The sequence below is a fragment of the Oncorhynchus nerka genome, linkage group LG1, assembly GCF_034236695.1.
Source record: "Oncorhynchus nerka isolate Pitt River linkage group LG1, Oner_Uvic_2.0, whole genome shotgun sequence".
NCBI classification, from domain to species: domain Eukaryota; kingdom Metazoa; phylum Chordata; class Actinopteri; order Salmoniformes; family Salmonidae; genus Oncorhynchus; species Oncorhynchus nerka.
The window spans coordinates 50,952,910-51,097,088 of NC_088396.1; the positions used below are offsets into that span (position 1 = coordinate 50,952,910).

General features: G+C 51.6%; 1 protein-coding gene across 1 annotated transcript; it reads left to right on the forward strand.

The window, feature by feature from the left end:
- The first annotated feature begins 54,370 nt into the window (after positions 1–54,370).
- On the forward strand, positions 54,371–100,625 carry LOC135571473 (uncharacterized). Its single transcript, XM_065017954.1, has 5 exons — positions 54,371–54,457; positions 64,697–64,844; positions 69,452–69,771; positions 74,048–74,103; positions 100,589–100,625. The coding sequence occupies exons 1-5, from the start codon at positions 54,371–54,373 to the stop codon at positions 100,623–100,625; spliced, it is 648 nt and encodes a 215-aa protein (XP_064874026.1).
- The last annotated feature ends 43,554 nt before the right edge of the window (positions 100,626–144,179 follow it).

Consider the following 144,179-nt stretch of genomic DNA (forward strand, 5'->3'; position numbering starts at 1 on the left):
TCTCTATGTCCAGGTTACGGTCACTGAGTCTGACCTTCCATGTTGTTCTATGACGTCTCTATGGCCAGGTTACGGTCACTGACCTTCCATGTTGTTCTATGACGTCTCTACGGCCAGGTTATGGTCACTGAGTCTGACCTTCCATGTTGTTCTATGACGTCTCTATAGCCAGGTTATGGTCACTGAGCCTGACCTTCCATGTTGTTCTATGACGTCTCTATGGCCAGGTTACGGTCACTGAGTCTGACCTTCCATGTTGTTCTATGACGTCTCTATGGCCAGGTTACGGTCACTGACCTTCCATGTTGTTCTATGACGTCTCTATGGCCAGGTTACGGTCACTGAGTCTGACCTTCCATGTTGTTCTATGACGTCTCTATGGCCAGGTTACGGTCACTGAGTCTGACCTTCCATGTTGTTCTATGACGTCTCTATTACCAGGTTACGGTCACTGAGTCTGACCTTCCATGTTGTTCTATGACGTCTCTATGGCCAGGTTACGGTCACTGACCTTCCATGTTGTTCTATGACGTCTCTATGGCCAGGTTACGGTCACTGAGTCTGACCTTCCATGTTGTTCTATGACAACTCTATTACCAGGTTACGGTCACTGAGTCTGACCTTCCATGTTGTTCTATGACGTCTCTATGGCCAGGTTACGGTCACTGAGTCTGACCTTCCATGTTGTTCTATGATGTCTCTATGGCCAGGTTACGGTCACTGACCTTCCATGTTGTTCTATGACGTCTCTATGGCCAGGTTACGGTCACTGACCTTCCATGTTGTTCTATGACGTCTCTGTGGCCAGGTTATGGTCACTGAGTCTGACTTTCCATGTTGTTCTATGACGTCTCTGTGGCCAGGTTATGGTCACTGAGTCTGACCTTCCATGTTGTTCTATGACGTCTCTATGGCCAGGTTACGGTCACTGAGTCTGACCTTCCATGTTGTTCTATGACGTCTCTGTTGCCAGGTTACGGTCACTAACCTTCCATGTTGTTCTATGACGTCTCTATGGCCAGGTTACGGTCACTGAGTCTGACCTTCCATGTTGTTCTATGACGTCTCTATGGCCAGGTTACGGTCACTGACCTTCCATGTTGTTCTATGACGTCTCTATGGCCAGGTTATGGTCACTGAGTCTGACCTTCCATGTTGTTCTATGACGTCTCTATGGCCAGGTTACGGTCACTGACCTTCCATGTTGTTCTATGACGTCTCTGTGGACAGGTTACGTCACTGAGTCTGACCTTCCATGTTGTACTATGACGTCTCTATGACCAGGTTATGGTCACTGAGTCTGACCTTCCATGTTGTTCTATGACGTCTCTGGCCAGGTTACGTCACTGAGTCTGACCTTCCATGTTGTACTATGACGTCTCTATGGCCAGGTTATGGTCACTGAGTCTGACCTTCCATGTTGTTCTATGACGTCTCTATTACCAGGTTACGGTCACTGAGTCTGACCTTCCATGTTGTTCTATGACGTCTCTATACCAGGTTACGGTCACTGAGTCTGACCTTCCATGTTGTTCTATGACGTCTCTATGGCCAGGTTACGGTCACTGAGTCTGACCTTCCATGTTGTTCTATGACGTCTCTCACTGAGTCTGACCTTCCATGTTGTTATTACCAGGTTACGGTCACTGACCTTCCATGTTGTTCTATGACGTCTCTATGGCCAGGTTACGGTCACTGAGTCTGACCTTCCATGTTGTTCTATGACGTCTCTATGGCCAGGTTACGGTCACTGAGTCTGACCTTCCATGTTGTTCTATGACGTCTCTATGGCCAGGTTCCGGTCACTGACCTTCCATGTTGTTCTATGACGTCTCTATGGCCAGGTTACGGTCACTGAGTCTGACCTTCCATGTTGTTCTATGACGTCTTTATGGCCAGGTTACTCACTGAGCCTGACCTTCCATGTTGTTCTAGGTTACAGGTCACGGTCACTGACCTTCCATGTTGTTCTATGACGTCTCTATGGCCAGGTTATGGTCACTGAGTCTGACCTTCCATGTTGTTCTATGACGTCTCTATGGCCAGGTTACGGTCACTGAGCCTGACCTTCCATGTTGTTCTATGACGTCTCTATGGCCAGGTTACGGTCACTGAGTCTGACCTTCCATGTTGTTCTATGACGTCTCTATGGCCAGGTTAGGTTACGGTCACTGAGTCTGACCTTCCATGTTGTTCTATGACGTTCTATGGCCAGGTTCGGTCACTGAGTCTGACCTTCCCTATGGTTCTATGGCCAGGTTATGGTCACTGAGTCTGACCTTCCATGTTGTTCTATGACGTCTCTATGGCCAGGTTACGGTCACTGACCTTCCATGTTGTTCTATGACGTCTCTATGGCCAGGTTACGGTCACTGAGTCTGACCTTCCATGTTGTTCTATGACGTCTCTATGGCCAGGTTACGGTCACTGAGTCTGACCTTCCATGTTGTTCTATGACGTCTCTATGGCCAGGTTACGGTCACTGAGTCTGACCTTCCATGTTGTTCTATGACGTCTCGTGGCCAGGTTACGGTCACTGAGTCTGACCTTCCATGTTGTTCTATGACGTCTATGGCCAGGTTACGGTCACTGACCTTCCATGTTGTTCTATGACGTCTCTATGGCCAGGTTACGGTCACTGAGTCTGACCTTCCATGTTGTTCTATGACGTCTCTTCTATGGCCAGGTTACGGTCACTGAGTCTGACCTTCCATGTTGTTCTATGACGTCTCTATGGCCAGGTTACGGTCACTGAGTCTGACCTTCCATGTTGTTCTATGACGTCTCTATGGCCAGGTTACGGTCACTGAGTCTGACCTTCCATGTTGTTCTATGACAACTCTATTACCAGGTCACGGTCACTGACCTTCCATGTTGTTCTATGACGTCTCTATTACCAGGTTACGGTCACTGAGTCTGACCTTCCATGTTGTTCTATGACGTCTCTATGGCCAGGTTACGGTCACTGAGTCTGACCTTCCATGTTGTTCTATGACGTCTCTATGGCCAGGTTACGGTCACTGAGTCTGACCTTCCATGTTGTTCTATGACGTCTCTATGGCCAGGTTACGGTCACTGAGTCTGACCTTCCATGTTGTTCTATGACGTCTCTATGGCCAGGTTACGGTCACTGATCTTCCAGTCTGACCTTCCATGTTGTTCTCCATGTTGTTCTACGTCTCTATGGCCAGGTTATGGTCACTGAGTCTGACCTTCCATGTTGTTCTATGACGTCTCTATGGCCAGGTTACGGTCACTGACCTTCCATGTTGTTCTATGACGTCTCTATGGCCACGGTCACTGACCTTCCATGTTGTTCTATGACGTCTCTGTGGCCAGGTTATGGTCACTGAGTCTGACCTTCCATGTTGTTCTATGACGTCTCTGTGGCCAGGTTATGGTCACTGAGTCTGACTTTCCATGTTGTTCTATGACGTCTCATTGGCCAGGTTATGGTCACTGAGTCTGACCTTCCATGTTGTTCTATGACGTCTCTATGGCCAGGTTACGGTCACTGACCTTCCATGTTGTTCTATGACGTCTCTATGGCCAGGTTACGGTCACTGAGTCTGACCTTCCATGTTGTTCTATGACGTCTCTATGGCCAGGTTACGGTCACTGAGTCTGACCTTCCATGTTGTTCTATGACGTCTCTATGGCCAGGTTACGGTCACTGAGCCTGACCTTCCATGTTGTTCTATGACGTCTCTATGGCCAGGTTACGGTCACTGAGTCTGACCTTCCATGTTGTTCTATGACGTCTCTATGGCCAGGTTACGGTCACTGACCTTCCATGTTGTTCTATGACGTCTCTGTGGCCAGGTTATGGTCACTGAGTCTGACTTTCCATGTTGTTCTATGACGTCTCTGTGGCCAGGTTATGGTCACTGAGTCTGACCTTCCATGTTGTTCTGTTGCCAGGTTACGGTCACTAACCTTCCATGTTGTTCTATGACGTCTCTATGGCCAGGTTACGGTCACTGAGTCTGACCTTCCATGTTGTTCTATGACGTCTCTATGGCCAGGTTACGGTCACTGAGTCTGACCTTCCATGTTTGTTCTATGACGTCACTGATCTTCCATGTTCTATGGCCAGGTTACGGTCACTGAGTCTGACCTTCCATGTTGTTCTATGACGTCTCTATGGCCAGGTTACGGTCACTGAGTCTGACCTTCCATGTTGTTCTATGACGTCTCTATGGCCAGGTTACGGTCACTGACCTTCCATGTTGTTCTATGACGTCTCTATGGCCAGGTTACGGTCACTGACCTTCCATGTTGTTCTATGACGTCTCTGTGGCCAGGTTATGGTCACTGAGTCTGACCTTCCATGTTGTTCTATGACGTCTCTATGGCCAGGTTACGGTCACTGAGTCTGACCTTCCATGTTGTTCTATGACGTCTCTATGGCCAGGCCAGGTTATGGTCACTGACGGTCACTGACCTTCCATGTTGTTCTATGACGTCTCTGTGGCCAGGTTACGGTCACTGACCTTCCATGTTGTTCACTGAGTCTGACCTTCCATGTTGTTCTATGTCTCTTGGCCAGGTTACGGTCATGAGTCTGACCTTCCATGTTGTTCTATGGTCTCCAGGTTACGGTCACTGACCTTCCATGTTGTTCTATGACGTCTCTGTGGCCAGGTTACGGTCACTGAGTCTGACCTTCCATGTTGTTCTATGACGTCTCTATGGTCACAGGTCTGACCTTCCATGGTCACTGCCAGGAGTCACTGACCTTCCATGTTGTTCTCTATGGCCAGGTTACGGTCACTGAGTCTGACCTTCCATGTTGTTCTATGACGTCTCTATGGCCAGGTTACGGTCACTGACCTTCCATGTTGTTCTATGACGTCTCTATGGCCAGGTTACGGTCACTGAGTCTGACCTTCCATGTTGTTCTATGACGTCTCTATGGCCAGGTTATGGTCACTGACCTTCCAGTCTGACCTTCCATGTTGTTCTATGACGTCTCTGTGGCCAGGTTATGGTCACTGAGTCTGACCTTCCATGTTGTTCTATGACGTCTCTATGGCCAGGTTACGGTCACTGAGTCTGACCTTCCATGTTGTTCTATGACGTCTCTATGGCCAGGTTACGGTCACTGAGTCTGACCTTCCATGTTGTTCTATGACTCTCTATGGCCAGGTTACGGTCACTGACCTTCCATGTTGTTCTATGACGTCTCTGTGGCCAGGTTACGGTCACTGAGTCTGACCTTCCATGTTGTTCTATGACGTCTCTATGGCCAGGTTACGGTCACTGAGTCTGACCTTCCATGTTGTTCTATGACGTCTCTATGGCCAGGTTATGTTGGTATGGCCAGGTTACGGTCACTGAGTCTGACCTTCCATGTTGTTCTATGACGTCTCTATGGCCAGGTTACGGTCACTGAGTCTGACCTTCCATGTTGTTCTATGACGTCTCTATGGCCAGGTTACGGTCACTGACCTTCCATGTTGTTCTATGACGTCTCTGTGGCCAGGTTATGGTCACTGAGTCTGACTTTCCATGTTGTTCTATGACGTCTCTGTGGCCAGGTTATGGTCACTGAGTCTGACCTTCCATGTTGTTCTATGACGTCTCTATGGCCAGGTTACGGTCACTGACCTTCCATGTTGTTCTATGACGTCTCTATGGCCAGGTTACGGTCACTGAGTCTGACCTTCCATGTTGTTCTATGACGTCTCTATGGCCAGGTTACGGTCACTGAGTCTGACCTTCCATGTTGTTCTATGACGTCTCTATGGCCAGGTTACGGTCACTGAGTCTGACCTTCCATGTTGTTTCTCATGACCTTCCATGTTGTTCTATGTCTCTATGGCCAGGTTACGGTCACTGAGTCTGACCTTCCATGTTGTTCTATGACGTCTCTGGCCAGGTTGGACCTTCCAGGTTGTGGCCAGGTTACGGTCACTGAGTCTGACCTTCCATGTTGTTCTATGACGTCTCTATGGCCAGGTTACGGTCACTGAGTCTGACCTTCCATGTTGTTCTATGACGTCTCTATGGCCAGGTTACGGTCACTGAGTCTGACCTTCCATGTTGTTCTATGACGCGTCTCTATGGCCAGGTTACGGTCACTGAGTCTGACCTTCCATGTTGTTCTATGACGTCTCTATGGCCAGGTTACGGTCACTGAGTCTGACCTTCCAGGTTACGGTCACTGAGTCTGACCTTCCATGTTGTTCTATGACGTCTCTATGGCCAGGTTACGGTCACTGACCTTCCATGTTGTTCTATGACGTCTCTGTGGCCAGGTTATGGTCACTGAGTCTGACCTTCCATGTTGTTCTATGACGTCTCTATGGCCAGGTTATGGTCACTGAGTCTGACCTTCCATGTTGTTCTATGACGTCTCTGTTGCCAGGTTACGGTCACTAACCTTCCATGTTGTTCTATGACGTCTCTATGGCCAGGTTACGGTCACTGAGTCTGACCTTCCATGTTGTTCTATGACGTCTCTATGGCCAGGTTACGGTCACTGACCTTCCATGTTGTTCTATGACGTCTCTATGGCCAGGTTACGGTCACTGAGTCTGACCTTCCATGTTGTTCTATGACGTCTCTATGGCCAGGTTACGGTCACTGAGTCTGACCTTCCATGTTGTTCTATGACGTCTCTATGGCCAGGTTACGGTCACTGAGTCTGACCTTCCATGTTGTGACGTCTCTATGACTGACCTTCCATGTTGTACTATGACGTCTCTATGGCCAGGTTACGGTCACTGAGTCTGACCTTCCATGTTGTTCTATGACGTCTCTATGGCCAGGTTACGGTCACTGACCTTCCATGTTGTTCTATGACAACTCTGACCTTCCATGTTGTTCTATGACGTCTCTATGGCCAGGTTACGGTCACTGAGTCTGACCTTCCATGTTGTTCTATGACGTCTCTATGGCCAGGTTACGGTCACTGAGCCTGACCTTCCATGTTGTTCTATGACGTCTCTATGGCCAGGTTACGGTCACTGACCTTCCATGTTGTTCTATGACGTCTCTACGGCCAGGTTATGGTCACTGAGTCTGACCTTCCATGTTGTTCTATGACGTCTCTATAGCCAGGTTATGGTCACTGAGCCTGACCTTCCATGTTGTTCTATGACGTCTCTATGGCCAGGTTACGGTCACTGAGTCTGACCTTCCATGTTGTTCTATGACGTCTCTATGGCCAGGTTACGGTCACTGACCTTCCATGTTGTTCTATGACGTCAGGTTACGGTCACTGAGTCTGACCTTCCATGTTGTTCTATGACGCCTCTATGGCCAGGTTACGGTCACTGACCTTCCATGTTGTTCTATGACGTCTCTATGGCCAGGTTACGGTCACTGAGTCTGACCTTCCATGTTGTTCTATGACGTCTCTATGGCCAGGTTACGGTCACTGAGTCTGACCTTCCATGTTGTTCTATGACGTCTCTATGGCCAGGTTACGGTCACTGACCTTCCATGTTGTTCTATGACGTCTCTGTGGCCAGGTTATGGTCACTGAGTCTGACTTTCCATGTTGTTCTATGACGTCTCTGTGGCCAGGTTACGGTCACTGAGTCTGACCTTCCATGTTGTTCTATGACGTCTCTATGGCCAGGTTACGGTCACTGAGTCTGACCTTCCATGTTGTTCTATGACGTCTCTATGGCCAGGTTACGGTCACTGACCTTCCATGTTGTTCAGGTTATGGCCAGGTTACGGTCACTGAGTCTGACCTTCCATGTTGTTCTATGACGTCTCTATGGCCATGTTACGGTCACTGATCTTCCATGTTGTTCTATGACGTCTCTATGGCCAGGTTACGGTCACTGAGTCTGACCTTCCATGTTGTTCTATGACGTCTCTATGGCCAGGTTATGGTCACTGAGTCTGACCTTCCATGTTGTTCTATGACGTCTCTATGACCTTCCAGGTTGGCCACGGTCACTGACCTTCCATGTTGTTCTATGACGTCTCTATGGCCAGGTTACGGTCACTGAGTCTGACCTTCCATGTTGTTCTATGACGTCTCTATGGCCAGGTTACGGTCACTGACGTCTCTATGGCCAGGTTATGGTCACTGAGTCTGACCTTCCATGTTGTTCTATGACGTCTCTATGGCCAGGTTACGGTCACTGAGTCTGACCTTCCATGTTGTTCTATGACGTCTCTGTGGCCAGGTTACGGTCACTGAGTCTGACCTTCCATGTTGTTCTATGACGTCTCTATGGCCAGGTTACGGTCACTGAGTCTGACCTTCCATGTTGTTCTATGACGTCTCTATGGCCAGGTTACGGTCACTGAGTCTGACCTTCCATGTTGTTCTATGACGTCTCTATGGCCAGGTTACGGTCACTGAGTCTGACCTTCCATGTTGTTCTATGACGTCTCTATGGCCAGGTTACGGTCACTGAGCCTGACCTTCCATGTTGTTCTATGAGTCGTCTCTATGGCCAGGTTACGGTCACTGAGTCTGACCTTCCATGTTGTTCTATGACGTCTCTATGGCCAGGTTACGGTCACTGACCTTCCATGTTGTTCTATGACGTCTCTGTGGCCAGGTTATGGTCACTGAGTCTGACCTTCCATGTTGTTCTATGACGTCTCTATGGCCAGGTTACGGTCACTGACCTTCCATGTTGTTCTATGACGTCTCTATGGCCAGGTTACGGTCACTGACCTTCCATGTTGTTCTATGACGTCTCTATGGCCAGGTTATGGTCACTGAGTCTGACCTTCCATGTTGTTCTATGACGTCTCTATGGCCAGGTTACGGTCACTGACCTTCCATGTTGTTCTATGACGTCTCTGTGGCCAGGTTAGGGTCACTGACCTTCCATGTTGTTCTATGACGTCTCTGTGGCCAGGTTACGATCATTGAGTCTGACCTTCCATGTTGTTCTATGACGTCTCTATGGCCAGGTTACGGTCACTGACCTTCCATGTTGTTCTATGACGTCTCTCTATGGCCAGGTTACGGTCACTGAGTCTGACCTTCCATGTTGTTCTATGACGTCTCTATGGCCAGGTTACGGTCACTGAGTCTGACCTTCCATGTTGTTCTATGACGTCTCTATGGCCAGGTTACGGTCACTGACCTTCCATGTTGTTCTATGACGTCTCTATGGCCAGGTTACGGTCACTGAGTCTGACCTTCCATGTTGTTCTATGACGTCTCTATGGCCAGGTTACGGTCACTGACCTTCCATGTTGTTCTATGACGTCTCTATGGCCAGGTTACGGTCACTGAGTCTGACCTTCCATGTTGTTCTATGACGTCTCTATGGCCAGGTTATGGTCACTGAGTCTGACCTTCCATGTTGTTCTATGACGTCTCATGGCCAGGTTAGTCACTGACCTTCCATGTTGTTCTATGACGACCTTCTCTATGACGTCTCTGTGGCCAGGTTATGGTCACTGAGTCTGACCTTCCATGTTGTTCTATGACGTCTCTATGGCCAGGTTACGGTCACTGACCTTCCATGTTGTTCTATGACGTCTCTATGGCCAGGTTATGGTCACTGAGTCTGACCTTCCATGTTGTTCTATGACGTCTCTATGGCCAGGTTACGGTCACTGACCTTCCATGTTGTTCTATGACGTCTCTGTGGCCAGGTTACGGTCACTGAGTCTGACCTTCCATGTTGTTCTATGACGTCTCTATGGCCAGGTTACGGTCACTGAGTCTGACCTTCCATGTTGTTCTATGACGTCTCTATGGCCAGGTTACGGTCACTGAGTCTGACCTTCCATGTTGTTCTATGACGTCTCTATGGCCAGGTTACGGTCACTGAGTCTGACCTTCCATGTTGTTCTATGACGTCTCTATGGCCAGGTTACGGTCACTGAGTCTGACCTTCCATGTTGTTCTATGACGTCTCTATGGCCAGGTTACGGTCACTGAGTCTGACCTTCCATGTTGTTCTATGACGTCTCTGTGGCCAGGTTACGGTCACTGAGTCTGACCTTCCATGTTGTTCTATGACTGACCTTCCATGTTGTTCTATGACGTCTCTATGGCCAGGTTACGGTCACTGACCTTCCATGTTGTTCTATGACGTCTCTATGGCCAGGTTATGGTCACTGAGTCTGACCTTCCATGTTGTTCTATCTATGGCCAGGTTACGGTCACTGACCTTCCATGTTGTTCTATGACGTCTCTATGGCCAGGTTACGGTCACTGACTGACCTTCCATGTTGTTCTATGACGTCTCTGTGGCCAGGTTATGGTCACTGAGTCTGACCTTCCATGTTGTTCTATGACGTCTCTATGGCCAGGTTACGGTCACTGACCTTCCATGTTGTCTATGACGTCTCTGGCCAGGTTAGGGTCACTGACCTTCCATGTTGTTCTATGACGTCTCTGTGGCCAGGTTATGGTCACTGAGTCTGACCTTCCATGTTGTTCTATGACGTCTCTATGGCCAGGTTACGGTCACTGACCTTCCATGTTGTTCTATGACGTCTCTATGGCCAGGTTACGGTCACTGAGTCTGACCTTCCATGTTGTTCTATGCGTCTCTATGGCCAGGTTACGGTCACTGAGCCTGACCTTCCATGTTGTTCTATGACGTCTCTATGGCCAGGTTACGGTCACTGAGTCTGACCTTCCATGTTGTTCTATGACGTCTCTATGGCCAGGTTATGGTCACTGAGTCTGACCTTCCATGTTGTTCTATGACGTCTCTGGTCACTGGACCTTCCCAGGTTAGGTTACGGTCACTGAGTCTGACCTTCCATGTTGTTCTATGACGTCTCTATGGCCAGGTTACGGTCACTGACCTTCCATGTTGTTCTATGACGTCTCTATGGCCAGGTTACGGTCACTGAGTCTGACCTTCCATGTTGTTCTATGACGTCTCTATGGCCAGGTTACGGTCACTGACCTTCCATGTTGTTCTATGACGTCTCTGTCAGGTTATTGCTGACCTTCCATGTTGTTCTATGACGTCTCTATGGCCAGGTTACGGTCACTGAGTCTGACCTTCCATGTTGTTCTATGACGTCTCTATGGCCAGGTTACGGTCACTGAGTCTGACCTTCCATGTTGTTCTATGACGTCTCTATGGCCAGGTTACGGTCACTGAGTCTGACCTTCCATGTTGTTCTATGACGTCTCTGGCCAGGTTACGGTCACTGACCTTCCAGGTGGCCAGGTTATGGTCACTGAGTCTGACCTTCCATGTTGTTCACGTCTCTATGGCCAGGTTACGGTCACTGACCTTCCATGTTGTTCTATGACGTCTCTATGGCCAGGTTACGGTCACTGAGTCTGACCTTCCATGTTGTTCTATGACGTCTCTATGGCCAGGTTATGGTCACTGAGTCTGACCTTCCATGTTGTTCTATGACGTCTCTGTTGCCAGGTTACTCACTGACCTTCCATGTTGTTCTATGACGTCTCTATGGCCAGGTTACGGTCACTGAGTCTGACCTTCCATGTTGTTCTATGACGTCTCTATGGCCAGGTTACGGTCACTGACCTTCCATGTTGTTCTATGACGTCTCTGTGGCCAGGTTACGGTCACTGAGTCTGACCTTCCATGTTGTTCTATGACGTCTCTGTGGCCAGGTTATGGTCACTGAGTCTGACCTTCCATGTTGTTCTATGACGTCTCTATGGCCAGGTTACGGTCACTGACCTTCCATGTTGTTCTATGACGTCTCTATGGCCAGGTTACGGTCACTGAGTCTGACCTTCCATGTTGTTCTATGACGTCTCTATGGCCGTCTCTCCATGTTGGCCAGGTTATGGCCAGGTTATGGTCACTGAGTCTGACCTTCCATGTTGTTCTATGACGTCTCTATGGCCAGGTTACGGTCACTGACCTTCCATGTTGTTCTATGACGTCTCTGTGGCCAGGTTACGGTCACTGAGTCTGACCTTCCATGTTGTTCTATGACGTCTCTGTGGCCAGGTTACGGTCACTAACCTTCCATGTTGTTCTAGGTTACGGTCGGTCACTGAGTCTGACCTTCCATGTTGTTCTATGACGTCTCTATGGCCCGGTCACTGACCTTCCATGTTGTTCTTGACGTCTCTATGGCCAGGTTACGGTCACTGAGTCTGACCTTCCATGTTGTTCTATGACGTCTCTATGGCCAGGTTACGGTCACTGAGTCTGACCTTCCATGTTGTTCTATGACGTCTCTATGGCCAGGTTGAGCCTGACCTTCCATGTTGTTCACTGTTACGGTCACTGACCTTCCATGTTGTTCTATGACGTCTCTATGGCCAGGTTATGGTCACTGAGTCTGACCTTCCATGTTGTTCTATGACGTCTCTATAGCCAGGTTATGGTCACTGAGCCTGACCTTCCATGTTGTTCTATGACGTCTCTATGGCCAGGTTACGGTCACTGAGTCTGACCTTCCATGTTGTTCTATGACGTCTCTATGGCCAAGTTACGGTCACTGAGTCTGACCTTCCATGTTGTTCTATGACGTCTCTGTGGCCAGGTTACGGTCACTGAGTCTGACCTTCCATGTTGTTCTATGACGTCTCTATGGCCAGGTTACGGTCACTGAGCCTGACCTTCCATGTTGTTCTATGACGTCTCTATGGCCAGGTTACGGTCACTGAGTCTGACCTTCCATGTTGTTCTATGGCCAGGACGTCCTCTATGTGGCCAGGTTACGGTCACTGAGTCTGACCTTCCATGTTGTTCTATGACGTCTCTATGGCCAGGTTACGGTCACTGAGTCTGACCTTCCATGTTGTTCTATGACGTCTCTATGGCCAGGTTACGGTCACTGACCTTCCATGTTGTTCTGACCTTCGGTCATGTCTGACCTTCCATGTTGTTCTATGACGTCTCTATGGCCAGGTTACGGTCACTGAGTCCTTCCATGTTGTTCTATGACGTCTCTATGGCCAGGTTACGGTCACTGACCTTCCATGTTGTTCTGACCTTCCATGTTGTTCTATGACGTCTCTGTGGCCAGGTTATGGTCACTGAGTCTGACCTTCCATGTTGTTCTATGACGTCTCTATGGCCAGGACCTTCCATGTTGACCTTCCATGTTGTTCTATGACGTCTCTATGGCCAGGTTACGGTCACTGAGTCTGACCTTCCATGTTGTTCTATGACGTCTCTGTGGCCAGGTTACGGTCACTGAGTCACCTTCTGACTCTTCCATGTTGTTCTCCATGTTGTTCTATGACGTCTCTATGGCCAGGTTACGGTCACTGAGTCTGACCTTCCATGTTGTTCTATGACGTCTCTATGGCCAGGTTATGGTCAGTCTGACCTTCCATGTTGTTCTATGACAACTCTATTACCAGGTCACGGTCACTGACCTTCCATGTTGTTCTATGACGTCTCTATGGCCAGGTTACGGTCACTGAGTCTGACCTTCCATGTTGTTTTATGACGTCTCTATGGCCAGGTTACGGTCACTGAGTCTGACCTTCCATGTTGTTCTATGACGTCTCTGTGGCCAGGTTACGGTCACTGAGTCTGACCTTCCATGTTGTTCTATGACGTCTCTATGGCCAGGTTACGGTCACTGAGTCTGACCTTCCATGTTGTTCTATGACGTCTCTATGGCCAGGTTACGGTCACTGAGTCTGACCTTCCATGTTGTTCTATGACGTCTCTATGGCCAGGTTACGGTCACTGACCTTCCATGTTGTTCTATGACGTCTCTATGGCCAGGTTACGGTCACTGAGTCTGACCTTCCATGTTGTTCTATGACGTCTCTATGGCCAGGTTACGGTCACAGTCTGACCTTCCATGTTGTTCTATGACGTCTCTATGGCCAGGTTACGGTCACTGAGTCTGACCTTCCATGTTGTTCTATGACGTCTCTATGGCCAGGTTACGGTCACTGAGTCTGACCTTCCATGTTGTTCTAGGTTACGGTCACTGAGTCTGACCTTCCATGTTGTTCTATGACGCCAGGTTACGGTCACTGAGTCTGACCTTCCATGTTGTTCTATGACGTCTCTATGGCCAGGTTACGGTCACTGACCTTCCATGTTGTTCTATGACGTCTCTATGGCCAGGTTACGGTCACTGAGTCTGACCTTCCATGTTGTTCTATGACGTCTCTATGGCCAGGTTACGGTCACTGAGTCTGACCTTCCATGTTGTTCTATGACGTCTCTATGGCCAGGTTACGGTCACTGACCTTCCATGTTGTTCTATGACGTCTTCTATGGCCAGGTTACGGTCACTGACCTTCCATGTTGTTCTATGACGTCTCTGTGGCCAGGTTATGGTCACTGAGTCTGACCTTCCATGTTGTTCTATGACGTCTCTATGGCCAGGTTGACCTTCCATGGTCACTGAGTCTGACCTTCCATGTTGTTCTATGACGTCTCTGGCCAGGTTATGGTCACTGAGTCTGACCTTCCATGTTGTTCTATGACGTCTCTATGGCCAGGTTACGGTCACTGACCTTCCATGTTGTTCTGACCTTCCATGTTGTTCTATGACGTCTCTATGGCCAGGTTACGGTCACTGAGTCTGACCTTCCATGTTGTTCTCACTGAGTCTGACCTTCTATGGCCAGGTTACGGTCACTGAGTCTGACCTTCCATGTTGTTCTATGACGTCTCTATGGCCAGGTTACGGTCACTGAGTCTGACCTTCCATGTTGTTCTATGACGTCTCTGGCCAGGTTATGGTCCAGGTTCCATGTTGGTCACTCTGACGGTCTGACCTTCCATGTTGTTCTATGACGTCTCTATGGCCAGGTTACGGTCACTGAGTCTGACCTTCCATGTTGTTCTATGACGTCTCTATGGCCAGGTTACGGTCACTGACCTTCCATGTTGTTCTATGACGTCTCTATGGCCAGGTTACGGTCACTGAGTCTGACCTTCCATGTTGTTCTATGACGTCTCTATGGCCAGGTTACGGTCACTGACCTTCCATGTTGTTCTATGACGTCTCTATGGCCAGGTTACGGTCACTGAGTCTGACCTTCCATGTTGTTCTATGACGTCTCTATGGCCAGGTTACGGTCACTGAGTCTGACCTTCCATGTTGTTCTTCCATGTTGTTGACCTTATGACGTCTCTATGGCCAGGTTATGGTCACTGACCTTCCATGTTGTTCTATGACGTCTCTATGGCCAGGTTACGGTCACTGAGTCTGACCTTCCATGTTGTTCTATGACGTCTCTATGGCCAGGTTACGGTCACTGAGTCTGACCTTCCATGTTGTTCTATGACGTCTCTATGGCCAGGTTACGGTCACTGACCTTCCATGTTGTTCTATGACGTCTCTGTGGCCAGGTTACGGTCACTGAGTCTGACCTTCCATGTTGTTCTATGACGTCTCTATGGCCAGGTTACGGTCACTGAGTCTGACCTTCCATGTTGTTCTATGACGTCTCTATGGCCAGGTTACGGTCACTGAGTCTGACCTTCCATGTTGTTCTATGACGTCTCTATGGCCAGGTTACGGTCACTGAGTCTGACCTTCCATGACCTTCCATGTTGTTGAGTCTGACCTTCCATGTTGTTCTATGACGTCTCTATGGCCAGGTTACGGTCACTGAGTCTGACCTTCCATGTTGTTCTATGACGTCTCTGTGGCCAGGTTACGGTCACTGAGTCTGACCTTCCATGTTGTTCTATGACGTCTCTATGGCCAGGTTACGGTCACTGAGTCTGACCTTCCATGTTGTTCTATGACGTCTCTATGGCCAGGTTGGCTGACCTTCCATGTTGTTCTATGACGTCTCTGTGGCCAGGTTACGGTCACTGAGTCTGACCTTCCATGTTGTTCTATGACGTCTCTATGGCCAGGTTATGGTCACTGAGTCTGACCTTCCATGTTGTTCTATGACGTCTCTATGGCCAGGTTACGGTCACTGACCTTCCATGTTGTTCTATGACGTCTCTGTGGCCAGGTCACTGAGTCTGACCTTCCATGTTGTTCACTGAGTCTGACCTTCCATGTTGTTCTATGACGTCTCTATGGCCAGGTTACGGTCACTGAGTCTGACCTTCCATGTTGTTCTATGACGTCTCTATGGCCAGGTTACGGTCACTGAGTCTGACCTTCCATGTTGTTCTATGACGTCTCTATGGCCAGGTTACGGTCACTGACCTTCCATGTTGTTCTATGACGTCTCTGTGGCCAGGTTACGGTCACTGAGTCTGACCTTCCATGTTGTTCTATGACGTCTCTATGGCCAGGTTACGGTCACTGAGTCTGACCTTCCATGTTGTTCTATGACGTCTCTATGGCCAGGTTACGGTCACTGACCTTCCATGTTGTTCTATGACGTCTCTATGGCCAGGTTATGGTCACTGAGTCTGACCTTCCATGTTGTTCTATGACGTCTCTAGCCAGGTTATGGTCACTGAGCCTGACCTTCCATGTTGTTCTATGACGTCTCTATGGCCAGGTTACGGTCACTGAGTCTGACCTTCCATGTTGTTCTATGGAGGTTACGTCTCTGACGTCTCTATGGCCAGGTTGTCACTGCCAGGTTACGGTCACTGAGTCTGACCTTCCATGTTGTTCTATGACGTCTCTATGGCCAGGTTACGGTCACTGACCTTCCATGTTGTTCTGACCTTCCATGTTGTTCTATGACGTCTCTATGGCCAGGTTACGGTCACTGAGTCTGACCTTCCATGTTGTTGTTCTATGACGTCTCTCTATGACGTCTCTATTACCAGGTTACGGTCACTGAGTCTGACCTTCCATGTTGTTCTATGACGTCTCTATGGCCAGGTTACGGTCACTGAGTCTGACCTTCCATGTTGTTCTATGACGTCTCTATGGCCAGGTTACGGTCACTGACCTTCCATGTTGTTCTATGACGTCTCTATGGCCAGGTTATGTTGTTCGGTCACTGAGTCTGACCTTCCATGTTGTTCTATGACGTCTCTGTGGCCAGGTTACGGTCACTGAGTCTGACCTTCCATGTTGTTCTATGACGTCTCTATGGCCAGGTTACGGTCACTGAGTCTGACCTTCCATGTTGTTCTATGACGTCTCTGTTGCCAGGTTACGGTCACTAACCTTCCATGTTGTTCTATGACGTCTCTATGGCCAGGTTACGGTCACTGAGTCTGACCTTCCATGTTGTTCTATGACGTCTCTATGGACCTTCCAGGTTTATGACGTCTCTGTGGTCACTGAGTCTGACCTTCCATGTTGTTCTATGACGTCTCTTGGCCAGGTTACGGTCTGAGTCTGACCTTCCATGTTGTTCTATGCGTCTCTATGGCCAGGTTACGGTCACTGAGTCTGACCTTCCATGTTGTTCTATGACGTCTCTATGGCCAGGTTACGGTCACTGAGTCTGACCTTCCATGTTGTTCTATGACGTCTCTATGGCCCAGTCACTGACCTTCCATGTTGTCGTCTCTGAGTCTGACCTTCCATGTTGTTCTATGACGTCTCTATGGCCAGGTTATGGTCACTGAGTCTGACCTTCCATGTTGTTCTATGACGTCTCTATGGCCAGGTTACGGTCACTGACCTTCCATGTTGTTCTATGACGTCTCTGTGGCCAGGTTATGGTCACTGAGTCTGACCTTCCATGTTGTTCTATGACGTCTCTATGGCCAGGTTACGGTCACTGACCTTCCATGTTGTTCTATGACGTCTCTATGGCCAGGTTACGGTCACTGAGTCTGACCTTCCATGTTGTTCTATGACGTCTCTATGGCCAGGTTGTCACTGACCTTCCATGTTGTTCTATTCTCTATGGCCAGGTTACGGTCACTGAGTCTGACCTTCCATGTTGTTCTATGACGTCTCTATGGCCAGGTTACGGTCACTGAGTCTGACCTTCCATGTTGTTCTATGACGTCTCTATGGCCAGGTTACGGTCACTGAGCCTGACCTTCCATGTTGTTCTATGACGTCTCTATGGCCAGGTTACGGTCACTGACCTTCCATGTTGTTCTATGACGTCTCTGTGGCCAGGTTATGGTCACTGAGTCTGACCTTCCATGTTGTTCTATGACGTCTCTGTAGCCAGTTACGGTCACTGAGTCTGACCTTCCATGTTGTTCACGTCTCTGGCCAGGTTACGGTCACTGAGTCTGACCTTCCATGTTGTTCTATGACGTCTCTATGGCCAGGTTACGGTCACTGAGTCTGACCTTCCATGTTGTTCTAGGTTACGGTCACGTCTTCTATGGCCAGGTTACGGTCACTGAGTCTGACCTTCCATGTTGTTCTACGTCTCTATGGCCAGGTTACGGTCACTGAGTCTGACCTTCCATGTTGTTCTATGACGTCTCTATGGCCAGGTTACGGTCACTGAGTCTGACCTTCCATGTTGTTCTATGACGTCTCTATGGCCAGGTTACGGTCACTGAGTCTGACCTTCCATGTTGTTCTATGACGTCTCTATGGCCAGGTTACGGTCACTGACCTTCCATGTTGTTCTATGACGTCTCTATGGCCAGGTTACGGTCACTGAGTCTGACCTTCCATGTTGTTCTATGACGTCTCTATGGCCAGGTTATGGTCACTGAGTCTGACCTTCCATGTTGTTCTATGACGTCTCTATGGCCAGGTTACGGTCACTGAGTCTGACCTTCCATGTTGTTCTATGACGTCTCTATGGCCAGGTTACGGGACCTTCCAGACGTCTCTATGGCCAGGTTACGGTCTGACCTTCCATGTTGTTCTATGACGTCTCTGTGGCCAGGTTACGGTCACTGAGTCTGACCTTCCATGTTGTTCTATGACGTCTCTATGGCCAGGTTACGGTCACTGAGTCTGACCTTCCATGTTGTTCTATGACGTCTCTATGGCCAGGTTACGGTCACTGAGTCTGACCTTCCATGTTGTTCTATGACGTCTCTGTGGCCAGGTTACGGTCACTGAGTCTGACCTTCTATGACGTCTCTATTACCAGGTTACGGTCACTGAGTCTGACCTTCCATGTTGTTCTATGACGTCTCTATGGCCAGGTTACGGTCACTGAGTCTGACCTTCCATGTTGTTCTATGACGTCTCTATGGCCAGGTTACGGTCACTGACCTTCCATGTTGTTCTATGACGTCTCTGTGGCCAGGTTATGGTCACTGAGTCTGACCTTCCATGTTGTTCTATGACGTCTCTATGGCCAGGTTACGGTCACTGACCTTCCATGTTGTTCTATGACGTCTCTGTGGCCAGGTTATGGTCACTGAGTCTGACCTTCCATGTTGTTCTATGACGTCTCTGTGGCCAGGTGGTCACTGGTCTGACCTTCCATGTTGACGTCTCTGTTGCCTGACCTTCCATGTTGTTCTATGACGTCTCTATGGCCAGGTTACGGTCACTGAGTCTGACCTTCCATGTTGTTCTATGACGTCTCTATGGCCAGGTTACGGTCACTGACCTTCCATGTTGTTCTATGACGTCTCTGTGGCCAGGTTATGGTCACTGAGTCTGACCTTCCATGTTGTTCTATGACGTCTCTATGGCCAGGTTACGGTCACTGAGTCTGACCTTCCATGTTGTTCTATGACGTCTCTATGGCCAGGTTACGGTCACTGACCTTCCATGTTGTTCTATGACGTCTCTATGGCCAGGTTACGGTCACTGAGTCTGACCTTCCATGTTGTTCTATGACGTCTCTATGGCCAGGTTACGGTCACTGACCTTCCATGTTGTTCTGACCTTCCATGTTGTCCATGTTGTTCTATGACGTCTCTATGGCCAGGTTATGGTCACTGAGTCTGACCTTCCATGTTGTTCTATGACGTCTCTATGGCCAGGTTACGGTCACTGACCTTCCATGTTGTTCTATGACGTCTCTGTGGCCAGGTTATGGTCACTGAGTCTGACCTTCCATGTTGTTCTATGACGTCTCTGTTGCCAGGTTACGGTCACTAACCTTCCATGTTGTTCTATGACGTCTCTATGGCCAGGTTACGGTCACTGAGTCTGACCTTCCATGTTGTTCTATGACGTCTCTATGGCCAGGTTACGGTCACTGACCTTCCATGTTGTTCACGTCTCTGGCCAGGTTACGGTCACTGAGTCTGACCTTCCATGTTGTTCTATGACGTCTCTATGGCCAGGTTACGGTCACTGAGTCTGACCTTCCATGTTGTTCTATGACGTCTCTATGGCCAGGTTACGGTCACTGAGCCTGACCTTCCATGTTGTTCTATGACGTCTCTATGGCCAGGTTACGGTCACTGACCTTCCATGTTGTTCTATGACGTCTCTATGGCCAGGTTATGGTCACTGAGTCTGACCTTCCATGTTGGTAGCCAGGTTACGGTCACTGAGCCTGACCTTCCATGTTGTTCTATGACGTCTCTATGGCCAGGTTACGGTCACTGAGTCTGACCTTCCATGTTGTTCTATGCGTCTCTATGGCCAGGTTACGGTCACTGAGTCTGACCTTCCATGTTGTTCTATGACGTCTCTGTGGCCAGGTTACGGTCACTGACCTTGACCTTCTATGACGACCTTGACCTTCCATGTTGTTCTATGACGTCTCGTCACTGAGTCTGACCTTCCATGTTGTTCTATGACGTCTCTATGGCCAGGTTACGGTCACTGAGTCTGACCTTCCATGTTGTTCTATGACGTCTCTATGGCCAGGTTACGGTCACTGACCTTCCATGTTGTTCTATGACGTCTTCCAGGTTACGGTTGAGTCTGACCTTCCATGTTGTTCTATGACGTCTCTATGGCCAGGTTACGGTCACTGAGTCTGACCTTCCATGTTGTTCTATGACGTCTCTATGGCCAGGTTACGGTCACTGACCTTCCATGTTGTTCTATGGTCTCTATGGCCAGGTTACGGTCACTGACCTTCCATGTTGTTCTATGACGTCTCTATGGCCAGGTTACGGTCACTGAGTCTGACCTTCCATGTTGTTCTATGACGTCTCTATGGCCAGGTTATGCGTCACTGAGTCACTGACCTTCCATGTTGTTCTATGACGTCTCTGTGGCCAGGTTATGGTCACTGAGTCTGACCTTCCATGTTGTTCTATGCGTCTCTATGGCCAGGTTACGGTCACTGAGTCTGACCTTCCATGTTGTTCTATGACGTCTCTATGGCCAGGTTATGGTCACTGACCTTCCATGTTGTTCGACGTCTCATGGCCAGGTTACGGTCACTGAGTCTGACCTTCCATGTTGTTCTATGACGTCTCTGTGGCCGTTACGGTCTGAGTCTGACCTTCTATGGCCAGGTTACGGTCACTGAGTCTGACCTTCCATGTTGTTCTATGACGTCTCTATGGCCAGGTTACGGTCACTGAGTCTGACCTTCCATGTTGTACTATGACGTCTCTATGGCCAGGTTATGGTCACTGAGTCTGACCTTCCATGTTGTTCTATGACAACTCTATTACCAGGTTACGTCTGACCTTCCATGTTGTTCTAGGTCTCTATGGCCAGGTTACGGTCACTGAGTCTGACCTTCCATGTTGTTCTATGACGTCTCTTTGGCCAGGTTACGGTCACTGAGTCTGACCTTCCATGTTGTTCTATGACGTCTCTGTGGCCAGGTTACGGTCACTGAGTCTGACCTTCCATGTTGTTCTATGACGTCTCTGTGGCCAGGTTACGGTCACTGAGTCTGACCTTCCATGTTGTTCTATGACGTCTCTATGGCCAGGTTACGGTCACTGAGTCTGACCTTCCATGTTGTTCTATGACGTCTCTATGGCCAGGTTACGGTCACTGACCTTCCATGTTGTTCTATGACGTCTCTATGGCCAGGTTATGGTCACTGAGTCTGACCTTCCATGTTGTTCTATGACGTCTCTATGGCCAGGTTATGGTCACTGAGCCTGACCTTCCATGTTGTTCTATGACGTCTCTATGGCCAGGTTACGGTCACTGAGTCTGACCTTCCATGTTGTTCTATGACGTCTCTATGGCCAGGTTACGGTCACTGAGTCTGACCTTCCATGTTGTTCTATGACGTCTCTGTGGCCAGGTTACGGTCACTGAGTCTGACCTTCCATGTTGTTCTATGACGTCTCTATGGCCAGGTTACGGTCACTGACCTTCCATGTTGTTCTATGACGTCTCTATGGCCAGGTTACGGTCACTGAGTCTGACCTTCCATGTTGTTCTATGACGTCTCTATGGCCAGGTTACGGTCACTGAGTCTGACCTTCCATGTTGTTCTATGACGTCTCTATGGCCAGGTTACGGTCACTGACCTTCCATGTTGTTCTATGACGTCTCTATGGCCAGGTTACGGTCACTGACCTTCCATGTTGTTCTATGACGTCTCTGTGGCCAGGTTATGGTCACTGAGTCTGACCTTCCATGTTGTTCTATGACGTCTCTATGGCCAGGTTACGGTCACTGACCTTCCATGTTGTTCTATGACGTCTCTATGGCCAGGTTACGGTCACTGACCTTCCATGTTGTCAGGTTATGGTCTATGACCTTCCATGTTGTTCTATGACGTCTCTATGGCCAGGTTACGGTCACTGACCTTCCATGTTGTTCTATGACGTCTCTGTGGCCAGGTTAGGGTCACTGACCTTCCATGTTGTTCTATGACGTCTCTGTGGCCAGGTTACGATCATTGAGTCTGACCTTCTATGACGTCTCTATTACCAGGTTACGGTCACTGAGTCTGACCTTCCATGTTGTTCTATGACGTCTCTATGGCCAGGTTACGGTCACTGAGTCTGACCTTCCATGTTGTACTATGACGTCTCTATGGCCAGGTTATGGTCACTGAGTCTGACCTTCCATGTTGTTCTATGACAACTCTATTGGCCAGGTTACGGTCACTGACCTTCCATGTTGTTCTATGACGTCTCTATGGCCAGGTTACGGTCACTGAGTCTGACCTTCCATGTTGTTCTATGACGTCTCTATGGCCAGGTTACGGTCACTGAGTCTGACCTTCCATGTTGTTCTATGACGTCTCTATGGCCAGGTTACGGTCACTGAGTCTGACCTTCCATGTTGTTCTATGACGTCTCTGTGGCCAGGTTACGGTCACTGAGTCTGACCTTCCATGTTGTTCTATGACGTCTCTTTGGCCAGGTTACGGTCACTGAGTCTGACCTTCCTGACGTCTTGGCCATACGGTCACTGACCTTCCATGTTGTTCTATGACGTCTCTATGGCCAGGTTACGGTCACTGAGTCTGACCTTCCATGTTGTTCTATGACGTCTCTATGGCCAGGTTATGGTCACTGAGTCTGACCTTCCATGTTGTTCTATGACGTCTCTATGGCCAGGTTACGGTCACTGAGTCTGACCTTCCATGTTGTTCTATGACGTCTCTATGGCCAGGTTACGGTCACTGAGTCTGACCTTCCATGTTGTTCTATGACGTCTCTATGGCCAGGTTACGGTCACTGAGTCTGACCTTCCATGTTGTTCTATGACGTCTCTATGGCCAGGTTACGGTCACTGAGTCTGACCTTCCATGTTGTTCTATGACGTCTCTATGGCCAGGTTACGGTCACTGAGTCTGACCTTCCATGTTGTTGTTCTATGGCCAGGTTACGTCACTGACCTTCCATGTTGTTCTATGACGTCTCTATGGCCAGGTTACGGTCACTGAGTCTGACCTTCCATGTTGTTCTATGACGTCTCTATGGCCAGGTTACGGTCACTGAGTCTGACCTTCCATGTTGTTCTATGACGTCTCTATGGCCAGGTTACGGTCACTGACCTTCCATGTTGTTCTATGACGTCTCTTGGCCATGTTGTTGTTCTATGACAACTGAGTCTGACCTTCCATGTTGTTCTATGACGTCTCTATGGCCAGGTTACGGTCACTGAGTCTGACCTTCCATGTTGTTCTATGACGTCTCTATGGCCAGGTTACGGTCACTGAGTCTGACCTTCCATGTTGTTCTATGACGTCTCTATGGCCAGGTTACGGTCACTGAGTCTGACCTTCCATGTTGTTCTATGACGTCTCTATGGCCAGGTTACGGTCACTGAGTCTGACCTTCCATGTTGTTCTATGACGTCTCTATGGCCAGGTTACGGTCACTGAGTCTGACCTTCCATGTTGTTCTATGACGTCTCTATGGCCAGGTTACGGTCACTGACCTTCCATGTTGTTCTATGACGTCTCTATGGCCAGGTTACGGTCACTGAGTCTGACCTTCCATGTTGTTCTATGACGTCTCTATGGCCAGGTTACGGTCACTGAGTCTGACCTTCCATGTTGTTCTATGACGTCTCTATGGCCAGGTTACGGTCACTGAGTCTGACCTTCCATGTTGTTCTATGACGTCTCTATGGCCAGGTTACGGTCACTGAGTCTGACCTTCCATGTTGTTCTATGACGTCTCTATGGCCAGGTTACGGTCACTGACCTTCCATGTTGTTCTATGACGTCTCTATGGCCAGGTTACGGTCACTGAGTCTGACCTTCCATGTTGTTCTATGACGTCTCTATGGCCAGGTTACGGTCACTGAGTCTGACCTTCCATGTTGTTCTATGACGTCTCTATGGCCAGGTTACGGTCACTGACCTTCCATGTTGTTCTATGACGTCTCTATGGCCAGGTTACGGTCACTGACCTTCCATGTTGTTCTATGACGTCTCTGTGGCCAGGTTATGGTCACTGAGTCTGACCTTCCATGTTGTTCTATGACGTCTCTATGGCCAGGTTACGGTCACTGACCTTCCATGTTGTTCTTGACGTCTCTACGGTCACTGACCTTCCATGTTGTTCTATGACGTCTCTGTGGCCAGGTTATGGTCACTGAGTCTGACCTTCCATGTTGTTCTATGACGTCTCTATGGCCAGGCGGTCACTGACCTTCCATGTTGTTCTATGACGTCTCTGTGGCCAGGTTACGGTCACTGAGTCTGACCTTCCATGTTGTTCTATGACGTCTCTATGGCCAGGTTACGGTCACTGAGTCTGACCTTCCATGTTGTTCTATGACGTCTCTGGCCAGGTTACGGTCACTGAGTCTGACCTTCTATGGCCAGGTTACGGTCACTGAGTCTGACCTTCCATGTTGTTCTATGACGTCTCTATGGCCAGGTTACGGTCACTGAGTCTGACCTTCCATGTTGTTCTAGGTTACGGTCACTGACCTTCCATGTTGTTCTATGACGTCTCTATGGCCAGGTTACGGTCACTGAGTCTGACCTTCCATGTTGTTCTATGACGTCTCTATAGCCAGGTTATGGTCACTGAGCCTGACCTTCCATGTTGTTCTATGACGTCTCTATGGCCAGGTTACGGTCACTGAGTCTGACCTTCCATGTTGTTCTATGAGTCGACCTTCTCTGTGGCCAGGTTACGGTCACTGAGTCTGACCTTCCATGTTGTTCTATGACGTCTCTATGGCCAGGTTACGGTCACTGAGTCTGACCTTCCATGTTGTTCTATGACGTCTCTATGGCCAGGTTACGGTCACTGAGTCTGACCTTCCATGTTGTTCTATGACGTCTCTATGGCCAGGTTACGGTCACTGAGTCTGACCTTCCATGTTGTTCTATGACGTCTCTATGGCCAGGTTACGGTCACTGACCTTCCATGTTGTTCTATGACGTCTCTATGGCCAGGTTACGGTCACTGAGTCTGACCTTCCATGTTGTTCTATGACGTCTCTATGGCCAGGTTACGGTCACTCTGACCTTCCATGTTGTTCTAGACGTCTCTATGGCCAGGTTACGGTCACTGACCTTCCATGTTGTTCTATGACGTCTCTATGGCCAGGTTACGGTCACTGAGTCTGACCTTCCATGTTGTTCTATGACGTCTCTATGGCCAGGTTACGGTCACTGAGTCTGACCTTCCATGTTGTTCTATGACGTCTCTATGGCCAGGTTACGGTCACTGACCTTCCATGTTGTTCTATGACGTCTCTATGGCCAGGTTACGGTCACTGACCTTCCATGTTGTTCTATGACGTCTCTGTGGCCAGGTTATGGTCACTGAGTCTGACCTTCCATGTTGTTCTATGACGTCTCTGTTGCCAGGTTACGGTCACTGAGTCTGACCTTCCATGTTGTTCTATGACGTCTCTATGGCCAGGTTACGGTCACTGAGTCTGACCTTCCATGTTGTTCTATGACGTCTCTGTGGCCAGGTTACGGTCACTGAGTCTGACCTTCCGTCTCTCCAGGTTGTTGAGTCTGACCTTCCATGTTGTTCTATGACGTCTCTATGGCCAGGTTACGGTCACTGAGTCTGACCTTCCATGTTGTTCTATGACGTCTCTATGGCCAGGTTATGGTCACTGAGTCTGACCTTCCATGTTGTTCTATGACAACTCTATTACCAGGTTACGGTCACTGACCTTCCATGTTGTTCTATGACGTCTCTATGGCCAGGTTACGGTCACTGAGTCTGACCTTCCATGTTGTTCTATGACGTCTCTATGGCCAGGTTACGGTCACTGACCTTCCATGTTGTTCTATGACGTCTCTATGGCCAGGTTACGGTCACTGAGTCTGACCTTCCATGTTGTTCTATGACGTCTCTATGGCCAGGTTACGGTCACTGAGTCTGACCTTCCATGTTGTTCTATGACGTCTCTATGGCCAGGTTACGGTCACTGACCTTCCATGTTGTTCTATGACATCTCTATGGCCAGGTTACGGTCACTGACCTTCCATGTTGTTCTATGACGTCTCTGTGGCCAGGTTACGGTCACTGAGTCTGACCTTCCATGTTGTTCTATGACGTCTCTGTGGCCAGGTTATGGTCACTGAGTCTGACTTTCCATGTTGTTCTATGACGTCTCTGTGGCCAGGTTATGGTCACTGAGTCTGACCTTCCATGTTGTTCTATGACGTCTCTGTTGCCAGGTTACGGTCACTAACCTTCCATGTTGTTCTATGACGTCTCTATGGCCAGGTTACGGTCACTGAGTCTGACCTTCCATGTTGTTCTATGACGTCTCTATGGCCAGGTTACGGTCACTGACCTTCCATGTTGTTCTATGACGTCTCTATGGCCAGGTTACGGTCACTGAGTCTGACCTTCCATGTTGTTCTATGACGTCTCTATGGCCAGGTTACGGTCACTGAGTCTGACCTTCCATGTTGTGACGTCTCTATGACGTCTCTGACCTTCCATGTTGTTTATGGTCACTGAGTCTGACCTTCCATGTTGTTCTATGGTCACTGACCTTCCATGTTGTTCTATGACGTCTCTATGGCCAGGTTACGGTCACTGAGTCTGACCTTCCATGTTGTTCTATGACGTCTCTATGGCCAGGTTACGGTCACTGAGTCTGACCTTCCATGTTGTTCTATGACGTCTCTGTGGCCAGGTTACGGTCACTGAGTCTGACCTTCTATGACGTCTCTATTACCAGGTTACGGTCACTGAGTCTGACCTTCCATGTTGTTCTATGACGTCTCTATGGCCAGGTTACGGTCACTGAGTCTGACCTTCCATGTTGTTCTATGACGTCTCTATGGCCAGGTTATGGTCACTGAGTCTGACCTTCCATGTTGTTCTATGACAACTCTATTACCAGGTTACGGTCACTGACCTTCCATGTTGTTCTATGACGTCTCTATGGCCAGGTTACGGTCACTGAGTCTGACCTTCCATGTTGTTCTATGACGTCTCTATGGCCAGGTTACGGTCACTGAGTCTGACCTTCCATGTTGTTCTATGACGTCTCTATGGCCAGGTTACGGTCACTGAGTCTGACCTTCCATGTTGTTCTATGACGTCTCTATGGCCAGGTTACGGTCACTGAGTCTGACCTTCCATGTTGTTCTATGACGTCTCTGGCCAGGTTACGGTCACTGAGTCTGACCTTCCATGTTGTTCTATGACGTCTCTGGCCAGGTTACGGTCACCTTCCATGTTGTTCTATGACGTCTCTATGGCCAGGTTACGGTCACTGAGTCTGACCTTCCATGTTGTTCTATGACGTCTCTATGGCCAGGTTACGGTCACTGAGTCTGACCTTCCATGTTGTTCTATGACGTCTCTATACCAGGCCAGGTTGACCTTCCATGTTGTTCACTGTTACGGTCACTGAGTCTGACCTTCCATGTTGTTCTATGACGTCTCTGTGGCCAGGTTACGGTCACTGAGTCTGACCTTCCATGTTGTTCTATGACGTCTCTATGGCCAGGTTAGGTCACGGTCACTGACCTTCCATGTTGTTCTATGACGTCTCTATGGCCAGGTTACGGTCACTGAGTCTGACCTTCCATGTTGTTCTATGACGTCTCTATGGCCAGGTTACGGTCACTGAGCCTGACCTTCCATGTTGTTCTATGACGTCTCTATGGCCAGGTTACGGTCACTGACCTTCCATGTTGTTCTATGACGTCTCTGCCAGGTTACGGTCACTGAGTCTGACCTTCCATGTTGTTCTATGGTCACTAGCCAGGTTACGGTCACTGAGCCTGACCTTCCATGTTGTTCTATGACGTCTCTATGGCCAGGTTACGGTCACTGAGTCTGACCTTCCATGTTGTTCTATGACGTCTCTATGGCCAGGTTACGGTCACTGAGTCTGACCTTCCATGTTGTTCTATGACGTCTCTGTGGCCAGGTTACGGTCACTGAGTCTGACCTTCCATGTTGTTCTATGATGTCTCTATGGCCAGGTTACGGTCACTGAGTCTGACCTTCCATGTTGTTCTATGACGTCTCTATGGCCAGGTTATGGTCACTGAGTCTGACCTTCCATGTTGTTCTATGACGTCTCTATGGCCAGGTTACGGTCACTGAGTCTGACCTTCCATGTTGTTCTATGACGTCTCTATGGCCAGGTTACGGTCACTGAGTCTGACCTTCCCTATGACGTCTTTATGGCCAGGTTACGGTCACTGAGCCTGACCTTCCATGTTGTTCTATGACGTCTCTATGGCCAGGTTATGGTCACTGAGTCTGACCTTCCATGTTGTTCTATGACGTCTCTATGGCCAGGTTATGGTCACTGAGTCTGACCTTCCATGTTGTTCTATGACGTCTCTATGGCCAGGTTACGGTCACTGAGTCTGACCTTCCATGTTGTTCTATGACGTCTCTATGGCCAGGTTACGGTCACTGAGTCTGACCTTCCATGTTGTTCTATGACGTCTCTGTGGCCAGGTTACGGTCACTGAGTCTGACCTTCCATGTTGTTCTATGACGTCTCTATGGCCAGGTTACGGTCACTGAGTCTGACCTTCCATGTTGTTCTATGACGTCTCTATTGGCCAGGTTACGGTCACTGAGTCTGACCTTCCATGTTGTTCTATGACGTCTCTATGGCCAGGTTACGGTCACTGACCTTCCATGTTGTTCTATGACGTCTCTATGGCCAGGTTACGGTCACTGACTGACCTTCCATGTTGTTCTATGACGTCTCTGTGGCCAGGTTACGGTCACTGAGTCTGACCTTCCATGTTGTTCTATGACGTCTCTATGGCCAGGTTACGGTCACTGACCTTCCATGTTGTTCTATACGTCTCTATGGCCAGGTTACGGTCACTGACCTTCCATGTTGTTCTATGACGTCTCTGTGGCCAGGTTATGGTCACTGAGTCTGACCTTCCATGTTGTTCTATGACGTCTCTATGGCCAGGTTACGGTCACTGACCTTCCATGTTGTTCTGACCTTCCACCTTCCATGTTGTTCTATGACGTCTCTATGGCCAGGTTACGGTCACTGAGTCTGACCTTCCATGTTGTTCTATGACGTCTCTGTGGCCAGGTTACGGTCACTGAGTCTGACCTTCTATGACGTCCTTACCAGGTTACGGTCACTGAGTCTGACCTTCCATGTTGTTCTATGACGTCTCTATGGCCAGGTTACGGTCACTGAGTCTGACCTTCCATGTTGTACTATGACGTCTCTATGGCCAGGTTATGGTCACTGAGTCTGACCTTCCATGTTGTTCTATGACAACTCTATTACCAGGTCACGGTCACTGACCTTCCATGTTGTTCTATGACGTCTCTATGGCCAGGTTACGGTCACTGAGTCTGACCTTCCATGTTGTTTTATGACGTCTCTATGGCCAGGTTACGGTCACTGAGTCTGACCTTCCATGTTGTTCTATGACGTCTCTGTGGCCAGGTTACGGTCACTGAGTCTGACCTTCCATGTTGTTCTATGACGTCTCTTTGGCCAGGTTACGGTCACTGAGTCTGACCTTCCATGTTGTTCTATGACGTCTCTGTGGCCAGGTTATGGTCACTGAGTCTGACCTTCCATGTTGTTCTATGACGTCTCTATGGCCAGGTTGTGACCTTCCATGTTGTTCTATGACGTCTCTATGGCCAGGTTACGGTCACTGAGTCTGACCTTCCATGTTGTTCTATGACGTCTCTATGGCCAGGTTATGGTCACTGAGTCTGACCTTCCATGTTGTTCTATGACGTCTCTATGGCCAGGTTACGGTCACTGAGTCTGACCTTCCATGTTGTTCTATGACGTCTCTATGGCCAGGTTACGGTCACTGAGTCTGACCTTCCATGTTGTTCTATGACGTCTCTTGGCCAGGTTACGGTCACTGAGTCTGACCTTCCATGTTGTTCTATGACGTCTCTATGGCCAGGTTACGGTCACTGAGTCTGACCTTCCATGTTGTTCTATGACGTCTCTATGGCCAGGTTATGGCCAGGTTATGGTCACTGAGTCTGACCTTCCATGTTGTTCTATGACGTCTCTGTGGCCAGGTTATGGTCACTGACCTTCCATGTTGTTCTATGACGTCTCTATGGCCAGGTTACGGTCACTGAGTCTGACCTTCCATGTTGTTCCAGGTCTATTTACGGTCACTGAGTCTGACCTTCCATGTTGTTCTATGACGTCTCTATGGCCAGGTTACGGTCACTGACCTTCCATGTTGTTCTATGACGTCTCTATGGCCAGGTTACGGTCACTGAGTCTGACCATCCATGTTGTTCTATGACGTCTCTATGGCCAGGTTATGGTCACTGAGTCTGACCTTCCATGTTGTTCTATGACGTCTCTATGGCCAGGTTACGGTCACTGACCTTCCATGTTGTTCTGACGTCTCTGACCTTCCATGTTGTTCATGTTGTTATGACGTCTCTATGGCCAGGTTATGGTCACTGAGTCTGACCTTCCATGTTGTTCTATGACGTAACCTTCCATGTTGTTCTATGACGTCTCTATGGCCAGGTTACGGTCACTGAGTCTGACCTTCCATGTTGTTCTATGACGTCTCTATGGCCAGGTTACGGTCACTGACCTTCCATGTTGTTCTATGACGTCTCTATGGCCAGGTTACGGTCACTGAGTCTGACCTTCCATGTTGTTCTATGACGTCTCTATGGCCAGGTTACGGTCACTGAGTCTGACCTTCCATGTTGTTCTATGACGTCTCTTGGCCAGGTTACGGTCACTGACCTTCCATGTTGTTCTATGACGTCTCTATGGCCAGGTTACGGTCACTGAGTCTGACCTTCCATGTTGTTCTATGGCCAGGTTACGTCTCTATGGCCAGGTTACGGTCACTGAGTCTGACCTTCCATGTTGTTCTATGACGTCTCTATGGCCAGGTTACGGTCACTGAGTCTGACCTTCCATGTTGTTCTATGACGTCTCTATGGCCAGGTTATGGTCACTGAGTCTGACCTTCCATGTTGTTCTATGACGTCTCTATGGCCAGGTCACGGTCACTGACCTTCCATGTTGTTCTATGACGTCTCTATGGCCAGGTTACGGTCACTGAGTCTGACCTTCCATGTTGTTCTATGACGTCTCTATGGCCAGGTTACGGTCACTGAGTCTGACCTTCCATGTTGTTCTATGACGTCTCTGTGGCCAGGTTACGGTCACTGAGTCTGACCTTCCATGTTGTTCTATGACGTCTCTGTGGCCAGGTTACGGTCACTGAGTCTGACCTTCCATGTTGTTCTATGACGTCTCTATGGCCAGGTTCGGTCACTGAGTCTGACCTTCCATGTTGTTCTATGACGTCTCTATGGCCAGGTTACGGTCACTGAGTCTTCCATGTTGTTCTATGACGTCTCTATGGCCAGGTTACGGTCACTGAGTCTGACCTTCCATGTTGTTCTATGACGTCTCTATGGCCAGGTTACGGTCACTGAGTCTGACCTTCCATGTTGTTCTATGACGTCTCTGTGGCCTCACTGAGTATTGACCTTCTATGACGTCTCTATTACCAGGTTACGGTCACTGAGTCTGACCTTCCATGTTGTTCTATGACGTCTCTATGGCCAGGTTACGGTCACTGACCTTCCATGTTGTTCTGACTCTTGGCCAGGTTACGGTCACTGAGTCTGACCTTCCATGTTGTTCTATGACGTCTCTATGGCCAGGTTACGGTCACTGAGTCTGACCTTCCATGTTGTTCTATGACGTCTCTATGGCCAGGTTACGGTCACTGACCTTCCATGTTGTTCTATGACGTCTCTACGGCCAGGTTATGGTCACTGAGTCTGACCTTCCATGTTGTTCTATGACGTCTCTATGGCCAGGTTATGGTCACTGAGTCTGACCTTCCATGTTGTTCTATGACGTCTCTATGGCCAGGTTACGGTCACTGAGTCTGACCTTCCATGTTGTTCTATGACGTCTCTATGGCCAGGTTACGGTCACTGAGTCTGACCTTCCATGTTGTTCTATGACGTCTCTGAGTCTGACCTTTATGGCCAGGTTACGGTCACTGAGTCTGACCTTCCATGTTGTTCTATGACGTCTCTATGGCCAGGTTACGGTCACTGAGTCTGACCTTCCATGTTGTTCTATGACGTCTCTATGGCCAGGTTACGGTCACTGAGTCTGACCTTCCATGTTGTTCTATGACGTCTCTATGGCCAGGTTACGGTCACTGAGTCTGACCTTCCATGTTGTTCTTGACGTCTCTATGGCCAGGTTACGGTCACTGACCTTCCATGTTGTTCTATGACGTCTCTATGGCCAGGTTACGGTCACTGAGTCTGACCTTCCATGTTGTTCTATGACGTCTCTATGGCCAGGTTACGGTCACTGAGTCTGACCTTCCATGTTGTTCTATGACGTCTCTATGGCCAGGTTACGGTCACTGACCTTCCATGTTGTTCTATGACGTCTCTATGACGGTCTGACCTTCCATGTTGTTCTATGATGTCTCTGTGGCCAGGTTACGGTCACTGAGTCTGACCTTCCATGTTGTTCTATGACGTCTCTATGGCCAGGTTACGGTCACTGACCTTCCATGTTGTTCTATGACGTCTCTATGGCCAGGTTACGGTCACTGAGTCTGACCTTCCATGTTGTGACGTCTCTAGGTTACGGTCACGTCTCTTCTATGACGCCAGGTTACGGTCACTGAGTCTGACCTTCCATGTTGTTCTATGACGTCTCTATGGCCAGGTTACGGTCTGAGTCTGACCTTCCATGTTGTTCTATGACGTCTCTATGGCCAGGTTACGGTCACTGACCTTCCATGTTGTTCTATGACGCGTCTCTGTGGCCAGGTTATGTTGTCACTGAGTCTGACCTTCCATGTTGTTCTATGACGTCTCTGTGGCCAGGTTATGGTCACTGAGTCTGTTCCATGTTGTTCTATGACGTCTCTGGCCAGGTTATGGTCACTGAGTCTGACCTTCCATGTTGTTCTATGACGTCTCTATGGCCAGGTTACGGTCACTGACCTTCCATGTTGTTCTATGACGTCTCTATGGCCAGGTTACGGTCACTGAGTCTGACCTTCCATGTTGTTCTATGACGTCTCTATGGCCAGGTTCACGAGTCACTGACCTTCCATGTTGTTCTATGACGTCTCTGTGGCCAGGTTATGGTCACTGAGTCTGACCTTCCATGTTGTTCTATGACGTCTCTATGGCCAGGTTATGGTCCAGGTTACGGTCTCTCACTGAGTCTGACCTTCCATGTTGTTCTATGACGTCTCTATGGCCAGGTTACGGTCACTGAGTCTGACCTTCCATGTTGTTCTATGACGTCTCTATGGCCAGGTTACGGTCACTGACCTTCCATGTTGTTCTATGACGTCTCTATTACCAGGTTACGGTCACTGACCTTCCATGTTGTTCTATGACGTCTCTATGTTCAGCCAGCCTGTCCATGTTGTTCTATGACGTCTCTATGGCCAGGGTCACTGACCTTCCATGTTGTTCTATGACGTCTCTATGGCCAGGTTACGGTCACTGAGTCTGACCTTCCATGTTGTTCTATGACGTCTCTATGGCCAGGTTACTGTCACTGAGTCTGACCTTCCATGTTGTTCTATGACGTCTCTATTACCAGGTTACGGTCACTGAGTCTGACCTTCCATGTTGTTCTATGACGTCTCTGGCCAGGTTGGCCACCTTCCATGTTGTTCTATGACGTCTCTGAGTCTGACCTTCCATGTTGTTCTATGACGTCTCTATGGCCAGGTTACGGTCACTGAGTCTGACCTTCCATGTTGTTCTATGACGTCTCTATGGCCAGGTTACGGTCACTGACCTTCCATGTTGTTCTATGACGTCTCTATGGCCAGGTTACGGTCACTGACCTTCCATGTTGTTCTATGATGTCTCTGTGGCCAGGTTATGGTCACTGAGTCTGACCTTCCATGTTGTTCTATGACGTCTCTATGGCCAGGTTACGGTCACTGACCTTCCATGTTGTTCTATGACGTCTCTATGGCCAGGTTACGGTCACTGAGTCTGACCTTCCATGTTGTTCTATGACGTCTCTATGGCCAGGTTACGGTCACTGAGTCTGACCTTCCATGTTGTTCTATGACGTCTCTATGGCCAGGTTACGGTCACTGAGTCTGACCTTCCATGTTGTTCTATGACGTCTCTATGGCCAGGTTACGGTCACTGAGTCTGACCTTCCATGTTGTTCTATGACGTCTCTGTGGCCAGGTTATGGTCACTGAGTCTGACCTTCCATGTTGTTCTATGACGTCTCTATGGCCAGGTTACGGTCACTGACCTTCCATGTTGTTCTATGACGTCTCTGTGGCCAGGTTATGGTCACTGAGTCTGACTTTCCATGTTGTTCTATGACGTCTCTGTGGCCAGGTTATGGTCACTGAGTCTGACCTTCCATGTTGTTCTATGACGTCTCTGTTGCCAGGTTACGGTCACTAACCTTCCATGTTGTTCTATGACGTCTCTATGGCCAGGTTACGGTCACTGAGTCTGACCTTCCATGTTGTTCTATGACGTCTCTATGGCCAGGTTACGGTCACTGACCTTCCATGTTGTTCTATGACGTCTCTGTGGCCAGGTTATGGTCACTGAGTCTGACCTTCCATGTTGTTCTATGACGTCTCTGTGGCCAGGTTATGGTCACTGAGTCTGACCTTCCATGTTGTTCTACGTCTCTGTTGCCAGGTTACGTCACTAACCTTCCATGTTGTTCTATGACGTCTCTATGGCCAGGTTACGGTCACTGAGTCTGACCTTCCATGTTGTTCTATGACGTCTCTATGGCCAGGTTACGGTCACTGACCTTCCATGTTGTTCTATGATTACCGTTCTGACCTTCCATGTTGTTCTATGACGTCTCTATAGCCAGGTTATGGTCACTGAGTCTGACCTTCCATGTTGTTCTGTCTCTTGTTCGGTCACTGACCTTCCATGTTGTTCTATGACGTCTCAGGTTATGGTCACTGAGTCTGACCTTCCATGTTGTTCTATGACGTCTCTGTTGCCAGGTTACGGTCACTAACCTTCCATGTTGTTCTATGACGTCTCTATGGCCAGGTTTCACTGAGTCTGACCTTCCATGTTGTCACTGAGTCACTGACCTTCCATGTTGTTCTATGACGTCTCTATGGCCAGGTTACGGTCACTGAGTCTGACCTTCCATGTTGTTCTATGACGTCTCTGTGGCCAGGTTACGGTCACTGACCTTCCATGTTGTTCTATGACGTCTCTATGGCCAGGTTACGGTCACTGAGTCTGACCTTCCATGTTGTTCTATAGCGTCTCTATGGCCAGGTTCCGGTCACTGACCTTCCATGTTGTTCTATGACGTCTCTATGGCCAGGTTACGGTCACTGAGTCTGACCTTCCATGTTGTTCTATGACGTCTCTGGAGGTTCTGGTCACTGAGTCTGACCTTCCATGTTGTTCTATGACGTCACTCTGACCTCCATGTTGTTCAGGTTACGGTCACTGACCTTCCATGTTGTTCTATGACGTCTCTATGGCCAGGTTACGGTCACTGAGTCTGACCTTCCATGTTGTTCTATGACGTCTCTATGGCCAGGTTACGGTCACTGAGTCTGACCTTCCATGTTGTTCTATGACGTCTCTATGGCCAGGTTACGGTCACTGAGTCTGACCTTCCATGTTGTTCTATGACGTCTCTATGGCCAGGTTACGGTCACTGAGTCTGACCTTCCATGTTGTTCTATGACGTCTCTATTGCCAGGTTACGGTCACTGAGTCTGACCTTCCATGTTGTTCTATGACGTCTCTATAGCCAGGTTATGGTCACTGAGCCTGACCTTCCATGTTGTTCTATGACGTCTCTATGGCCAGGTTACGGTCACTGAGTCTGACCTTCCATGTTGTTCTATGACGTCTCTATGGCCAAGTTACGGTCACTGAGTCTGACCTTCCATGTTGTTCTATGACGTCTCTGTGGCCAGGTTACGGTCACTGAGTCTGACCTTCTATGACGTCTCTATTACCAGGTTACGGTCACTGAGTCTGACCTTCCATGTTGTTCTATGACGTCTCTATGGCCAGGTTACGGTCACTGAGTCTGACCTTCCATGTTGTTCTATGACGTCTCTATGGCCAGGTTACGGTCACTGAGTCTGACCTTCCATGTTGTTCTATGACGTCTCTATGGCCAGGTTACGGTCACTGACCTTCCATGTTGTTCTGACCTTCCATGTTGTCTGACCTTCCATGTTGTATTGACGTCTCTGTGGCCAGGTTACGGTCACTGAGTCTGACCTTCTATGACGTCTCTATTACCAGGTTACGGTCACTGAGTCTGACCTTCCATGTTGTTCTATGACGTCTCTATGGCCAGGTTACGGTCACTGAGTCTGACCTTCCATGTTGTACTATGACGTCTCTATGGCCAGGTTATGGTCACTGAGTCTGACCTTCCATGTTGTTCTATGACAACTCTATTACCAGGTTACGGTCACTGACCTTCCATGTTGTTCTATGACGTCTCTATGGCCAGGTTACGGTCACTGAGTCTGACCTTCCATGTTGTTCTATGACGTCTCTATGGCCAGGTTACGGTCACTGAGTCTGACCTTCCATGTTGTTCTATGACGTCTCTATGGCCAGGTTACGGTCACTGAGTCTGACCTTCCATGTTGTTCTATGACGTCTCTGTGGCCAGGTTACGGTCACTGAGTCTGACCTTCCATGTTGTTCTATGACGTCTCTTTGGTCAGGTTACGGTCACTGAGTCTGACCTTCCATGTTGTTCTATGACGTCTCTATGGCCAGGTTACGGTCACTGAGCCTGACCTTCCATGTTGTTCTATGACGTCTCTGGCCAGGTTACGGTCACTGAGTCTGACCTTCCATGTTGTTCTATGACGTCTCTATGGCCAGGTTATGGTCACTGAGTCTGACCTTCCTGTCTCTATGGCCAGGTTACGTTCACTGACCTTCCATGTTGTTCTATGACATCTCTATGGCCAGGTTACGGTCACTGACCTTCCATGTTGTTCTATGACGTCTCTGTGGCCAGGTTATGGTCACTGAGTCTGACCTTCCATGTTGTTCTATGACGTCTCTATGGCCAGGTTACGGTCACTGACCTTCCATGTTGTTCTATGACGTCTCTGTGGCCAGGTTATGGTCACTGAGTCTGATTTTCCATGTTGTTCTATGACGCCAGGTTATGGTCACTGAGTCTGACCTTCCATGTTGTTCTATGACGTCTCTGTTGCCAGGTTACGGTCACTAACCTTCCATGTTGTTCTATGACGTCTCTATGGCCAGGTTACGGTCACTGAGTCTGACCTTCCATGTTGTTCTATGACGTCTCTATGGCCAGGTTACGGTCACTGAGTCTGACCTTCCATGTTGTTCTATGACGTCTCTATGGCCAGGTTACGGTCACTGGTCTGACCTTCCATGTTGTTCTGACTCTTCCATGTTGTTCTATGACGTCTCTATGGCCAGGTTACGGTCACTGAGTCTGACCTTCCATGTTGTTCTATGACGTCTCTATGGCCAGGTTACGGTCACTGACCTTCCATGTTGTTCTATGACGTCTCTATGGCCAGGTTACGGTCACTGAGTCTGACCTTCCATGTTGTACTATGACGTCTTTATGGCCAGGTTACGGTCACTGAGCCTGACCTTCCATGTTGTTCTATGACGTCTCTATGGCCAGGTTACGGTCACTGACCTTCCATGTTGTTCTATGACGTCTCTACGGCCAGGTTATGGTCACTGAGTCTGACCTTCCATGTTGTTCTATGACGTCTCTATAGCCAGGTTATGGTCACTGAGTCTGACCTTCCATGTTGTTCTATGACGTCTCTGTGGCCAGGTTACGGTCACTGAGTCTGACCTTCTATGACGTCTCTATTACCAGGTTACGGTCACTGAGTCTGACCTTCCATGTTGTTCTATGACGTCTCTATGGCCAGGTTACGGTCACTGAGTCTGACCTTCCATGTTGTTCTATGACGTCTCTATTACCAGGTTACGGTCACTGAGTCTGACCTTCCATGTTGTTCTATGACGTCTCTATGGCCAGGTTACGGTCACTGACCTTCCATGTTGTTCTATGACGTCTCTATGGCCAGGTTACGGTCACTGAGTCTGACATTCCATGTTGTTCTATGACGTCTCTATGGCCAGGTTACGGTCACTGACCTTCCATGTTGTTCTATGACGTCTCTATGGCCAGGTTACGGTCACTGACCTTCCATGTTGTTCTATGACGTCTCTATGGCCAGGTTACGGTCACTGAGTCTGACCTTCCATGTTGTTCTATGACGTCACTGAGTCTGACCTTCTATGGCCAGGTTACGGTCACTGAGTCTGACCTTCCATGTTGTTCTATGACGTCTCTATGGCCAGGTTACGGTCACTGAGTCTGACCTTCCATGTTGTCTATGACGTCTCTATGGCCAGGTTACGGTCACTGACCTTCCATGTTGTCTGACGTCCTTCAGGTTATGGTCATGTTGTCTGACCTTCCATGTTGTTCTATGACGTCTCTATGGCCAGGTTACGGTCACTGACCTTCCATGTTGTTCTATGACGTCTCTGTGGCCAGGTTATGGTCACTGAGTCTGACTTTCCATGTTGTTCTATGACGTCTCTGTGGCCAGGTTATGGTCACTGAGTCTGACCTTCCATGTTGTTCTATGACGTCTCTATAGCCAGGTTATGGTCACTGAGCCTGACCTTCCATGTTGTTCTATGACGTCTCTATGGCCAGGTTACGGTCACTGAGTCTGACCTTCCATGTTGTTCTATGACGTCTCTATGGCCAGGTTACGGTCACTGAGTCTGACCTTCCATGTTGTTCTATGACGTCTCTATGGCCAGGTTACGGTCACTGAGTCTGACCTTCCATGTTGTTCTATGACGTCTCTATGGCCAGGTTACGGTCACTGAGTCTGACCTTCCATGTTGTTCTATGACGTCTCTATTACCAGGTTACGGTCACTGAGTCTGACCTTCCATGTTGTTCTATGACGTCTCTATGGCCAGGTTACGGTCACTGACCTTCCATGTTGTTCTATGACGTCTCTATGGCCAGGTTACGGTCACTGAGTCTGACCTTCCATGTTGTTCTATGACGTCTCTATGGCCAGGTTACCTTCCATGGTTCACTGAGTCTGACCTTCCATGTTGTTCTATGACGTCTCTATGGCCAGGTTACGGTCACTGAGTCTGACCTTCCATGTTGTTCTATGACGTCTCTGTGGCCAGGTTACGGTCACTGACCTTCCATGACCTTCTATGACGTCTCTATTACCAGGTTACGGTCACTGAGTCTGACCTTCCATGTTGTTCTATGACGTCTCTATGGCCAGGTTACGGTCACTGAGTCTGACCTTCCATGTTGTACTATGACGTCTCTATGGCCAGGTTACGGTCACTGACCTTCCATGTTGTTCTATGACGTCTCTGTGGCCAGGTTATGGTCACTGAGTCTGTCTATGACGTCTCTATGGCCAGGTTACGGTCACTGACCTTCCATGTTGTTCTATGACGTCTCTGTGGCCAGGTTATGGTCACTGAGTCTGACTTTCCATGTTGTTCTATGACGTCTCTGTGGCCAGGTTATGGTCACTGAGTCTGACCTTCCATGTTGTTCTATGACGTCTCTGTGGCCAGGTTACGGTCACTGAACCTTCCATGTTGTTCTATGACGTCTCTATGGCCAGGTTACGGTCACTGAATCTGACCTTCCATGTTGTTCTATGACGTCTCTGAGTCTGACCTTCCATGTTGTTCTATGACGTCTCTGTGGCCAGGTTATGGTCACTGAGTCTGACTTTCCATGTTGTTCTATGACGTCTCTATGGCCAGGTTATGGTCACTGAGTCTGACCTTCCATGTTGTTCTATGACGCGTCTCTGTTGCCACGTCACTAACCTTCCATGTTGTTCTATGACGGCCAGGTTACGGTCACTGAGTCTGACCTTCCATGTTGTTCTATGACGTCTCTATGGCCAGGTTACGGTCACTGACCTTCCATGTTGTTCTATGACAACTCTATTGGCCAGGTTACGGTCACTGACCTTCCATGTTGTTCTATGACGTCTCTATAGCCAGGTTATGGTCACTGAGCCTGACCTTCCATGTTGTTCTATGACGTCTCTATGGCCAGGTTACGGTCACTGACCTTCCATGTTGTTCTATGACGTCTCTGTGGCCAGGTTATGGTCACTGAGTCTGACCTTCCATGTTGTCTGACCTTCCATGTTGTCACTAACCTTCCATGTTGTTCTATGACGTCTCTATGGCCAGGTTACGGTCACTGAGTCTGACCTTCCATGTTGTTCTATGACGTCTCTATGGCCAGGTTACGGTCACTGACCTTCCATGTTGTTCTATGACGTCTCTATGGCCAGGTTACGGTCACTGAGTCTGACCTTCCATGTTGTTCTATGACGTCTCTGTGGCCAGGTTACGGTCACTGAGTCTGACCTTCCATGTTGTACTATGACGTCTTTATGGCCAGGTTACGGTCACTGAGCCTGACCTTCCATGTTGTTCTATGACGTCTCTATGGCCAGGTTACGGTCACTGACCTTCCATGTTGTTCTATGACGTCTCTGTGGCCAGGTTACGGTCACTGAGTCTGACCTTCCATGTTGTTCTATGACGTCTCTATGGCCAGGTTATGGTCACTGAGCCTGACCTTCCATGTTGTTCTATGACGTCTCTATGGCCAGGTTACGGTCACTGAGTCTGACCTTCCATGTTGTTCTATGACGTCTCTATGGCCAAGTTACGGTCACTGAGTCTGACCTTCCATGTTGTTGTTCTGGCCAGGTTACGGTCACGTCTGACCTTCTATGGCCTATTACCAGGTTACGGTCACTGAGTCTGACCTTCCATGTTGTTCTATGACGTCTCTATGGCCAGGTTACTGTCACTGAGTCTGACCTTCCATGTTGTTCTATGACGTCTCTATGGCCAGGTTACGGTCACTGACCTTCCATGTTGTTCTATGACGTCTCTGTGGCCAGGTTACGGTCACTGAGTCTGACCTTCCATGTTGTACTATGACGTCTTTATGGCCAGGTTACGGTCACTGAGTCTGACCTTCCATGTTGTTCTATGACGTCTCTATGGCCAGGTTACGGTCACTGACCTTCCATGTTGTTCTATGACGTCTCTATGGCCAGGTTATGGTCACTGAGTCTGACCTTCCATGTTGTTCTATGACGTCTCCAGGTTATGGTCACTGAGCCTGACCTTCCATGTTGTTCGGTTACCAGGTTACGGTCACTGAGTCTGACCTTCCATGTTGTTCTATGACGTCTCTATGGCCAGGTTACGGTCACTGAGTCTGACCTTCCATGTTGTTCTCATGAGTCTGACCTTCTATGACGCCAGGTTACGGTCACTGAGTCTGACCTTCCATGTTGTTCTATGACGTCTCTATGGCCAGGTTACGGTCACTGAGTCTGACCTTCCATGTTGTTCTATGACGTCTCTATGGCCAGGTTACTGTCACTGAGTCTGACCTTCCATGTTGTTCTATGACGTCTCTATTACCAGGTTACGGTCACTGAGTCTGACCTTCCATGTTGTTCTATGACGTCTCTATGGCCAGGTTACGGTCACTGACCTTCCATGTTGTTCTATGACGTCTCTATGGCCAGGTTACGGTCACTGAGTCTGACCTTCCATGTTGTTCTATGACGTCTCTATGGCCAGGTTACGGTCACTGAGTCTGACATTCCATGTTGTTCTATGACGTCTCTATGGCCAGGTTACGGTCACTGACCTTCCATGTTGTTTGGACGTCTCTATGGCCAGGTTACGGTCACTGACCTTCCATGTTGTTCTATGACGTCTCTATGGCCAGGTTATGGTCACTGAGTCTGACCTTCCATGTTGTTCTATGACGTCTCTATGGCCAGGTTGGCCAGGTTCACTGGTCACTGACCTTCCATGTTGTTCTATGACGTCTCTGTGGCCAGGTTATGGTCACTGAGTCTGACCTTCCATGTTGTTCTATGACATCTCTATGGCCAGGTTACGTCACTGACCTTCCATGTTGTTCTATGACGTCTCTCAGGTTATGGTCACTGACCTTCCATGTTGTTCATGACGTCTCTTGGCCAGGTTACGGTCACTGAGTCTGACCTTCCATGTTGTTCTATGACGTCTCTATGGCCAGGTTACGGTCACTGAGTCTGACCTTCCATGTTGTTCTATGACGTCTCTGAGTCTGACCTTCCATGTTGTTCAGGTCTCTTAGGTTACGGTCACTGAGTCTGACCTTCCATGTTGTACTATGACGTCTCTATGGCCAGGTTACGGTCACTGACCTTCCATGTTGTTCTATGACGTCTCTATGGCCAGGTTATGGTCACTGAGTCTGACCTTCCATGTTGTTCTATGACGTCTCTATGGCCAGGTTACGGTCACTGACCTTCCATGTTGTCTCTCATGACTGACTTTCCATGTTGTTCTATGCGGCCAGGTTACGGTCACTGAGTCTGACCTTCCATGTTGTTCTATGACGTCTCTGTGGCCAGGTTATGGTCACTGACCTTCCATGTTGTTCTATGACGTCTCTATGGCCAGGTTACGGTCACTGAGTCTGACCTTCCATGTTGTTCTATGACGTCTCTGTGGCCAGGTTACGGTCACTGAGTCTGACCTTCCATGTTGTTCTATGACGTCTCTATGGCCAGGTTATGGTCACTGAGTCTGACCTTCCATGTTGTTCTATGACGTCTCTGTTGCCAGGTTACGGTCACTGACCTTCCATGTTGTTCTATGACCTCTCCAGGTCACTGATTGTTGTTCTATGACGTCTCTATGGCCAGGTTACGGTCACTGACCTTCCATGTTGTTCTATGACAACTCTATTAGGTTGTCACTGACCTTCCAGGTTACGTCTCACAGGTCTGACCTTCCATGTTGTTCTGTCTCTATGGCCCGGTCCATGACCTTCCATGTTGTTCTATGACGTCTCTATGGCCAGGTTATGGTCACTGAGTCTGACCTTCCATGTTGTTCTATGACGTCTCTGGCCAGGTTACGGTCACTGAGTCTGACCTTCCATGTTGTTCTATGACGTCTCTATGGCCAGGTTACGGTCACTGAGTCTGACCTTCCATGTTGTTCTATGACGTCTCTATGGCCAGGACGGTCACTGACCTTCCATGTTGTTCAGACGTCTCTGTGGCCAGGTTATGGTCACTGAGTCTGACCTTCCATGTTGTTCTATGACGTCTCTATGGCCAGGTTACGGTCACTGAGTCTGACCTTCCCATGTTGTTCTACTGACGACCTTCCATGTTGTTCTATGACGTCTCTATGGCCAGGTTACGGTCACTGAGTCTGACCTTCCATGTTCTTGTTCTATGACGTCTGACCTTCTATGACGCCAGGTTACGGTCACTGAGTCTGACCTTCCATGTTGTTCTATGACGTCTCTATGGCCAGGTTACGGTCACTGAGTCTGACCTTCCATGTTGTTCTATGACGTCTCTATGGCCAGGTTACGGTCACTGAGTCTGACCTTCCATGTTGTTCTATGACGTCTCTATTACCAGGTTACGGTCACTGAGTCTGACCTTCCATGTTGTTCTATGACGTCTCTATGGCCAGGTTACGGTCACTGACCTTCCATGTTGTTCTATGACGTCTCTATGGCCAGGTTACGGTCACTGAGTCTGACCTTCCATGTTGTTCTATGACGTCTCTATGGCCAGGTTACGGTCACTGAGTCTGACATTCCATGTTGTTCTATGACGACCTTCCATGTTGTTCTCTATGGCCAGGTTACGGTCACTGACCTTCCATGTTGGACGTCTCTATGGCCAGGTTACGGTCACTGACCTTCCATGTTGTTCTATGACGTCTCTATGGCCAGGTTACGGTCACTGACCTTCCATGTTGTTCTATGACGTCTCTGTGGCCAGGTTATGGTCACTGAGTCTGACCTTCCATGTTGTTCTATGACGTCTCTATGGCCAGGTTACGGTCACTGACCTTCCATGTTGTTCTATGACGTCTCTGTGGCCAGGTTATGGTCAATGACCTTCCATGTTGTTCTATGACGTCTCTATGGCCAGGTTACGGTCACTGAGTCTGACCTTCCATGTTGTTCTATGACGTCTCTGTGGCCAGGTTACGGTCACTGAGTCTGACCTTCTATGACGTCTCTATTACCAGGTTACGGTCACTGAGTCTGACCTTCCATGTTGTTCTATGACGTCTCTATGGCCAGGTTACGGTCACTGAGTCTGACCTTCCATGTTGTACTATGACGTCTCTATGGCCAGGTTACGGTCACTGACCTTCCATGTTGTTCTATGACGTCTCTGTGGCCAGGTTATGGTCACTGAGTCTGACCTTCCATGTTGTTCTATGACGTCTCTATGGCCAGGTTACGGTCACTGACCTTCCATGTTGTTCTATGACGTCTCTGTGGCCAGGTTATGGTCACTGAGTCTGACTTTCCATGTTGTTCTATGACGTCTCTGTGGCCAGGTTATGGTCACTGAGTCTGACCTTCCATGTTGTTCTATGACGTCTCTGTTGCCAGGTTACGGTCACTAACCTTCCATGTTGTTCTATGACGTCTCTATGGCCAGGTTACGGTCACTGAGTCTGACCTTCCATGTTGTTCTATGACGTCTCTATGGCCAGGTTACGGTCACTGACCTTCCATGTTGTTCTATGACGTCTCTGTGGCCAGGTTATGGTCACTGAGTCTGACTTTCCATGTTGTTCTATGACGTCTCTGTGGCCAGGTTATGGTCACTGAGTCTGACCTTCCATGTTGTTCTATGACGTCTCTGTTGCCAGGTTACGGTCACTAACCTTCCATGTTGTTCTATGACGTCTCTATGGCCAGGTTACGGTCACTGAGTCTGACCTTCCATGTTGTTCTATGACGTCTCTATGGCCAGGTTACGGTCACTGACCTTCCATGTTGTTCTATGACAACTCTATTACCAGGTTACGGTCACTGACCTTCCATGTTGTTCTATGACGTCTCTATAGCCAGGTTATGGTCACTGAGCCTGACCTTCCATGTTGTTCTATGACGTCTCTATGGCCAGGTTACGGTCACTGACCTTCCATGTTGTTCTATGACGTCTCTGTGGCCAGGTTATGGTCACTGAGTCTGACCTTCCATGTTGTTCTATGACGTCTCTGTTGCCAGGTTACGGTCACTAACCTTCCATGTTGTTCTATGACGTCTCTATGGCCAGGTTACGGTCACTGAGTCTGACCTTCCATGTTGTTCTATGACGTCTCTATGGCCAGGTTCCGGTCACTGACCTTCCATGTTGTTCTATGACGTCTCTATGGCCAGGTTACGGTCACTGAGTCTGACCTTCCATGTTGTTCTATGACGTCTCTGTGGCCAGGTTACGGTCACTGAGTCTGACCTTCCATGTTGTACTATTACGTCTTTATGGCCAGGTTACGGTCACTGAGCCTGACCTTCCATGTTGTTCTATGACGTCTCTATGGCCAGGTTACGGTCACTGACCTTCCATGTTGTTCTATGACGTCTCTACGGCCAGGTTATGGTCACTGAGTCTGACCTTCCATGTTGTTCTATGACGTCTCTATAGCCAGGTTATGGTCACTGAGCCTGATCTTCCATGTTGTTCTATGACGTCTCTATGGCCAGGTTACGGTCACTGACCTTCCATGTTGTTCTATGACGTCTCTGTGGCCAGGTTACGGTCACTGAGTCTGACCTTCCATGTTGTTCTATGACGTCTCTATGGCCAGGTTACGGTCACTGAGTCTGACCTTCCATGTTGTTCTATGACGTCTCTATGGCCAGGTTACGGTCACTGAGTCTGACCATTCCATGTTGTTCTATGACGTCTCTCTGTGACCTTCCATGTTGTTCTTACGGTCACTGAGTCACTGACCTTCCATGTTGTTCTATGATGTCTCTGTGGCCAGGTTATGGTCACTGAGTCTGACCTTCCATGTTGTTCTATGACGTCTCTATGGCCAGGTTACGGTCACTGACCTTCCATGTTGTTCTATGACGTCTCTATGGCCAGGTTACGGTCACTGACCTTCCATGTTGTTCTATGACGTCTCTGTGGCCAGGTTATGGTCACTGAGTCTGACCTTCCATGTTGTTCTATGACGTCTCTATGGCCAGGTTACGGTCACTGACCTTCCATGTTGTTCTATGACGTCTCTGTGGCCAGGTTATGGTCAATGACCTTCCATGTTGGACGTCTCACAGGTTACGGTCACTGAGTCTGACCTTCCATGTTGTTCTATGACGTCTCTAGGTTACGGTCACTGAGTCTGACCTTCTATGACGTCTCTATTACCAGGTTACGGTCACTGAGTCTGACCTTCCATGTTGTTCTATGACGTCTCTATGGCCAGGTTACGGTCACTGAGTCTGACCTTCCATGTTGTACTATGACGTCTCTATGGCCAGGTTATGGTCACTGAGTCTGACCTTCCATGTTGTTATATGACAACTCTATTACCAGGTTACGGTCACTGACCTTCCATGTTGTTCTATGACGTCTCTATGGCCAGGTTACGGTCACTGAGTCTGACCTTCCATGTTGTTTTATGACGTCTCTATGGCCAGGTTACGGTCACTGAGTCTGACCTTCCATGTTGTTCTATGACGTCTCTGTGGCCAGGTTACGGTCACTGAGTCTGACCTTCCATGTTGTTCTATGACGTCTCTGTGGCCAGGTTACGGTCACTGAGTCTGACCTTCCATGTTGTTCTATGACGTCTCTTTGGCCAGGTTACGGTCACTGAGTCTGACCTTCCATGTTGTTCTATGACGTCTCTATGGCCAGGTTACGGTCACTGACCTTCCATGTTGTTCTATGACGTCTCTATGGCCAGGTTACGGTCACTGAGTCTGACCTTCCATGTTGTTCTATGACGTCTCTATGGCCAGGTTATGGTCACTGAGTCTGACCTTCCATGTTGTTCTATGACGTCTCTATGGCCAGGTTACGTTCACTGACCTTCCATGTTGTTCTATGACATCTCTGTGGCCAGGTTATGGTCACTGACCTTCCATGTTGTTCTATGACGTCTCTATGGCCAGGTTACGGTCACTGAGTCTGACCTTCCATGTTGTTCTATGACGTCTCTGTGGCCAGGTTATGGTCACTGAGTCTGAGTCTGACCTTCCATGTTGTTCTATGACGTCTCTATGGCCAGGTTACGGTCACTGAGTCTGACCTTCCATGTTGTTCTATGACGTCTCTATGGCCAGGTTATGGTCACTGAGTCTGACCTTCCATGTTGTGACAACTCTATTACCATACGGTCACTGACCTTCCATGTTGTTCTATGACGTCTCTATGGCCAGGTTACGGTCACTGAGTCTGACCTTCCATGTTGTTTTATGACGTCTCTATGGCCAGGTTACGGTCACTGAGTCTGACCTTCCATGTTGTTCTATGACGTCTCTGTGGCCAGGTTACGGTCACTGAGTCTGACCTTCCATGTTGTTCTATGACGTCTCTGTGGCCAGGTTACGGTCACTGAGTCTGACCTTCCATGTTGTTCTATGACGTCTCTTTGTCTGACCTTCCATGTTGTTCTATGGTCTCACAGGTTGGTCACTGACCTTCCATGTTGTTCTATGACGTCTCTATGGCCAGGTTACGGTCACTGAGTCTGACCTTCCATGTTGTTCTATGACGCGTCTCTATGGCCAGGTTACGGTCACTGAGTCTGACCTTCCATGTTGTTCTATGACGTCTCTATGGCCAGGTTACGTTCACTGACCTTCCATGTTGTTCTATGACGGTGACCTTCCTGTTGCCAGGTTAGGTCACTGAGTCTGACCTTCCATGTTGTTCTATGACGTCTCTATGGCCAGGTTATGGTCACTGAGTCTGACCTTCCATGTTGTTCTATGACGTCTCTGTGGCCAGGTTACGGTCACTGACCTTCCATGTTGTTCTATGACGTCTCTATGGCCAGGTTACGGTCACTGAGTCTGACCTTCCATGTTGTTCTATAGCGTCTCTATGGCCAGGTTACGGTCACTGACCTTCCATGTTGTTCTATGACGTCTCTGTGGCCAGGTTATGGTCACTGAGTCTGACCTTCCATGTTGTTCTATGACGTCTCTGTGGCCAGGTTATGGTCACTGAGTCTGACCTTCCATGTTGTTCTATGACGTCGCTGTGGCCAGGTTACGGTCACTGACCTTCCATGTTGTTCTATGACGTCTCTATGGCCAGGTTACGGTCACTGAGTCTGACCTTCCATGTTGTTCTATGACGTCTCTATGGCCAGGTTACGGTCACTAGTCTGACCTTCCATGTTGTTCTATGACGTCTCTATGGCCAGGTTACGGTCACTGAGTCTGACCTTCCATGTTGTTCTATGACGTCTTTATGGCCAGGTTACGGTCACTGAGTCTGACCTTCCATGTTGTTCTATGACGTCTCTATGGCCAGGTTACGGTCACTGACCTTCCATGTTGTTCTATGACGTCTCACGGCCAGGTTATGGTCACTGAGTCTGACCTTCCATGTTGTTCTATGGCGTCTCTATGGCCAGGTTATGGTCACTGAGCCTGACCTTCCATGTTGTTCTATGACGTCTCTATGGCCAGGTTACGGTCACTGAGTCTGACCTTCCATGTTGTTCTATGACGTCTCTATGGCCAGGTTACGGTCACTGAGTCTGACCTTCCATGTTGTTCTATGACGTCTCTGGCCAGGTTACGGTCACTGAGTCTGACCTTCTATGACGTCTCTATTACCAGGTTACGGTCACTGAGTCTGACCTTCCATGTTGTTCTATAGCGTCTCTATGGCCAGGTTACGGTCACTGAGTCTGACCTTCCATGTTGTTCTATGACGTCTCTATGGCCAGGTTACTGTCACTGAGTCTGACCTTCCATGTTGTTCTATGACGTCTCTATGGCCAGGTTACGGTCACTGAGTCTGACCTTCCATGTTGTTCTATGACTCTATGGCCAGGTTACGGTCACTGACCTTCCATGTTGTTCTATGACGTCTCTATGGCCAGGTTACGGTCACTGAGTCTGACCTTCCATGTTGTTCTATGACGTCTCTATGGCCAGGTTACGGTCACTGAGTCTGACCTTCATGTTGTTCATGTTGACCTTCCATGTTATTCTGACGTCTCTGTGGCCAGGTTATGGTCACTGAGTCTGACTTTCCATGTTGTTCTATGACGTCTCTGTGGCCAGGTTATGGTCACTGAGTCTGACCTTCCATGTTGTTCTATGACGTCTCTGTTGCCAGGTTACGGTCACTAACCTTCCATGTTGTTCTATGACGTCTCTATGGCCAGGTTACGGTCACTGAGTCTGACCTTCCATGTTGTTCTATGACGTCTCTATGGCCAGGTTACGGTCACTGACCTTCCATGTTGTTCTATAACGTCTCTATGGCCAGGTTACGGTCACTGAGTCTGACCTTCCATGTTGTTCTATGACGTCTCTATGGCCAGGTTACGGTCACTGAGTCTGACCTTCCATGTTGTTCTATGACGTCTCTATGGCCAGGTTACGGTCACTGACCTTCCATGTTGTTCTATGACGTCTCTATGGCCAGGTTATGGTCACTGAGTCTGACCTTCCATGTTGTTCTATGACGTCTCTATAGCCAGGTTATGGTCACTGAGCCTGACCTTCCATGTTGTTCTATGACGTCTCTATGGCCAGGTTATGGTCACTGAGTCTGACCTTCCATGTTGTTCTATGACGTCTCTATGGCCAGGTTACGGTCACTGACCTTCCATGTTGTTCTATGACGTCTCTGTGGCCAGGTTACGGTCACTGAGTCTGACCTTCCATGTTGTTCTATGACGTCTCTATGGCCAGGTTACGGTCACTGAGTCTGACCTTCCATGTTGTTCTATGACGTCTCTATGGCCAGGTTACGGTCACTGAGTCTGACCTTCCATGTTGTTCTATGACGTCTCTATGGCCAGGTTACGGTCACTGAGTCTGACCTTCCATGTTGTTCTATGACGTCTCTATGGCCAGGTTACGGTCACTGAGTCTGACCTTCCATGTTGTTCTATGACGTCTCTATGGCCAGGTTACGGTCACTGAGTCTGACCTTCCATGTTGTTCTATGACGTCTCTATGGCCAGGTTACGGTCACTGAGTCTGACCTTCCATGTTGTTCTATGACGTCTCTATGGCCAGGTTACGGTCACTGAGTCTGACCTTCCATGTTGTTCTATGACGTCTCTATGGCCAGGTTACGGTCACTGAGTCTGACCTTCCATGTTGTTCTATGACGTCTCTATGGCCAGGTTACGGTCACTGACCTTCCATGTTGTTCTATGACGTCTCTATGGCCAGGTTACGGTCACTGAGTCTGACCTTCCATGTTGTTCTATGACGTCTCTATGGCCAGGTTACGGTCAGTCTGACCTTCCATGTTGTTCTATGCGTCTCTATGGCCAGGTTACGGTCACTGAGTCTGACCTTCCATGTTGTTCTATACTGACCTTCTCTATGGCCAGGTTACGGTCACTGAGTCTGACCTTCCATGTTGTACTATGCGTCTCTATGGCCAGGTTACGGTCACTGAGTCTGACCTTCCATGTTGTTCTATGACGTCTCTATGGCCAGGTTACGGTCACTGACCTTCCATGTTGTTCTATGACGTCTCTATGGCCAGGTTACGGTCACTGAGTCTGACCTTCCATGTTGTTCTATGACGTCTCTATGGCCAGGTTACGGTCACTGAGTCTGACCTTCCATGTTGTTCTATGACGTCTCTATGGCCAGGTTACGGTCACAGAGTCTGTACATTAATGTCTTCTTTTGTTTAAATTCTTAGATTTTTACAAGGTGCTGTGCTACTTTAATATCTCTATTTAGAATTTGGCAACATTGAAGTTTGTGATCAAATTTAATTCCGTTTTTCCAATAATTAGTGTATGTATTTTGGTTACATACAGTTGAAGTCGGAAGTTTACATACTCCTTAGCTAAAAACATTTAAACTCAGTTTTCACAATTCCTGACATTTAATCCTAGTAATAATTCCCTGTTTTAGGTCAGTTAGGATCAGCACTTTATTTTAATAATGTGAAATGTCAGAATAATAGTAGAGAGAATTATTTATTTCAGCTTTTATTTCTTTCATCACATTCCCAGTGGGTCAGAAGTTTGCATACACTCAATTAGTATTTGGCAGCATTGCCTTTAAATTGTTTAACTTTGGTCAAACATTTCGGGTAGTCTTCCACAAGCTTCCCACAATAAGTTGGGTGAATTTTGGCCCAATCCTCCTGACAGAGCTGGTGTAACTCAGTCAGGTTTGTAGACAGAACTTGATGGCTCTTTTCTCACAGTACAGAACTTGTTGGCTCTTTTCTCACAGTACAGAACTTGTTGGCTCTTTTCTCACAGTACAGAACTTGTTGGCTCTTTTCTCACAGTACAGAACTTGTTGGCTCTTTTCTCACAGTACAGAACTTGTTGGCTCTTTTCTCACAGTACAGAACTTGTTGGCTCTTTTCTCACAGTACAGAACTTGTTGGCTCTTTTCTCACAGTACAGAACTTGTTGGCTCTTTTCTCACAGTACAGAACTTGATGGCTCTTTTCTCACAGTACAGAACTTGTTGGCTCTTTTCTCACAGTACAGAACTTGTTGGCCCTTTTCTCACAGTACAGAACTTGTTGGCCCTTTTCTCACAGTACAGAAATGGCTCTTTTCTCACAGTACAGAACTTGTTGGCTCTTTTCTCACAGTACAGAACTTGATGGCTCTTTTCTCACAGTACAGAACTTGTTGGCTCTTTTCTCACAGTACAGAACTTGATGGCTCTTTTCTCACAGTACAGAACTTGTTGGCTCTTTTCTCACAGTACAGAACTTGTTGGCTCTTTTCTCACAGTACAGAACTTGATGGCTCTTTTCTCACAGTACAGAACTTGTTGGCTCTTTTCTCACAGTACAGAACTTGATGGCTCTTTTCTCACAGTACAGAACTTGTTGGCTCTTTCTCACAGTACAGAACTACAGAACTTGGCTCTTTTCTCACAGTACAGAACTTGATGGCTCTTTTCTCACAGTACAGAACTTGTTGGCTCTTTTCTCACAGTACAGAACTTGTTGGCTCTTTTCTCACAGTACAGAACTTGATGGCTCTTTTCTCACAGTACAGAACTTGATGGCTCTTTTCTCACAGTACAGAACTTGATGGCTCTTTTCTCACAGTACAGAACTTGTTGGCTCTTTTCTCACAGTACAGAACTTGATGGCTCTTTTCTCACAGTACAGAACTTGATGGCTCTTTTCTCACAGTACAGAACTTGTTGGCTCTTTTCTCACAGTACAGAACTTGATGGCTCTTTTCTCACAGTACAGAACTTGTTGGCTCTTTTCTCACAGTACAGAACTTGTTGGCTCTTTTCTCACAGTACAGAACTTGTTGGCTCTTTTCTCACAGTACAGAACTTGTTGGCTCTTTTCTCACAGTACAGAACTTGATGGCTCTTTTCTCACAGTACAGAACTTGTTTGGCTCTTTTCTCACAGTACAGAACTTGTTGGCTCTTTTCTTGTTGGCTCTTTTCTCACAGTACAGAACTTGTTGGCTCTTTTCTCACAGTACAGAACTTGATGGCTCTTTTCTCACAGTACAGAACTTGATGGCTCTTTTCTCAATTTGGAGTATTAGAATCTCCAGGTTCTTAACCTACTGGTTTGGGGTATTAGAATCTCCAGGTTCTTAACCTACTGGTTTGGGGTATTAGAATCTCCAGGTTCTTAACCTACTGGTTTGGGGTATTAGAATCTCCAGGTTCTTAACCTACTGGTTTGGAGTATTAGAATCTCCAGGTTCTTAACCTACTGGTTTGGGGTATTAGAATCTCCAGGTTCTTAACCTACTGGTTTGGGGTATTAGAATCTCCAGGTTCTTAACCTACTGGTTTGGGGTATTAGAATCTCCAGGTTCTTAACCTACTGGTTTGGGGTATTAGAATCTCCAGGTTCTTAACCTACTGGTTTGGGGTATTAGAATCTCCAGGTTCTTAACCTACTGGTTTGGGGTATTTATATTTGGGGTAGTTATGTTTGGTGTATTTCTGTTTGGAGTATTTCTGTCCACACCTAGAATGTTTATACAAAATTCCAGGTGTACAATTTCATTGGGGCTTTCATGCCATGATGTGCATCTTAAATTGTTAAGGGGGGCCTGTAATCGAACCCACAAATGCTGATGCTCCAGATATTCAACTAGTCTAAAGAATGCCAGGTTATTGCTTCTTTAATCAGAACAACAGTTTTCAGCTGTGCTAACATAATTGCAAAAGGGTTTTCTAATGATCAATTAGCCTTTTAAAATGCTAAACTTGGATTAGCTAACACAACACAGGAGTGATGGTTGCTGATAATGGGACTCTGTATGCCTATGTAGATATTCCATAAAAAAATCTGCCGTTTCCAGCTACAATAGTCATTTACAACATTAATTAACAATGTCTCCACTGTATTTCTGATCAATTTGATGTTATTTTAGTTGACCATTTTTTTCTTATCTTTAAAAAATAAGGACATTTCTAAGTGACCCTAAACTTTTGAACGGTAGTGTACATCGGCTATGGATCACGAACTCTATAGCCGATGTGAGTAAGACCAATTTAATAGGTTAACATTCACAAGGCCACAGGGCCAGATGGATTACCAGAACGCGTACTCAGAGCATGCTCTGACCAGCGGACAAGTGTCTTCACTGACATTTTCAACCTCTCCCTGACCCAGTCTGTAATACCTACATGTTTCAAGCAGACCAGCATAGTCCCTGTGCTCAAGAACGCCAAGGTAACCTGCCTAAATGACTACGGCCCCGTAGCACTCACATCGGTAGCCATGAAGTGCTTTGAAAGGCTGGTCATGGCTCACATCACCATCATACCAGACACCCTGGACCCACACCAATATGCATACCACCCAAACAGATCTACAGATGACGCAATCTCTATTGGACTTCAGACTAGACGCCCTCCTGGACAATAAGAACACCTATGTGAGAATGCTGTTCATCGACTACAGCTCAGCGTTCAACACCATAGTGCCCTTCAAGCTAAGGACCCTGAGACTGAACACCTCCCTCTGCAACTGGATCCTGGATTTCCTAATGGGCCGACCCCAGGTGGTAAGGGTAGGCAGCAACACATCCTCCATGCGGACCCTCAACACGGGGGCTCCACAGGGGTGGGTGCTTAGTCCCCTCCAGTACTCCCTGTTCACCCACAACTGTGTGGCCATGCACTTGTCCAACACCATTATTCACCAACACAGTCGTGAAGAGGTCTCTTCCCCCTCAGGGGGCTGAAAAGATTCGGCATGGGCTCTCAGATCCTCAAAATATTCAACAGCTGCACCATTGAGAGCATATTGACAGGCTGCACAGCTTGCGCTCTGTACCTCGCCTCAGGCTGCACAGCTGTTCTTTCATCAAGTGATCATATTATCACCCATCAGACTATTCTCAATTTTCTCAATCTTGTCTTTACTAATATGTGAAATTTGTTTTGATTTAGAATGGCCCATTATCAAATGGGCAGGAACAGGGGCATAAAAAATAATAAAAAAACGTTATCTCCATAGCAACGATTTCCTACTGGATTGTTTTTTTTCTGACTATTCCGGTGATTTCACTCCAGGCATTTACCACTGCAGGAGCATGTAGCCTCCTGCTGTGTGACAGGTGATACTCCTCCCGAACCCTGTATGCCGTGGGCTCTCCAACCCTGTTTCTGCAGCTACTCAGTGCTTAATTTGGGAAACCTAGTGAAATCTGTTTTGGGAACATCGATAGTAACATGTTTTCACAAGAAAACATATCTAACAGCCCGTCTCTTTGTTTCTGGAGAAAGGAATGAAGGAGAGAGAGAGAGGAGGAGGAGATTGAAACGCCGGGGTGGAGAGATATTCTGTAGCAAAAGGTCGCAAAAGGTCATGTGTCAGCCTATTAATTATGAAAATATGTTCAAAATCAAGGTACAAAATCACTATAATTGTATTCTAACTTCGCCCTGCACAAGCAATGAACCAACAGCATGGACAAGGCCTATACGTTGTCTCCTAGACTCGTGCATAGGAAGTTTGGAGAGTAGCATAAGGTAACCGGTCCATCCAGTATGCATAATAACACTGTTGTTTATTTTTTTGGAGTATTGTGTGTAGATTGCCAAGCGGCAGTGTAGCCTAGGCAGCAGGGTAGCCTAGGCGGCAGGGTAGCCTAGGCGGCAGGGTAGCCTAGGCGGCAGGGTAGCCTAGGCGGCAGGGTAGCCTAGGCGGCAGGGTAGCCTAGGCGGCAGGGTAGCCTAGGCGGCAGGGTAGCCTAGGCGGCAGTGTAGCCTAGGCGGCAGGGTAGCCTAGGCGGCAGTGTAGCCTAGGCAGCAGGGTAGCCTAGGCAGCAGGGTAGCCTAGGCGGCAGGAATCCTAGTGGTTAGAGTGTTGGACTTGTAAGCGAAAGGTTGCAAGATCGAATCCCCCGAGCTGACAAGGTAAAAATCTGTCGTTCTGCACCTGAACAAGGCAGTTAATCCAATGTTCCTAGGCCGTCATTGAAAATAAGAATTTGTTCTTAACTAGATTGCCTAGTTAAATAAAATAAAAATAGGCCAGACCAATTATGTACCAAAGACACCTTAAATCAGATTTTTATATATATTTTATATATATATTCTTTCTGCCGTGTGTACTATGCGGTAGGCTATGTATTGTATAATGGCACAATAATTACTTGAATTAATTTTTTTAAGGCTTGGGCTCATAGCCCTACGAGTATGCATACACTCTAATATGCGTATGGGTGTTTTGAATTAGCCATCACCTTAGAAAGCCCTGTCCATTTCCTTGTGTTAGGCTTTGAAACAACATCTACAACCACCATGTTTTCCACTCAGTTTCAACCTGTTGTTGAACTTCTGTCTTCAAATTAATGAATCACCGTGAGGTGAGTTTAAAAAGCACGATACTGTTTCGATGACACATTTTTGATGTGATTTTAGATTGCATTTCCATTGATGTGAGAGGGACAATAGAGCCCTGAGTAGCAGGCCTTTAGCGACCTGATGGAGGAACAATAGAGCCCTGAGTACCAGGCCATTAGGGACAATAGAGCCCTGAGTACCAGGCCATTAGGGACAATAGAGCCCTGAGTACCAGGCCATTAGGACCTGATGGAGGGACAATAGAGCCCTGAGTACCAGGCCATTAGGGACAATAGAGCCCTGAGTACCAGGCCATTAGGACCTGACGGAGGGACAATAGAGACCTGAGTACCAGGCCATTAGCACCTGATGGAGGGACAATAGAGCCCTGAGTACCAGGCCATTAGGACCTGATGGAGGGACAGTAGAGCCCTGAGTACCAGGCCATTAGGACCTGATGGAGGGACAATAGAGCCCTGAGTACCAGTCCATTAGGGACAATAGAGCCCTGAGTACCAGGCCATTAGGACCTGTTGGAGGGACAATAGAGCCCTGAGTACCAGGCCATTAGGACCTGTTGGAGGGACAATAGAGCCCTGAGTACCAGGCCATTAGGACCTGTTGGAGGGACAATAGAACCTTGAGTACCAGGCCATTAGGACCTGATGGTCGTTAGTGAGTTGGGTACTACCAACATGTGTCAAATCAAATCAAATATTTGCCACACATGCCCAGAATACAACAAGTGTAGACTTTCCTGTGAAATTCTTACTTACAAGCCCTTAACCAGCAGTGCTGTTCAAGAAGAGGAAAATATTTACCAAGTAGACTAAGGTAAAAAAGTAATAATAAAATCCAGAGTGCATAAAAGGAGATTACCGTGACTACAGCGGTCACACGACTCATGACTGCAGGTGTGGCGGTAATATGGTCACTGCAACAGCCCTAGTAACAACAGCCCTAGTAACAACATCCCAAGCCAGGTCCAAGAGGGGTTGTTTTGTTCTCAACACGTTGTATGGGGGAGGTTCAGGTCACACTTTGTTTTAGATACCGAGCATAAGCGTCTGTTTGGGGTTGGGAGGTGGGGGGTAGATGGGAGAGAGGACTGATTCATGACTGCAGGTGTGGCGGTAATATGGCCCCTGCAACAGCCCTAGTAACAACATCCCTAGTAACAACAGCCTTAGTAACAACAGCCCTAGTAACAACAGCCCTAGTAACAACAGCCCTTTTCTTCCTGCTCTGTGTCCTCTCACGTCATATGACTTAGCTGCCTGCTGCAGCGCTCAGTCTCAACACACACATAGCCCTCCAGCCCTCTCCATCACTCCAGCCCTCCCCATCACTCCAGCCCTCCCCATCACTCCAGCCCTCCAGCCCTCCTCATCCCTCCTGCCCTCCAGCCCTCCCCATAACTCCAGCCCTCCAGCCCTCCCCATCACTCCAGCCCTCCAGCCCTCCAGCCCTCCCCATCACTCCAGCCCTCCCCATCCCTCCAGCCCTCCCCACCACTCCAGCCCTCCAGCCCTCCCCATCCCTCCAGCCCTCCCCATCACTCCAGCCCTCCAGCCCTCCCCATCTCCAGCCCTCCCCATCACTCCAGCCTCCCCATCCCCAGCCCTCCAGCCTTCCCCATCACTCCAGCCCTCCCCATCACCAGCCCTCCAGCCCTCCAGCCCTCCAGCAATCCCCATCACTCCAGCCCTCCCAATCACTCCAGCCCTCCAGATCTCTCCAGCCCTCCAGCCCTCCAGCCCTCCCCATCACTCCAGTCCTCCCCATCACTCCAGCCCTTCAGCCCTCCCCATCACTCCAGCCCTCCAGCCCTCCAGCCCTCCCCATCACTCCAGCCTTCACCATCACTCCAGCCCTCCAGCCCTCCCCATCACTCCAGCCCTCCCCATCACTCCAGCCCTCCCCATCACTCCAGCCCTCCAGCCCTCCCCATCACCCCAGCCCTCCCCATCACTCCAGCCCTCCAGCCCTCCCCATCCGTCCATCCCTCCAGCCCTCCAGCCCTCCCCATCCCTCCAGCCCTCCCCATCCCTCCATCCCTCCCCATCCCTCCAGCCCTCACCATCCCTCCATCCCTCCCTATCCCTCCAGCCCTCCCCATCACTCCAGCCCTCCCCATCACCCAGCCCTCCATCCCTACCCAACCCTCCAGCCCTCCCCATCCCTCCATCCCTCCCCATCCCTCCAGCCCTCCCCATCCTCCATCCTTCCCCATCCCTCCAGCCCTCCCCATCCCTCCAGCCCTCCCCATCCCTTCCCTCCCCCACTCCATCCCTCCCCATCACTCCAGCCCTCCCCATCCCCAGCCTCCCATCACTCCAGCCATCCAGCCCTCCCCATCCTCCAGCCCTCCCCATCACTCCAGCCCTCCCCCCCCCAGCTCCATCCATCCAGCCCTCCCCATCCCACTCCAGCCCTCCCCATCCCTCCATCCTCCCCATCCCTCCAGCCCTCCCATCACTCCAGCCCTCCAGCCCTCTCCATCACTCCCCAGCCCTCCATCACCCAGCCCTCCAGCCCCTCCCCATCACTCCAGCCCTCCCCCTCCCCATCACTCCATCCCTCCCCATCCCATCCCTCCAGCCCTCCCCATCCCTCCATCCTCCCCATCCCCCATCACTCCAGCCCTCCAGCCCTCCCCATCCTCCAGCCCTCCCCATCACTCCAGCCCTCCCATCCTCCAGCCTCCCATCACTCCCATCCCTCCAGCCCTCCCCATCACTTCCATCCCTCCCCATCACTCCAGCCCTCCCCATCCCACCAGCCCTCCCATCCCTCCCCATCCCCCAGCCCTCCCATCACTCCAGCCCTCCATCCCTCCCCATCCCCCAGCCCTCCCCATCCCTCCATCCCTCCCCATCCCTCCAGCCCTCCCATCCCTCCAGCCCTCCCTATCACTCCAGCCCTCCCCAGCTCCTGCCCTCCATCCCTCCTCCCCATCCCTCCAGCCCTCCCCATCCCTCCAGCCCTCCCCATCCCTCCATCCCTCCCCATCCCTCCATCCCACCCCATCCCTCCAGCCCTCCCCAGCCCTCCATCCCTCCCCATCCCTCCAGCCCTCCCCATCCCTCCATCCCTTCCCATCACTCCATCCCTCAGCCCCCATCGCTCCATCCCTCCCCATCACTCCATCCCTCCCCATCCCTCCATCCTCCCCATCCCCCAGCCCTCCCATCACTCCAGCCATCCAGCCCCCATCCCTCCATCCCTCCCTATCCCCCAGCCCTCCCATCCTCCAGCCCTCCCCATCACTCCATCCCCTCCCCATCCATCCCTCCCCATCCCTCCAGCCCTCCCCAGCCCTCCATCCTCCCTATCCTTCCAGCCCACCCCATCCCTCCATCCCTCCCCATCCCTCCATCACTCCAGCCCTCCAGCCCTCCCCATCCCTCCAGCCCTCCCCATCCCTCCATCCCTCCCCATCCCTCCATCCCTCCCCATCCCTCCAGCCCTCCCCATCCCTCCATCCCTCCCCATCCTCCAGCCTCCCTCCATCCCTCCCAGCCATCCAGCCCTCCCCATCCCTCCATCCCTCCCCCATCCCCCCAGCCCTCCCATCCAGCCATCCAGCCCTCCCCATCCCTCCATCCCTCCCCATCCCTCCAGCCCTCCCATCCCCTCCAGCCCTCCCCATCCCTCCATCCCTCCCCATCCCTCCAGCCCTCCCCATCCCTCCAGCCCTCCCCATCCCTCCATCCCTCCCCATCCCTCCATCCCTCCCCATCCCTCCATCCCTCCCCATCCCTCCATCCCTCCCCATCCCCCAGCCCTCCCATCACTCCAGCCATCCAGCCCTCCCCATCCCTCCCCATCCCTCCCCATCCCCCCAGCCCTCCATCCCTCCAGCCCTCCCCATCCCTCCATCCCTCCCCATCCCTCCCCAGCCCTCCCCAGCCCTCCATCCCCCTCCCTATCCCTCCAGCCCTCCCCATCCCTCCATCCCTCCCCATCCCTCCATCCCTCCCCATCCCTCCATCCCTCCATCCTCCAGCCCTTCCCATCCCTCCATCCCTCCCCATCCCTCCATCCCTCCCCATCCCTCCATCCCTCCCCATCCTCCAGCCATCTCCCCATCCCTTCATCCCTCCCCATCCCTCCATCCCCAGCCCTCCCCATCCTCCAGCCCTCCCCATCCCTCCATCCCTCCCCATCCTCCATCCTCCCATCCCTCCATCCTCCCCATCCCTCTCCATCCCTCCCCATCCCTCCATCCCTCCAGCCCTCCCCATCCCTCCAGCCCTTTTTATCCCTCCAGCCCTCCCCATCCCTCCATCCCTCCCCATCCCTCCATCCCTCCCCAGCCCTCCATCCCTCCCCATCCCTCCAGCCCTCCCCATCCCCATCCATCCCATCCCTCCATCCCCCAGCCCTCCCCATCCATCCCCCCAGCCCTCCCCATCCCTCCTCCAGCCCATCCCCATCCCTCCAGCCCTCCCCATCCCTCCCCTCCCCATCCCTCCTCCCCATCCCTCCAGCCCTCCCCATCCCTCCATCCCTCCCCATCCCTCCATCCCTCCCCATCCCTCCAGCCCTCCCATCCCTCCATCCCTCCCCCATCCCCTCCAGCCCTCCAGCCCTCCCCATCCCTCCAGCCCTCCCCATCCCTCCCCATCCCCCCCCTCCATCCCTCCCCATCCCCCATCACTCCAGCCCTCCCCATCCCTCCAGCCCCATCCCTCCCCATCCCTCCATCCCTCCCCATCCCTCCAGCCCTCCCCATCCCTCCATCCCTCCCATTCCTCCCCATCCCTCCAGCCCTCCCCAGCCCTCCATCCCTCCCTATCCCCTCCAGCCCTCCCCATCCCTCCATCCCTCCTATCCCTCCATCCTCCAGCCCTCCAGCCCTCCCATCCTCCATCCCTCCCCATCCCTCCATCCCTCCCCATCCCTCCATCCCTCCCCATCCCCCAGCCCTCCCATCATCAGCCATCCAGCCCTCCCCATCACTCCCCAGCCCTCCCCATCACTCCATCCCTCCAGCCCTCCCCATCCCTCCAGCCCTCCCCATCCCTCCAGCCCTCCCCAGCCCTCACATCCCTTTCCCTATCCCCAGCTCCTCCCCATCCCTCCATCCTTCACCATCACTCCAGCCCTCCAGCCCTCCCCATCGCTCCATCCTCCCCCATCCTTCCATCCCTCCCCATCCCTCCAGCCCCTCCCCATCCCCCCCAGCCCCTCCCATCACTCCAGCCATCCAGCCCTCCCCAGCCCTCCCCATCCCTCCCCATCCCCCCAGCCCTCCCATCCCTCCAGCCCTCCCCATCCCTCCATCCCTCCCCATCCCTCCATCCCTCCCCATCCCTCCAGCCCTCCCCAGCCCTCCATCCCTCCCAGCCCTCCAGCCCTCCCCATCCCTCCATCCCTCCCCATCCCTCCATCACTCCAGCCCTCCCCATCCCTCCAGCCCTCCCCATCCCTCCATCCCTCCCCATCCCTCCATCCCTCCCCAGCTCCATCCTCCCTATCCCTCCAGCCCTCCCCATCCCCTCCATCCCTCCCCATCCCTCCATCACTCCAGCCCTCCCATCCCTCCATCCCTCCCCATCCCTCCATCACCCAGCCCTCCAGCCCTCCCTATCCCTCCAGCCCTCCCCATCCCCTCCATCCCTCCCATCCCTCCAGCCCCTCCCCATCCCTCCATCCCTCCCCATCCCTCCATCACTCCAGCCCTCCAGCCCTCCCTATCCCTCCATCCCTCCCCATCCCTCCATCCCTCCCCCATCCCTCCATCCCTCCCCATCCCTCCATCCCTTCCAGCCCTCCATCCCTCCAGCCCTCCCCCATCCCTCCCCATCCCTTCCAGCCCTCCCCATCCTCCAGCCCTCCCCATCACCCAGCCCTCCCCCATCACTCCAGCCCTCCAGCCCTCCCCATCCCCCAGCCCTCCCATCACTCCAGCCTCCAGCCCTCATCCTATCCATCCCTCCAGCCCCAGCCTCCCCATCTCAGCCCTCCATCCCTCCATCCCTCCCCATCCCTCCAGCCTCACCATCCATCCCTCCATCCTCCCATCCCTCCAGCCCTCCCCATCCTCCAGCCCTCCCCATCCCTCCAGCCCTCCATCCCCATCCCTCCAGCCCTCCCCATCCCTCCATCCCTCCCCATCCCTCCATCCCTCCCCATCCTCCATCCCTCCCCATCCCTCCAGCCCTCCCCATCCCTCCAGCCCATCCCCCATCCCTCCCCATCCCTCCATCCCTCCCCATCCCCATCCCCCATCCCATCCCCAGCCCTCCCATCACTCCAGCCTCCAGCCCTCCCCATCCCTCCCATCCTCCCATCCCCCATCATCCTCCATCCCTCCCCATCCCTCCAGCCCTCCCCAGCCCTCCATCCCTCCCTATCCCTCCAGCCCTCCCCATCCCTCCATCACTCCAGCCCTCCAGCCCTCCCATCCCTCCAGCCCTCCCATCCCTCCATCCTCCCCATCCCTCCATCCCTCCCCATCCTCCAGCCCTCCCCATCCCTCCATCCATCCCCCATCCTCCATCACTCCAGCCCTCCAGCCCTCCCCATCCCTCCATCCCTCCCCCATCCCTCCAGCCCTCCCCATCCCTTCATCCTCCCATCGCTCCATCCCTCCCCATCACCTCCATCCCTCCCCATCCTCCATCCCTCCCCATCCCCCAGCCCTCCCATCACTCCCAGCCATCCAGCCCTCCCCATCCCTCCAGCCCTCCCCATCCTCCCCATCCCCCCAGCCCTCCCATCCTCCATCCCTCCCCATCCCTCCAGCCCTCCCCAGCCCTCCATCCCTCCCCATCCCTCCAGCCCTCCCATCCCTCCATCCCTCCCCATCCCTCCATCACCCAGCCCTCCAGCCCTCCCTATCCCTCCCTCCCCATCCCTCCATCCTCCCCATCCCTCCATCCCTCCCATCCCTCCCCCAGCCTCCATCCCTCCATCCCTCCCTCCCCATCCCTCCATCACTCCAGCCCTCCAGCCCTCCCTATCGCTCCATCCCCTCCCCATCCCTCCATCCCTCCCCATCCCTCCATCCCTCCCCATCCCCCAGCCCTCCCATCACTCCAGCCATCCAGCCCTCCCCAGCCCTCCCATCCTCCCCATCCCCCAGCCCTCCCATCCCTCAGCCCTCCCCATCCCTCCATCCCTCCCATCCCTCCATCCCTCCTTTCCCTCTCCTTGCCCCTCCCATCCTCCCTATCCCTCCAGCCCACCCATCCCTCCATCCCTCCCCATCCCTCATCACTTCCAGCCCTCCAGCCCTCCCTATCCCTCAGCCCTCCCCATCCCTCCATCCTCCCCATCCCTCCATCCCTCCCCATCCCTCCAGCCCTCCCCATCCCTCCATCCTCCCCATCCTCCATCACCCAGCCCTCCAGCTCCCCTCCCTATCCCTCCATCCCTCCCCATCCCTCCATCCCTCCCCATCCCTCCAGCCCTCCCATCCCTCCATCCCTCCCTATCCCTCCAGCCCACCCCATCCCTCCATCCCTCCCCATCCCCATCACTCCCCTCCAGCCCTCCCTATCCCTCCTCCTCATCCCTCCAGCCCTCCCCATCCTCCATCCCTCCCCATCCCCATCCTCCAGCCCTCCAGCCCTCCCCATCCCTCCATCCCTCCCCATCCCTCCATCCCTCCCCATCCCTCAGCCCTCCCCATCCCTCCAACCCTCCCCATCCCTTCATCCTCCCATCCCTCCATCCCTCCCCATCACTCCATCCCTCCCCATCCCTCCATCCTCCCCATCCCCCAGCCCTCCCCATCAGCCAGCCCAGCCCCCCCATCCTTTCCAGCCCTCCCCATCCTCCCCATCCCTGGCCCCCCCATCTCCATCCTCCCCATCCCCATCCCTCCATCCCTTTATCCCTCCAGCCCTCCCATCCCTCCATCCCTCCCCATCCCTCCATCACTCCCAGCCCTCCTCCCTATCCCTCCAGCCCTCATCCCTCCATCCCTCCCCATCCCTCCATCCTCCCCATCCCTCCAGCCCTCCCCAGCCCTCCATCCCCCCCTATCCTACAGCCCTCCCCATCCCTCCATCCCTCCACATCCCTCCATCACTCCAGCCCTCCAGCCCTCCCCTATCGGCTCCATCCTCCCCATCCCTCCATCCCCCCATCCCTCCATCCCTCCCCCATCCCCCAGCCCTCCCATCACTCCAGCCATCCAGCCCTCCCCAGCCCTCCCCATCCCTCCCCATCCCCCTCCCCATCCTCCAGCCCTCCCCATCCCTCCATCCCTCCCCATCCCTCCATCCCATCCCCATCCCTCCAGCCCTCCCCATCCCTCCCTATCCTCCATCCCACCCCATCCCTCCATCCTCCATCCTCCATCACTCCAGCCTCCTATCCCTCCATCCTCCCCATCCCCTCCATCCCTCCCCATCCCTCCATCCCTCCCCATCTCCCATCCCCAGCCATCCAGCCCTCCCAGCCCTCCCCATCCCTCCCCATCCCCCCCCAGCCCCTCCCATCCCTCCATCCCTCCCCATCCCTCCATCCCTCCCCATCCCTCCATCCTCCCCATCCTCCAGCCCTCCCCAGCCCTCCCCTCCCTATCCCTCCATCCCTCCCATCCCTCCATCCCTCCCCATCCCCTCCAGCCCTCTCCAGCCCTCCCCCATCCTCCATCCCTCCCCATCATCCCTCCCCAGCCCCCATCCCTCCCTATCCCTCCAGCCTCCCCAGCCCTCCATCCCTCCCCATCCCTCCATCCTCCAGCCCTCCCCATCCCTCCATCCCTCCCCATCCCTCCATCACACCAGCCCTCCAGCCCTCCCTATCCCTCAGCCCTCCCCATCCCTCCATCCCTCCCCATCCCTCTCCAGCCCTCCCCATCCCTCCATCCCTCCCCATCCCTCCATCACTCCAGCCCTCCAGCCCTCCCTATCCCTCCATCCCTCCCCATCCCTCCATCCCTCCCCATCCTCCATCCCTCCCCATCCCTCCATCACTCCAGCCCTCCAGCCCTCCCCATCCTCCAGCCCTCCCCATCCCTCCAGCCTCCCCATCACTCCAGCCCTCCCCATCACTCCATCCCTCCCCATCATCCAGCCCTCCAGCCCTCCCCATCCCCCAGCCCTCCCCATCACCCAGCCCTCCAGCCCATCCGTCCATCCCTCCAGCCCTCCCTCCCCATCCCAGCCCTCCCCATCCCTCCATCCCTCCCCATCCCTCCAGCCCTCCATCCCATCCCCTATCCCTCCCCTCCCCATCCTCCAGCCCTCCCCATCACTCCAGCCCTCCATCCCTACCCAACCCTCCAGCCCTCCCATCATCCCTCCCCATCCCTCCAGCCCTCCCCATCCCTCCATCCCTCCCCATCCCTCCAGCCCTCCCCATCCCTCCAGCCCTCCCCATCCCTCCATCCCTCCCCATCCCTCCATCCCTCCCCATCACTCCATCCCTCCATCCCTCCCCATCCCCCCAGCCCTCCCCATCACCCAGCCATCCAGCCCTCCCCATCCCTCCAGCCCTCCCCATCCCCCCCCCATCCCCCATCCCTCCCATCCCTCCAGCCCTCCCCATCCTCCATCCCTCCCCATCCCTCCATCCCTCCCCATCCTCCAGCCTCCAGCCCTCCATCCCTCCCTATCCCTCCAGCCCTCCCCATCCCTCCATCCCTCCATCCCCTCCAGCCTCCCATCCCTCCATCCCTCCCCATCCCTCCATCCCTCCCCATCCCTCCAGCCCTCCCCATCCCTCCATCCCTCCCATCCCTCCATCACTCCAGCCCTCCAGCCCTCCCCATCCCTCCATCCCTCCCCATCCCTCCAGCCCTCCCCATCACTCCAGCCCTCCCCATCCCTTCATCCCTCCCCATCCCTCCATCCTCCCCATCACTCCATCCTCCCCATCCTCCATCCTCCCCAGCCCCCAGCCCTCCCATCACTCCAGCCATCCAGCCCTCCCCATCCCTCCAGCCCTCCCCATCCTCCCCATCCCTCCAGCCCTCCCCAGCCCTCCATCCCTCCTCATCCCTCCAGCCCTCCCCATCCCTCCAGCCCTCCCCATCCTCCATCACCCAGCCCTCCAGCCCTCCCCATCCCTCCAGCCCTCCCCATCCCTCCATCCCTCCCCATCCCTCCATCCCGCCATCCCTCCAGCCTTCCCCAGCCCATCCATCCCTCCCTATCCCTCCCATCCCTCCCTCCCAGCCCTCCCCATCGCTCCATCCCTCCCCAGCCCTCCATCCCCATCCCTCCATCCCTCCCCCATCCCCCCAGCCCTCCCATCACTCCATCCAGCCCTCCCCAGCCCTCCCCATCCCTCCCCATCCCCCAGCTCCATCCTCCAGCCCTCCCCTCCCTCCATCCCTCCCCATCCCTCCAGCCCTCCCCATCCCTCCAGCCCTTCCCTCCATCCTCCCATCCTCCAGCCCACCCCATCCCATCCCTCCCCATCTCCATCCTCCAGCCCTCCAGCCCTCCCTCCAGCCCTCCCCATCCCTCCATCCCTCCCCATCCCTCCATCCCTCCATCCCTCCAGCCCTCCCCATCCCCCTCCATCCCTCCCCATCCCCTCACTCCAGCCCTCAGCCCTCCCCATCCTCCATCCTCCCCATCCCTCATCCCTCCCCATCCTCCACCCAGCCCTCCAGCCTCCCTATCCTCCAGCCCACCCCATCCTCCATCCCTCCCCATCCCTCCATCCCTCCCATCCCTCCAGCCCTCCCATCCCCTCCCCATCCCTCCATCCCTCCCCATCCCTCCATCCCCTCCCCATCCTCCAGCCCTCCCCATCCTCCATCCCCTCCCCATCCCTCCCCATCACTCCAGCCCTCCCATCCCCATCCCTCCATCCCTCCCATCACTCCAGCCCTCCCATCCTCCATCCCTCCCCATCCATCACTCCAGCCCTCCCCATCCCTCCATCCCTCCCCATCCATCCCCCCATCCCTCAGCCTCCCCATCCCTCCAGCCCTCCCCATCCCCCATCTCCACTCCCAGCCCTCCCCATCCCTCCATCCCTCCCCTCCTCCCATCACTCCAGCCATCCAGCCCCCCAGCCAGCCTCCCCATCAGCCCTCCATCCTCCATCCCTCCCCATCCCTCCAGCCCTCCCAGCCCTCCATCCTCTATCCCTCCAGCCCTCCCCATCCCTCCAGCCCTCCCCATCACTCCAGCCCTCCAGCCCTCCCCATCCCTCCAGCCCTCCCCATCCTCCATCCCTCCCCATCCTCCATCCCTCCCCATCCCAGCCCCCCCAGCTCCTCCCCATCCCTCCAGCCCTCCCCATCCCTCCATCCCTCCATCCTCCAACCCCTCCAGCACCCATCCCTCCCAGCCATCCTCCCCATCCCTCCATCCCTCCCCATCCCTCCATCCCTCCCCATCCCCAGCCCTCCCATCACTCCAGCCATCCAGCCCTCCCCATCCCCATCCCTCCCCATCCCCCCAGCCCTCCCATCCCTCCAGCCCTCCCCATCCCTCCATCCCTCCCCATCCCTCCTCCCCATCCCTCCAGCCCTCCCCAGCCCTCCATCCTCCTATCCCTCCAGCCCACCCCATCCCTCCATCCCTCCCCATCCCTCCCATCCCTCCAGCCCTCCCTATCCCCCTCCAGCCCTCCCCATCCCTCCATCCCTCCCCATCTCCTCCCATCCCCATATCCAGCCCTCCCCATCCCTCCATCCCTCCCCATCCCTCCATCCCCAGCCCTCCCATCCCTCCATCCCTCCCCATCCCTCCATCCCCATCCCCATCCCTCCATCCCTCCCCCATCCTCCAGCCCATCCATCCCTCCATCCCTCCCCATCCCTCCAGCCCTCCCCATCCCTCCCCATCCCCTCCCCATCCTCCCATCCCCATCCCTCCCCATCCCTCCAGCCCTCCCCAGCCTCCATCCCTCCCCATCCCTCCATCCCTCCAGCCCTCCCCATCCTCCATCCCTCCCCATCCCTCCATCCCTCCCCATCCCTCCATCCCTCCCCATCCCTCCATCCTCCAGCCCTCCCCATCCCCTCCAGCCCTCCCCCCATCCCTCCAGCCCTCCCCATCCCTCCATCCCTCCCCAGCCCTCCATCCCTCCCCATCCCTCCAGCCCTCCCATCCCTCCATCCCTCCCCATCCCCTCCAGCCCTCCAGCCTCCCCATCCCTCCATCCCTCCCCATCCCTCCATCACTCCAGCCCTCCAGCCCTCCCTATCCCTCCAGCCCTCCCCATCCCTCCATCCCTCCCCATCCCTCCAGCCCTCCCCATCCTCCATCCCTCCCCATCCCTCCATCCTCCAGCCCTCCCCCTCCCCATCCCTCCATCCCTCCCATCCCTCCATCCCTCCCCATCCCCATCCTCCCCATCCCTCCAGCCCTCCCCATCCCTCCAGCCCTCCCCATCCCTCCCCATCCCTCCATCCCTCCCCATCCCTCCAGCCCTCCCCATCCCTCCATCCCTCCCCATCCTCCAGCCCTCCCCATCCTCCAGCCCTCCCCATCCCTCCATCCCTCCCCATCCCTCCAGCCCTCCCCATCCCTCCAGCCCTCCCCCATCCCTCCAGCCCTCCAGCCCTCCCATCCCTCCAGCCCTCCCCATCCCTCCATCCCTCCCCATCCCTCCCCAGCCCTCCCATCCCTCCCCATCCCTCCAGCCCTCCCCATCCCCAGCCCTCCCCATCCTCCATCCCTCCCCATCCCTCCAGCCCTCCCCATCCCTCCAGCCCTCCCCATCCCTCCAGCCCTCCCCATCCCTCCAGCCCTCCCCATCCCCTCCAGTCCTCCCCATCCCCCAGCCTCCCCATCCTCCATCCCTCCCCATCCCTCCATCCCTCCCCATCCCTCCAGCCCTCCATCCCTCCATCCCCATCCCCCATCCCTCCCCAGCCATCCCTCCCCATCCCTCCAGCCCTCCCCATCCCTCCATCCCTCCCCATCCCTCCAGCCCTCCCCATCCATCCATCCCTCCATCCCTCCAGCCCTCCCCATCCCTCCATCCCTCCCCATCCCTCCATCCCTCCCCATCCCTCCAGCCCTCCTCCATCCCTCCCCATCCCTCCAGCCCTCCCCATCCCTCCAGCCCTCCCATCCCTCCATCCCTCCCCATCCCTCCATCCCTCCCCATCCTCCATCCCCATCCCTCTCCATCCCTCCCCATCCCTCCATCCCTCCCCATCCCTCCAGCCCTCCCCATCCCTCCAGCCCCCCCACTCCCCCTCCCCATCCCTCCAGCCCTCCCCATCCTCCATCCCTCCCCATCACCAGCCCCTCCCATCCCTCCCCATCCCTCCAGCCCTCCCCAGCCCTCCAGCCCTCCCCATCCCTCCAGCCCTCCCCATCCCTCCAGCCCTCCCCATCCCTCCAGCCCTCCCCATCCTCCAGCCCTCCAGCCCTCCCCCATCCCTCCATCCTCCAGCCCTCCCCATCACTCCAGCCCTCCAGCCCTCCATCCCTCCCCATCCCCCAGCCCTCCCATCAGCCCTCCAGCCCTCCCCATCCCCTCCAGCCCTCCCCATCCCCTCCATCCCTCCCCATCCCTCCATCCCTCCATCCCTCCCCATCCCTCCAGCCCTCCCCATCCCTCCATCCCTCCCCCTCCAGCCCTCCCATCCCTCCATCCCTCCCCATCCCTCCATCCCTCCCCATCCCTCCAGCCCTCCCCATCCCTCCATCCCTCCCCATCCCTCCATCCCTCCCCATCCCTCCATCCTCCCCATCCTCCAGCCCTCCCATCACTCCAGCCCTCCCCATCACTCCACCCCTCCAGCCCTCCCCATCCATCCCAGCCCTCCAGCCCTCCCCATCCCTCCAGCCCTCCCCATCCCTCCATCCCTCCCCATCCCCCATCCCTCCAGCCCTCCCCATCCCTCCAGCCCTCCCCATCCCTCCATCCCTCCATCCCTCCCATCCCTCCAGCCCTCCCCATCACCCAGCCCTCCATCCTCCAGCCCTCCAGCCCTCCCCATCACTCCAGCCTCCCCATCACTCCAGCCCTCCAGCCCTCCCCATCACTCCAGCCCTCCCATCCCGCCTCAGCCTCCAGCCCTCCCCATCACTCCAGCCCTCCCCCCCTCCAGCCCTCCAGCCCTCCCCATCACTCCAGCCCTCCCATCACTCCAGCCCTCCCCATCCCCCTCCATCCCTCCCCATCCTCCAGCCTCCCCATCCCTCCCACCCTCCCCAGCCCTCCATCCCTCCCCCTCCATCCCTCCCCATCCCTCCAGCCCTCCCCATCCTCCATCCCCCCATCCCTCCATCCTCCCCATCCCTCCATCCCTCCCCATCCCTCCAGCCCTCCCCATCCTCCAGCCCTCCCCATCCCTCCAGCCCTCCCCATCCCTCCAGCCCTCCCCATCCACCCCTCCAGCCCTCCCCATCCCTCCAGCCCTCCCCATCCCTCCATCCCTCCCCATCCCTCCATCCCTCCATCCCTCCCCATCCTCCCCTCCCCATCCCTCCATCCTCCCCATCCCTCCAGCCCTCCCTATCCCTCCAGCCCCATCCCTCCAGCCCTCCCATCACTCCAGCCCTCCCCATCCACCCTCCAGCCCTCCCCATCACTCCAGCCCTCCCCCCTCCAGCCCCTCCAGCCCCCAGCCCTCCAGCCCTCCCCATCACCTCCAGCCCTCCCCATCACTCCAGCCCTCCCCTCCCCCCATCACCCAGCCTCCCATCACTCCAGCCCTCCAGCCCTCCCATCACTCCAGCCCTCCCATCACTCCAGCCCTCCCATCACTCCAGCCCTCCCATCACTCCAGCCCTCCAGCCCTCCCCATCACTCCAGCCCTCCAGCCCTCCCCATCACTCCAGCCCTCCCCATCCCTCCAGCCCTCCCCATCCCCCAGCCCTCCCATCATCCAGCCCTCCAGCCCTCCCCATCCCTCCATCCCTCCCCATCCCTCCATCCCCATCCCCCCATCCCTCCCATCCCTCCATCCCTCCATCCCTCCCCATCCCTCCATCCCTCCCCATCCCTCCAGCCCTCCCCATCCCTCCAGCCCTCCCCATCCTCCATCCCTCCCCATCCCTCCAGCCCTCCCCATCCCTCCATCCCTCCCCTCCCCAGCCCTCCCATCCCTCCATCCCTCCCATCCCTCCATCCCTCCCCATCCCTCCCCATCACTCCAGCCTCCCATCCTCCCATCCCTCCAGCCCTCCCCATCCTCCACCCCTCCAGCCCTCCCCATCCCTCCAGCCCTCCCCATCCCTCCATCCCTCCCCAGCCCTCCAGCCCTCCCCATCCCACTCCCTCCCCATCCCTCCATCCCTCCCCATCTCCTCCAGCCCTCCAGCCCTCCCCATCCCTCCAGCCCTTCCTCCAGCCCTCCCCATCCTCCACCCCTCCCCATCACTCAGCCCTCCCCATCACCCTCCAGCCCTCCCCATCACTCCAGCCTTCACCATCACTCCCCTCCAGCCCTCCCCATCACACCATCCCTCCCCATCCTCCTCCCTCCAGCCCTCCCCCATCACTCCAGCCCTCCCATCATCCAGCCCTCCAGCCCTCCCCATCACTCCAGCCCTCCCCATCCCTCCAGCCCTCCCATCACTCCAGCCCTCCATCATCCAGCTCCAGCCCTCCCCATCACTCCCCTCCAGCCCTCCCCATCACTCCAGCCCTCCCCATCCAGCCCTCCAGCCCTCCCATCCCCCAGCCCTCCCCATCACTCCAGCCCTCCAGCCCTCCCCATCCCTCCAGCCCTCCCCATCCCTCCATCCCTCCCCATCCCTCCATCCCTCCAGCCCTCCCCATCCCTCCAGCCCTCCCCATCACCAGCCCTCCCCATCCTCCAGCCCTCCCCATCCCTCCAGCCCTCCCCATCCTCCAGCCCCTCCCTCCCCATCCCTCCAGCCCTCCCATCACTCCAGCCCTCCCCATCATCCAGCCCTCCCTCCAGCCCTCCCCATCCTCCCCATCCCTCCAGCCCTCCCCATCACTCCAGCCCTCCAGCCCTCCCCATCCCTCCAGCCCTCCCCATCCCTCCATCCCTCCCCATCCCCCCATCCCTCCAGCCCTCCCCATCCCTCCAGCCCTCCCCATCACTCCCTCCCCATCCCTCCATCCCTCCCCATCCCTCCAGCCCTCCCCATCCCTCCATCCTCCCCATCCCTCCAGCCCTCCCCATCCTCCAGCCCCCATCCCCCAGCCCTCCAGCCCTCCCCATCTCCAGCCCCTCCATCCCTCCCCATCCCTCCAGCCCTCCCATCCCCATCCTCCAGCCCTCCCCATCCCTCCAGCCCTCACCATCCCTCCATCCCTCCCCATCCCCCAGCCCTCCCCTCCTCCATCCCATCCCTACAGCCCTCCCATCCCTCCATCCCTCCCCCCCTCCATCATCACCCATCCCTCCAGCCCTCCCATCCTCCATCCCTCCCCATCCCTCCAGCCCTCCCCATCCCTCCAGCCCTCCCCATCCCTCCAGCCTCCTCCATCCCTCCATCACCCACCCTCCAGCCCTCCCCATCCAGCCCTCCCCATCCTCCAGCCCTCCCCATCCCTCCATCCCTCCCCATCCCTCCATCCTCCCCAGCCCTCCAGCCCTCCCCATCCTCCAGCCCTCCCCATCCCTCCATCCCTCCCCATCCCTCCAGCCCTCCCCATCCCTCCATCCCCTCATCATCCCTCCAGCCCTCCCCATCCCTCCAGCCCTCCCCATCCTCCAGCTCCCCAGCCCTCCCCCTCCCCATCCCTCCAGCCCTCCCCATCAGCCCTCCAGCCCTCCCCATCCCCGTCCCTCCCCATCCCTCCAGCCCTCCCCATCCCTCTCCATCCCCATCACCCAGCCCTCCAGCCCTCCCCATCCCTCCAGCCCTCCCCATCCCTCCATCCCTCCAGCCCTCCCCATCCCTCAGCCCTCCTCCATCCCTCCATCCCTCCAGCCCTCCCCATCCCTCCAGCCCTCCCCATCACTCCAGCCCTCCCCATCCCTCCCCATCCCTCCAGCCCTCCCCATCCCTCCAGCCCTCCCCATCCCTCCATCCTCCCCAGCCCCTCCATCCCTCCCCATCCCTCCAGCCCTCCCCATCCCTCCAGCCCTCCCCATCCCTCATCCCTCCCCATCCCTCCAGCCCTCCCCATCCCTCCATCCCTCCCATCCCTCCAGCCCTCCCCATCCCTCCCTCCCCATCCCTCCATCCCTCCATCCCTCCATCCATCCCTCCATCCTCCAGCCCTCCCCATCCTCCATCCCTCCCCATCCCTCCATCCCTCCCATCCTCCATCCCTCCCCATCCCTCCATCCCTCCCCATCCCTCCAGCCCTCCCCATCCTCCTCCAGCCCTCCCCATCCACTCCAGCCCTCCCCATCCTCCAGCCCTCCCATCCCCTCCAGCCCTCCCCATCACTCAGCCATCCCCATCCTCCAGCCCTCCAGCCCTCCCCCATCACTCCAGCCCTCCCCATCCTCCAGCCCTCCAGCCCTCCCCATCCTCCAGCCCTCCCATCAGCCCTCCCTCCAGCCCTCCCCTCCTCCAGCCCTCCCCCCTCCAGCCCTCCCCATCACTCCACCCCTCCAGCCCTCCCCCCATCCCTCCAGCCCTCCCATCCCTCCAGCCCTCCCTCCCCATCCCTCCATCCCTCCCCATCCTCCAGCCCTCCAGCCCTCCAGCCCTCCCCATCCCCATCCCTCCCATCCTCCCATCCTCCAGCCCTCCCATCCTCCTCCCTCCAGCCCTCCCATCCCTCCAGCCCTCCCCATCCTCCAGCCCTCCCCATCCCTCCAGCCCTCCCCATCCCTCCAGCCCTCCCCATCCAGCCTCCAGCCATCCCCATCCCTCCCCTCCCCATCCCCTCCCTCTCCCATCCCTCCAGCCCTCCAGCCCTCCCCATCCCTCCAGCCCTCCCCATCCTCCAGCCTCTCCATCCCTCCAGCCCTCCCCATCCCTCCAGCCCTCCCCATCATCCCTCCCCTCCATCCCTCTCCATCCCTCAGCCCTCCCCATCCCTCCCCCTCCCATCCTCCAGCCCTCCCCATCCCTCCAGCCCATCCCCATCCTCCATCCCTCCAGCCCTCCCCATCCCCCAGCCCTCCCATCCTCCAGCCCTCCCCATCCCTCCAGCCCTCCCATCCTCCAGCCCTCCCCTCCTCCATCCTCCCCATCCCTCCATCCTCAGCCCTCCCTCCATCCCTCCAGCCCTCCCCATCATCATCCCTCCAGCCCTCCATCCCTCCCCATCCCTCCAGCCCTCCCCATCCCTCCAGCCCTCCCCATCCCTCCAGCCCTCCCCATCCCTCCCATCCCTCCATCCCTCCAGCCCTCCCCCCAGCCCTCCCCATCACCAGCCCTCCAGCCCTCCCCATCCCTCCAGCCCTCCCCATCCCTCCCCCAGCCCTCCAGCCCTCCCCTATCCCTCCAGCCCTCCCCATCCCTCCATCCCTCCATCCCTCCCCATCCCTCCAGCCCTCCCCATCCATCCCTCCCCATCCCTCCAGCCCTCCCCATCCCTCCAGCCCTCCCCATCCATCACTCCAGCCCTCCCCCATCCTCCATCCCTCCATCCCCCAGCCCTCCCCATCCCTCCAGCCCTCCCCATCCCTCCAGCCTCCCCATCCCCCAGCTCCCTCCCAGCCCTCCCCTCCTCCATCCCTCCATCCCTCCCCATCCCTCCATCCCTCCCCATCCCTCCAGCCCTCCCCATCCCTCCAGCCCTCCCCCATCCCTCCCATCCCTCCATCCCTCCCCATCCCTCCATCCCTCCCCATCCCCATCCCTCCCCATCCCTCCCCATCCCCTCCCCATCCTCCAGCCCTCCAGCCCTCCCCATCCCTCCATCCTCCCCCATCCCCCCATCCCTCCCCCATCCCTCCCCATCCCTCCATCCCTCCCCATCCCTCCATCCCTCCCCATCCCTCCATCCCTCCCCATCCCTCCATCCCCCCATCCCTCCAGCCCTCCCCCATCCCTCCAGCTCCCCATCCCTCCAGCCCTCCCCATCCCTCCAGCCCTCCCCATCCCCCATCCCTCCCCATCCCTCCATCCCTCCCCATCCCTCCAGCCCTCCCCATCCCTCCATCCCTCCCCATCCCTCCAGCCCTCCCCATCCCTCCAGCCCTCCCCATCCCTCCATCCCTCCCATCCATCTCCCCATCCCTCCATCCCTCCCCATCCCTCCCTCAGCCCTCCCTCCCCATCCCTCCATCCCTCAGCCATCCTCCATCCCCATCCCTCCATCCCTCCCCATCCTCCATCCCTCCCCATCCCTCCATCCCTCCCCATCCCTCCAGCCCTCCCCATCCCTCCCCATCCCTCCCCATCCCCCAGCCCTCCCCCATCCCTCCCATCCCTCCCCATCCCTCCCCATCCCTCCCCATCCCTCCCATCCCTCCCCATCCCTCCAGCCCTCCCCATCCCTCCATCCCTCCCCATCCCTCCATCCCTCCCCATCCCTCCATCCCTCCCCATCCCTCCATCCCTCCCCATCCCTCCAGCCCTCCCTATCCCTCCATCCCTCCCCATCCCTCCATCCTCCCCATCCTCCACCCCTCCAGCCCTCCCCCATCCAGCCCTCCAGCCCTCCAGCCCCCCATCCCTCCATCCCTCCCCATCCCCAGCCCTCCCATCCCAGCCCTCCAGCCCTCCATCATCCAGCCCTCCCCCTCCCCCCCTCCCATCCTCCATCCCTCCAGCCCTCCCCATCCCTCAGCCCTCCCCATCCCTCCAGCCCTCCAGCCCTCCCCATCCCATCCCCTCCATCCCTCCCCATCCTCCAGCCCTCCCATCACTCCATCCCTCCAGCCCTCCCCATCCCTCCAGCCCTCCCATCCCTCCCCCAGCCCTCCCATCCCCATCCCCTCCAGCCCTCCCCATCCCTCCATCCCTCCCCATCCCTCCATCCCTCCCCAGCCCCTCCCCATCCCTCCAGCCCTCCCCATCCAGCCCTCCCCCCCAGCCCTCCCTATCCCTCCAGCCCTCCCCATCCCTCCATCCCTCCCCCATCCCCTCCATCCCTCCCCATCCCTCCAGCCCTCCCCATCCCTCCAGCCCTCCCCATCCCTCCAGCCCTCCCCATCCCTCCATCCCTCCCCATCCCTCCCCATCAGCCCTCCAGCCCTCCCCATCCCTCCATCCCTCCCCATCCCTCCAGCCCTCCCCATCCTCCAGCCCTCCCCATCCTCCCCCTCATCCCTCCAGCCCTCCCCATCCTCCATCCCTCCCCATCCTCTCCATCCCTCCATCCCTCCCCATCCCTCCATCCCTCCCCATCCCTCCATCCCTCCCCCATCCCTCCCCATCCCTCCCCATCCCTCCATCCCTCCCCATCCCTCCATCCCTCCTCATCCCTCCCCATCCCTCCAGCCCTCCCCATCCCTCCATCCCTCCCCTCCCCATCCTCCATCCCTCCCCATCCCTCCATCCTCCCCATCCCTCCATCCCTCCCAGCCCTCCCCTCCATCCCTCCCCATCCCTCCATCCCTCCCCATCCCTCCAGCCCTCCCCAGCCCTTTCCATCCCCCCATCCCTCCATCCCTCCCATCCCTCCAGCCCTCCCCATCATCCCTCCAGCCCTCCAGCCCCTCCCCATCCTACTCCAGTTTCCATCCCTCCCCATCCCCCAGCCCTCCCATCCTTCCATCCCTCCATCCCTCCCCATCCCTCCATCCCTCCCCATCCCTCCCCATCAGCCCTCCCCATCCCTCCAGCCCTCCCCATCCCTCCAGCCCTCCCCATCCCTCCATCCTCCCCATCCCTCCATCCCTCCCCATCCCTCCAGCCCTCCCCATCCCTCCATCCCTCCCCATCCCTCCAGCCCTCCCCATCCCTCCCAGCCCTCCAGCCCTCCCCATCCCTCCAGCCCTCCAGCCCTCCCCATCCTCCATCCCATCCTCCAGCCCTCCAGCCCTCCCATCATCCAGCCCTCCCCTCCCATCCATCCCTCCAGCCCTCCCCATCCCTCCAGCCCTCCCCATCCCTCCAGCCCTCCAGCCCTCCCCATCCCCCATCCCTCCATCCCCCCATCAGCCCTCCAGCCCTCCCATCCCTCCAGCCCTCCCTCCCCATCCCTCCATCCCTCCATCCCTCCCCATCCATCCTCCTCCATCCCTCCATCCTCCCCATCCCTCCATCCCTCCCCATCCCTCCATCCCTCCCCATCCCTCCCTCCATCCTCCAGCCCTCCCCATCCCTCCAGCCTCCCCATCCCTCCAGCCCTCCCCATCCCTCCCCATCCCCTCCCCCAGCCCTCCCATCCCCATCCCTCCCCATCCCTCCCCATCCCTCCAGCCCTCCCCATCCCTCCAGCCCTCCCCATCCCTCCAGCCCTCCCCATCCCTCCATCCCTCCCCATCCCCCTCCCCAGCCCTCCAGCCCTCCCCATCCCTCCAGCCCTCCCCATCCCTCCCCATCCCTCCATCCCTCCCCATCCCTCCAGCCCATCCCTCCAGCCCTCCCCATCCCTCCATCCCTCCCCATCCCTCCCCATCCCTCCCCATCCCCATCCCCCATCCCTCCATCCCCATCCCTCCATCCCTCCCCATCCCTCCCCATCCCTCCCCATCCCTCCCTCCCCATCCCTCCAGCCCTCCCCATCCCTCCATCCCTCCCCATCCCTCCATCCTCCCCATCCTCCAGCCCTCCCCATCCCTCCATCCTCCCCATCCCTCCATCCTCTATCCCCATCCCTCCCCATCCCTCCCCATCTCCATCCCTCCCCATCCCTCCATCCCTCCCCATCCATCCCTCCATCCCTCCCCATCCCTCCCCATCCCTCCATCCCTCCCCATCACTCCATCCCTCCATCCCTCCCCATCCCTCCAGCCCTCCCCATCCCTCCAGCCCTCCCATCCTCCCATCCAGCCCTCCCCATCCCTCCAGCCCTCCCCATCCCTCCAGCCCTCCCCCTCCCTATCCCAGCCCTCCCCATCCCTCCATCCCATCCCTCCATCCCTCCCATCACTCCAGCCCTCCCCCATCCCCATCCTCCTTCTCCCCATCCCTCCAGCCCTCCCCATCCCTCCATCCCTCCCCATCCCTCCATCCCATCCCCCATCCCTCCATCCCTCCCCTATCCCCTCCAGCCCTCCCCATCCCTCCAGCCCTCCCCATCCCTCCAGCCCTCCCATCCCTCCAGCCTCCAGCCCTCCCCATCCCTCCATCCTCCCCATCCCATCACTCCAGCCCCCAGCCTCCATCCCTCCCCATCCCTCCAGCCCTCCCCATCCCTCCATCCCTCCATCCCTCCCCAGCCCTCCAGCCCTCCCCATCCTCCAGCCCTCCAGCCCTCCCCATCCCTCCAGCCCTCCCATCCCTCCTCCCCATCCCTCCAGCCCTCCCCATCCCTCCATCCCTCCCCCCCTCCCTCCCCATCCTCCAGCCCTCCCCATCCCTCCAGCCCTCCCCATCATCCCTCCAGCCCTCCCCATCCCTCCAGCCCTCCAGCCCTCCAGCCCCCTCCCCCAGCCCTCCAGCCCTCCCATCCCTCCATCCTCCCCATCCCAGCCCTCCATCCTCCAGCCCTCCCCATCCCTCCAGCCCTCCCATCCCCATCCCTCCAGCCCTCCCCATCCCTCCAGCCCTCCCCTCCCATCAATCCAGCCCTCCCCCCCATCCTCCAGCCCTCCCCATCCTCCCTCCCCCCCCTCCAGCCCTCCCCATCCCTCCAGCCCTCCCCATCCCTCCAGCCCTCCCCATCCCTCCATCCCTCCCCATCCCCCAGCCCCCCACTCCAGCCCTCCAGCCCTCCCCATCCCTCCATCCCTCCCCATCCCCATCCCTCCCCAGCCCTCCAGCCCTCCCCATCAGCCCTCCCCATCCCTCCAGCCCTCCCCATCCCTCCAGCCCTCCCATCCCCATCCCTCCAGCCCCCTCCCCCATCCCTCCATCCCTCCCCATCACTCCAGCCCCTCCAGCCCTCCAGCCCCAGCCCTCCCCATCACTCCAGCCCTCCCCCATCCCTCCAGCCCTCCAGCCCTCCCCCCCATCCCTCCAGCCCTCCCATCACTCCAGCCCTCCCCATCCCTCCCCATCCTCCAGCCCTCCCCATCCCTCCAGCCCTCCCCATCCCTCCAGCCCTCCCATCCCTCCAGCCCTCCCCATCCCTCCATCCCTCCCCATCCCTCCAGCCCTCCCCATCCCCATCCCTCCAGCCCTCCCCATCCCTCCATCCCTCCCCATCCCCCAGCCCTCCCCATCAGCCCTCCAGCCCTCCCCATCCCTCCAGCCCTCCCCATCCCTCCAGCCCTCCCCATCCCCCAGCCCTCCCATCACTCCAGCCCTCCCCTCCCCATCCCTCCATCCCTCCCCATCCCTCCAGCCCTCCCCATCCCTCCCCAGCCCTCCCCCAGCCCTCCCCATCCCTATCCCCATCCCTCCCCATCCCTCCAGCCCTCCCCATCCCTCCATCCCCCCAGCCTCCAGCCCTCCCCATCCCTCCAGCCCTCCCCATCCCCCATCCCTCCCCATCCCTCCAGCCCTCCCCATCCCTCCAGCCCTCCCCATCCCTCCCATCAGCCCTCCCCATCCCCCAGCCCTCCCCAGCCCTCCAGCCCTCCCCATCCCTCCAGCCCTCCCCATCCCTCCATCCCTCCCCATCCTCCAGCCCTCCCCATCCTCCAGCCCTCCCATCCCTCCAGCCCTCCCCATCCCTCCATCCCTCCCCATCCCTCCAGCCCTCCCCATCCCTCCAGCCCTCCCCATCCCTCCATCCCTCCCCATCCCTCCAGCCCTCCCATCCTCCAGCCCTCCAGCCCTCCCCATCCCTCCAGCCCTCATCCCTCCAGCCCTCCCCATCCCTCCATCCCTCCCCATCCCTCCAGCCCTCCCCATCCCTCCAGCCCTCCCCATCCCTCCATCCCTCCCCATCCCTCCATCCCTCCCCATCCCTCCCCCTCCCCATCCCTCCATCCCCATCCCTCCATCCCTCCATCCCTCCCCATCCCTCCAGCCCTCCCCATCCCTCCATCCCTCCCCATCCCTCCATCCCATCCTCCAGCCCTCCCCATCCCTCCATCCCTCCCCATCCCTCCCATCCCTCCAGCCCTCCCCATCCCTCCATCCCCCTCCCCATCCCTCCAGCCCTCCCCATCCCTCCAGCCCTCCCCATCCCCCATCCCTCCATCCCTCCCCATCCCTCCCCATCCCTCCAGCCCTCCCCATCCCTCCAGCCCTCCCCATCCCTCCATCCCTCCCCATCCCTCCATCCCTCCCCATCCCTCCCCATCCCTCCAGCCCATCCCCATCCCTCCCCATCCCTCCAGCCCTCCCCATCCCTCCATCCCTCCCCATCCTCCAGCCCCTCCCCATCCATCCCTCCATCCCTCCCCATCCCTCCCATCCCTCCCTATCCCTCCATCCCTCCCCATCCCTCCATCCCTCCCCCATCCCTCCAGCCCTCCCCATCCCTCCATCCCTCCCCATCCCTCCCCATCCCTCCAGCCCTCCCCATCCCTCCAGCCCTCCCCATCCCTCCAGCCCTCCCCATCCCTCCATCCCTCCCCATCCCTCCAGCCCTCCCCATCCCTCCCATCCCTCCCATCCCTCCATCCCTCCCCATCCCTCCAGCCCTCCCCCATCCCTCCAGCCCTCCCCATCCCTCCAGCCCTCCCCATCCCTCCATCCCTCCCCATCCCTCCATCCCTCCCCATCCCTCCATCCCTCCCCATCCCTCCCAGCCCTCCCCATCCCTCCATCCCTCCCCATCCCTCCAGCCCTCCCCATCACTCCAGCCCTCCAGCCCTCCCCATCCCATCACCATCCCTCCCCATCCCTCCAGCCCTCCCCATCCTCCAGCCCTCCCCATCCCTCCAGCCCTCCCCATCCCTCCCCAGCCCTCCCCATCCCTCCATCCCTCCCCCATCCCTCCAGCCCTCCCCATCCCTCCAGCCCTCCCCATCCCTCCAGCCCTCCCCATCCCTCCCCTCCCATCCCTCCAGCCCTCCCCATCCTCATCCCTCCCCCATCCCTCCAGCCCTCCCCATCCCTCCATCCCTCCCCATCCCACCCCTCCAGCCCTCCCCATCCCTCCAGCCCTCCCCATCCCTCCATCCCTCATCCCCCATCCCTCCAGCCCCTCCCCATCCCTCCAGCCCTCCCCATCCCTCCATCCCTCCCCATCCTCCAGCCCTCCAGCCCTCCAGCCCTCCCCAGCCTCCAGCCCTCCCATCACTCCAGCCCCTCCAGCCCTCCCATCACCCAGCCCTCCCATCACTCCAGCCCTCCCATCCTCCATCCCATCACTCCAGCCCTCCAGCCCTCCCCATCCCTCCAGCCCTCCAGCCCTCCCCATCCCTCCCCCTCCCCATCCAGCCCCCCCATCACTCCAGCCCTCCAGCCCTCCCCATCCCTCTCCAGCCCTCCAGCCCTCCCAGCCCTCCATCCTCCAGCCCTCCCCATCCCTCCAGCCCTCCCCATCTCCAGCCTCCCCAACCCTCCAGCCCTCCCCATCACTCCATCCCTCCCCAGCCCCCAGCCCCCATCCAGCCCTCCAGTCCTCCAGCCCCCATCCCTCCAGCCCTCCCCATCCTCCAGCCCTCCCCATCCCCCAGCCCTCCCCATCCTCCAGCCCTCCCCCATCCTCCATCCCTCCATCCCTCCCCATCCCTCCAGCCCTCCCCATCCCTCCAGCCCATCCCCCAGCCCTCCATCCTCCCCATCCCCATCCCTCCAGCCCTCCCCATCCTCCATCCCTCATCCCATCCCCCTCCAGCCCTCCAGCCCTCCCCATCCCTCCAGCCCTCCCATCCCTCCATCCCCCCTCCAGCCCTCCCATCCCAGCCCTCCAGCCCTCCCCATCCCTCCATCCCTCCCCATCCCTCCATCCCTCCCCATCCCTCCATCCCTCCCCATCCCTCCAGCCCTCCCCATCCCTCCAGCCCTCCCCATCCCTCCATCCCTCCCCATCCCTCCTCCATCCCCTCCCCATCCCTCCAGCCCTCCCCATCCCTCCCCATCCCTCCAGCCCCTCCCCATCCCTCCAGCCCTCCCCATCCCTCCAGCCCTCCCCATCCCTCCAGCCCTCCCTCCCCATCCCTCCAGCCCTCCCCATCCCCTCCATCCCTCCCCATCCCTCCATCCCTCCCCATCCCTCCAGCCCTCCCCATCCCTCCATCCCTCCCCATCCCTCCAGCCCTCCCCCCAGCCCTCCCCATCCCTCCATCCCTCCCTCCATCCCTCCCCATCCCTCCAGCCCTCCCCATCCCTCCATCCCTCCCCATCCCTCCATCCCTCCCATCCCTCCATCCCTCCCCATCCCTCCATCCCTCCCCATCCCTCCATCCCTCCCCATCCCTCCAGCCCTCCCCATCCCTCCAGCCCCCCCATCCCTCCATCCCTCCCCATCCTTCCATCCCCTCCCCATCCCTCCATCCCTCCCCATCCCTCCATCCCTCCCCATCCCTCCATCCCTCCCCATCCCTCCAGCCCTCCCCATCCCTCCCATCCCTCCAGCCCTCCCTCATCCAGCCCTCCCATCCCTCCATCCCTCCCCATCCCTCCAGCCCTCCCATCCCTCCATCCCTCCCCATCCCTCCATCCCTCCCCATCCTCCCTCCCCATCCCTCCTCCCCATCCCCCTCCATCCTCCCCATCCCTCCATCCCTCCCCATCCCTCCCCATCCCTCCATCCCCATCCCTCCATCCCTCCCCATCCCTCCAGCCCTCCCCATCCTCCAGCCCTCCCCATCCTTCCATCCCCTCCCCATCCCTCCAGCCCTCCCCATCCCTCCAGCCCTCCCCATCCCTCCCCATCCCCATCCCTCCCCATCCCTCCAGCCCTCCCAGCCCTCCCCATCCCCCATCCCTCCCCATCATCCTCCATCCCTCCCCATCCCTCCATCCCTCCCTATCCCTCCATCCCTCCCCATCCCTCCAGCCCTCCCCATCCTCCAGCCCTCCCCATCCCTCCCCCATCCCTCCAGCCCTCCCCAGCCCTCCAGCCCTCCCCATCCCTCCATCCTCCCCATCCCTCCATCCCTCCCCATCCCTCCAGCCCCTCCCCATCCCTCCATCCCTCCCCATCCCTCCCCATCCTCCATCCCTCCAGCCCTCCATCCCTCCCCATCCCTCCAGCCCTCCCCATCCCTCCATCCTCCCCATCCCTCCCCATCCCTCCAGCCCTCCCCATCCCTCCATCCCTCCCTATCCCTCCATCCCTCCCCATCCCTCCATCCCTCCCCATCCCTCCAGTCCCCTCCATCCCTCCCCATCCCTCCATCCCTCCCTATCCCTCCATCCCTCCCCAGCCCTCCCCCATCCTCCCTCCATCCCTCCCCATCCCTCCATCCCTCCCCATCCCTCCATCCCTCCCATCCTCCATCCCTCCCCATCCCTCCCCATCCCCCATCCCTCCAGCCCTCCCCATCCCAGCCCTCCCCATCCCTCCCCATCCCTCCCCATCCTCCAGCCCCCCCATCCCCATCCCTCCCCATCCCTCCAGCCCTCCCCATCCCTCCATCCCTCCCCATCCCTCCAGCCCTCCCCATCCCTCCATCCCTCCCCATCCCTCCATCCCATCCCTCCCCATCCCTCCAGCCCTCCCCATCCTCCATCCCTCCCCATCCCCTCCATCCCTCCCATCCCTCCATCCCCCCATCCCTCCATCCCTCCCCATCCCTCAGCCCTCCCCATCCCTCCAGCCCTCCCCATCCCTCCAGCCCCATCCTCCATCCCTCCCCATCCCTCATCCTCCCATCCCTCCCCATCCCTCCAGCCCTCCCCATCCCTCCATCCCTCCCCATCCCTCCATCCCTCCCTATCCCTCCATCCCCTCCCCTATCCCCATCCCTCCCCATCCCTCCAGCCCTCCCCATCCCTCCAGCCCTCCCCCATCCCTCCCCATCCCTCCCCATCCCTCCCCATCCCTACCCTCCAGCCCTCCCTATCCCTCCATCCCTCCCCATCCTCTCCATCCCTCCCCATCCCTCCAGCCCTCCCCATCCCTCCCCATCCCTCCATCCCCCCTATCCCTCCATCCCTCCCCCCCATCCCTCCAGCCCTCCCCATCCCTCCATCCCTCCCCATCCTCCAGCCCTCCCCATCCCTCCATCCCTCCCCATCCCTCCCCATCCCTCCAGCCCTCCCCATCCTCCAGCCCTCCCCATCCCTCCAGCCCTCCCCATCCCTCCATCCCCCATCCCTCCAGCCCTCCCCATCCTCCATCCCTCCCCATCCCTCCAGCCCTCCCCATCCCTCCAGCCCTCCCCATCCCTCCATCCCTCCATCCCCCCATCCCTCCAGCCCTCCATCCCTCCCCATCCCTCCAGCCCTCCCCATCCCTCCATCCTCCCCATCCCTCCATCCCTCCCCATCCCTCCAGCCCTCCCCATCCCTCCAGCCCTCCCCATCCCTCCATCCCTCCCCATCCTCCAGCCCTCCCCATCCCTCCCCATCCCTCCATCCCTCCCCATCCCTCCAGCCCTCCCCATCCCTCCATCCCTCCCATCCCTCCATCCCTCCCCATCCCTCCAGCCCTCCCCATCCCTCCCCATCCCTCCATCCTCCATCCCTCCATCCCTCCCCATCCTCCAGCCCTCCCCATCCCTCCATCCCTCCCCATCCTCCCTATCCTCCATCCCTCCCCATCCCTCCAGCCCTCCCCATCCTCCATCCCTCCCCATCCCTCCCCATCCATCCCTCCCCATCCCTCCATCCCTCCCCATCCTCCCCATCCCTCCATCCCTCCCTATCCCTCCATCCCTCCCCATCCCTCCAGCCCTCCCCATCCCTCCATCCCTCCCCATCCCTCCATCCTCCCTATCCCTCCATCCCTCCCCATCCCTCCAGCCCTCCCATCCCTCCATCCCTCCATCCCTCCAGCCCTCCCCATCCCTCCAGCCCTCCCTATCCCTCCAGCCCTCCCCATCCCATCCCTCCCATCCCTCCAGCCCTCCCCATCCTCCAGCCCCTCCATCCCTCCATCCCTCCCCATCCCTCCATCCCTCCCTATCCCTCCAGCCCATCCCCATCCCTCCCTATCCCTCCATCCCTCCCCATCCTCCAGCCCCCATCCCTCCAGCCCTCCCATCCCTCCCCATCCCATCCCATCCCTCCCCCATCCCTCCCATCCTCCCCAGCCCTCCCCATCCCTCCATCCCTCCCCATCCCTCCAGCCCTCCCCATCCCTCCATCCCTCCCCATCCCTCCAGCCCTCCCCATCCCTCCATCCCTCCCCATCCCTCCATCCCTCCATCCCTCCCCATCCCTCCAGCCCTCCCCATCCCTCCATCCCTCCCCATCCCTCCAGCCCTCCCCATCCCTCCATCCCTCCCTATCCTCCATCCCTCCCATCCCTCCAGCCCTCCCCCATCCCTCCAGCCCTCCCCATCCCTCCCCTGCCCTCCCCATCCCTCCATCCCTCCCCATCCCTCCATCCCTCCCCATCCCTCCATCCCTCCAGCCCCCCCATCCCTCCATCCCTCCCCATCCCTCCAGCCCTCCCATCCCTCCATCCTCCCTATCCCTCCATCCCTCCCCATCCCTCCAGCCCTCCCCATCCCTCCATCCCTCCATCCCTCCCCATCCCTCCATCCCTCCCCATCCCTCCAGCCCTCCCATCCCTCCATCCCTCCCCATCCCTCCATCCCCTCCCCATCCCTCCAGCCCTCCCCATCCCTCCATCCTCCAGCCCTCCCCATCTCCATCCCTCCCCATCCCTCCAGCCCTCCCCATCCCTCCATCCCTCCCCATCCCTCCAGCCCTCCCCATCCTTATCCTCCATCCCTCCCCATCCCTCCCATCCCTCCATCCCTCCATCCCTCCAGCCCTCCCCATCCTCCAGCCCTCCCCATCCCTCCATCCCTCCCCATCCCCCATCCCTCCCCATCCCTCCCCATCCCTCCAGCCCTCTATCCTCCATCCCTCCATCCCTCCCCATCCCTCCATCCCTCCCCATCCCTCCCCATCCCTCCATCCTCCCCCATCCCTCCCCATCCCTCCATCCCCCATCCTCCCCATCCCTCCATCCCTCCCCATCCCTCCATCCTCCCCATCCCTCCAGCCCTCCCCATCCCTCCAGCCCTCCCTATCCCTCCATCCCTCCCTATCCCTCCATCCCTCCCCATCCCTCCAGCCCTCCCCATCCCCATCTCCCCATCCCTCCATCCCTATCCCCAGCCCTTCCACTCCATCCCTCCCTATCCCCATCCCTCCCTATCCCTCCATCCCTCCCTATCCCTCCATCCCTCCCCATCCCTCCCCATCCCTCCAGCCCTCCCCATCCCTCCAGCCCTCCCCATCCCTCCAGCCCTCCCCATCCCTCCATCCTCCCCATCCCTCCAGCCCTCCCCATCCCTCCATCCCTCATCCCAGCCCTCCCCTCCCCATCCTCCATCCCTCCCCATCCCTCCAGCCCTCCCCATCCCTCCCCATCCATCCAGCCCTCCCCATCCCTCCATCATCCCTCCCCATCCTCCATCCTCCCCCTCTCCCCATCCCTCCCCATCTCCATCCATCCCTCCAGCCCTCCCCATCCCTCCCCCTCCATCCCTCCCCATCCTCCAGCCCTCCCCATCCAGCCCTCCCCATCCCTCCATCCCTCCCCATCCTCCCCCATCCCTCCCATCCCCATCCCTCCATCCCTCCCCATCCCATCCCCATCCCTCCCCATCCCTCCATCCCTCCCCATCCCTCCCCATCCCTCCATCCCTCCCCATCCCTCCAGCCCTCCCCATCCTCCATCCCTCCCCATCCCTCCAGCCCTCCCCATCCCCTCCATCCCTCCCCATCCCTCCAGCCCTCCCCTTCCATCCCTCCAGCCCTCCCCCATCCCTCCATCCCTCCCCCATCCCTCCAGCCCTCCCCATCCCTCCATCCCTCCCCATCCCTCCAGCCCTCCCCATCCCTCCATCCCTCCCCATCCCTCCAGCCCTCCCCATCCCTCCCCTCCCCATCCCTCCAGCCCTCCCCATCCCTCCAGCCCTCCCCATCCCTCCATCCTCCCATCCCTCCCCATCCCTCCATCCCTCCCCATCCCTCCCCATCCTCCCTATCCCTCCAGCCCTCCCCATCCCTCCAGCCCTCCCCATCCCTCCAGCCCTCCAGAACTCCCCATCCTCCATCCCTCCCCATCCCTCCAGCCCCATCCCCATCCCTCCCCATCACCCATCCATCCCATCCAGCCCTCCCCATCCCTCCAGCCCTCCTATCCCTCCATCCCTCCCCATCCCTCCAGCCCTCCCCATCCTCCAGCCCTCCCCATCCCTCCATCCCTCCCCATCCCTCCAGCCCCCATCCCTCCAGCCCTCCCCATCCCTCCATCCCTCCCCATCCCTCCAGCCCTCCCCATCCCTCCAGCCCTCCCCATCTCCATCCTCCCCATCCTCCAGCCCTCCCCATCCCTCCAGCCCTCCCCATCCCTCCATCCTCCCCATCCTCAGCCCCCATCCTCCAGCCCTCCCCATCCCTCCATCCCTCCCCATCCCTCCAGCCCTCCCCATCCCTCCCCCCTCCAGCCCTCCCCATCCCTCCAGCCCTCCCCATCCCCATCCCCTCCATCCCTCCCCATCCCTCCATCCCTCCCCATCCTCCATCCCTCCCCATCCCTCCCTCCCCATCCTCCAGCCCTCCCCATCCCTCCATCCCTCCCCATCCCTCCAGCCCTCCCCATCCCTCCCCATCCTCCAGCTCCTCCCCATCCCTCCCCATCCCTCCATCCCCATCCCCATCCCTCCATCCCTCCCCATCCCTCCATCCCTCCCCATCCCTCCAGCCCTCCCCATCCCTCCAGCCCTCCTCCCCATCCCCATCCCCTCCATCCCTCCCCATCCTCCATCCTCCCCTCCCTCCATCCCTCCCCATCCCTCCAGCCCTCCCCATCCCTCCATCCCCCTCCCCATCCCTCCCCATCCCTCCATCCCTCCCCATCCCTCCATCCCTCCCCATCCCTCCATCCTCCCTCCATCCCTCCCCATCCTCCAGCCCTCCCCATCCCTCCATCCCCTCCCCATCCTCCAGCCCTCCAGCCCTCCCCATCATCCCCCTCCAGCCCTCCCCATCCCATCCATCCCTCCCCATCCCTCCAGCCCTCCCTATCCCTCCAGCCCTCCCCATCCTCCATCCCTCCCTATCCCTCCAGCCCTCCCTATCCCTCCAGCCCTCCCCATCCTCCATCCCTCCCCATCCCTCCAGCCCTCCCTATCCTTCCAGCCCTCCCCATCCCTCCATCCCTCCCTATCCCTCCAGCCCTCCCTATCCCTCCAGCCCTCCCTATCCCTCCATCCCTCCCCATCCCTCCCCATCCCTCCATCCCTCCCCATCCCTCCAGCCCTCCCTATCCCTCCATCCCCATCCATCCCTCCCTATCCCTCCAGCCCTCCCCATCCTCCATCCTCCTATCCTCCAGCCCTCCCTATCCCTCCAGCCCTCCCCATCCCTCCATCCCTCCCCATCCCTCCAGCCTCCCCATCCCTCCCCATCCCTCCAGCCCTCCCCATCCTCCATCCCTCCCCATCCCTCCAGCCCTCCCTATCCCTCCAGCCCTCCCCATCCCTCCATCCCTCCCCATCCCTCCAGCCCTCCCCATCCCTCCAGCCCTCCCCATCCCATCCCTCCCTATCCATCCAGCCCTCCCTATCCCTCCATCCCTCCCCATCCCTCCATCCCTCCCCATCCCTCCAGCCCTCCCATCCCTCCAGCCCTCCCCATCCCTCCCCAGCCCTCCCCATCCCTCCATCCCTCCCCATCCCTCCAGCCCTCCCCATCCCTCCCCATCCCTCCAGCCCTCCCCATCCCTCCAGCCCTCCCCATCCCTCCATCCCTCCCCATCCCTCCAGCCCTCCCCATCCCCATCCCAGCCCTCCCCATCCCTCCCCATCCTCCATCCCTCCCCATCCCCTCTCCCCATCCTCCCCATCCCTCCCCATCCTCATCCTCCCCATCCCTCCATCCCTCCCCATCCCTCCAGCCCTCCCCCATCCCTCCAGCCCTCCCCATCCCTCCATCCCTCCCCATCCCTCCAGCCCTCCCCATCCCTCCATCCTCCCCATCCTCCAGCCCTCCCCATCCCTCCATCCCTCCCCATCCTCCATCCTCCCCATCCCTCCCCATCCCTCCATCCCTCCCTATCCCTCCATCCCTCCCCATCCCTCCATCCCTCCCCATCCCTCCATCCCTCCCCATCCCTCCATCCCCTCCCCATCCCTCTCCAGCCCTCCTATCCCTCCATCCCTCCCCATCCCTCCCCATCCCTCCATCCCTCCCCATCCCTCCCTATCCCTCCATCCTCCATCCCTCCATCCCTCCCCATCCTCCATCCCTCCCTATCCTCCATCCCTCCCCATCCCTCCATCCTCCCCATCCCTCCATCCCTCCATCCCTCCCCCCATCCTCCATATCCTTTCATCCCTCCCTATCCCTCCATCCTCCCCATCCTCCAGCCCTCCCCATCCCTCCAGCCCTCCATCCCTCCCCATCCCTCCAGCCCTCCCCATCCCTCCAGCCCTCCTCCCTCCCCATCACTCCATCCCTCCCTATCCTCCATCCCTCCTATCCTCCATCCCTCCCCATCCCTCCCTATCCCTCCAGCCCTCCCTATCCCTCCAGCCTCCCCATCACTCCATCCCTCCCTATCCCTCCAGCCCTCCCTATCCCTCCAGCCCTCCCCATCCCTCCATCCCTCCCCATCCCTCCAGCCCTCCCTATCCTTCCAGCCCTCCCCATCACTCCATCCCTCCCTATCCCTCCTCCCTATCCCTCCAGCCCTCCCTATCCCTCCATCCTCCCCATCCCTCCCATCCTCCATCCTCCCCATCCCTCCAGCCCTCCCTATCCCTCCAGCCCTCCCCATCCTCCATCCCTCCCCTATCCCTCCAGCCCTCCCCATCCTCCATCCCTCCCTATCCCTCCCATCCTCATCCCTCCCCATCCCTCCAGCCCTCCCCATCCCTCCATCCCTCCCCATCCCTCCAGCCCTCCCCATCCCTCCCCATCCATCCATCCCTCCCCATCCCTCCAGCCCTCCCCATCCCTCCATCCCTCCCCATCCCTCCAGCCCTCCCCATCCCTCCAGCCCTCCCTATCCCTCCAGCCCTCCCTATCCCCCAGCCCTCCCCATCCCTCCATCCCTCCATCTCCCCATCCCCCATCCCTCCCCATCCCTCCCCATCACTCCTGCACTCAATCACTCGGCAACCGGCTGCCTCGGCGCCTGATAGTCAGCAGCAGCAGGTCACAGTGAGATACAGTATATATATATATAACAATGAAAATAAATGTCTTCAAAAATGGAAGGCAGTCGGGAGGCAAGATCAGGTGGGACCATTCTAACCAATGAGAGGGCAGATACGCTTGTGAGCAAAAGGCATAACTCCAATATAACGCCACTTACTTATATCAGTGCACTCGTAAGAACCTACTCATTACCAAACTTCTAGTTGATCAAAGAAGTCACACGTAGTAAATAAGCAAATTTGTTCACCGAATTCAACACTTCTCGCTTGGAGAGTGACATTCTTTACAAATAATTCCACCCGCTGGAGAAGACAGATTTTAGCAGTTTGGTTAGCAGTGTTAGCAGTGTGGTTAGGGTTAGGTATAAGGTTAGCAGTGTGGTTAGGTACAAGGTTAGCAGTGTGGTCAGGGTTAGGTATAAGGTTAGCAGTGTGGTTAGGGTTAGGTTTAAAAATCTAATTTCAACCCTTCTCTTGTGTTCGTTTCATGTTAATTAATTCTGTGTTCCCGGTCCAAAATGACCGCCCCGTTATAGCGGATTATAAATCCATAATAATACATATATTATCACCTAATGTTGTGTTAGATCTTTTTATCAGCTCATCTTCTTGTGAACATTACAAGTTTTGAACCTCTATTTGCTATTTATGTCCTGTATGCCTCATTGACCTGAGCTCATACAACTTGTTTTGAGTTTTAAAAAAAGCATAATGTATGGATTATTTTGACTATATCAAATACTCAGATGAAGCATATTGCGCTATTTATCACAGACTACTTTGTGTCAAAGTTTAACAAGGACTCTCTCTCCTCTTCACTAGTGTCATGATCAAAGATATGATCAAGAGCTTCACATACAGTATATTGTTTGGTCATTGTGCTGCCATTGTGAGCAAAGCCTCAAAGCAGCTTTATATACCAGAGCTGAGAGAAAAGTTCTATATATTATTGAAACAATGTTGCGATTGTTGGGGAGAATTCCAACAGGTGTGGTTCCCGTGGGGGAAAGATTCTATTGGGGAAAGGTTCCTGTGGGGGTTGCCATGGAACCCAAGAAGGGGAGTGAGGTGTGTGTGTGTGTGTGTGTGTGTGTGTGTGTGTGTGTGTGTGTGTGTGTGTGTGTGTGTGTGTGTGTGTGTGTGTGTGTGTGTGTGTGTGTGTGTGTGTGCTCAAACACACATGCAAGTGGGGGTCTGGGAGAGAAAGTGTGTCCATCTGATGAATGGACATGTGCCTGAACTCAATTTTATAGACTAATTGTAGTCTCACCCATTCATTTCTAATGACAGGTCATTTTTGACCAGGAACACCACAGGTGTACAAAAGTGAAATAAAACACCCAAAATGCAATGAAAATCATCACAATGTATTTTGTGTGTTCAGATGCCCTGTGTGGACAAAGTCATGGAACCTTATGACAATCCTATTAAATGAACTACATTTTTCAGAGAGAAAACTTGTAAATCTCTCCAATTCGTCCAGAACACAGCAGGAGGGTTAAGAATATAAATTGTAGAAATAAGCAGGTTTATGACTTTGTAGCTGTGGTAACTAGTGACAACAACCCTCCGGTTCCTCTGGTAGCTACTTGAGATTTGATTGAAGGAACAATCCAGCCAATGGTTGCAGCAATTGTTTTATTCACAGAAGCAGATTCACCAGTTGAAAGTTTAATAAATGAGTTAAATTCATCCTCTATGTGACTTACATGCTTGCTAATCATATTCAATGTATTCAAATGACAAGTTACGCATTTACGACCATTGTTAAATGTATCACACATCATGATACAATACTTGCAACCACCAATCTCAATGTGTGACCACAAAATAACAAAATATAAGTTTTCATACATTAGAATGAAATGGAATCCCATATTTTTCCCTCTCTGTTCTGTTTCTATGCAACAGCCTTTCACAGATACAAGACTCGACATTCACGCAACGTTTCTACAGTAGGCAACGGTACAGTTGGTGTGTTTTTACACTTAGGCCATAGGCCATTTAAAAGTTCTGTGACCTTGGTTGTTTTCAGTATGCTATAGTCAGCATGTGTTTTCTGAAGCCGCTGCAGTCCAGCTATACGCCAGTTTGGCAATGAATGATTGCTTTCCCCTGGGAACTCAAGGTTAAAGAGCGGTTCACCTCTGGGAACACACACATACGCTCGCGCGCACACACACACACACACACACACACACACACACACACACACACACACACACGCGTGGACAGACAGACAGACAGACAGACAGACAGACAGACAGACAGACAGACAGACAGACAGACAGACAGACAGACAGACAGACAGACAGACAGACAGACAGACAGACAGACAGACAGACAGACAGACAGAGGACTAAACTCTTATCACAGATGGATACTACTCCAATACCAGATAATAGAAGTCAGCAGAACATGAAGCAGGGAGGGAGAGAGGCAGAACATGAAGCAGGGAGGGAGGCAGAACATGAAGCAGGGAGGGAGGGAGGGAGGGAGGCAGAACATGAAGCAGGGAGGGAGGGAGGCAGAACATGAAGCAGGGAGGGAGAGAGGCAGAACATGAAGCAGGGAGGGAGGGAGGCAGAACATGAAGCAGGGAGGGAGGGAGGCAGAACATGAAGCAGGGAGGGAGAGAGGCAGAACATGAAGCAGGGAGGGAGGGAGGCAGAACATGAAGCAGGGAGGGAGGGAGGCAGAACATGAAGCAGGGAGGGAGGCAGAACATGAAGCAGGGAGGGAGGGAGGGAGGCAGAACATGAAGCAGGGAGGGAGAGAGGCAGAACATGAAGCAGGGAGGGAGGGAGGGAGGCAGAACATGAAGCAGGGAGGGAGGGAGGCAGAACATGAAGCAGGGAGGGAGAGAGGGAGGGAGGGAGAGAGAACATGAAGCAGGGAGGGAGGGAGGCAGAACATGAAGCAGGGAGGGAGGGAGGGAGGGAGGGAGGAGAGGCAGAACATGAAGCAGGGAGGGAGAACATGAAGCAGGGAGGGAGAACATGGCAGGGAGGGAGGGAGAACATGAAGCAGGGAGGGAGAACATGAAGCAGGGAGGGAGGGAGAACATGAAGCAGGGAGGGAGGGAGGCAGAACATGAAGCAGGAGGGAGGGAGGGAGGGAGGGAGGAGGCAGAACATGAAGCAGGGAGGGAGGGAGGCAGAACATGAAGCAGGGAGGGAGGGAGAGAGGGAGGCAGAACATGAAGCAGGGAGGGAGGCAGAACATGAAGCAGGGAGGGAGAGAGGCAGAACATGAAGCAGGGAGGGAGGGAGGAGGCAGAACATGAAGCAGGGAGGGAGGGAGGGAGGGAGGCAGAACATGAAGCAGGGAGGAGAGAGGCAGAACATGAAGCAGGGAGGGAGGGAGGGAGGGAGGCAGAACATGAAGCAGGGAGGGAGGGAGGCAGATGAAGCAGGGAGGGAGGGAGGCAGAACATGAAGCAGGGAGGGAGGGAGGCAGAACATGAAGCAGGGAGGAGAGAGGCAGAACATGAATCCGGGAGGGAGAGAGGCAGAACATGAAGCAGGGAGGGAGAGAGGCAGAACATGAAGCAGGGAGGGAGGGAGAACATGAAGCAGGGAGGAGGGAGGCAGATCATGAAGCAGGGAGGGAGGAGGGAGGGAGGAGAACATGAACATGAAGCAGGGAGGGAGGGAGGGAGGCAGAACATGAAGCAGGGAGGGAGGGAGGGAGGCAGAACATGAAGCAGGGAGGGAGGCAGAACATGAAGCAGGGAGGGAGAGAGGCAGAACATGAAGCAGGGAGGGGAGGCAGAACATGAAGCAGGGAGGGAGGGAGGCAGAACATGAAGCAGGGAGGGAGGGAGCAGAACAGAGGGAGGGAGGGAGGCAGGGAAGAGGGAGGCAGAACATGAAGCAGAGGAGGCAGAACATGAAGCAGGGAGGGAGAACATGGAGGGAGGAGGCAGAACATGAAGCAGGGAGGGAGGGAGGAGAACATGAAGCAGGGAGGGAGGGAGGAGGCAGAACATGAAGCAGGGAGGGAGGGAGAACATGAAGCAGGGAGGGAGGGAGGGAGGCAGAACATGAAGCAGGGAGGGGAGGGAGAACATGAAGCAGGGAGGGAGGGAGGGAGGCAGAACATGAAGCAGGGAGGGAGGGAGGCAGAACATGAAGCAGGGAGGGAGGAGGAGGCAGAACATGAAGAGGCAGGGAGAACATGAAGCAGGGAGGGAGGGAGGGGAGGGAGGGGAGGAGAACATGAAGCAGGGAGGGAGGGAGGGAGATGAGGCAGAAAATGGCAGGGAAGATGAAACAGGGAGGGAGGGAGAACATGAAGAAGGGAAGGAGGAAGAACATGAAGCAGGGAGGGAGGGAGGCAGAACATGAAGCAGGGAGGGAGGGAGGGAGGCAGAACATGAAGCAGGGCGGGAGGGAGAACATGAAGCAGGGAGGGAGGGAGGGAGGCAGAACATGAAGCAGGGAGGGAGAGAGGCAGAACATGAAGCAGGGAGGGAGGGAGGAGGCAGAACATGAAGCAGGGCGGGAGGGAGAACATGAAGCAGGGAGGGAGGGAGGGGAGGCAGAACATGAAGCAGGGAGGGAGGGAGAACATGAAGCAGGGAGGGAGGGAGGCAGAACATGAAGCAGGGAGGGAGGGAGGCAGAACATGAAGCAGGGAGGGAGAACATGAAGCAGGGAAGGAGGCAGAACATGAAGCAGGGAGGCAGAACATGAAGCAGGGAGGGAGAGAGGCAGAACATGAAGCAGGGAGGGAGGGAGAACATGAAGCAGGGAAGGAGGCAGAACATGAAGCAGGGAGGCAGAACATGAAGCAGGGAGGGAGGGAGGGAGGCAGAACATGAAGCAGGGAGGCAGAACATGAAGCAGGGAGGGAGTGAGGGAGGCAGAACATGAAGCAGGGATGGAGGGAGGGAGGCAGAACATGAAGCAGGGAGGGAGGCAGAACATGAAGCATGGAGGGGGGCAGAACATTAAGCAGGGAGGGAGGGAGGCAGAATATGAAGCAGGGAGGGAGGGAGGGAGAACATGAATCAGGGAGGGAGGGAGGGAGAACATGAAGCAGGGAAGGAGGCAGAACATGAAGCAGGGAGAGAGGCAGAACATGAAGCAGGGAGGGAGGGAGGCAGAACATGAAGCAGGGAGGGAGGCAGAACATGAAGCAGGGAGGGAGGGAGGCAGAATATGAAGCAGGGAGGGAGGGAGGGAGAACATGAAGCAGGGAAGGAGGCAGAACATGAAGCAGGGAAGGAGGGAGGGAGAACATGAAGCAGGGAGGGAGGGAGGGAGAACATGAAGCAGGGATGAAGCAGGGAGGGAGGGAGGCAGAACATGAAGCAGGGAGGGAGGAGGCAGAACATGAAGCAGGGAGGGAGAGAGGCAGAACATGAAGCAGGGAGGGAGGGAGGGAGGCAGAACATGAAGCAGGGAGGGAGGGAGGGAGAGGCAGAACATGAAGCAGGGAGGGAGGGAGGAGGCAGAACATGAAGCAGGGAGGGAGGGGAGGGAGGGAGAACATGGAGGGAGGGAGGCAGAACTTGAAGCAGGGAGGGAGAGAGGCAGAACATGAAGCAGGGAGGGAGGGAGGGAGGCAGAACATGAAGCAGGGAGGGAGGGAGGCAGAACAGAAACAGGGAGGGAGGCAGAACATGAAGCAGGGAGGGAGGAGGAGAACATGAAGCAGGGAGGGGGAGGCAGAACATGAAGCAGGGAGGCAGAACATGAAGCAGGGGAGGGAGGCAGAACATGAAGCAGGGAGGGAGGGAGGCAGAACATGAAGCAGGGAGGCAGAACATGAAGCAGGGAGGGAGAGAGGCAGAACATGAAGCAGGGAGGGAGAACATGAAGCAGGGAAGGAGGCAGAACATGAAGCAGGGAGGGAGGGAGGCAGAACATGAAGCAGGGAGGGAGGGAGGAGGCAGAACATGAAGCAGGGCGGGAGGGAGGGAGGCAGAACATGAAGCAGGGCGGGAGGGAGAACATGAAGCAGGGAGGGGAGGGAGGGAGGCAGAACATGAAGCAGGGAGGGAGGGAGGAGGCAGAACATGAAGCAGGGCGGGAGGGAGAACATGAAGGATAAGAGCGTCTGCTAAATGACTTAAATGTAAATGTAAATGTAAGCAGGGAGGGAGGGAGGGAGGCAGAACATGAAGCAGGGAGGGAGGAGAACATGAAGCAGGGAGGGAGGGAGGGAGGCAGAACATGAAGCAGGAAGGAAGGGAGGCAGAACATGAAGCAGGGAGGGAGAGAGGCAGAACATGAAGCAGGGAGGGAGAACATGAAGCAGGGAAGGAGGCAGAACATGAAGCAGGGAGGGAGGGAGGCAGAACATGAAGCAGGGAGGGAGGGAGGGGAGCAGAACATGAAGCAGGGCGGGAGGAGAACATGAAGCAGGGAGGGAGGGAGGGAGGCAGAACATGAAGCAGGGGGGAGAGGAGAACATGAAGCAGGGAGGGAGGGAGGGAGGCAGAACATGAAGCAGGGCGGGAGGGAGAACATGAAGCAGGGAGGGAGGGGGAGGCAGAACATGAAGCAGGGAGGGAGGGAGAACATGAAGCAGGGAGGGAGGGAGGGAGGCAGAACATGAAGCAGGGAGGGAGGAGAACATGAAGCAGGGAGGGAGGGAAGGAGGCAGAACATGAAGCAGGGAGGCAGAACATGAAGCAGGGAGGGAGGGAGGGAGGCAGAACATGAAGCAGGGAGGGAGGGAGGAGGCAGAACATGAAGCAGGGCGGGAGGAGAACATGAAGGATAAGAGCGTCAAATGGAAATGTAAATGTAAATGTAAGCAGGGAGGGAGGGAGGAGGCAGAACATGAAGCAGGGAGGGAGGGAGAACATGAAGCAGGGAGGGAGGGAGGGAGGCAGAACATGAAGCAGGAAGGAAGGAGGCAGAACATGAAGCAGGGAGGGAGAGAGGCAGAACATGAAGCAGGGAGGGAGAACATGAAGCAGGGAAGGAGGCAGAACATGAAGCAGGGAGGGAGGGAGGCAGAACATGAAGCAGGGAGGGAGGGAGGGAGGCAGAACATGAAGCAGGGCGGGAGGGAGAACATGAAACAGGGAGGGAGGGAGGGAGGCAGAACGTGAAGCAGGGAGGGGAGAGGCAGAACATGAAGCAGGGAGGGAGGGAGGGAGGCAGAACATGAAGCAGGGCGGGAGGGAGAACATGAAGCAGGGAGGGAGGGAGGGAGGCAGAACATGAAGCAGGGAGGGAGGGAGAACATGAAGCAGGGAGGGAGGGAGGGATGCAGAACATGAAACAGGGAGGGAGGGAGGCAGAACATGAAGCAGGGAGGGAGAACATGAAGCAGGGAAGGAGGCAGAACATGAAGCAGGGAGGCAGAACATGAAGCAGGGAGGGAGGGAGGGAGGCAGAACATGAAGCAGGGCGGGAGGGAGAACATGAAGCAGGGAGGGAGGGAGGGAGGCAGAACATGAAGCAGGGAGGGAGGGAGGGAGTCAGAACATGAAGCAGGGCGGGAGGGAGAACATGAAGGATAAGAGCGTCTGCTAAATGACTTAAATGTAAATGTAAATGTAAGCAGGGAGGGAGGGAGGGAGGCAGAACATGAAGCAGGGAGGGAGGGAGAACATGAAGCAGGGAGGGAGGGAGGGAGGCAGAACATGAAGCAGGGAGGGAGGGAGGCAGAACATGAAGCAGGGAGGGAGAGAGGCAGAACATGAAGCAGGGAGGGAGAACATGAAGCAGGGAAGGAGGCAGAACATGAAGCAGGAAGGGAGGGAGGCAGAACATGAAGCAGGGAGGGAGGGAGGGAGGCAGAACATGAAGCAGGGCGGGAGGGAGAACATGAAGCAGGGAGGGAGGGAGGGAGGCAGAACGTGAAGCAGGGAGGGAGAGAGGCAGAACATGAAGCAGGGAGGGAGGGAGGGAGGCAGAACATGAAGCAGGGCGGGAGGGAGAACATGAAGCAGGGAGGGAGGGAGGGAGGCAGAACATGAAGCAGGGAGGGAGGGAGAACATGAAGCAGGGGGAGGGAGGGAGGGAGGCAGAACATGAAGCAGGGAGGGAGGGAGGCAGAACATGAAGCAGGGAGGGAGAACATGAAGCAGGGAAGGAGGCAGAACATGAAGCAGGGAGGCAGAACATGAAGCAGGGAGGGAGAGAGGCAGAACATGAAGCAGGGAGGGAGGGAGAACATGAAGCAGGGAAGGAGGCAGAACATGAAGCAGGGAGGCAGAACATGAAGCAGGGAGGGAGGGAGGGAGGCAGAACATGAAGCAGGGAGGCAGGGAGGCAGAACATGAAGCAGGGAAGGAGTGAGGGAGGCAGAACATGAAGCAGGGATGGAGGGAGGGAGGCAGAACATGAAGCAGGGAGGGAGGCAGAACATTAAGCAGGGAGGGAGGGAGGCAGAATATGAAGCAGGGAGGGAGGGAGGGAGAACATGAATCAGGGAGGGAGGGAGAACATGAAGCAGGGAAGGAGGCAGAACATGAAGCAGGGAGAGAGGCAGAACATGAAGCAGGGAGGGAGGGAGGCAGAACATGAAGCAGGGAGGGAGGCAGAACATGAAGCAGGGAGGGAGGGAGGCAGAATATGAAGCAGGAGGGAGGGAGGGAGAACATGAAGCAGGGAGGGAGGGAGGAGAACATGAAGCAGGGAAGGAGGCAGAACATGAAGCAGGGAGGGAGGGAGGCAGAACATGAAGCAGGGAGGGAGTCAGAACATGAAGCAGGGAGGGAGGGAGGGAGGCAGAACATGAAGCAGGGAGGCAGAACATGAAGTAGGGAGGGAGAGAGGGAGGCAGAACATGAAGCAGGGAGGGAGGCAGAACATGAAGCAGGGAGGGAGGCAGAACATGAAGCAGGGAGGGAGGGAGGGAGGCAGAATATGAAGCACGGAGGGAGGCAGAACATGAAGCAGGGAGGGAGGGAGAACATGAAGCAGGGAGGGAGGGAGGCAGAACATGAAGCAGGAGGGAGGGAGGGAGGCAGAACATGAAGCAGGGAGGGAGGCAGAATATGAAGCAGGGAGGCAGAACATGAAGCAGGGAAGGAGGCAGAACATGAAGCAGGGAGGGAGGGAGGCAGAACATGAAGCAGGGAGGGAGGGAGGGAGGGAGAACATGAAGCAGGGAGGGAGGGAGAACGTGAAGCAGGGAAGGAGGCAGAACATGAAGCAGGGTGGGAGGGAGGCAGAACATTAAGCAGGGAAGGAGGCAGAACATGAAGCAGGGAGGGAGGGAGAACATGAAGCAGGGAGGGAGGGAGGGAGGCAGAACATGAAGCAAGGAGGGAGGGAGAACATGAAGCAGGGAGGGAGGAGGGAGGGAGGGAGGCAGAACATGAAGCAGGGAGGGAGGCAGAACATGAAGCAGGGAGGGAGAGAGGCAGAACATGAAGCAGGGAGGGAGGGAGTCAAAAAAAGAAATGTTCACTAATATCTCACAAGTCCCCCAATGAGAGGACATCACTGCCTCACAAATGGAATACTATTCCGCATTAAGAGCACTACTTTTGTCCAGGACCCTGTTCCCTATATACAGTTGAAGTCGAAAGTTTACTTACACTTAGGTTGGAATCATTAAAACTCATTTTTCAACCACTCCACAAAATTCTTGTTAACAAACTATAGTTTTGGTAAGTCAGTTAGAACATCTACTTTGTGCATGACACAAGTCATTTTTCCAGAAATTGTTTACAGACGTATTATTTCACTTATAATTCACTGTATCACAATTCCAGTGGGTCAGAAGTTGAAATACACTAAGTGCCTTTAAACAGCTTGGAAAATTCCTGAAATTGATGTCATGGCTTTAGAAGCTTCTGATAGGCTATTTGACATAATTTGAGTCAATTGGAGGTGTAGCTGTGGATGTATTTCAAGGCCTACTTTCAAACTCAGTGCCTCTTTGCTTGACATCATGGGAAAATAAAAAGAAATCAGCCAAGACTTCAGAAAAAAAATTGTAGACCTTCACAAGTCTGGTTCATCCTTGGGAGCATTTTCCAAATGCCTGAAGGTACCACGTTCATCTGTACAAACAATAGCAAACAAGTATAAACACCATGGGCCCACGCAGCCGTCATACCGCTCAGGAAGGAGACGCGTTCTGTCTCCTAGAGATGAACGTGCTTTGGTGCGAAAAGTGCAAATCAATCCCAAAACAACAGCAAAGTACCTTGTGAAAATGCTGGAGGAAACAGGTACAAAAGTATCTATATCCACAGTAAAATGAGTCCTATATCGACATAATCTGAAAGGCCGCTCAGCGAGGAAGAAGCCACTGCTCCAGACTAAGGTTTGCAACTGCACATGAGGACTAAGATTGTACTTTCTGGTCTAATGAAACAAAAATAGAACTGTTTGGCCATAATGAGCATCGTTATGTTTGATGGAAAAGGGGGAGGCTTGCAAGATGAAAAACACCATCCCAACCGTGAAGCACGGGGGTGGCAGCATCATGTTGTGGGTGTCACGTTCTGACCTTAGTTCCTTTTTTATGTCTTTATTTGAGTTGGTCAGGGCGTGAGTTGTGGTGGGCATTCTATGTTGTTTTTCTATGTTTTGTTCTGTTATATTTCTATGTGGTTGGCCTAGTATGGTTCTCAATCAGAGGCAGGTGTTAGTCATTGTCTCTGATTGGGAGCCATATTTAGGTAGTCTGTTTTCTATTGTGTTTTGTGGGTGGTTGTATCCTGTGTTTTCACCATACGGGACTGTTTCGGTTGTTTGCTTGTACTTTTGATATTTTGTTCAGTTGATTTATTAAATATATCATTATGGACACTTACCACGCTGGTCCTCCGATCCTTCCTACTACTCCTCCTCAGAGGTTGTTTATTAAATATATCATTATGTACACTTACCACGCTGGGCATTGGTCCTCCGATCCTTCCTACTCCTCCTCAGAGGAGGAAGACGAGCGTTACAGTGGGGTGCTTTGCTGCAGGAGGGACTGGTGCACATCACAAAATAGATGGCACCATAAAGGGAGGAAAATTACGTGGATATATTGAAGTAACATCTCCAGACATCAGTCAGAAAGTTGGTTGCAAATGGATCTTCCAAATGGGCAATGATCCCAAGCATACTTCCAAAGTTGTGGCAAAAAGTCAAGGTATTGGAGTGGCCATCACAAAGCCCTTACCTCTATAGAAAATGTGTGCGCAGAACTGAAAAAGCATGTGCGAGGAAGGAGGCCTACAAACCTGACTCAGTTACACCAGCTCTGTCAGGAGGAATGGGCCAACATTCACCCAACTTATTGTGGGAAGCTTGTGGAAGGCTACCTGAAATGTTTGAAACAAGTTAAACAATTTAAAGGCAATTCTACCAAATACTAATTGAGTGTATGTAAATGTCTGACCCACTGAGAATGTGATGAAAGAAATAAAAGCTGAAATAAATAATTCTCTCTACTATTATTTTGACATTTCAATTTTTTTTAAATAAAATGGTGATTCTAACTGACCTAAAATAGGGAATTTTTACTAGGATTAAATGTCAGGATTTGTGAAAAACTGAGTTTAAATGTATTTGGCTAAGGTGTATGTAAACGTCCGACTTCAACTGTAGTACCCAGAAGGCTCTGGTCAAAAGTATTGCACTGTCTAGGGAATAGGGTCCATTTGGGACTAACACTGCTGCAGCCCACCAATGGGACGCCGCCATACTAGATGGTAGACGTTTATACTCCTCTCTCTCACAAGGTCCAAGCAAGACACTGAAAGACGTTCACACAACACACACACACACACACACACACACACACACACACACACACACACACACACACACACACACACACACACACACACACACACACACACACACACACACACACACACACACACACACACACACACACACACACACACACACACCTGATTTAGCTCATCAAGGTTACAAGGAGAGCTGCAATTATATGATCCAATACGAGGTCTGCGTCCCACCCACACCATCTTCCAATATAGCCGCACACATGGTGATGTTGGCCCCACGTTGTCCAGGTACTTGGATGGCTGCCCGCTGGCCAATGAAATTCCGACCTCTCCTCCTTGTCTTGGACAGGTAGAAGCCTCATCCAAAAATAGGAATATGTGATGGTTTTTGTCATCCCCTAAAAATACATTTCGGAAAAGAGAATTACTGATTACAATGATTTGGGGAATTTTTTTCACAACAGGCATCTTGAAACTGAACATACCTGAACATACCTGAACACACCTGAACATACCTGAACATACCTGAACATACCTGAACATACCTGAACATACTCAGTCCTCAGTTGCTTCACTCTGTCTGCATTTCTTTCAAAAGGCCCAGGGTATAACTGTTTTAGAGACACCTGGTGCCTTTTTCAGCATGCGTGATATAGTCAGCAAACTGATGGCTTCCACATTGTTGAACATGTCGTCACTGTCCAAGATTTGCTGAAGAATTTCTGTAAGGCGAATATAATTTCTGGCCCAAATTGGTCACAGCCTGCTCTCTTGTTGGTCCGTAAGAATTTTGCCTCTGCCTCTCCTATTTGGGAGAGTCTCAATTCTGCAGGGAAAATTACAGTAAGAGTATATTTAGTCACATCCCCTACTATGTGAAACACATTTGCATGCGGTATACATACATTTGACAATTGAGAGTAGCCTCATGTTTAGCGCACGCTGAAGACATACCGGTTCTCATTGCCGGAAAGTTCTGATGATCGAGGCCACGGTTGATCTTCTGAGGTTTGGTTGAATCATTGTGGCTGCCTCAGTCATTTTTTATTTATTTTTTATTTATTTCACCTTTATTTAACCAGGTAGGCAAGTTGAGAACAAGTTCTCATTTACAATTGCGACCTGGCCAAGATAAAGCAAAGCAGTTCGACACATACAACGACACAGAGTTACACATGGAGTAAAACAAACATACAGTCAATAATACAGTATAAACAAGTCTATATACAATGTGAGCAAATTAGGTGAGAAGGGAGGTAAAGGCAAAAAGGCCATGGTGGCAAAGTAAATACAATATAGCAAGTAAAACACTGGAATGGTAGTTTTGCAATGGAAGAATGTGCAAAGTAGAATAATGGGGTGCAAAGGAGCAAAATAAATAAATGAATTAAATACAGTTGGGAAAGAGGTAGTTGTTTGGGCTAAATTATAGGTGGGCTATGTACAGGTGCAGTAATCTGTAAGATGCTCTGACAGTTGGTGCTTAAAGCTAGTGAGGGAGATAAGTGTTTCCAGTTTCAGAGATTTTTGTAGTTCGTTCCAGTCATTGGCAGCAGAGAACTAGAAGGAGAGGCGGCCAAAGAAAGAATTGGTTTTGGGGGTGACTGCTGGAGCGTGTGCTACAGGTGGGAGCTGAGATTTTTTTTTTTTACCTTTATTTTACTAGGCAAGTCAGTTAAGAACAAATTCTTATTTTCAATGACGGCCTAGCAACAGTGGGTTAACTGCCTGTTCAGGGGCAGAAAGACAGATTTTGTACCTTGTCAGCTAGGGGATTTGAACTTGCAACCTTTCGGTTACTAGTCCAATGCTCTAACCACTAGGCTACACTGCCGCCCCAATAAGGGGGGACTTTACCTAGCAGGGTCTTGTAGATGACATGGAGCCAGTGGGTTTGGCGACGAGTATGAAGCGAGGGCCAGCCAACGAGAGCGTACAGGTCGCAATGGTGGGTAGTATATGAGGCTTTGGTGACAAAACGGATTGCACTGTGATAGACTGCATCCAATTTGTTGAGTAGGGTATTGGAGGCTATTTTGTAAATGACATCGCCAAAGTCGAGGATTGGTAGGATGGTCAGTTTTACAAGGGTATGTTTGGCAGCATGAGTGAAGGATGCTTTGTTGCGAAATAGGAAGCCAATTCTAGATTTAACTTTGGATTGGAGATGTTTGATATGGGTCTGGAAGGAGAGTTTACAGTCTAACCAGACACCTAAGTATTTGTAGTTGTCCACGTATTGTAAGTCAGAGGCGTCCAGAGTAGTGATGTTGGACAGGCGGGTAGGTGCAGGTAGCGATCGGTTGAAGAGCATGCATTTAGTTTTACTTGTATTTAAGAGCAATTGGAGGCCACGGAAGGAGAGTTGTATGGCATTGAAGCTTGCCTGGAGGGTTGTTAACACAGTGTCCAAAGAAGGGCCGGAAGTGTACAGAATGGTGTCATCAGCGTAGAGGTGGATCAGAGACTCACCAGCAGCAAGATCGACCTCATTGATGTATACAGAGAAGAGAGTCGGTCCAAGAATTGAACCCTGTGGCACCCCCATAGAGACTGCCAGAGGTCCGGACAGCAGACCCTCCGATTTGACACACTGAACTCTATCAGAGAAGTAGTTGGTGAACCAGGCGAGGCAATCATTTGAGAAACCAAGGCTGTCGAGTCTGCCGATGAGGATGTGGTGGTTGACAGAGTTGAAAGCCTTGGCCAGATCAATGAATACGGCTGCACAGTAATGTTTCTTATCGATGGCGGTTAAGATATCGTTTAGGACCTTGAGCGTGGCTGAGGTGCACCCATGACCAGCTCTGAAACCAGATTGCATAGCAGAGAAGGTATGGTGAGATTCGAAATGGTCGGTAATCTGTTTGTTGACTTGGCTTTCGAAGACCTTAGAAAGGCATGGTAGGATAGATATAGGTCTGTAGCAGTTTGGGTCAAGAGTGTCCCCCCCTTTGAAGAGGGGGATGACCGCAGCTGCTTTCCAATCTTTGGGAATCTCAGACGACACGAAAGAGAGGTTGAACAGGCTAGTAATAGGGGTGGCAACAATTTCGGCAGATAATTTTAGAAAGAAAGGGTCCAGATTGTCTAGCCCGGCTGATTTGTAGGGGTCCAGATTTTTCAGCTCTTTCAGAAATTCAGCTGAATGGATTTGGGAGAAGGAGAAATGGGGAAAGCTTGGGCGAGTTGCTGTTGGGGGTGCAGTGCCAGCCGTAGAAAAATGAAAAATGAGAAAAATGCTTATTGAAATTCTCAATTATGGTGGATTTATCAGTGGTGACAGTGTTTCCTATCTTCAGTGCAGTGGGCAGCTGGGAGGAGGTGTTCTTATTCTCCATGGACTTTACAGTGTCCCAGAACTTTTTTGAGTTAGTGTTGCAGGAAGCAAATTTCTGCTTGAAAAAGCTAGCCTTGGCTTTTCTAACTGCCTGTGTATAACGGTTTCTAGCTTCCCTGAACAGCTGCATATCACGGGGGCTGTTCGATGCTAATGCAGAACGCCATAGGATGTTTTTGTGTTGGTTAAGGGCAGTCAGGTCTGGGGAGAACCAAGGGCTATATCTGTTCCTGGTTCTAAATTTCTTGAATGGGGCATGTTTATTTAAGATTGTTAGGAAGGCATTTAAAAAAAATATCCAGGCATCCTCTACTGACGGGATGAGATCAATATCCTTCCAGGATACCCCAGCCAGGTCGATTAGAAAGGCCTGCTCGCTGAAGTGTTTCAGGGATCGTTTTACAGTGATGAGTGGAGGTCGTTTGACCGCTGACCCATTACGGATGCAGGCAATGAGGCAGTGATCGCTGAGATCTTGGTTGAAGACAGCAGAGGTGTATTTAGAGGGGAAGTTGGTTAGGATGATATCTATGAGGGTGCCCGTGTTTATTGATAATTTGTGTGAGATTGAGGGCATCAAGTTTAGATTGTAGGATGGCTGGGGTGTTAAGCATGTTCCAGTTTAGGTCGCCTAGCAGCACAAGCTCTGAAGATAGATGGGGGGCAATCAGTTCACATATGGTGTCCAGAGCACAGCTGGGGGCAGAGGGTGGTCTATAGCAGGCGGCAACGGTGAGAGACTTGTTTTTAGAGAGGTGGATTTTTAAAAGTAGAAGTTCAAATTGTTTGGGTACAGACCTGGATAGTAGGACAGAACTCTGCAGGCTATCTTTGCAGTAGATTGCAACACCGCCCCCTTTGGCAGTTCTATCTTGTCTGAAAATGTTGTAGTTTGGAATTAAAATTTCTGAATTTTTGGTGGTCTTCCTAAGCCAGGATTCAGACACAGCTAGAACATCCGGGTTGGCAGAGTGTGCTAAAGCAGTGAATAGAACAAACTTAGGGAGGAGGCTTCTAATGTTAACATGCATGAAACCAAGGCTATTACGTTTACAGAAGTCATCAAAAGAGAGCGCCTGGGGAATAGGAGTGGAGCTAGGTACTGCAGGGCCTGGATTCACCTCTACATCGCCAGAGGAACATAGGAGGAGAAGAATAAGGGTGTGGCTAAAAGCAATAAGAATTGGTCGTCTAGAACGTCTGGAACAGAGAGTAAAAGGAGGTTTCTGGGGGCGATAAAATAGCATCAAGGTATAATGTACAGACAAAGGTATGGTAGGATGTGAATACAGTGGAGGTAAACCTGTGAGGGGAACGGCACCTCAGTACCTCCAGGCTCTGATCAGGCCCTACACCCAAACAAGGGCACTGCGTTCATCCACCTCTGGCCTGCTCGCCTCCCTACCACTGAGGAAGTACAGTTCCCGCGCAGCCCAGTCAAAACTGTTCGCTGCTCTGGCCCCCCAATGGTGGAACAAACTCCCTCACGACGCCAGGACAGCGGAGTCAATCACCACCTTCCGGAGACACCTGAAACCCCACCTCTTTCAGGAATACCTAGGATAGGATAAAGTAATCCTTCTCACCCCCTCCCCCCTTAAAAGATTTAGATGCACTATTGTAAAGTGGCTGTTCCACTGGATGTCTTAAGGTGAACGCACCAATTTGTAAGTCGCTCTGGATAAGAGCGTCTGCTAAATGACTTAAATGTAAATGTAAATGTAAACCTAGGTATTGAGTGATGAAGAGAGAGATATTGTCTCTAGAAACATCATTGAAACCAGGAGATGTCATTGCATGTGTGGGTGGTGGAACTAATAAGTTGGATAAGGTATAGTGAGCAGGACTAGAGGCTCTACAGTGAAATAAGCCAATAAACACTAACCAGAACAGCAATGGACAAGACATATTGACATTAAGGAGAGGCATCCTTAGTCGAGTGATCAAAAGGGTCCAGGGAGTGGAGAGGTTGGTTTGGGGGTCACGGCGATTTAGACAGCTAGCCAGGACATCGGTAGCAAGCTAGCATAGGATGGAGGTCTGTTGTTAGCCACCTCTTGCGTTCCGTCAGTAGATTAGTGGGGTTCCGTGTGGTAGAGGGGATTAGTCCAAATCACACAACAACAAAAAAATAAAAACAATAGATATAGTTATAGAGGCCCAAGAAGAAACATAATAATAATAAAAATAAATAAATTGTCCGATTGTCTATTCTGAGAGCAGCCGGTAAGACAGCTAACGGATAGCAGGCCGCAGATGGGCGTTCAGGTAACGTCGCGACGGAGGAGCCATCTGGATCTCCTTCGGGTAGATAACGTCGGCAGTCCAGTTGTGAAGGCCCGGTGGGGCTCCGCGTAGGCAGTAAAACGGGTCCGGATAGGTGACTGCAGCCCAGGAGTGATTGACGGAGCTCAGGAGTGATTGACGGAGCTGGCTAGCTCCGGAGTAATTGATGTTTGCTCCGGAATCGACGAAAGCAGATAGACACACGGATAGCAGCCAGCTAGCTGTGACATCCGGGAATGAGTGTCCAGAGAGCAGTTGAAATCCAGGGACATGGAGAGAAAAATTGGTCCGGTATGTTCCGTTCCGAGCCACGCTGCGCCGTACAAAACTGGCGATAGATTTTCGAGCTAAAGGATAGCTGATGACCACAAACCGTGGTTAGCTGAATACTAACGAGTTGCCAGTAAAGAAGCTTCTGAACTAGCTTCTGATTAGCTTCTGGCTAGCTCCTGGCTAGCTTCTGGCTAGTTTCTGGCTAGCTTCTTGGAGTTTCTGGCTAGCTTCTGGCTAGCTTCTTGGAGGATTGCAGATTTGAGGTAAATAATACTTATTTATAAATATAAATTGGTGAGGCGGGTTGCAGGAGAGTGTTTTGAAGATGAGTTGATGGAAAATAAAAATAAAATGTATGTGAAAAAAGTTGTAAATATATATATATATACAGGACACGACAAGACGAGGACAAAAGACGTCTGAACTGCTATGCCATCTCGGGACATACACATACATTGTCATGCCATGATTTACGACATGGTCTAAAACTATTGGATTTCATTGGACGCTCTTTGCTGTTGCTGTCTTGGTCCGTGGCCTTATCCTCTACCACGTTCCCCACCACACCTCTCAAACGAGGCCCACGACCACCTCTCAGAAGGGGTGCTTGGTCCATGGCCTTGTCCTCTACCACGTTCCCCCTACACCTCTCAGACGAGGCCCACGACCACCTCTCAGAAGGGGTGCTTGGTCCATGGACTTGTCCTCTACCACGTTCCCCACCACACCTCTCAAACGAGGCCCTCGACCACCTCTCAGAAGGGGTGCTTGGTCCGTGGCCTTGTCCTCTACCACGTTCCCCCACACCTCTCCAACGAGGCCCACGACCACCTCTCAGAAGGGGTTCTTGGTCCGTGGCCTTGTCCTCTACCACGTTCCCCACCACAGCTCTCAGACGAGGCCCATGACCACCTCTCAGAAGGGGTTCTTGGTCCGTGGCCTTATCCTCTACCACATTCCCCCCACACCTCTCAAACGAGGCCCACGACCACCTCTCAGAAGGGGTGCTTGTCACCACCACGTCTTCCTCGTCTTCCTCCTCCCACTGCTTGACCTCTATTGTGACCTGGATCACCTGCCGGCTCCACGTTATCTCTGTGTTGTTGTAGATGGATACCACTCAGTTCACTATACAGCTCCACTATACAGCTCCATGTTATCACTATGTTGTTGTAGATGGATACCACTCAGTCCACTATACAGCTCCATGTTAGCTCTATGTTGTTGTAGATGGATACCACTCAGTCCACTATACAGCTCCATGTTATCACTATGTTGTTGTAGATGGATACCACTCAGTCCACTATACAGCTCCATGTTATCACTATGTTGTTGTAGATGGATACCACTCAGTCCACTATACAGCTCCATGTTATCACTATGTTGTTGTAGGTGGATACCACTCAGTTCACTATACAGCTCCATGTTATCACTATGTTGTTGTAGATGGATACCACTCAGTCCACTATACAGCTCCATGTTATCACTATGTTGTTGTAGATGGATACGACTCAGTCCACTATACAGCTCCATGTTATCACTATGTTGTTGTAGATGGATACCACTCAGTCCACTATACAGCTCCATGTTATCACTATGTTGTTGTAGATGGATACCACTCAGTCCACTATACAGCTCCATGTTATCACTATGTTGTTGTAGGTGGATACCACTTAGTTCACTATACAGCTCCATGTTATCACTATGTTGTTGTAGATGGATACCACTCAGTCCACTATACAGCTCCATGTTAGCTCTATGTTGTTGTAGATGGATACCACTCAGTCCACTATACAGCTCCATGTTATCACTATGTTGTTGTAGATGGATACCACTCAGTTCACTATACAGATCCACTATACAGCTCCATGTTATCACTATGTTGTTGTAGGTGGATACCACTCAGTCCACTATACAGCTCCACTATACAGCTCCATGTTATCACTATGTTGTTGTAGGTGGATACCACTCAGTCCACTATACAGCTCCACTATACAGCTCCATGTTATCACTATGTTGTTGTAGGTGGATACCACTCAGTTCACTATACAGCTCCACTATACAGCTCCACTATACAGCTCCACTATACAGCTCCATGTTATCACTATGTTGTTGTAGGTGGATACCACTCAGTCCACTAAAGCTCCACTATACAGCTCCATGTTATCACTATGTTGTTGTAGGTGGATACCACTCAGTTCACTATACAGCTCCATGTTATCACTATGTTGTTGTAGGTGGATACCACTCAGTCCACTATACAGCTCCACTATACAGCTCCATGTTATCGCTATGTTGTTGTAGATGGATACCACTCAGTCCACTATACAGCTCCACTATACAGCTCCACTATACAGCTCCACTATACAGCTCCATGATATCACTATGTTGTTGTAGATGGATACCACTCAGTCCACTATACAGCTCCATGTTATCTCTATGTTGTTGTAGGTGGATACCACTCAGTCCACTATACAGCTCCACTATACAGCTCCATGTTATCGCTATGTTGTTGTAGGTGGATACCACTCATTTCACTATTTACTCGCACCACAATGTGAAATAAATCATAACGAGTTGGCAGTATAAAGCACGTACAATTGCCTGCATAGATACAATCACCGGCCACTTTATTAGGTACACCTGCGTGTTAACGAAAACAGCCTGCTCCTTCGAACACACGGATCATGTGGCTGCCTGCAACTCAGTATATAGAGTATATAGAGTAGAGAGCTTTAGTTGTTGTTCGACCAAACATTAGAACGGGCAAGATGCGTAATCTAAGCAACTTTGACCGTGGTGTGATTGTTGATGCTACACATGGTGATTCCAGCATCTCAGAAACAGCTGCCCTCCTGGGATTTTTACGCACTACAGTCTCTAGAGTTTACAGAGAATGGTGCGATGAACAAAACACACTCAGTGAGCGGCAGTTCTGTGGGCAAAAACACCTTGTTAATGAGAGAGGTCAGAGGAGAATGTCTAGACTCATTCAAGATAACAGAAAGGCCACAAATGCTCAAATAACAGCTGTTTGAAACAGTGGTGTGCAGAAGGGCATCTCTTAACGTACAACACCGTGAATAATTCAGGCTGTTGTGGAGGCAAAAGGGGGGTCCTACCCAGTAATAGATAGGTGTACCTAATAAAGTGGCCGGTGAGGTTACAGTAATGTCAAGTCTGGAAACGTGGTCTGGAAAAGTGGTACAGGGGACCATAGAAACAGTGTCTGATAAAGAATGATGATTAAACATTACATCCATAGATAATGTAGTCCAATTGGTTCATGGTCCACAGTAATTGATGTCAATGGATCTCATTATCCTCATGATCTAAACATGGAGTATTGTTCCTCAGTTTCCATGAAACTGCATTAAGAGTAATGCAACAGTTACTTATCGTTTTGATCAGCTGTATTCATTGATAGTTAGATCATTGTAATGAAATGAATAGACAGTCCTCTCTGATGTAATGTGTGAATTGCGTTTTGAAAATGGTAATACTTTGATGTTAAATTGTGTCATTTTGAACAGGTGATTTTAGTTCAATGAACAATTGATCTTCACTTTATGTGTATTGTATAGAAGCAATTTGGAAAAAGTGTCCGGAGTTTTGAAAAAATGTGCATTTTGATCATCGGTTGTGAGTTTTGTGTCTATAGTTTTGAAAAATGTGCATTTTGATCATCGGTTGTGAGTTTTGTGTCTATAGTTTTGAAAAATGTGCATTTTGATCATCGGTTGTGAGTTTTGTGTCTATAGTTTTGAAAAATCACATTCAAGGTTCTGAAATTAGTGCCAAAGTGATAAATAAAAACCTGTAAATGCGATGTGATTCTGTCCATGCACACACTGCTGTGCTGTGGGATTCCTGCAATCAAATAAATTGCTATTCCCAAATACCTAAGGTTAACAACTATCCCCACCCGATACATCCTATGTGTGGGACTGTTAGAAGAGATCCTTAGAGTTTTAGAGCCCCAACTTGGAGAAAACATATCAAGGAGACACACCTGTGTGTGTGTGTGTGTGTGTTTGTCTGTCTGCGCTCCTGTGTGTACAAGTGTGTGTGTGCCTGTGTCTGTGTCCATGTATCTCTCTCTTTACATTTACATTTACATTTAAGTCATTTAGCAGACGCTCTTATCCAGAGCGACTCTTTCTCTGTCTCTCTCTCTGTGTGTGTGTGTGTGATCCCAGACTACTCCCAGTCAGACAACAGGACAGGCTAACCAAAATTGTAATCAGTAACGTAACTTTTGGACTACTTTCCCCGTAAGAGACATCAGAAGGAGACAAAAATGATCCATCAAACCCACTTGGTGTGTTGTCATAGTGGTCTCTGATTGGTGGTCATCACTTGGTGTGTCATCGTAGTGGTCTCTGATTGGTGGTCATCACTTGGTGTGTCATCGTAGTGGTCTCTGATTGGTGGTCATCACTTGGTGTGTCATCGTAGTCGTCTCTGATTGGTGGTCATCACTTGGTGTGTCATCGTAGTGGTCTCTGATTGGTGGTCATCACTTGGTGTGTCATCGTAGTGGTCTCTGATTGGTGGTCATCACTTGGTGTGTCGTCATAGTGGTCTCTGATTGGTGGTCATCACTTGGTGTGTCATCGTAGTGGTCTCTGATTGGTGGTCATCACTTGGTGTGTCATCGTAGTGATCTCTGATTGGTGGTCATCACTTGGTGTGTCATCGTAGTGGTCTCTGATTGGTGGTCATCACTTGGTGTGTCATCATAGTGGTCTCTGATTGGTGGTCATCACTTGGTGTCTGATTGGTGGTCATCACTTGGTGTGTCTCATTGCGGTCGTCATCACTTGGTGTGTCAGTGGTCTCTGATTGGTGGATTGGTGTGTCATCATAGTGGTCTCTGATTGGTGGTCATCACTTGGTGTGTCATCGTAGTGGTCTCTGATTGGTGGTCATCACTTGGTGTGTCATCATAGTGGTCTCTGATTGGTGGTCATCACTTGGTGTGTCATCGTAGTGGTCTCTGACTTGTGGTCAGACTCACTCAGGTGGAACAAACTTAAAACTTAAACTTAAGCTTGAGCCTTTTTTCACTATTGATTTGAATGTTATTGAGAAAAAGAGTCGTAAGGTTCTGCAAACATCCTTTCTGAATTGAAAATTATCCAGGAAGTTACCATCTGGTTGCTTTAAAGTATCAGTTACTCCACAACTTTGCTTCTTAGAGTCTAGATGCAATATCCCAGTGTGGAGATACAGGAGAGAGATGAAGAGGAGAGAGATGAAGAGGACAGAGACTGGTATATCCAGCTGTAACAGCTAGCAGCATAGAGAGATGAAGAGGAGAGAGATGAAGAGGACAGAGATGAAGAGGAGAGAGATGAAGAAGACAGAGATGAAGAGGACAGGGACTAGTGCAGCATTATAGGATCAACACCAACACAAACTGCTTCTCTATGGCAACATGTTCTCCTTGACTTGTTAGTGAACACTTTTAGAAATAGGAAAACCTGCAAATTCACTAGTGGTTATTCCCTCACCATTGTCATCTCATTGACAGATATTTGTCCCATAGTGCTCAGAACATGAGATGGAAAAAGATGAGAAAAAAAACACTGTCTGTAGAAGTTGAGTTTAAAAAGGTGTGACAATTCTGTGTTTTTTTCTATCCACAAACAACAACAATATGTCATATTTAAGTTCCGCTCTGTGGCGCGTTACCCAATGTGAACACAGATTGTACTTGACATCGTTATGCTAGTTTACCGTTCATTAAGAAACGTCACACTACCGCATCAGACAAATTATAAGTCTGCTGCTCAGGCTTCCTAAGCTAGTTTCCCTACACCCTGTGGTGCACTCAGAATAACGTTTATAAAACGTTATGCATTGTTAATAGCCACCAGGACACATCGGGCAGAAAAATACCTCAAGAGTTAAAAATCACTAATGATCCTCTCACACTTAAAAAAAGAAAAAAAAGAAGCTATTTCCATTTTTATTTTTTAACTTGAATTTCTCCTAAATGACTTCTTAGGTAGTTAGAGTTTCTTCAGAGGAAACGTAATATTCTAACAAATCATTCTCACTGCTGCCTCAGAGCTACTTACTGTAAGGCAATATGTATTCTGTTCTGTTTCCCATATTGATTTGTAATGCTGACAATCTACACGGCAAAGTGTTCTCAATTTAATTTCAAATGTCCTATGGAGTTTGTCTGTCTGTCTGTCTGTCTGTCTGTCTGTCTGTCTGTCTGTCTGTCTGTCTGTCTCTAACATGTCTGTCTGTCTGTCTGTCTGTCTGTCTGTCTGTCTGTCTGTCTGTCTGTGTCTGTCTGTCTGTCTGTCTGTCTGTCTGTCTGTCTGTCTGTCTGTCTGTCTGTCTGTCTGTCTGTCTGTCTGTCTGTCTGTCTGTCTGTCTGTCTGTCTGTCTGTCTGTCTGTCTGTCTGTCTGTCTGTCTGTCTGTCTGTCTCTAACATGTCTGTCTGTCTGTCTCTAACATGTCTGTCTGTCTGTCTGTCTGTCTGTCTGTCTGTCTGTCTCTAACGTGTCTGTCTGTCTGTCTCTAATGTGTCTGTCTGTCTGTCTGTCTGTCTGTCTGTCTGTCTGTCTGTCTGTCTGTCTGTCTGTCTGTCTGTCTGTCTGTCTGTCTGTCTGTCTGTCTCTAACATGTCTGTCTGTCTGTCTGTCTGTCTCTAAAATGTCGGTCAGTCAGTCAGTCAGTCTGTCTGTCTGTCTGTCTGTCTGTCTGTCTCTAACATGTCTGTCTGTCTGTCTCTAACATGTCTGTCTATCTGTCTGTCTGACTGTCTGTCTGTCTGTCTCTAACGTGTCTGTCTGTCTGTCTCTAATGTGTCTGTCTGTCTGTCTGTCTGTCTGTCTGTCTGTCTGTCTGTCTGTCTGTCTGTCTGTCTGTCTGTCTGTCTCTAACATGTCTGTCTGTCTGTCTGTCTGTCTGTCTCTAACATGTCTGTCTGTCTGTCTCTAACATGTCTGTCTGTCTGTCTGTCTGTCTGTCTGTCTGACTGTCTGACTGTCTGTCTGTCTGTCTCTAACGTGTCTGTCTGTCTGTCTCTAATGTGTCTGTCTGTCTGTCTGTCTGTCTGTCTGTCTGTCTGTCTGTCTGTCTGTCTGTCTGTCTGTCTGTCTGTCTGTCTCTAACATGTCTGTCTGTCTGTCTGTCTGTCTGTCTGTCTGTCTGTCTGTCTGTCTGTCTGTCTGTCTGTCTCTCCCTCCCTCCCTCCCTCCCTCCCTCCCTCCCTGATTCTAATCCTTTAAAGTGAACAAACTCCAGGGACCGGCTTATTTACCAGAATGGCTCGAGGCAGAACACACGTGTTTTCACTTCCAATCAAGGCTCCAAGTTCTTTTAAGAACTGCACGGTAATTGGTTTTTACTGCACAAGATTGTTACTCGTTGAGGAAGTTTTTATAGGCTATAGCCTACAATACAGTACTGTTGTTTTCTCATAGGTTGACACACACGCAGACTGCAGCACCACTGCTGGTGGTAGTGAACGCCATTAGGTGGTCTGTTACTGTGTGTGTGGGTGTATTCACATCTTCGCTGCCCATTTAAGCCACAGTGACTTCCTTCCTGATTGTCTAAAACAACAACAGAGAAGGTATTTTTACTACCTTGCCTGGGTGTTTGTAATTAGCTTAACCATCTGGTGACTTTTCAAATAAACTGTGAATGAGTGAAGTCTGGAACTTGCTTTAAAAAATATATCTACACTACCATTCAAACGTTTGGGGTCATTTAGAAATGTCCTTGTTTTTGAAAGAAAATCTATTTTTTATTGTCCATTAAAATAACATGAAATTGATCAGAAAAACAGTGTAGACAATGTTAAGGCCGGCAGCCTGGAGTCGCCTCTTCACTGTTGACGTTGAGCCTGGTGTTTTGCTGGTACTATTTAATGAAGCTGCCAGTTGAGGACTTGTGAGGCGTCTGTTTCTCAAACTAGCCACTCTAATGTACTTGTCCTCTTGCTCAGTTGAGCACCGGGGCCTCCCACTCCTCTTTCTATTCCTGTTAGAACCAGTTTGCGCTATTCTGTAAAGGGAGTAGTACATAGCGTTGTACGAGATCTTCAGTTTCTTGGCAATTCCTTGCATGGAATAGCCTTAATTTCTCAGAAGAAGAATAGACTGACGAGTTTCAGAAGAAAGTTATTTGTTTCTGGCCATTTTGAGCCTGTAATCGAACCCACAAATGCTGATGCTCCAGATACTCAACTAGTCTAAATCGGGACAGTTTTATTGCTTCTTTAATCAAAACAACAGTTTTCAACTTTTGAATGGTAGTGTACAGTCGTGGCCAAAAGTTTTGAGAATTACTCAAATATTAATCTTCACAAAGTCTGCTGCCTCAGTTTGTATGATGGAAATTTGCATATACTCCAGAGTGTTATGAAGATTGATCAGATGAATTGCAATTAATTGCAAAGTCCCTCTTTGCCGTGCAAATGAACTGAATCCCCCAAAACATTTCCACTCCATTTCAGCCCTGCCACAAAAGGACCAGCTGACATCATGTCAGGGATTCTCTCCTTAACACAGGTGTGAGTGTTGACGAGGACAAGGCTGGAGATCACTCTGTCATGTTGATTGAGTTTGAATGACAGACTGGAAGCTTCAAAAGGAGGGTGGTGCTTGGAATCATTGTTCTTCCTCTGTCAAATACGGTTACCTGCAAGGAAACACATGCCGTCATCATTGCTTTGCACAAAAAAGGCTTCACAGGCAAGGATATTGCTGCCAGTAAGATTGCACCTAAAACAACAATTTATTGGATCATCAAGAACTTCAAGGAGAGCGGATCAATTGTTATGAAGAAGGCTTCAGGGCGCCAAAGAAAGTCCAGCAAGCGCCAGGACCGTCTCTTAAAGTTGATTCAGCTGCGGGATCGGGGCACCACCAGTACAGAACTTGCTCTGGAATGGCAGCAGGCAGGTGTGAGTGCATCAGCACGCACAGTGAGGCGAAGTCTTTTGGAGGATGGCCTGGTGTCAAGAAGGGCAGCAAAGAAGCCACTTCTCTATAGGAAAAACATCAGGGACAGACTGATATTCTGCAAAAGGTACAGGGATTGGACTGCTGAGGACTGGGGTAAAGTCATTTTCTCTGATGAATCCCCTTTCCGATTGTTTGGGGCATCCGGAAAAAATCTTGTCCGGAGAAGACCAGGTGAGCACTACCATCAGTCCTGTGTCATGCCAACAGTAAAGCATCCTGAGACCATTCATGTGTGGGGTTTCTTCTCAGCAAAGGGAGTGGGCTCACTCACCATTTTGCTTAAGAACACAGCCATGAATAAAGAATGGTACCAACACATCCTCCGAGAGCAACTTCTCCGAACCATCCAGGAACAGTTTGGTGACGAAAAATGCCTTTTCCAGCATTATGATGCATCTTGCCATAAGGCAAAAGTGATTGCTAAGTGTCTCGGGGAACAAAACATCGATATTTTGGGTCCATGGCCAGGAAACTCCCCAAGCCTTAATCCCATTGAGAACTTGTGGTCAATTCTCAAGAGGCGGGTGGACAACCCCCCCCCACACACACACAAATTCTGAAAAACTGCAAGCATTGATTATGCAAGAATGGGCTGCCATCAATCAGGATGTGGCCCAGAAGTTAATTGACAGCATGCCAGGCCGGATTGCAGAGGTCTTGAAAAAGAAGGGTCAACACTGCAAATATTGACTCTTTGCATCAACTTCATGTAATTGTCAATAAAAGCCTTTGACACTTATGAAATGCTTGTAGTTATACTTCAGTATTCCATAGTAACATCTGACAAAAATATCTAAAGACACTGAAGCAGCAGACTTTGTGGAAATGAATATTTGTGTCATTCTCAAAACTGTTGGCCACGACTGTATATACACACAAGAAATGGTACCGTACATGTTGTTTTTAGGCCTGTCATTCTTTTGATCTTGCGCAACTCAGTTTGAGCAATGGCTTTTCACAACACGTTGAGAGCAGTAGAGCAGTCCTTTCAAAGTGCCAGTTGGAGGATGTGCTATATCGGGGACCTGATGGCGTCATCATAACCCCATGTCGTCTTCGAAATGCATCACCATTCTCCTCTTAGACAGCTGCTGCTGTACAGTGTACGTTACAGTCTGCATGACTCCTGTCAAACCTGGGTTTAAAAAAAACAGAAGTACATTGAAATCTTTTCAGATACTTTATCTGTGCTTGATTGAGCTTGCCTGGCTTAATGGACCAATAGAATAGTCCCAAATTAGGGTAAATCCCGCCCATCTGGCGCTCCTGGCAGGAGCAAATGGTCAACGTCTATAGAAAAATGGATCTGGTCTGAATCTTGTCCTCTTGTCTTCTTCTCCTGGCTGTGTCCCGCAGTCCTTCCTCTAAAAGCAGGGTTGCTCTGCTCCCCCCTGCATTAACAGGGGCAGTGCAGTCAAAAACTAGATTTTCCTGTTTAAAAAAATAAATATTTCCACACTTTGAGGTTGAAATAACATTGCAATTGTGAAAATGATGATAATGCCCTTTTTAGGGGAAGATATTTTTTCTGAACATTTTTTTTCAGCCTGCTCAGGTGGGATGGGGTTCTCGCCCCAAAGCATGACATCACAATCTGATCGGATTATTCTGACCAATTATCTTTTATTTGCATATGTATCCTGCTACTTTGAAGGTGTAAGTGTGGTAGGCTCTAGAGTCTACAGATCCTATCTGCCAATCAGGGCTCTGTAAGTAAACGTTAAAAATGTGTTTTTATCACGCCGACACAATCAGACTGAGCATTTGAATGCGAAAAAAGCCTTGAGCACCTGCACGTTGGGTCCTGTCCTGTTCTGTCCTGTTCTGTTCTGTCCTGTTCTGTCATGTTCTGTTCTGTCCCATCATGTTCTGTCCTGTCCTGTTCTGTCCTGTTCTGTCATGTTCTGTTCTGTCCCATCATGTTCTGTTCTGTCCTGTTCTGTCATGTTCTGTTCTGTCCCATCATGTTCTGTCCTGTTCTGTCCTGTCCTGTTCTGTTCTGTTCTGTCCTGTTCTGTTCTGTTCTGTTCTGTCCTGTTCTGTCATGTTCTGTTCTGTCCTGTTCTGTTCTGTTCTGTTCTGTCCTGTTCTGTTCTGTCATGTCCTGTTCTGTTCTGTCCTGTTCTGTCCTGTTCTGTTCTGTCATGTTCTGTTCTGTCCCATCATGTTCTGTCCTGTTCTGTTCTGTCCTGTTCTGTTCTGTCCTGTCTTGTTCTGTCCTGTTCTGTTCTGTCCTGTTCTGTCCTATCTTGTTCTGTCCTGTTCTGTCCTGGCCTGTTCTGTTCTGTTCTGTCCTGTCCTGTTCTGTCCTGTTCTGATCTGTCCTGTTCTGTTCTGATCTGTTCTGTTCTGTCCTGTTCTGTTCTGTCCTGTTCTGATCTGTCCTGTTCTGATCTGTCCTGTTCTGTCCTGTTCTGATCTGTTCTTTCTGTCCTGTTCTGCTGTTCTGTCCTGTTCTGTCCTGTTCTGTTCTGTCCTGTCCTATTCTGTCCTGTCCTATTCTGTCCTGCCCTATTCTGTCCTGTCCTATTCTGTCCTGTCCTATTCTGTCCTGGCCTATTCTGTCCTGTCCTGTTCTGTCCTGTCCTATTCTGTCCTGTCCTATTCTGTCCTGGCCTATTCTGTCGTGTTCTGTTCTGTCCTGACCTATTCTGTCCTGTCCTATTCTGTTCTGTCCTGTCCTATTCTGTCCTGTTCTGTTCTGTCCTGTCCTATTCTGTCCTGTCCTATTCTGTCCTGGCCTATTCTGTCCTATTCTGTCCTATTCTGTCCTGTTCTGTCCTTTTCTATACTATTCTGTTCTGACCTTTTCTTTCTGGCTTGTGCTTTTAATATTTCTCCCCTTCTGGTTTCATGCCTGGACCAAATTGGGACAGGGTTTGGACACCGAGGAGAGGGAGGAGGAGAGGGAGGGAGGGAGGGAAACTGTTGGTTCACTGGAAATTCTCTCTCCCTCTCCATCCCTTGTTCAGGTGAGAGACAGAACAATGCCTTTTGCAGAAATGGTTGTCCCCTCAGAGGGAGAGAATGGGGCCAGAGGAGGACAGAATGGCAGATCAACCCTGTGTGGAAGGAAGGAGGAAGGAGCCCGGGACAGCTAATAGCCTTCAGACTCAATCTAACTCATTGTTGTACATTCATTCACCAACACCTTTCAAACACCATGGAGTCCTTTTTTAATTTCCCACTACCTTCTATTCTTGGCTTGATAAAAGTGAGGACCAAATGTGCCTAAAGCCTCTTTCTAGCTTTTTTCTCCATTCCCTTTATATCTCAGGTAGCCATTTATCTGATCGCGTGAGAGTCATTTCCGCCTCTTTTCAGTGGAGTGTAGGAGCTGTCACTCTAGTCACCTTCTCCTAATGTATTGTCTTCTGATTGAACCCGAAACACTGTCTCTGTCCATCTCACAGCTCTAATGCACAATAGATGCCAAGACTTTCAACATTTCAGCAAGTACTGGTACTTTACTAGCATATTCCACTCTATGTGTGTCCCAAATGGCACCCTATCGAAAGTAGTGCACTACTTTAAGGCTCTACCCATAGGACTCTGTTCAGAAGTAGTGCACAGTATAGGGAATAGGGTGCCATTTGGGAAAGCAGCCTTTCACTCACTCTCTCAATATATTTAACTTCTGACATGAACGAAGCGCTGATGATGAAGTGACAGGGGAGCTCAGAAATCAATTAGTTCTCCACCTGACATGCCTGGTTTGAAGTCATTCATTCTGATAACCAGACAGAAAATAGGGGGGAGGTGTGTGTGTGTGCGCGCGCGCGCGTGTGTGTGTATGTGTGCATGTGTGTGTGCGCGCGCGTGCGCGTGTGTGTGCGTGTGTGTGTGGCTTCAACCCGACTGCAGCGCCGGTGTGTCAATCAATGTCAACATTCAGGTGAATGTCATTATGTTGTAAAGCGTCTAGCTTTTCATTTCATTCTATTTCACGGCTATCATATACTCGTATTAAGGCCCTTCCAGGCCATTTAGGTGCTATTTCTCACACTTGATAAATTGTGAGGGAACCAGTAAACAACAGCACGTTCATTGATGCTGTGAGTAATTGCTCTGGTCTGTATTGGGAGTGATATCGTCTGATTTGAAATGTTTGCTACAATCTAAAATTATTGATTGATCTTGAATGCAATCTAATCGAAATTAATCAAGACGATCCCAGTTAAACAAAATGACGTTGACGTGCATTTTAGTTGCTGAATTAATGGTTAGAAGACGTCAAAAATACGTATTTTCCCTACGTTGAAAAGATATCTTATATGAATAATACTTATTTTCAGGGCATCAAAAATACGTAATTTACAGACATTGAAAATGTGTATTTTTCAGTCTTTGATTCTATGCACAAATTCCAACTGTACATACAATACAGTAATCGTATTATATCAGAATTATTTAGGAAAGAGGAACCAACTAAAGACGCAAAAGAATATTATTAATATTATCTGTCACGTGCACATATGTGAGCTTTTTCAAAAGCTTTAAAACTGATAGTTAAGAATGATAGGATTCGATGTAACAGAGTAAACCAACAGACCAGTTCAACTACAATAACATTCTCAGTAACAGTTTCAGATTTTTTACTTTACTTGCTATGACTGTGATATGTTGTTATTTATCTACCTTAGTTGAATGCACTGACTGTCATTCGCTATGGATAAGATCGTCTGCTGAATGACCCAAATGTAAATGTAAAAAAACAAAAACTTGCAAAAGCATGCTGGGTATTATTCTAATGAGCTCCGTCCCCAAACAAGTACAAATTTGGTCGGTGAGGCCTAGTTCCACATATGAACTTATAATAGACATAATTTTAACATCACATTATGACATTACAGTAGAGTACAATATGGTACATTATGGTACGGTACAGGACAGTCACGTTTTATTCAGTACAGCAGAGCACAGTACAGTAATGTATATTTTTTTAATTATTTTTTACATTTATTTAACCTTTATTTAACTAGGCAAGTCAGTTAAGGACAAATTCAGGCAAAAAACGACAGCCTATTCAGTAGAGTACAGTACAGTAGAGTTTAATTCAGTAGAGTACAGTACACAGTACATTTTAGTTCAGTAGAGTACAGTACATTAGAGTAATGTAGGGTACAATACAGTATACTATACTTTACTTTTCTTTGCTTTACTATACTATACTCTACTCTACTGTACTGTACACTACTTTTCTTTACTGTACTGTGTACTGTACTGTGTTGTACTGCACTGTACTCTGGTGTCCTCTACTGAACTGTCTCGTGCTGTCCAAACTTGTGAAACATACAGTATATGTCTATGATTTGGTTCAGATTTGGTTAAAATCAATGCCGGTCTGGACTGCACCAAAAAATGACCCAGAATGAAAGAAAAACTGCTGGTCTGGACCAAAAACAGACAAGAGAAGTCACCTGTCGGTAAATACTTAGTGGGATTAGACAAATATTTGTCTAATAGTTTGCTGTATGTGTAATCTAAAGTCATCAGGAATCACCATTGTTAGTCACAGGTACAGGTAACTGCAGGACCGACACCAGAACAAATCAGTTGGACCGACACCAGAACAAATCAGTTGGACCAACACCAGGAACAAATCAGTTGGACCGACACCAGAACAAATCAGTTGGACCAACGCCAGGAACAAATCATTTGGACCAACACCAGAACAAATCAGTTGGACCGACACCAGAACAAATCAGTTGGGCCAACACCAGAACAAATCAGTTGGACCAACGTCAGAAACAACTGTCAGTTGGACCAACACCAGAACAACTCAGTTGGACCAACCTCAGGAACAAATCAGTTGGACCAACTCCAGGAACAAATCAGTTAGACCGACACCAGAACAAATCAGTTGGACCGACACCAGAACAAATCAGTTGGAACAAATCAGTTGGACCGAAACCAGAACAAATCAGTTGGACCAACACCGCAGTTGGACCGACACCAGAACAAATCAGTTGGAGGAACAAATCAGTTGGACCGACACCAGAACAAATCAGTTGGACCAACGCCAGGAACAAATCATTTGGACCAACACCAGAACAACTCAGTTGGACCAACACCAGAACAAATCAGTTGGACCAACACCAGAACAAATCAGTTGGACCAACACCAGAACAAATCAGTTAGACCAACACCAGAACAAATCAGTTGGACCGACACCAGAACAAATCAGTTGGGCCGACACCAGAACAAATCATTTGGACCAACACCAGAACAAATCAGTTAGACCAACACCAGAACAACTCAGTTAGACCAACACCAGAACAACTCAGTTGGACCAACACCAGAACAACTCAGTTGGACCAACGCCAGAACAACTCAGTTGGACCAACGCCAGAACAAATCAGTTGGACCAACGCCAGGAACAAATCAGTTGGACAGGCATTTTGATTTCCATACGGGGGAGGGCACATTTTTTATTCACGGAACCGCCTACGGGTTTTATATTAAAGACATGTCGTGTAAATATGTTACCTTTTAATACGGCATAAACACAACCAGTCATGATGTTTTTTTCTCCTGATTGTTAAACAAATCACTTCAGAAAGTTAAGTTGCCATCGCACGTTCACTCCAAAAATAATCCCAGCAACATATACAGTATTATTATTATGATATCATTGTAGAATATCCCCACGCATTGTCGGGGCGGCAGGGTAGACTAGTGGTTAGAGTGTTTGACTAGTAACCAGAAGGTTGCAAGATCGAAATCCCCGGGCTGACAAGGTAAAAATCTGTCGTTCTGCCCCTGAACAAGGCAGTTAATCCACTGTTCCCCGGTAGGCCGTCATTGAAAATAAGAATTTGTTCTTAACTGACTTGCCTAGTTATACAAAAAGCCTCCAATTGCAACGTCTGCCCAAATATATTGTCTCAAGAACCCTCAAACACACACAGTCAGGCATACCTCATTTCAAAAGAGGCCATCGTCACTGTCAATGGTGAATGATAATTCTTCACGTTTTATACAGGTGAAAGTCCAAACTGTATCTCCCTTCCAATCATTTGATGTCAATCAGTTTCATGGGAATCAGCATCTCGATCTTCTTGAATGACTGTTTCCTGAGTGAATTAGAGCAGATGATGTTAACAAACTATTAGCCTGTCTTGTGTTTTGTTTCAATCCAAGCATATTTAAAATAAAATAAAACAAAATTGTATTTGTCACTTGGTAAGGTGCTTACTTTTCAATCCCTTTAACAGCAGTTAAGAAAATAGAGTAAAATAAATATTTACTAAATATAGTAAAGTAATTTTATTTAAAAGTAACACAATAAAATAACAATTATGAGGCTATTTACAGGGGCTAACAGTACCTAGTCAATGTGCGGGAGTACAGGTTAGCCGAGGTATTTTCTTTTATGTATGCATGTAGGGATAAATTGACTATGGGGGGGGGTCAATGTAAATAGTCTGTGTGGCCATTTAATCAATTGTTCAGTAGGTTTATGGCTTGAGGGTAGACGCTGTTAAGGAGCCTTTTGGACCTAGACTTGGTGCTCCGCTTGCCCTGCGTTAGCAGAGAGAACTGTCTATGACTTGGGTAACTGTTGCCATACCAGGCGGTGATGCAACTGGGCAGGATTCTCTCGATGGTGCAGCTGTAAAACTTTTTGAGGATCTGAGGACCCATGTCAAATATTTTCCTGAATCGTCTCCTGAAGGGGAAAAGGTGTTGTCGTGCCCTCGCCACAACAGTCTTTGTGTGTTTGGACCATGATAGATCATTGGTAACACCAATTCTCTGTCCACTACAGCCCCGTCGATGTTCGGCCCGCTTTTTCCTGTAGTCCTCGATCGTCTCCTTTGTCTTGCTCATGTTGAGGGAGAGGTTGTTGTCCTTGCGCCACACTGCCAGGTCTCTGCCCTCCTCCCTATAGGCTCTCTCATCGTTGTCAGTGATCAGATATACCATCCTTGTGTCGACAGCAAATTTAAAGATCAATCAAAGTGCTGTACAGAAACCCAGCCTAAAACCCCAAACAATGCAGGTGTAGAAGCAGGGTGGCTAGGAAAAACTCCCTAGAAAGGCCAGAACCTAGAGAGAGAGAGAGAGAGAGAGAGAGAGAGAATACTTTACTTTATATATTATCTACCTCACTTGCTTTGGCAATGTTAACACATGTTTCCCATGCCAATAAAGCCCTTGAATTGAATTGAATTGAATTGAGAGAGAGAATACTTAAATTCACACAGGCCACTGGATAAGACAGGAAAAAAATACTCTACCCACTTTGCCAAAGCACAGCTCCCACACCACTAGAGGGATATCTTCAACCACCAGCCTACTATCCTGAGACAAGGCCGAGTATAGCCAACGAATATCTCCCCCACGGCACGAACCCGAGGGGGGTCGCCAACCCAGACAGGAAGACCACGTCAGTGACTCAACCCAGTCAAGTGATGCACCCCTCCTAGGGACGGCATGGAAGAGCACCAGTAAGCCAGTGACTCAGCCCCTGTAATAGGCAGAGAATCCCAATGGGGAACAGAACAGGCAGAGACAGCAAGGGCTGTTTGTTGCGGTTCGTTTCCGCTCACCTTCACACTCCTGAGCCAGACTAAACTCAATCCTCGGAAGAGATGAGTCTTCAGTAAAGACTTACTGGTCGAGGCCGAGTCCACGTCTCTCACATGGATAGGCAGACCATTCCATAAAAAATTGAGCTCTATAGGAGAAAGCTCTGCCTCCAGCTGTTTGCTTAGAAATTCTAGTTACAGTAAGGAGGCCTGCGGCTTTTGACCGTAGAATACGTGTAGGTATGTACGGCAGGACCAAATCAGAGAGATAGGTAGGAGCAAGCCCATGTAATGCTTTGTAGGTTAGCAGTAAAACCTTGCAATTAGCCCTAGCCTTGCCAGGAAGCCAGTGTAGAGAGGCTAGCACTGGAGTAATAAAATCAAATATTTTGGTTCTAGTCAAGATTCTAGCAGCCGTGTTTAGCACTAACTGAAGTTTATTTAGTGCTTTATCCGGGTATCTGAAAAGTAGAGCATTGCAGTAGTTTAATCTAGAAGTGACAAAAGCATGGATACATTTTCTACATAATTTTTGGACAGAAAGTTTCTGATTTTTGCAATGTACGTAAATGGAAAAAAGCTGTCCTTGAAACAGTCTTGATATGTCCATCAGAAGAGAGATCAGGGTCCAGAGTAACGCCGTGGTCCTTCACAGATTTATTTGAGATGACTGTACAACCATCATGATTAATTGTCAGATTCAACAGAAGATCTCGTTGTTTCTTGGGACCTAGAAATATCATTTTATAATATCTAGAACAAGCATCTCTGTTTTGTCAGAGTTTAAAAGTAGAACATTTGCCGCCATCCACTTCCTTATGTCTGAAACACAGGCTTCCAGGGAGGGACATTTTAGGGCTTCACCATGTTTCAATGAAATGGACAGCTGTGTATCGTCCACATAGCAGGGAAAGTTAACATTATGTTTCCGAATGACATCACAGAGAGGTAAAATATATAGTGAAAACAATAGTGGTCCGGAATTTACAGTTGATTTGTCAGAGGACAAACCATCTACATTGACAAACTGATATCTTTCTGACAGATACGATCTAAACCAGGCCAGAACTTGTCCATGTAGACCAATTTGGGTTTCCAATCTCTCCAAAGCAATGTGGTGATCGATGATATCAAAATTGTATTGGAGTCGTGCTTGGCCACGCAGTCGTGGGTGAACAGGGAGTACAGAAGGGGACTAAGCACGTACCCCAGAGGTGCCCCCCATGTTGAGTATCAGCGTGGCAGGGAGGTGTTTAGTCCCAGGCACCTCATTTCTTATTTAGTGGCATGTGCTGTTGAGTTTTGGCCGCTTGAGGAAAAATTGGATTATTCGCTTGGATGCTCTATCTGAGACTGATTCGTCTTTCTTTCGGTGTGCGTCTTGTTCAAATAAACCATCAATATTGAAATACTTTATATAGACAGACAAGGAGGTACAGTAAGGCCCCCCTAAGGTCCGCCCATAACTCCGGCCCTGGGTAACTGCCAAAATAAAGGAAACACCAACATAATGTGTCTTAATAGGGTGTTGGGCGTCCACGAGCCAGAACAGCTACAATGCACCTTGGCATAGATTCTACAAGTGTTTGTAACTCTATTGGAGGGATGCGACACCATTCTTCACAAAGAAATGCCATCATTTGATGTTTTGTTGATGGTGGTGGATAAAAAACGCTGTTTCAGGCGCTGCTCCAGAATCTCCCATCAGTGTTCAATTGTGCTGACATCTGGTGACTGAGAAGGCCATGGCATATGGTTAACATCGTTTTCATGCTCATCAAACCATTCATTGACCACTCGTGCCCTGTGGATGGGGGGCATTGACACCCTGACACCTTCACTTCACTGGAGACTGTCCCTTCCATGGCTGAGACCTTCACTGTGGACTGTCCCTTCCATGGTTGACACCTTCACTTCAATGGAGGCTGTCTCTTCCATGGTTGACACCTTCACTGTGGGCTGTCCCTTCCATGGTTGACACCTTCACTTCAATGAAGGCTGTCCCTTCCATGGTTGACACCTTCACTTCAATGAAGGCTGTCTCTTCCATGTTTGACACCTTCTCTGTGGACTGTCCCTTCCGCACCAGCGACTCCTGTGGCGGGCCGGGCGGGGTGCGTGCTAACCAAGGTTGCCAGGTGCACTGTGTTTTCTCCAACACATTGGTGCTCGCTGTGTTAAGAAGCAGTGCGGCTTGGTTGGGTTGTGTATCAGAGGACGCATGACTTTCAACCTTCGTCTCTCCCGAGTCCGTACGGGAGCTGTAGCGATGAGACAAGATAGTAACTACTAACAATTGGATACCATGAAATTGGGGAGAAAACGGGGTAAAAAAATAAATAAAAAAAATAAAAAAAAATGTTTTAATTACCAACAATCTTCCCCTAAACTCCAAGAAGGAAACCCTGGGATAACACTTTCAATGGACTATAGATATGACACAATGCTCCAAACTGTATCAAAACATTGTTTGATATAAAATAAATGAGAACATGTTTATAGTAAACGCTTCAGTGTATGGCTGTCATTGATGATACCATTATTGCTGTCTTCCTATCATGCCAGCCAGCAGGGAGTCAGCTATCACATCACACAACCGTGAAATTGGCATCTCGGTAAAAAGTATGAGGCTTGCTGCAGTTTGAACAGCAACTGCAATATCAGGAGAAGGAACAGAGAAGGTTATTCTGCAGATAGAGATGCTTTCTGCTGGGAAAACAAAATGACTCTGTCCCAAATGGAACCCTACTCCCAACATAGTGCACTACTTTTGACCAGGGCCCGTACAGAATAGGGAGCCATTTGGGATAAATGCAATAAGGTCAAACTCCCTGATCCAAAGTAGATTGCTCTTATTTCAGACATCACAAACACGATGGCAATGGAGACAACTCCTACTGAACCCAAACACACACACGCACACACACACACACACACACACACACACACACACACACACACACACACACACACAGCCTTCGACTGACATCTCACTGTGTAATGCAGCAACACATACTGAGATCCATTAGAATATGAATCTGCTGTTACTATCCTGCAGAGGAGACAGAGCATTGGAAGTGACTGGATAAATTGTGACTTGGCCTTAAGGCTGTTGATAATTAGACTATTGGCGCTGGTGTGATTTTGTTAATGATCACTTTATTATCTTATCTTATTATTATCTTGGCAAAGAAAAGGCTTAGCTGGATATTGCATGAAAAATAGATCGGAAAAACAATTACATGAATTGAGTGGATTTGTGTTGGTATGACGACGAATGGAATCTACTGCTCTGAATGTTACTATTGTCATGGATATCATCATCGTTATAGCAACCGACTGGGTACTCAAATGCCAATTCAACATCTTTTACACGTCGGTTCAACATCATGTCATTGAAATGACGTGGACTCAACGTTGATTCAACCAGTGGGTAGTTGTTTCTATGGCAACTAAGATCCTTGTAATAAGTAACAGCACTGAACATTACGCCGTTTTAGAGCGTAATGTTTTAGCTTTTGGGCAAAAATGAAGTTTGGAATAATTCAGTGGAACAGATGTCATTTTGACAGGTATGTTTGCACAACAGCCAACAGAAAGTGTTTACTCTAAAATAGCCTCAGAACTAGCAATCAAGTATCATGACAGGTGTTAGCTCGAAGCAGAAGTGGTAAATGTCCACATGGACACATTGAACACACAAGTATATGAGGTGGTTATGGGTAAAACTGTGTAGTTGTAGGCCACATTCTAGCTAGGATTTTTTAACATATTTGGCTGTATAAAAAGTGCAATATGAAAACCCATGTATTATTAGAGTTTAATATGCATGTGCTACAGGGGTGTACACATGTTTATTTTATTGTGTATTTTATTGTGTATTTTATTGTGTATTTTATTGTGCTCGATGGTAGCGATGGGGGATTGTGACTGTGAGCCCCCTGACTGATTTCACTGTCATGATCTATGTTACTGATGCCTCTGGTATTACTGGGTTTTGAGCAACACACATCTTCACTGAATTCCCCAGTGTGTGTGTGTGTGTGTGTGTGTGTGTGTGTGTGTGTGTGTGTGTGTGTGTGTGTGTGTGTGTGTGTGTCTGAGTCTGATATAGAAACTCTATTCAGTTTCTGCTCTGTCCATTAATCCTTGAATCCAGTCTGTATTAAGTGTTTTATCCCTGTCCCGACTACGGTGACCGGTATCTGAGAAAAATATCGACGGGTCCCGTGGACCAATAGCCTAATACACAGCAAAAATACACAATATGCAAACAACTGGACATATTGACTCTCTGGCTTCATAACGCTAGCAGACTACCTTGTGTTGCTTATATAGCGACTCAATGTCAAGTCTTAAAAAGAAAACATCACTTACTTGCATGACTTCTATAAATTGCACAGCTGACTATCATGTGCAGGCTACATGCGACCTCTCGACGGAGTGAATGAAGCCAATCTCCATCTCACATTCACAAATCTCCACACGAGCTTTGTGAAACAGGCAGAGGCTCACAATATAAACTGCAGCCACTCACTGTTATTAACAAAATGGCTGGTACACTGTGTCCACAACAATCTATCCATAGAGCTGAATCTATTCTAAATCTATCCATACAGCTGAATCTATCCTGAATCTCTCCATACAGCTGAATCTATCCTGAATCTATCCATACAGCTGAATCTATCCTGAATCTATCCATGGAGCTGAATCTATCCATACAGCTGAATCTATCCTGAATCTATCCATACAGCTGAATCTATTCTGAATCTATCCATACAGCTGAATCTATCCATACAGCTGAATCTATCCATACAGCTGAATCTATTCTGAATCTATCCATACAGCTGCATCTATCCTGAATCTATCCATACAGCTGAATCTATTCTGAATCTATCCATACAGCTGAATCTATCCTGAATCTATCCATGGAGCTGAATCTATTCTGAATCTATCCATACAGCTGCATCTATTCTGAATCTATCCATACAGCTGAATCTATCCTGAATCTATCCATACAGCTGAATCTATTCTGAATCTATCCATACAGCTGAATCTATCCTGAATCTATCTATACAGCTGAATCTATTCTGAATCTATTCTGAATCTATCCTGAATCTATCCTGAATCTATCCATAGAGCTGAATCTATTCTGAATCTATCCTGAATCTATCCATGGACCTGAATCTATCCTGAATCTTTCCTGAATCTATCCATGGAGCTGAATCTATCCTGAATCTTTCCTGAATCTATCCATGGACATGAATCTATCCTGAATCTATCCTGAATCTATCCATGGACCTGAATTTATCCTGAATCTTTCCTGAATCTATCCATGGTGCTGAATCTATCCTGAATCTATCCATGGTGCTGAATCTATCCTGAATCTATCCATGGACCTGAATCTATCCTGAATCTATCCTGACTCTATCCATGGTGCTGAATATATCCTGAATCTATCCTGAATCTATCCATGGACCTGAATCTATCCTGAATCTTTGCTGAATCTTTCCATGGAGCTGAATCTATCCGTGGTGCTGAATCTATCCATGGAGCTGAATCTATCCATTAGATTCATGTCCATATTTCTCAATATCAGTGCTATAATCATGTCAATTATTTCCCACTGGTATTATAAGCTTTAAAATATAATGTCCGGTCTGAAAGGGAATTCCAGGATTTTACCTGAATAGTTTAAATTTTCTTGGAAAGGAAAATTGGTCGATTCTTTTGAAAAATACTCAACCCCATTCCAAGTCCAGCAACACTTGTGAGGACCATCAGCACTTGTGAGGACCATCAACACTTCCGAGGACCATCAACACTTCCGAGGACCATCACAACTTCCCGAGGACCATCAACACTTGTGAGGACCATCAACACTTCCGAGGACCATCAGCACTTCCGAGGACCATCAACACTTCCGAGGACCATCAACACTTCCGAGGACCATCAGCACTTCTGAGGACCATCAACACTTGTGAGGACCATTAACACTTCCGAGGACCATCAACACTTGTGAGGACCATCAACACTTGTGAGGACCATCAACACTTCCGAGGACCATCAACACTTGTGAGGACCATCAACACTTCCGAGGACCATCAGCACTTCCGAGGACCATCAACACTTCCGAGGACCATCAACAATTCTGAGGACCATCAACACTTCCGAGGACCATCAACACTTCCGAGGACCATCAACACTTCCGAGGACCATCAACACTTGCGAGGACCATCAACACTTGCGAGGACCATCAACACTTCCGAGGACCATCAACACTTGTGAGGACCATCAACACTTCAGAGGACCATCAACACTTCCGAGGACCATCAACACTTGTGAGGACCATCAACACTTCCGAGGACCATCAACACTTCCGAGGACCATCAACAATTCCGAGGACCATCAACAATTCCGAGGACCATCAACACTTCCGAGGACCATCAACACTTCCGAGGACCATCAACACTTCCGAGGACCATCAACACTTGTGAGGACCATCAACACTTCCGAGGACCATCAACACTTCCGAGGACCATCAACACTTGTGAGGACCATCAACACTTCCGAGGACCATCAACACTTCCGAGGACCATCAACACTTCCGAGGACCATCAACACTTCCGAGGACCATCAACACTTGTGAGGACCATCAACACTTCCGAGGACCATCAACACTTCCGAGGACCATCAACACTTGTGAGGACCATCAACACTTCCGAGGACCATCACACGAGGACCTTCCGAGGACCATCAACACTTCCGAGGACCATCAACACTTCCGAGGACCATCAACAATTCCGAGGCCCATCAACACTTCCGAGGAACATCAACACTTCCGAGGACCATCAACACTTCCGAGGACATCACAAAAGTCCAATTTGTTGTACATTTTTTCCAAGTTATGTTTTTCTTCCTTCTTCTACATCTGTCCACAGCCTAATCACTGTCATTTTCCTAACCCAGATGAACAGGGGTGATGGAGGGAGGGAGGGATATTTATGTGGACAAGTGCCAGAGAACTGTGAAACTAATATGGAAACCCATCTGTAGACAGACACACTAGCTTTGTGAAACAGGCAGAGGCTCACAATATCAACTGCAGCCACACACTGTTATTAACAAAATGGCTGGTACACTGTGTCCACAACATTGTTCAAGGATGTTACAATAACAAAAGTGAATCGAGTGCACAGGCTTGATTAGTCCGATTGGAAGGAATTTGATCAACCGCAGTTCTTTCCATGCTGCTGAATCTATCCTGAATCTATCCTGAATCTATCCATGGAGCTGAATCTATCCTGAATCTATCCTGAATCTATCCAAGGAGCTGAATCTATCCAGAATCTATCCTGAATCTATCCATGGAGCTGAATCTATCCTGAATCTATCCTGAATCTATCCATGGAGCTGAATCTATCCTGAATCTATCCTGAATCTATCCATACAGCTGAATCTATCCATGGAGCTGAATCTATCCTGAATCTATCCTGAATCTATCCTGAATCTATCCATACAGCTGAATCTATCCATACAGCTGAATCTATCCATGCTGCTGAATCTATCCTGAATATATCCTGAATCTATCCTGCATCTATCCATGGAGCTGAATCTATCCTGAATCTATCCATGGAGCTGAATCTATCCTGAATCTATCCATGGAGCTGAATCTATCCTGAATCTATGCTGAATCCATCCATGCTGCTGAATCTATCCTGAATCCATCCATAGAGCTGAATCTATCCTGAATCTATCCATGGAGCTGAATCTATCCTGAATCTATCCATGGAGCTGAATCTATCCTGAATCTATCCATGCTGCTGAATCTATCCTGAATCCATCCATAGAGCTGAATCTATCCTGAATCTATCCATAGAGCTGAATCTATCCTGAATCTATCCATGGAGCTGAATCTATCCTGAATCTATCCATGGTGCTGAATCTATCCTGAATCTATGCTGAATCTATCCTGAATCTATCCATGGAGCTGAATCTATCCTGAATCTATCCTGAATCTATCCTGAATCTATCATTGGAGCTGAATCTATCCTGAATCTATCCTTGGAGCTGAATCTATCCAGAATCTATCCATGGTGCTGAATCTATCCATTAGATTCCTGTCCATATTTCTCAGTATTAGTGGTATAATCATGTCAAATTGTTTTCACTGGTATTATATGCTTTTAAATAGAATGTGGCATGTGCCAGTAAACTGTGAAACTAAAATGGAAACCTATCTGTAGCCAGTCATCCGAGCCAGCCAGTCAGCCAGTCAGTCAGCCATCCAGTCAACCTGCCAGCCAGCCAGCCGAGCCAGTCAGCCAGCCAGTCAACCTGCCAGTCAGCCGAGCCAGCCAGTCAGTCAGCCAGCCAGCCAGTCAACCTGCGAGCCAGCCGAGCCAGTCAGCCAGCCAGTCAGCCAGTCAACCTGCGAGCCAGCCGAGCCAGTCAGCCAGCCAGTCAGCCAGTCAGCCAGCCAGTCAACCTGCGAGCCAGCCAGCCAGTCAGCCAGCCAGTCAACCTGCGAGCCAGTCAGCCAGTCAGCCAGCCAGTCAACCTGCCAGCCAGCCAGCCAGGCACCCTATAGGGCCCTATAGGGCTCCAGTCAAAAATCATGTTGTACACAGTCAGGAAGGGGAAGCAGGAGAATGTTGCTGGTGTCTACATCCTGAAGAATTAATTACATATAAGCAGACATATGGCTGTGTTCCAAAAGGCACCCTATTCCCTATATAGAGCAGTATTTTGACCAGAGACCTGGGCCCAGGTGTTGCCCTATATAGTGCAGTATTTTGACCAGAGTCCTAGGGCCCAGGTGTTGCCCTATATAGTGCAGTATGTTGACCAGAGTCCTAGGGCCCAGGTGTTTCCCTATATAGTGCAGTATGTTGACCAGAGTCCTAGGGCCCAGGTGTTGCCCTATATAGTGCAGTATGTTGACCAGAGTCCGAGGGCCCAGGTGTTTCCCTATATAGTGCAGTATGTTGACCAGAGTCCTAGGGCCCAGGTGTTGCCCTATATAGTGCAGTATGTTGACCAGAGTCCTAGGGCCCAGGTGTTGCCCTATATAGTGCAGTATGTTGACCAGAATCCTAGGGCCCAGGTGTTGCCCTATATAGTGCAGTAGGTTGACCAGAGTCCTAGGGCCCAGGTGTTGCCCTATATAGTGCAGTATGTTGACCAGAGTCCTAGGGCCCAGGTGTTTCCCTATATAGTGCAGTATGTTGACCAGACTCCTAGGGCCCAGGTGTTGCCCTATATAGTACAGTATGTTGACCAGAGTCCAAGGGCCCAGGTGTTGCCCTATATAGTGCATTATGTTGACCAGAGTCCTAGGGCCCAGGTGTTTCCCTATATAGTGCAGTATTTTGACCAGAGTCCTAGGGCCCAGGTGTTGCCCTATATAGTGCAGTATGTTGACCAGAGTCCTAGGGCCCAGGTGTTTCCCTATATAGTGCAGTATTTTGACCAGAGTCCTAGGGCCCAGGTGTTGCGTGACATTTGAGACGCAGGACTGGTCACTGACAGGTGAACAGCGAGGCGAACAGAGAGGAGCCTGGGAGATGGTTGGTTCAGATTGGGGAGATGTGATGTGTGTGTCATTCCTTCCTTATCTTTTTCTGACTTGTTTGTTGCTAGGTAGAAGTACAAAACCAATGGCCAATAGGAAAAAGTAAATCACAAAAAAGACAGCACACCACCCTACATCCCACTGCTGGCTTTCCTCTGAGGCTAAGCAGGGCTGGTCCTGGTTGGTCCCTGGATGGGAAACCAGATGCTGCTGGAAGTGGTGTTTGAGGGCCAATGGGAGGCACTTTTTCCTCTGGTCCAAAAAAAAATGATCCCAATGCCCCCAGGGCAGTGATTTGGGACATTGCCCTGTGCAGGGTACAATTTTTCAGATTGGATGTTAACCAGGTGTCCTGTGGTCACTAAAGATCCAATGGCACTTATCGTAGGGGTGTTAACCCTGGTGTCCTTGCTAAATTCCCTAGCTTCCTATTGGCTTATTGATCTCCTTCGTCTCCCCTGTAACATTTACCCAGGTTATTGCTTTAAGTTAGAATTTGTTCTCAGTCAATATACCTGGAAAAAAAAGACACAAAATGATTTATAACAAACACTTATTTTTTTTGTTTCTTTGCTGTGCTGTTGTCTACCTCCCAAATGCAATCCTATTCCATGTATAATGCATTATTTTGGACCAGGACCCATAAGACTATATAGAGATTAGGGTGGCTTTTGGGAGCCAGACATTGTTGAATTCTCCAGAATAGCAGAAGCGTCCTTGTAGTAAAGGCCAGATCGAGTAATAACATCATTTTGCTGATTAAGTTTCAACAAACCATTTCCTCACCTTCTCACCTCCCTTTTTATTTTCTTCGGTTTTGCAGTCCAAGGTTTCCTGTGAAAAATCTATCCATTTGGTTATTGTCCACAGACATATCTCATAATAATTTCATAAAAGTTATAAACCATTCAACTGAATGTACTGCAGTAGGAATACATTCATAGGCTGTTATAAGGAGCCATGAGTTGTTATGAATGCTCATAGCAATGTACTGGAAGGATGATAGAAGGTCACTAAGGTAGTTTACAGAAATGGTCACTAATTATAGTCACTGTTCATCTTTCTCTGTGTGCTATTAACTGACCTTACAGTATGTCAGACACAATGACATTATTATTACACAATTAACTGTCGGTTGTTGTGCTACCTACAGTGCATTTGAAAAGTATTCAGACCCCTTGACTTTTTCCACATTGTGTTACATTAAAGACTTATTCTAAAATTAATCAAATTTATATTTTTCCTCATGACAAAAGGGAAATATATTTGTTGACTTTTTTTAAAGCATCACGTTACATAAATCACTTTAAATTAAGCATATATGAATACCTATTTCGCTGTTAACTGCTCACAGAGTAGCCCCATGTTGCCCACGCCCTCAAGCTGCTTGGAGAAAATACCCTCTCTTTTTTACTCAGCTTTGTTCACTTGTATTTATCATACTATAAAGAACACCCTATAGAATACCATATAGAATACCATGTAGAAGATCATATAGAAGACCATATAGAATACTCTATACAGTAGAATACCATATAGAAGATCCTATAGCAGACCCTATAGAATACCATATAGAAGACCCTATAGTAGACAATAAAGAAGACCCTATAGAATACCATATAGAATACCATATAGAAGACCCTATAGAAAACAATAAAGAAGACCATATAGAATACCATATAGAAGACAGAAAATGTGGAATATGTCAAGGAGTATAAATACTTTCTGAAGGCCCTGTATAAAAATAAAAAATCTCATAGTAAGTAATCACTGCCAAAGTCGAGGATCAGTAGGAAAGTCAGTTTTACAAGGGTATGTTTGGCAGCATGAGTGAAGGAGGCTTTGTTGCGAAATAGGAAGCCGATTCTTGATTTCATTTTGGATTGGAGGTGTTCTTAGTGATCACTTCACGAGCCAATCCCGTGAGCAGGATAGATTTGACAACATCCAGTGAAATCGTAGCGCGCCAAATTCAAACTACAGAAATGTCAATATTTAACATTCACAAAAATATAAGTCCAATACATCTAAATAAAGCTTAAATTCTTGTTAATCCAGGCACTGTGTCAGAGTTCAAAAAGGATTTATGTCGAAAGCAGACCATGTGATTATCTGAAGACAACGCCCCGCATACAAACACGTGAAAATAATTTTTCAACCAGGCAGGTGCGACACAAAAGTTAGAAATAACGATATAATAAATGCCTTACCTTTGAACATCTTCTTCTTTTTGCAATCCCAAATGTCTCAGTGACACAATAAATGGTTGTTTTGTTAATTAAATTCCTTCTTTATATCCCCAAAATGTCAATTTATTTGGCGCGTTTGATTTCAGAAATACACCGGTTCCAACTCCCCCAACATGACTACAAAGTAGTCCTAAACATTTCAAACAAAGTTCCTAATCCAACCTCAGGTATCCTAAAATGCAAATAATCCATACAATTTAAAACGGGATAATCTGTTTCCAACACCGAAGAAAAATAACCCGGAGCGCGTTCCTGTTCACACCAAAATAGTAGGGACCTTCAGAGTGACACATGGGAATGAATACCACTACTTCTTCATTTCTCAAAAGAAAAACATTGATCTAAAGACTGTTGCCATCTAGTGGAAACCATAGGAACTGCAACCAAGTTCCTAATAATAAGGCCATTCCATAAAAAAACATTGGAAAATCATATGTCCTCAATTTCTTTTTTTCTCCTGGATGGTTTGTCAGAAGTTTTAATTAATATGAGTCTGGAAGGAGAGTTTACAGTCTAGCCAAAAACCGAGGTATTTGTAGTTGTCCACATATTCTAAGTCAGAACCATACAGAGTAGTGATGCTAATCGGGCGGACGGGTGCGGGCAGCGATCGGTTGAAAGCATGCATTTAGTTTTACTAGCGTTTAAGTGCAGTAGGAGGCCACGGAAGGAGTGTTGTATGGCATTGAAGCTCATTTGGAGGTTTGTTAATAATGGTTGGGGGGCAGTATTGAGTAGCTTGGATGAATAAGGTGCCCAGAGTAAACTGTCTGCTACTCAGAAGCTAAGATATGCATATTATTAGTGGATTTGGATAGAAAACACTTTGAAGTTTCTAAAACTGTTTGAATGATGTCTGTAGGTATAACAGAACTCATATGCCAGTCAAATCCAACCAGGAAGTGGAAATCTGAGGTTTGTACTTTTTCAACTCTTTGCCGAACCAAGATACAGTATACATTTGGTCCGATTGCACTTCCCAAGGCTTCCACTAGATGTCAACAGTCTTTAGAACCTTGTTTGAGGCTTCTACTGTGAAGGGGGAGAAAATGAGAGCTGTTTTAACCAGAGGTCTGGCAGAGTGCCCTGAGCTCAGTCTCGCACGCTCACGTGAGAGGTACCTGCGTTCCATTGCATTTCGAAAGACAAAGGAATTCTCCGGTTGAAACATTATTGAAGAAATCTTCATGTTAAAAACATCCTAAAGGTTGATTCTATACATCGTTTGACATGTTTCTACGAACTGAAACGGAACTTATTGACCTTTTGTCTGGCCTGCGTGTCGTGAGTTTGGATATGTGAACTACACACGTGAACAAAAAGGAGGTATTTGGACATAAATGATGGACTTTATTGAACAAAACAAATATTCCAGGGGAACTGGGATTCCAGGGGGTGCATTCTGATGAAGATCATCAAAGGTAAGTGAATATTTATAATTCTATTTCTGACTTCTGTTGACTCCATAACATGGCAGGCATCTGTATGGCTTGTTTTTGTGTCTGAGCGCCGTACTCAGATTATTGCATGGTGTGCTTTTTCCGTAAATTTAAAAAAAAATCTGACACAGCGGTTACATTAAGGAGGGGTGGATCTGTAATTCCATGCATAACACTTGTATCCTTTATCAATGTTTATTATGGGTATTTCTGTAAATTTATGTGGCTCTCTGCAAAATCGGAAGCAACATTTTGGAAGCAAAACATTACTGAACATAACTCGCCAATGTAAACTGAGATTTTTGGATATAAATATGAACTTTATTGAACAAAACATACATGTATTGTGTAACATGAAGTCCTATGATTGTCATCTGATTAAGATCATCAAAGGTTAGTGATTAATTTTGAGGTGCTTTCGTTGTAAAGCCTTTTTGAAATCGGACACTGTGGTGGGATTAACAACAAGTTTATCTTAAAAATGGTGTAAAATACTTGTTTGTTTGAGGAATTTGAACCTTTTGTGACTCCCAAACCCGCATGCAGGAGCGTAATCATCGCCTGAAACTAATTAGCATAACGCAACGGACATAAATATCCCTAGAAAATATTCCTATTCATGAAAATCACAAAATAAATATATTGAGACACAGCTTAGCCTTTTGTTAATCACCCTGTCATCTCAGATTTTCAAAATATGCTTTACAGCCAACGTTAGACAAGTTTATCGATAGCCTAGCATAGCATTATGCCTTGCTAGCAGCAGGCAACCTTGTCACAGAAATCAGCAAAGTAATCAAATTAAATAGTTTACCTTCACTCACGAGACTCCCAGGTAGATAGCCAAAGTTCATTTTTTCCCAAAATATTATTTTTGTAGGCGAAACAGCTCCGTTTGTTCTTCACGTTTGGCTGAGAAATCGCCCGGAATGCCGAAAAATATTCAAAATTAGCTCCATAATATCGACAGAAACATGGCAAACGTTGTTTAGAATCCATCCTCAAGGTGTTTTTCTAATATCTATTTGATAATATATTCATCTTGACAATTCGTTTTTCTCTAGGACCGATTGGAGTAATGGCTACCTCTGTATTTTACGCAAGAATCTCTCTCGGAGCCACCATGTGACCACTTACGCAATGTGGCCTCCTAAGGCTATTCTTCAACAGAAATGCGTAAAACTACGTCACAATGCTGTAGACACCTTGGGGAATACGTAGAAAGCGTAAGCCCGTTGATGGTACATTCACAGCCAAATAGGGACTCATTGGAACACAGCGCAATCAAAACCTGGGGCACTTCCGGATTGGATTTTTCTCAGGCTTTTGCCTGCAACAGTTCTCTTATACTCACAGACAATATCTTTACAGTTTTGGAAACGTTAGAGTGTTTTCTATCGAAGCTGTCAATTATCTGCATATTCTAGCATCTTTTCCTGACAAAATATCCCGTTTGAAACAGGAACGTTTTTTTTTCAAAAATGAAAAAACTGCCCCTAGAGTTCCAAGAGGTTTGAATTAAGAGATTTCTGTTGTTTGAATTTGGATCCCAGCACTTTCACTGGCTGTTGTCATATCGATCCCGTTAGTGGGATTTCAGCCGTAAGAAGTTATTAACACATTGTCCAAAGAAGGGCCAGATGTATACAGAATGGTGTCGTCTGCATAGAGGTGGATCAGAGCGACATCAGAGCGACAAAGAGCGACATTGTTGATATATACAGAGAAAAGAGTCAGCCCGAGAATTGAACCCTGTGGTACCCCCATAGAGACTGCCAGAGGTCCGGACAACAGGCCCTCCGATTTGACACACTGAACTCTATCTGAGAAGTAGTTAGTGAACCAGGCGAGGCAGTCATTTGAGAAACCAAGGCTGTTGAGTCTTCCGATAAGAATACGGTGATTGACAGAGTCGAAAGCCTTAGCCAGGTCGATGAAAACGGCTGCACAGTACTGTCTTTTATCGATGGCGGTTATGATATTGTTTAGGACCTTGAGCGTGGCTGAGGTGCACCAGTGACCAGCTCGGAAACAGGATTGCACAGCAGAGAAGGGCCTTTCAAAATGGTCAGTGATCTGTTTGTTAACTTGGCTTTCGAAGACTTTAGAAAGGCAGGGCAGGATGGATATAGTTCTGAAACAGTTTGGGTTTACAGCCTTCCCAAAGGAAACAGGGATTATGCAGCATTCCCAAAGGAAACAGGAATTATACAGCATTCCCAAAGGAAACAGGAATTATACAACATTCCCAAAGGAAACAGGTGTTATGCAGCATTCCCAAAGGTAACAGGATTTATGCAGCATTCCCAAAGGAAACAGGAATTATACAGCATTCCCAAAGGAAACAGGAATTATACAGCATTCCCAAAGGAAACAGGAATTATACAGCCTTCCCAAAGGAAACAGGAATTATAAAGCCTTCCCAAAGGAAACAGGAATTATACAGCATTCCCAAAGGAAACAGGAATTATACAGCATTCCCAAATGAAACAGGAATTATACAGCCTTCCCAAAGGAAACAGGAATTATACAGCATTCCCAAAGGAAACAGGAATTATACAGCATTCCCAAAGGAAACAGGAATTATACAGCATTCCCAAATGAAACAGGAATTATACAGCCTTCCCAAAGGAAACAGGAGTTATGCAGCATTCCCAAAGGAAACAGGAATTATACAGCATTTCCAAAGGAAACCGGAATTATACAGCATTCCCAAAGGAAACAGGAATTATGCAGCATTCCCAAAGGAAGCAGGAATTATACAGCATTCCCAAAGGAAACAGGAATTATGCAGCATTCCCAAAGGAAATGCTCAATGGAGATATCTGACAGTAATCTTACCTACATACCAGTCTTTACACAAGTTTGAAGGAAGCTGAATAAAAAAAAATTCTTATTCCATTAAATCCACTGCAGAGGATAGAACATAGCAGTAGTATGAAATCTGTCCAGAACTCGCCATGTGTGGGCAGAAAAGATTTTCTCCACGACTGCAGATGTAAAGTGTATATTTAACTTGATGAATCAAAGCGTTTGGCTCCGTGCCTGTATTTTTAAGAGTGTGTATTAGTTTGGAGTGTTGGGAGGTAGCTGGCCGTAAGCTTCTTAACTCTTCACGCAGTGTGCTTTGAGAATCTGAGTTTGGAGACAGAGGCTGTTTATCATCAGCTTTTCTTAACAGACCATGGTGTCCTCATTTTGCCCTTTCAGCTTAGATGTATTTTCAGTTTTGGTTTTTTGGAGAGAAGAGGAGTAAAATCAAATAAAATGGCCCTTAGTGAAGACTTTTTTAGATTCAGCTTGTCATAAATTACATGCCCTGACATGCCCTTGTATTGACTGATTACTGCACTTCCTGTCTGCATAGTATAGTAGGCCAGTACATTCAGAAAGTATTCAGATCCCTTGACTTTTTCCACATTTTGATACGTTACAGCCTTATTCTAAAATGGATTTTACAAAATAAGAAACTCAGCAATCGACACACACCTTCCCACAACGACGAAGCAAAAACAGTTTTTTTGAAACCTTTACAAATGTATTAAAAAGAAAAAAATAATTCAGACCATTTGCTACGAGATTCGCAATTGGGCTCAGGTGCATCCTGTTTCCATTGATCACCCTTGAGCTGTTTCTACAACTCGTTTGGAGTCCACCTGTGGTTATTTCAATTGATTGGACATGATTTGGAAAGGCACACACCTGTGTATGTAAGGTTCCACAGTTGACAGTGCATGTCAGAGCAAAAACCAAGCCATGAGTTCGATGGAATTGTACGTAGAGCTCCGAGACAGGATTGTGTCGAGGCACAGATCTGGGAAAGGGTACCAAAACATTTCTGCAGCATTGAAGGTCAACAAGAACACAGTGGCCTCCATCATTCTTTCTGAATTAATTAATTAATCCATTACAAACATCAAAGCCTACATTTTCCACTCTAACACATTAACAGAATCCCATCTAACATGGCGTTTTTCGATACGCCCATTCCCATGAAGGCGCCATTCAGGACAGGCATTACAAAGCCAGCCCGATTGCCGTAGCTCGGGTGCTTACTCCACCATACCCGGAAGCAACAGAGACGGAGTGAGAGGAACTGAATAAAAAAACAGAGCGCTTATCCAAAACAAAGTACAATAAACGTCACTCAATTGAAACATTAAAGCTTGTCTACGTATTCCTTATACCACACCAAACTGTTACTGACGGGAGGTAAGAATCATGTGGTTAATGTATGAACTGGAATCACTACGTCAACTTGTGTGTCGACCCTCATTGCTAACGGAGCTGGAAACGGAGCAGAGAGGGGTGATGAGTGTGTGTGTGTGGGGGTGTTAGTTTTCCAATTGCTGCCCACGGCCAGTGACGGACTTCTCCATCACAGTGACCAATAACCCAATGGTCACTCTGACAGAGCTCTAGAGTTCCGCTGTGGAGATGGGAGAACCTTCCAGAAAGACAACCGTCTCTGCAGCACTCCAACAATCAGGCCTTTATGGTAGAGTGGATAGACAGAAGCCACTCCTCGGTGAAAGGCAATTTTTAAAATGTATTTAACTTGGCATGTCAGTTAAGAACATATTCTTACTTACAATGACGACCTACCCCGACCAAACCCAGATGACGTTGGGCCAATTGTGCGCCGCCCAATCACAGCCAGATGTGATACAGCCTGGATTCGAACCAGGGACTGTAGTGACACCTCTTGTACTGAGATGCAGTGCCTTAAACTGCTGCACTAATCAGGAGCCCATGACAGTCCTCTGTCCTCTCTGGTCTGATAAAACCAAGATTGAACTCTTTGGCGTGAATGCCAAGCGTCATATCTGGAGGAAACCTGGCACCATCCTTACGGTGAAGCATGGTGGTGGCAGCATCATGCTGTGGGGACTTAAATGTAAATGTAAATGTGGGGATGTTTTTCAGCAGCAGGGACTGGGAGACGAGTCAGGATCGAGGCAAAGATGAACGGTGCAAAGTTCAGAGAGATCCTTGATGAAAACCTGCTCCAGTGCTCAGGACCTCAGACTGGGGTGAAGGTTCACCTTCCAACAGGACAACAACCCTTAGCACACAGCCAAGACAATGCAGGAGTGGCTTCGGGACAAATCTCTGAATATCCTTTTGTGGCCCAGCCAGAGTCCGGACTTGAACCTGACCGAACATCTCTGGAGAGAGAAACTAGATGTGCAGCAATGCCCTCCATCCAACCTGACAGAGCTTGAGAGGATCTGCAGGTTAGAATGGGAGAAACTCCCCAAATACAGGTGTGCCAAGCTTGTAGCGTCATACCCAAAGAAGACACGAGGCTGTAATCGTTGCCAAAGATGCTTCAACAAAGTACAAAGAGTTTACTTATGTAAATGTGATATTTCCCACAAAAATGATTTGTCATTACGCGGTATTGAGTGTAGATTGATGAGGAAAAAAACTATTTA

What these genes read in the sequence shown, in the direction of transcription:
- LOC135571473 (XM_065017954.1), top strand. Translation starts at nt 54,371, where the DNA reads ATGCATACCACCCAAACAGATCTACAGATGACGCAATCTCTATTGGAC. An exon ending in CCATCCCTCCATCCCTCCCC is followed by an intron (nt 64,845 to 69,451) that starts ATCCCTCCATCC and finishes CCATCCCTCCAT; the next exon opens with CCCTCCCCATCCCTCCAGCC. An exon ending in CCCATCCCTCCAGCCCTCCA is followed by an intron (nt 74,104 to 100,588) that starts GCCCTCCCCATC and finishes ATAATCTGAAAG; the next exon opens with GCCGCTCAGCGAGGAAGAAG.